General features: G+C 37.8%; 1 protein-coding gene across 6 annotated transcripts; it reads right to left on the minus strand.

Moving 5' to 3' along the window:
* Positions 1-19,178: 19,178 nt before the first annotated feature.
* COL21A1 (collagen type XXI alpha 1 chain) lies at positions 19,179-121,506 on the minus strand. Of its 6 annotated transcripts, none has more exons than XM_042889121.1 (31): positions 121,447-121,493; positions 96,638-96,831; positions 94,793-94,912; positions 92,260-92,811; positions 87,056-87,224; positions 86,708-86,924; positions 84,168-84,341; positions 81,747-81,824; positions 79,488-79,496; positions 78,020-78,103; positions 75,667-75,729; positions 65,674-65,727; positions 63,347-63,400; positions 60,830-60,883; positions 59,870-59,923; positions 59,139-59,192; positions 58,998-59,051; positions 56,570-56,623; positions 42,785-42,829; positions 42,381-42,434; positions 37,748-37,801; positions 36,346-36,399; positions 34,844-34,915; positions 30,685-30,720; positions 29,952-29,996; positions 27,870-27,902; positions 23,584-23,730; positions 23,433-23,487; positions 22,928-23,128; positions 21,391-21,468; positions 19,179-20,673 (listed from the first exon to the last, which is right to left on the minus strand). In XM_042889121.1, the coding sequence occupies exons 3-31, from the start codon at positions 94,878-94,880 to the stop codon at positions 20,486-20,488; spliced, it is 2,874 nt and encodes a 957-aa protein (XP_042745055.1). In that variant the 5' UTR covers positions 94,881-94,912; positions 96,638-96,831; positions 121,447-121,493; the 3' UTR covers positions 19,179-20,485. The 6 variants fall into 6 exon arrangements, 5 of the variants coding, with proteins under 5 accessions (XP_042745055.1, XP_042745064.1, XP_042745046.1 ...); XM_042889130.1 differs by lacking the exon at positions 96,638-96,831 and adding an exon at positions 106,766-106,911 and having other exon boundaries at positions 121,447-121,465; XM_042889112.1 differs by lacking the exon at positions 121,447-121,493 and adding an exon at positions 106,961-107,001.
* Between the last annotated feature and the right edge of the window lie 22,673 nt (positions 121,507-144,179).

Genomic DNA, 144,179 nt, shown 5'->3' on the forward strand with positions numbered 1-144,179 from the left:
GTTAAGCACTCTCTATTTCCATGCAATTTTTATTAATTTCTGCTCCTGGTCATTGCAAGGCACAAAATAAAAGGCAAAATGTACAATTGATCTGATTTGGAGTGGCAATATTTATGTTCTTTCCTGTTTGGCATTGAATGAAACGTGAATACCGAGTAATTGCCATTTTGACTTGGTAGAACCTTAAAAATAAACTAAATTGGATAAAAGGCAGTACAAGGTGCACAGTCATAATCTCATGCTCCCTAAACACCATGACTAGAAGACTGAAGAGTTCCAGTTTTACCTTTGTTAGTTTACATTCTGCTTAAGAGTCAATGAGGAAAAAGCTATTTTCTTTTTGTGCTCTCTAAAAGCAGCCTGAATAAGGCAGATTTTAATGACTGCAGTATTACTATGTCTGATTCCACATCATCAGCCTCTGAGTATTATGTATTTTCCACCCTTGTAGCAAGGATTTGACAAGTTATCTATATCACTGTGGATTGTATCATCCAAATAATTTACCTGAAAATCAAGTTTTCCTCAAAGACCCCGATGATATTTATGAAATACCAAAGCATGTGGAAGAGTAACAAAAAACTGAAGAAAGAGACTTTGACAGACATTGCCATTGCTGCAGGGAATGTTTCATATATTTATAATTACATGTTTAAGAAAGACCGTATAAGTGAACTTAAAATACATCACCTTAAAATATGGCTGGAGACTATAATAATGACTCTCACTAAGGAAGTTTCCAGCTCTTACAATGTTTACAGAAAGAAGTGCCATGTTTTAACATTAGGCAGAAAAGTAAGTTTCCATAGGCAATGAACATAGCAGTGAGTAACAAGATGCACTTTGGTAGCCAACACATGTGGTAGTTCTATTAGCTCAATGTTTTCAAGTAAGAATCCCCAAAGATCAGGAGCCCACGGAAGCTGTTTAATTTCGTGTCAGTTACATGTACTTTTTCCAACTCAGCAAACTGTGCAAATAATTTGGCGAGATATTAGGTGGTTCCTGGCAATTTAAACTGCTCGGAAGAACACATGCTAAGTAGTTTTATAGTTTGTTTTGCCCTCAATTTGAAAAATTAAAGAAAAAAAAAAGTGAAAAGGAAGAGTAGCAAAGAACTGAATATGTTAAAATAAATTAATCTTCAGCATGTTTAGAGGATTTGGCTGACTATCATGATGCTCTAACTCTTTTGACTCTGACAGACTTAAGACATTCTGTCTTGATCTTCCATGATTAATTTGGAGTATTCTGTGGCCAAAATATACTACTGTGTAAATTCTTGCAAATTAGGTAGAATTTGCTTTGGATAATAATTAGATATATCCAACAAAAACCAAATCTTTTTGCTGCTGTGTCTCCAGCAAATAGATTTCCTGTAAGAATGCTAGTTATTGCTTTGGACCACAGCAGCTATTTTTTTTAGTAGGCTGGAGTACCCACCATATTTTTATTTGATGACCTGATTTGATGACAACAAAGATAATTTAGACGGGAAATAACTACAGAATTCCATGCAACCAAAAGTACAGCTGGTTCAACCAGCATCAAACACAAGCATGCCCCAAATTAATTTGTACAAGCTCATAAAATACAGATGTTCATAGGAGACCACATACCCCAAGGCTGTTGTGATGCACATTCTGTACCAGTATGTGTGGTGTATATGGAACCCATCTCATTTATTTATTACTTGCCCAAGGCTAGGCTCAGTCTAGTCCTTCCTATTTTCCTCCTCTCTTCTTCCATAAGAATAGCACAGCTAGAAAATTAGATTTGTGTGAAGGCACAGTGCTTTCCAATAATACAAAAGGTCAATAAAAGGAGGCTTTTCCAATCTATCATCTCCATGTATACTCGATTGGTACCACTGATGAGTGGTTTTAAAATCATCTCAGCTTTTCTTTTCCTACACTTTTCTGTTTATCCTGAGCATCTTTTCTAGTTTCATTTCTTTTCCCTTCTACATCATAGACATTCCCTGGTGACTGCAAAAAGTCAGTGTCATAATTATTTTTAAGGAGGGTAGAAAGGATGACCTAGTGAACTACCCTCACCTCTGTGCCGGGGAAAATCATGGAGCATGTCCTCCTGGAAACTATGCTGAGGCACATGGAAGAGAGGGAGGTGATACAAGCTTTCACCAAGGGCATATCCTGCCTGACCAACTTAGGGACTTCTACGATGTTGTACATGCCTCGCTTGACAACAGGAGAGCCACTAATGTCATGCATCTGGATTTCAGTAAGGCCTTTTCTTCTCTCCAAATTGGAAATACTGGTCAATGAATGAGGAACTGGTTGCAAGATCATACCCAGAGAGTGGTGGTCAATGTCTCAATGTCCAGATGGAGATCAATGATGAGTGGTATCCCTCAGTGTTCAGTACTGGGTTCAGAGACCTTCAGCGTATTCAAGAATAACACTGACAGTAGGATCAATGGACAGTAAATGCACCTTTGGGAACTTTGCAGATAACATCAGTCTGTGTGATGTGGTCAACACTCCCAAAAGACAGGATGACATCCAGAAAGATCTAGACAGGCTCTAGCAGTGAGCCCAGAAGCACCTCATGAGGTTAAACACATCCAAGTGCAGGGTCTTGATTTCCTGAGATTTCATTGTTTGCCTGTCTGATATCCCTCAGCAGTGTGAACTCCATGATTACATGGTCACTACAGTCCAGGAAACCTGCTCCTATTCCTCCTTGTTTTCCAGGTTCTCTCCCTCTGCATGGATGCTAGAGGGCAGGGGATCCACGGCTACTTGCAGAGTGTCCCCCAGGTACTTCTCTTGCAAGGATGTCAGGGAATGGCTGCATCAGTCAATCACCCTTTCACACTCCCTGAGGCTTCTTAATCTACTCCTATAGTTGTGCTACCCAGCAAAGAAGATTATCCACCTCCTCACATTGCATGCAAGAGTATCCTCACTACCTCCCAATACTTGTGCTAGGTTCAGGTGTTCCCAGCAGGCCTGGAGAGCCACATTTGCACGAGTCCTCAATCTGGTTTGCAACAATCTTCTTGGCAATGGCTTTCATCCAAGTGGAGACCATGGCTTGCCTAGTTCCACTGATAAGGCAAAGTGTTTGGTGGGTTGACCTCTTCAGTAGGTAATCATAAAATCACCAAGTTATCCAGTCCAACCGTCCACCGATCACCACTAAGCCATGTCCCTCAATGCCACATCTAAATGCTCCATGAACACTTTCAGGGTCAGTAACTCCATCACCTCTTTGGGCAGCCCATTCCAGCGCCTGACTACTCTTTCAGAAAGTATTTCCTAACTTCCAGCCTCAATCTGCCCTGGAGCAACTTAAAGCCATTCCCTCTAGTTCTATCACTAGTTATACGAGAGAAGCTCAGTACAACCTCCCTTCAGGTAGTTATAGAGAGCAATAATGTCTCCCCTGAGCCTGCTCTACTCCAGAATAACAATCCCAGCTCCCTCAGCTGCTCCTCATAAGGCTTGTGCTCTAGACCCCTCACAGATTCATTGCCCTTCTCTGGACACACTCAATGACCTCCATGTCTTTCTTGCAGTGAGGGGCCCAAAACTGAACATAGTACTCAAGGTGCAGCCTCATGAGTGCTGAGTACAGAGGGACAATCACTTTCCTGCTCCTGCTAGCAACACAATTTCTGATATAAGCTAGGATGCCTTCCGTCTTCTTGGCCACCTGAGCAAACTGCTGGCTCATGTTCAGACAAGTACTGACCAATACCTCCTGGTTCTTCTCCTCTATACAGTCTTCCAGCCACTCTGTCCCAAGCCTGTAGCATTGCTTGGGGTTGTTATGGCCAAAGTGGAGGACCTAGCACTTGCCCTGGTCTTGCAAAAGCCCACACCAATGGCTACACCGACACCCTTGCCGTGCCATTTGCCTGTCCTGTTCATAGAACTCCTGCATCGTTCTCCCTGGGATCAGCCTTAGTCACAAGGAGGTTTGGCTGCCATCACTCCCAGCTCTGCCCACACCGCCTCAGAGCTGCCACCCATCAGAGCTCCGCTATTCTTACCCAGGGTAGACGGGATAGGCTGGGGCTTCCTTGTTCTCCCTGCGCTTCTTCTGGGGATGTTTTGCCTCTCTGAGAAAAGCTGCAGTGAAAGCCACCCCGACAAGGACTGTCAATAGGCCCCATCATTGTGGCTTGCCAAAGAAACGCACCACCTCCAATGGGCCTTGCTGAACACTGTGCTGCTGGAGGATCATGATCTCAGTCATTCAGTTCCTTGCTGATGCATTTGACTTTTCGGGAAAGACAAAAACGGAGTGGTTTGGCCACTTTTAAATACCTGCCACTGCACCAAGGTCTACCCCATCTACTGCTCTGTCAACTGCTCTCAGAGGGAAAATTATGTCCAGCAGTTCCTCGTGGCTCTCTCCTCACTGCCAGGATTCCCCTGACCAGCCAAAGCAACTCCCTGCTTCACTGTGGAACAGGCCTGCAACAGAGCTATCTATCTAGCCTGCAGGAAGGGAGGTTAGTTCTGCTGTTATCTGACCAAATAGTTGGAATGAGAGAGGAGGGGGGGAGACCTCAAGATGACTGCACATCTCTCTCCAAACACATGGGCATATCTTCACAATGTCTACCTAAATGTAGATAAAGGACGTACTTTGTTATCTTAGGTGGAAATATCCCTCGTGTATCTAGCGCTGTAATAAAAGTAATGCCAACTTCTTAATACTACATTGTTGTTAACGAATTTCATTTGGGCTCGAGTTTGTCCAGCAGCAGAGCTGGCCAGACTCACAAAACAATAAATTGAAAGTTTTGGTTAAATCCCACCATCTCAAAATTCCCCTTCCCCAGCTGGCCACTGCCTGATCCAGAAAGCTTGGCCAAACCAGTGTCTTGCCTTCTCCTTTGAAGTTACCCAAGCAGTTACTATACTGATCCCTAAAAGCTAATGCGAAGTTGATCTAGTGCCTGAATTTTAGGTCTTTCTTCACCATCCATGCATGGGAAAGGAGATTTTTTTTTTGCCTCATTGGCACCTATTGGCCTTATGTCAGCACTCTGTGCTCCTTCCAAGCACAGCAGCTGGCCATGGGGTACACCGTGCTTCCTGGGCTCCCAGCTGCCCCAGGAGAGGGGAAAAATCCCCCTTGATCACATGCACAACTGGTTTGGATTCAGGTTGTCAAGGAGGAAACAGCCAATGACTTCTAGGCCTGTGATGCCAGTAGAGCAAGGAAACAGCATTTGGTTAATTTCTTGAGCAGAGAGGTACTCCTGGGCTAGGCTGTTCTCCGCTCAGGTACCAGGTCTGCCACTCACAAACTCCTGGAGACCATCTGCAAGACAACTGCACCAGCATGTGTCATAACAGCACCTGTCAGCAATCAGGCTGACTTGGGAAGGAGTTTCAACCTTCTCCTTAGCTTCATGGCACTCAAATTCCCAATTAAACACCAGATACAAGGCTATCCAGAACTTCTGGCTCTCCTTACTTCACTCATGCCACTTTCTAAAGTAAACATTTGCAGCATTACAGGAGCACATCATGAGCAAGTGCTGCGGTTGGGTGCCTTCTTCAAAGTAGTTTCTGCAGCAACAAGCATTCAAATGTGTAAAGAGTCACTGGGAGCAGGGTAGGGTGTCTGCTTTCTAACCCTTCAGTCTAGACAAGGAATCAAATGCTGTCACCCGTGTTTTTATGAGCAGTTTCAAAATTAGAATATTGTTAAGCATATCTTCAAAGCACAGAGAAAACTTACATTTAGAGTTAAACTTGATATCCCTTAGGTATATAATTTAAGGTATTTTATGCTGTACATTGCAATATAGAAAAATATGAAAGGTTTATTGTTTAAAGACGATCTCTGAGACAGTCATAATACTTGGATTATAACATTAATACTTTACTGTATATGTGGACTGTGTAACACAGAAGTCTTAAAGTATTCCATAGAGAAAATGTTGTATACTATTTTCATGCTTTCAACAAGTTTATATAATTTAAAATATATTTCAGGGAAGAAATAGAAAAGAAAACCCTGAAATTTCAAAAAACCCTCAGAAATATTTGTCTGTATCACTGCCAAAATCTATGCAGAAAATCTATAGAGGAAAAGTAACTATGGAGTTTCCTGACTAATTCATAGGACAAAAATGAAAAGCTGAACAAATTTGCCAGAGAGAGAAAATCACAAAACAAAACCAACCAACCAAAAACCCACCAAATGACATCCAGTCCACCAATCTAGGCAGGTACCCCACCTAAGGCTCTGAAGTCAGCTCTGGAGGCCAGTGGTTATAATGACTCTGACTTCCCTTTCACCCACCCTTCCAAATTAAACCAAACTCTGCTTCCCTTTAATTGTAGCATCTAATTCATTAAGTATGGACTGGCACTTATGCATATGCTCAGAGCACAACAAGGTTCATTCTTATTCCAAAGAATTAGGGAATACTTTTTTGTTATAGATTTGCATCCTCTCCTGTCTTGAAGAAAAATCAGTTTAGGAAACCAGCAAAACAGCTTAACCCAGAAAGCAGACTGGAAGTTAACTTCCTTCTTACAGGACAGACACTTGCTGTACTGAGAAACCAGGGAATTATGCCTGCAATGCTGCTTCAACTGTAACTCAGGGAACAGTGTCAACTCTGTTGTTTCTGAACAGCTTTTAGTGTATGCTTTCCTTCTCCAAATTCTGGGTTAATTTTCAATTAGGAAGACATAAATAGTATTGTTTCTCTCTAATTAGAATTGCATTTGAAGGACATAAATACGATTAGCCCTTGGAATGCTAACACGCTGTCTTTCAGCCAACATGACTGCACAAATGTTGACTTGCATGCCCTCTTGTGTTAAGTGAGCTTTCAAATGAGAAACATCCTGCGTATTGACACTGAACATATATTCTTTACAACTGAATATTCCAAATACACAGAAATATTTGCACTTTTAACAAGCTTCACATATTTTCTCTTATGAGTGAAATGAAGACATGGAGGAAACACAAACACAAGGGACTGTCCTTGACTTCCATACATGACTGAGCTTCAAACTTCTTGAAGAGCTTGGAGGAATTAAATTCACGGCAGAATTCAGTGTGAATATGCACTGAAAAGTGACTGTTCAATAAAGTTCACTACCTTGAGCACAGCAAAGAGAAGACAGAAATGAGCTCCATAGCTAAAAACAGAATTTGCAGGCAAAACGTACACGTGGCTCTTATGGTACCAAAGTCTCTTGAATGTACACTTTGAGCATATTTTTAAGCAGAATATCATAATCAATTTCAATCACAAAGGAATTTCTTTCGTGATAAGATGGATTGTGACCACTGCTGGGAGAACAGGAAAGAACTTTCCCCTCTCTTTACTGCATGGAAAACTGCTCACAAGAAAGTTGTTCCTAGCTTTATCTAGGAATGCCATCAAACAAATTTGTGGCTCCTTCAGAGATGTAAATCACTGATGACATTTGTGTTTTTCCTTTTTTTTTTTTGGTTGTGATTATTGGCTTCTAACAGAATGTTAGATTGAAAAAACAAAGACAGCATTAAATTATGGTACTAATAGCTGCATTGGGATGTTTTCCTTTCTCAACAATGTTATAGTAAAGCAATTTCATTCCTTTAGCTTTCAAGTAGCTTGTCAAACTTGTCATGAATTTATGGATTACATTTAGCACAAACAAAACAAACAAACAAATGGTATTGCCAGGCAGCACAGCCAACGTATCTCCAGCCTGCTGCTTTGAATCTTTGTGATTCTTAGTTGCACTGTACAGGCTGTCAGTTTTCTTTAATTGTTTTGTCACCATTCTTCAAGTTCAACACTCATTTCAAAATCTTAGTCCAGAACTCACTGAATTTCTGCCATCTGTCTGATGAATTTGAAGGTGTTTACTTACACCAAGAAAATCATGTTACTCAGCACTGAGTGATCTGGTTCACCAGGAATGAGACAGTGCTTCCCTCAGATAAGTTTGAATAACTTTGTCTTAGTAGTCATTTCAAAACAAAATCTGAAGCAAAAAAATAAATGTTTACATTAATGGTTAACATATGAGTATATGAGATCAGCACCTCATGTTCTGGGTCACAGCTATTATCTGTAACAGCTGGAAGCATTTGGAACTGTTCTTTTCAATACCAGCATCATTATACATACATATTTTTTATTACTTCTCTCAGTAATCTCTAATATTGCCTAAAAGGTTACAGGTTTTTTTTTTGTTGTTGTTTTGGGGTTTTGCTTTGTCTTGCTTTCCTTCAGAAAAGGGCTCGGGACTGAGCTGCACTACCTAAATTAATATTTTCAATGAGAGAGTGTTTCTTGCAAACTGTGATGCCCCAGCTATGTCTGTAGTTAAACACTTTCACGCAAAGAAGGGCCTATCCATGGGAAGAAAACAGTGACGAGCACATGTTACCTTTATTCCAGCTCAGAAGTTTATAAGCTTGATAAAGCTGTTGCTAAACACTGCATCCTGTGTACTGCTCTGGACAATATTTATTCCATTAATTAGAAGGCCACAAACGAGTAAAGCACTTACACATGCCTAGCTTGAAGCACACAAGCACTTCTAGGTCTAAAAGCCCCAAGGGCTTTATTCCTCTGCTTGCATGTAATGTACACATGTGATTCTCCAATTCCACGATGCAACAAACAAGCAATAAAGCAAGCAAGGAAGTCATTGCTGAGGGCGCACCTGTCTGGTAGCTTGGCTAGGACACCCTACATTTAATGCAGCCTTTTCAGTTTTCTTCTATAATTGCTCCACATTAAATATTTATCAACAGATCGATACATTATTTTTACGCTTTTTCCTTCATTTGCCTTTTTTTCTTTGGTGCACAATCTTCCTTTTCTCTGCTTGTAAACCAAAAGTTAAAAGACTCCAACACTTCAAAATCAGCGCTTTTCTATGGTTCTGTTTTATTATTCCTGTTAAAGCTGCTGTAGAAGTTTTCAAATTCTTAATTTCCTTTAAAAACATGTAGTTATTTACTTCCTTTTATATCATTTCTCAATTTAAGATGATGATGTGCCATTTAAAATCCCAGCCTGGCTAGAATTATTTTTATGCATATGTTTACATTTCTTGATCATGTTTACAGTAATGACTTAAATGTCATGCTAACTTTCCCTTTGAAAAAGGAATTATAAAGAATACCTATATTCTGACAGACAACATTTAACCTTTCTTTTTTTTCCTTACTTTTTTTTCTTTTCTAAGTTCTCCAGCACTGAAATGTGGCCCACAATACTTGTGAGAACACAACGAACACGCTGCCTTTTGTTACATGGCACTTATTGGAAGAAATCTAATTCTTTGAGCAAAATAAAGAAATGCACTCAAATGAAATGAACACTGGTTTCCAGTAAGTATACTTTCATTTTGTTCCAATAGTAACTTTTACAGCAGAAGAAAGTAATTTTGGAAATGAGCTATTGTAATACAGTGTACGTTTGGAGCTTTTTAAAGTCCCAAACACAGCATTTATTTCCACCTTCCTGAAAAAACAAAATAGATCGTTTTATACTGAAATAACTGTATCTTTGCTCCCACTGTTTCTTGGTAAGATGTGCTTGATACCCAAACTTCTTAAGTCTCTCAGATGAGACTCAGAGATGGGTCAGGATTCATGCAGAGCACATATCGCCAGCAGTTCCAGCATTACAACAGAACTCACTGCAGCTTCTCAAAGAGGCTGCATGCTGGCTGAAATTAAGGCATCCGCCATCTAATTCTGTACAGTTCATATCAACACGGTGCGTGGAAAGATGAATACATACCTAGATGGTCCCAGACTGTCTTATCTGTCTGAACTTGAATGGCTGTGGAAAACCTGGCCAGGCCAGTGAACTTCCACATGCATGAGAATTGCAAGAGGACATTCGGGTTGACTGTGAGAAAGAGATCAACTGATCCCAGTCGTAACACGGATGTGAGAGAAGAACTTTCCAAGTGAACTTGGAATTTCCCCCATTATCTTAAGGTAAGTTATTCCACAGAGACTTCATAGAATTACAGAATCATAGAATCACAAGGTTGGAAACAACCTACAAGATCATCTAGTCCAACTGTCTCCTTATCACCATTGCCACCACTAGCACTAAACCATATTACACAGCACGTCATCCAGACGCCTCTTGAACACTGCCAGGGACGACGACTCCACCACCTCTCTGGGCAGCCATTCCAGTGCATGACCACTCTCTAAGAGAAACAGTTCCTCCTTATGTCTAATCTAAACCTCCTCTGATACAACTTGCGGCCATTTCCACATGTCCCGCTATTTGTCTGGGAGAAGAGGCCAAATCCCTCTGCACCACAACCTCGTTTCAGGAAGTTGTACAGTGCAATGAGGTCTCCCCTGAGCCTCTTCTCCAGACTGAACAACCCCAGCTCCCTCAGCCGCTCCTCATAAGACTTGTGCTCCAGACCCCTCACCAGTTTTGTTGCCCTTCTCTGGACACGGTCCAGGACCTCAACGTCTTTCTCATAGTGAGGAGCCCAAAACTGAACACAGTACTCGAGGTGCGGCCTCACCAGTGCTGAGTGCAGGGGGATGATCACCTCCCTGCTCCTGCTGGCCACACCATTTCTAATGCAGGCCAGGATGCTGTTGGTCCTCTTGGCCACCTGGGCACACTGTCGGCTCATGTTCAGCTGAGCATCAACCAACACCCCCAGGTCCTTCTCTTCTTCACACTCATCCAGCCACTCATCCCCACGCCTATAACGCTGCATGGGGTTGTTGTGGCCATAGTGCAGGACCCGACACTTGGCCTTGTTGAACCTCATCCCATTCATCTCAGCCCAGCGATCCAGCCTGTCTAAATCTCTCTGAAAGGCCTCCCTACCCTCAGGCAGATCGAAACAACCTCCCAGCTTGGTGTCATCTGCAAACTTACTGAGGGTGCACTCAATCCCCTCATCTAGGTCATCAATAAATATACTAGGTGTCCGACCCCTGGGGGACACCACTTGAAACTGGTCACCAGCTGGACTTCACTCCATTCACCACGACCTGCTGGGCACGGCCCTCTAGCCAGTTCCTTACCCAAAGAAGGGTATACCTGTCCAGGCCACGGGCAGCCAGTTTCCCCAGAAGAAGCCTGTGAGAGACCGTGTCAAAGGCTTTGCTGAAGTCTAGGTAGACTACATCAACAGCCCTTCCCTCATCTACCAGACTGGTCACCCAGTCATAGAAGGAGATAAGGTTGGTCAAGCACGACCTGCCTTTCACAAACCAGTGCTGGCTGGGCCTGATCCCCTGGATACCATGCACATGCCGTGCAATCTCATCCAAGATGATTTGCTCCATAACTTTCCCTGGCACTGAGGTCAGGCTAACAGGCCTCCCTTCTTGAAGATAGGAGTCACATCAGCAAGCCTCCAATCCTCTGGGACCTCACCAGTTAACCAGGAGCACTGACAGATGGCTGAGAGGGGCTCAGCAATCACCCCCGCCAGCTCCCTCAGCACCAGAGGGTGCAGCCCATCTGGTCCCATGGACTTGTGACAGTCCAGACGGAGGAGATGCTCTCTAACTGTAGGAGAAGCTCTCTGACAGTGACTTTTAAGAACCTATGGCAGAGAGGGGGAGAGTAGAGAAAATATCCTGTTGCAATTCTACGTACAAGGAAAATGAACAGATGAGGTTGTTCAAAACCAAAGTGGACAAGCATGCATGATGATCTGGGATGGCAAATGAGATTGCTGCCTCTCAGAGTTGTGCTGGAACACTCCCCTTAACCGTAAAAGAATTCCCACTAGTACACTCATGGTAAAAATGAATTTCCATTTGTCAACACCCAGTGCCCAGTGCTCTCAGGGCACTTTAACAGATGACAATTTGTTTAAACATTTGTTTTTAACATTTAGACAGAGGAACATTTTGTTATGTATGCATAAAGTTCTGCAGAATCAAAATATTTTTACTGGAGATTGAAATTTCACTTCTTCCAAACACAGTATTTCTTTACTTGGCAGAAGGGTACAACAGATGGAGAAATTGCTAGAATGCTGAGAAAAAGTTCCTCTCAATTTTGAAGCCTTTGGAGCCAGTGTTAAGATTTTCCCCTCTGTTCTCCTTGAAATCAATGATACTTTACACCACTAATGCATACATTGCATAACCTTGCAAGAAGTTTTCCTATCATCTTTATTGATGTATAACAGAGCACTCTTCAGACTGATAATGAAATTTGTCTCATTTTCGGACATATCTGTATTACAACTAATTACTGAGCTTGACCTACTGAGCTCTCCAGCCTGGGATATCCAGTCAGGTGATCAATCATCCCCACAAAAGTAGTCTCTGATTCTGAGTACCTTGATACATTACTTTTTGATCAGAGAGTAAGAAAAGGAACACATATTGTAGATAATCCATATTCTATGAAAGGAACCTGCATTACCAGAAATGAAGGCATTTCAGGTCTAGGTTCCTAAAGATTTGCTTGAAACCAGTGGAACTTAAATACAGACTTGTGTAGGAAATATTCTTAATTTGACAAGATATACTGAATTGTTTCAAGTTGAAGTTAAGAGTTCACAAACTGAAAGCACCAAACTTTGCCTACCTCTTCAGTGCTCCAGGACCTGCAGGAACTGGCATAGGAAAGAAGAGATTATTATGATCAGTGATCACAGCAACCCAGGTAAAAACTCATTTCCCTGCAGCTGAGGGTTGGAGCCTTCACACAAGGAACCCCGCTACTCTTCATCCAGCTGGTGAATACCTTCCCATTCAGTTTCCCTTTTGACAAGAGATTCTTTTTGAAACAAATAAAAACTTTTTAGAGTATTTGCCTACCTCTGCTTATGAGTTTTCTTTTGTACAGCTCAGTTAACAAATATTAGTAGAAGAAATCCTATACGTATGAAGCAAAAATTCCAAGTGCTTTAGAAGACCAGTGGAAGTATTTGTATACAGAACATGGGATTTACTCAAAGAAGTGCCAGGAATTGCTGAGTTTGTTCCAGACACTTGTGGATCCATAAGCTGTGCTTTTCGTAAGGGCAGCTGCCAGAGGCTTTACTCCCAAACAGAGGCAAAGCTGCCATCATTCTCCGCTTGCTTTCCACTGCAGTCAACCTATAGTCAGATATCACCTGTCTACTAGTACAGTAATACCATTCTTCAATGTAAGTAGTACTTTTTCCTGCCACCATTCATCCTGTCATATTTATAGAGGGCAACTACAGCCGTTTGTATTTGTTTTACTATGCTAGATAGGTAGCCAAAGTCTTTATATTTGAAGAGTGAAAGGAACTGTTAGATGTCTTATATACTGCAATCCATTAAATTGCACCTAGGTATATGTGCAATCAACCCTGTAATTTCCTTACCAATAAAAAAAGCAAAGCTCAGTCAAGATTTAAAAAAGCACTTCACAGCTAGAAAAAAAGCTTTTAAAAGTGAGCAAAGCAAATTACTTATTTATCAGATGAAAAAACTAAAAGAATGTATTGTAGAGACACGGTGAAAGGACTAACACCAAGAGTGCCAAAGCAGACAGGCTATGAGCATGAGTTAGTGCAAGGAGAGAAGAAAAGAGAGAGAAATGCAATAAAAACCATGGTACTTCTATGGATTGCACTTTGCAAGGCTTATGTCATATGTCATCTGAACATTAAACCTTAAAAAACAAAAAAAATCCCAACCAAAAATGCAAACTACATCTTCATCTCTTTAGACTTCACACTGTAACTGTATTCACTGTACGAAATTTATAATTTCGGTGGAATTTTTCCCTCTCCTTTTAACAACATTGTCTCTACTACCTTCTGCAGTGTCTAAAAGCTGAGTTAGCCTCTGATAGAGATGGTCTGAGTTATTTTCACTGTTATTCATATTCCTATGCCACTGTACTACACAGGCACATGTAACAGGGAGAGAAAATGAGGAGGCTTTGGTTATTTTTAATCCAGCTGCCTCTGGTCAGCAGGACATCTATTTCTACACCAAGTATGTTGCTCCTGTCTGGATGGCTGCACAGCACCCCCACAGATACAGTCTGTATCTATTCCAGAGACATGCATATTTAAAATACTCATACAAAGTCCACAGACCGAAAAACAGCCACCATTTATCAGCAGTTTGCTGTTTCTCTGATTGCTCTATAATGTCAGCTGGTTTGCTCACAACTCAGAGACAAAACAAGATGTTTCTCACCCAGACACAGTATCATTGAAGCTAATATCGCCAAAAGCCCAATATACACCAAAGGTCTCCAGGTGCACTCATGTCACAGAGTCATTCTCTGCTGTCAAAAACTCAATATCCCAAAACAGTGCTTAGCTCTAACTTTCATTTCCCGGTTTACCGCTTCCTGCCTTTTTCCACTATAGCTGGGAACTTAGTTCAGTTCCATTACATTTAGCAGCAACATCCCTCAGCCTTCTGGGAATAAATCTTACGTGGTTCTTGTTATCCACAGGCTCAGCTGGTGACAACAGGAGCTGGGATTTCTCTCTAGGAGTCACCAGGGCATTCATGGCTGTAATACAGCTCCCTCATCAACACAGCTTGGAGTTGCTTATTGTCAATATATACTAAATATTGGCTTACCAACTCCTCACCAAATTTGTAAGACAGCAATGCCAGAGGAGTCAGGGCTATGCCATCAACTTCTCAACCAGTAAAATGCATCATGATTCACCAGTGAGTTACTATCAAAGCAGCATTCCACAGCTTCTCAGTGTTTTGCCAGCGCACACATAATGTGAAAGCATCCTTAAGGCAATGATGAATTTGTGAAGAAATACAGTATTAATCCTCTTCTATGTCAACCATTATAGAAGTTGCCTTCTTGTGGCAGGCTCAGGTATCTGTTTTTTCTTACTTATTATTTATTATGCCAACCATTAAAGGAGTATGATCAGTAACATTTAATAGATGTTTACTTTTTCAGATACCTGCAGTAGCCACCTATGCACCAGTTTACAGGTATATATGCCTGGTGGTACATGGAAGGTGTGTTCAGTAAACACCAGTGGGCAGAAATGGTGTATGTGATTCATAATTTAGCAGTGATATGCTTACCTTATAGCCTGTAAATTAATACTAAACATTGAGTTTCTCTTAGCTTTACTAATTAGGAACTGCCCTTCAGACAGCTGCTGGCTGTTTGTATTTCTGAGTGCAACAGAAACTCTGATACAGGGGGAGGAGTAGAAGGAATTAGAGAGAATTTAATGAGTGCCAGCCTAGCTCTTTCCTCACAGAGGCAAAACAACCCAGCTCCCCAGTTCAGATGGCTTTGGATATTCAATGCACGATCTATGTATCATAACTCACAAAGCCAGGACTCTTCTTCTTCAGTTCTAGCTTTAGGATCTTTTTCTAAGAACCACTATAAAAGGACTGACTGCATAGATAAAAAATCTTTTTAAACTTTCCATAACACAAACACTATTGAGTGCTAGCATGTGCTTGCCAGTTTCCAGAGCAGAATTTAGATAATGGGTGGGACAGTTAGAATCTCTTGAAGTCTCATCCAGACTTTTGGTGCATTATAAGCTCTCTGTCAGAAATTCCTGGTGCTCAGCACTGGTAGATTCACCTCTCCCCATCACCTCTGTGAGGCCTCTCACTTCACATCAAGGAGGTGTTATTTTCACAATAAATTTTCTTATAGCTTTTTGTTGGGAACAGGGAGAAGCACCGTTTGTTCAAAACCTTATTAATATTATGTTAGAATGGAAAAATAAAGTGAATAACTTTTTCATTTTCCTTCATCTGATATACAGGCTACTGTACTGGTTACTTTTTCTGTTTCTTTTTCTTCAGAAAAGAGATATCTTGTCCACATTCAAGTCAGCACCAGTAAAAGCTTCAACTTTGTGACCTAATTCCAGGACAGTTTATTTATTTTTTCCTTTACCTCCCTCTTCATTCTCTGATAGCATTGTGTCTTTCAGTACTTCAAGAAAGTTATTTATTTGAATCACTGTTTATAAGCATTATTTCTTTTACTTGCATGATATTTAACACACAATTTCAATGTGTCACACAGATATCATGGATTTTTTTTTTTTAATGCTTTACAAAAGGAAAAAGTGAAAACAATAAATGGAACGCTCTCTGGAATTTACAAGGTTCCAACATGAGAAAGATACTTTTTGCAGGCAATATGGACATCTGATGCCGAAAGAGTTATGTGGCCAAATCTTCTGATGAATTCACACCTACCTTTTCCCTAATTGGAAAAATGCTGTGTACTTTCATCAGTGACCAGAGGAAGCGTATCAAAGAAGGAATACAGAGCACTTACATAGCTCTATAAGCCCATGGCAGACAACCAAGGAGCCTCCAAGCCGCCAACATACCTTCTGGAGAGTTAGCCAAGTGGCCAGACACTGCTTCTGGAAAAACAGCTTCTCATGCCTGCATCCTTTGCCAAGAAAGGAGAGAATAGCACAGAATAATACAATACACCGGACCATCACCAGAATATTTCTGTTACCAAAAAGCACTTCATGCAAATATAGTGACTACTGGGAGGGGGACAGTGCTTGTAAAGAAAAACTCAGGTATCACATAGTAGTCATCATTCCATTGTAAAACTGGACTTTGATTCTCCAGGATATGCAGATGATATTCTCTATGAGAAAATCTTGCCTATCAACAGAAGAAAATAATCCACAAGTATTTGCTATGTTAATTAAAATCTTAAACCTTTCAACAGTGTACCAGACAGCAATGGCTCTAATAGTGGTTTAATGCCACTGCTGAATATGGGTTCATCAGATATGTTTTGTTTTAACATCCGTGTCTTCCCCACACAGGCAAATACTGGTCTCTTCCACAGGAGTTTGATTCAATCTATGTGAACTGCAAAAGACAGACCTTAACAGAGCGCACTGCCAGGCCAGTCAGACGCACTAGTAGGAAATTTCATTTTATTGCACTTGCTTTTTCTGAGAAATGAGGTTCTGTAGTTTTGAAAGATGCACAGCCAATGACTGTCAGTTCCTCCTCTAAGAGAGGCCAACCAAACCTGAAATATACTGCCTACACCCAAAGCTGACAAGGACCCCTTATCTCTCAAGCAGCAGTAGCACTGTGATAATTCAGTTCCCACAGCAGACTAGGCTTCATCTTCTTTAATTCAAAGACTACATCTTTCAGTTTAATGAGGAACTGAGAACCATATCTACATATATAAATTATACATACATTACGTGCATACACACAGATACATATATATATCTGTGTGTATATATATAACTTACCAAGTAAATATGAGTGTGGAAGCCACCTGTGATATCTGGTCTTTTACTGTTACGTGTATGTACATAGAGACATATCATATGTGCTTATTCCAAACTTCCCCAAGAAGATTATGATTCTCAGAGCTGCACGTTTCTGAGCATCACCCACCACTAATCTTTCATTAAGAAATCCAGTTCCCACACTAATACTTTTCAATTCTGCATTTTTGTTTGGAGACACTTACCTTGATAACTAAGAAGTAGTAGCAGATAAAAACTGTAGCAAAGTGATAAACATTAAGTCCATTTTACATACACAGATACAGTGAGTTGAAATTATATCCAAATTACTGTTCTGTATTTCCCACACTGACACCAACAGGAATTAGATCAAGCTGGGACTGTATTTTTAAACTCAGGACTGAAAAGCAAGCAGGATGTTACTAAATGAAATCTGGAAACTCTTCTTGCATCTTGCCCTCAGCTTAAAATTTAGCCCAAGATCCAATTTTGAAGATGATCACCAGGATAGTCTAAATGCCAGTTAACAGTTTCCCGTAACTGCTTCCAGACAATATCTGATTGTTAGACAGTAACAGTTTTCAATGTTGTCGTTTTCTGTTCACAGCTTCTGACTGCTGATGAACACCTGCAAGAACCTCATGTTCTTTGCACGTATAGTAGGTACGAGCATCTCTCCTGTGGATCATTAATTTGATATTTTATTTACTCAATTTATATCATTTGTTTAACCTCTTATTTTAGGATTAGTTGAAGACACTGAAAAAATATTCATATTTTTTGATAACATATCCCATCAATCCATGATCTTGAACACACAAACATTTTATTCTATAATGCTACAAAGCCAGAAAATTAAAGGATTATGAAATCTGCAAAGTTTTGACTTGATAAAATCTCATAAAAGAAGTGATAGCCTAGATCATGTTACTGGGCTGTAATTTATGCACCTCATTGGGGTGCCAGATGTTAACAGCTTCTGGCCATTTGATCACACAGAACTAGGCTGTGAAAGTGCTTGTTTTCATTTAAGTAACCTACATTGTTACTAGCTTTAAAAAAGGCACCTGAACAGACTGGACAGAATCACAGGTTGGAAAAGACCTACAAGATCATCCAGTCCAACTATCCACATATCACCAACAGTTCTCACTAAACCACGTACCTCAACACAGTGGATAGTTAGCAATGCCTCTGGCTGGTAAAACCAAGCCCTTTCTGAAGAAATGTAAAAGGCTTGGCAAGCTCAAAGTTAGAGCAAAAAACTGTTTCTTGTAGGTAGAATAATGTATAGGTGTTGTTTTTCATTGTAACAGAAAGAACACCAGCATTTTCTACAAGTAAGAAATTCAGGTTTTCTGCTTGTATTCACTGTAGTCAGAAGTTCATCGGACTCCAGGATACTTCCCAAAAGATACAGCTCACTGGTCACAACACTGTGCACCTTATTAGAGAAAGATGACCTAAACATGGGTTTAAATTTGCATATAAACTAGACAGCTCAGAAGGGTTCTGAAAGAACACTGGGGTCCTGATTCCTTCTTGACCCAGTGATTTGTTTCGCTTCCAGCTCTCAAAAAATGAACAAAATGAAACTGAATGCAAGTGAAGAAGAACTGTATTTGTGTCCTCCACAAATTCAGTCAGTGCTTGTTCACATGGGCAAAGTCCAGCAGTCTGTACCAAGGAATACTTGTTCAAGGAGCAAATTTTGTGCAAATCAATTTTCTCTGAAGTTGGTATCTTTCAAGAACTATTGTGTACGTTTCTAAACTAGGTTGATGAGACACTAATGCTTGAACTGAACTATGTGGTTTGGCTAAGCTACTTACTACACCATGTCACAAGGCTGTAGCTCTAAGCAGGCAGCAGTCACTGAGCTCCACACAGCAAGAGGTGCTGCTCCTGGGGCTGGCACTGTATCCAGGGAAAATGGAAGGACGCCAAACAAAAAGGCAAAACTGCCAGGTAGAAGCATTCCAACCTGTATTACAGACATCACTCTTTTCTGCAATGCAGGACACAGGCAACTCTTCCAATTGCTCATCAAACCACCACAAGTTCTGTACAAAATTTTATTTTCCCTTGAATGTCAAGCATATTACCAATCTCATAGTGGGACAACAGAGAAACAACACATTAGAAAAAGCCACTTATAAAGCACTGGGTAAGATCAGTACAAGACTCTGCCTTAATTTAAGAAAAGGATTTAAAATTCTCATGGAACTGTGCATTTGCCGTTTATGTGAAAGCAAGCAATACACCTCATCAGCAAAGCATACAAAGAAAATTACACAAACCTTGCTTAAAATGAAAAAGAAACAGCACAACAAACATTGCAGTTAATTAGCCAGCAGTTAGACCTTTCTCCTTGTAAGCCTACTTCTTCAATTTGGCAACTGCAGTTCTTAGGGAGAAACAGCGATGGCTTCATAACTTAATCTGTAATTACGCAAACCTGCTACAATGGGCTCGTGTAAACTTTTTTATTAATTAATTTTTGTCAAATTATAGCTACAAGCCAACATTACCAACATTCATTTTTTTTTTTTCATATAAGCTGAATCACCCACTAAGACCTTTTTGACCTTTTGTAGCCAAAAGTACCACCTTAAATTAAACCTTGGCTCTTCTTGAATCAGTAGGAGGTCTAACCTTGCATTTCACCTGGGTTTTAAATAGGGAACTGCGTGGCAAAATAGGTGATACTACTTCTATAACAAGTAGAGATATTTCCCTTAATTTATAAAAATCCAATATAAGTATTTGCTCAAACACTTGGAGCTATGAAATATACACAAGCCAATGAGATTAACACACAAATGAAGTCAAAACCAGACACATTCTTTCAAAATCAAATACTGTATATGTCAGCTGCATGTGAAAAATTTCACAGTAGTTTACACCTGACCTATACCATTTCAGGCCAATCCTGCTGCCAGTGGAGTCCCCAGCACTTTTGCAAAGGACTTCAGTGGCAGCAGGAGTATGACAGGACACTTAAATACTAAACGTCAAATATTATAGTTACATTTATTTCTATTAGAATTGGTGATTTCTTTCAAAAACACTTCAATTGATGGAAGTTATTTTTAAAAAAAAATCCTTTTTTAAAGGACTGTATAACATTTGGGAACCTTATTTATAATGTTAATAATGTCAGAGGTACTTCTGTTCTTGTTTATGGAATTATTGCTGGTCACCTTCCTGAGACTTGAAAGACCATTAAAGACAAGCACCATACCAATTCCTCTAGATTATTAAATCACAAATTAATAATTTGGTCCCTTTCTAAATGGGTCTCTTCCAACAATGACACTAAAACACAGTGATGGGTCACAGATTCCAGGGGGTCCAACTGGTCCTGGCATTCCGGGACTGCCACGATCTCCATCTTTACCAGGCTGCCCACGTTCTCCAGGGCGTCCTTCCTTACTCATACCTGGGGGACCTTCAGGACCTTAGTGACACACATGCAAGGAATACATGCATTACAGAGTATTTTTATTCACACCGAAACAAGAGCAATTAGGAACCCAAAATAGCCCTGCTGTTTGGTGAAGTATTAAGATAAAGAAAACTTCACTTTTGGAAAAAGACACTTGTCACAAATTATTTATAGGTGTATCTAGCAAACTTGTTATCTTACAAAGACTTTGGGGGAAAAAAAGCATGTAGAACACTAAGTAAAAATGGCTTTCTGAAGGAAATATAAAAATCTGCTTTGGCACAATTATACTTCATTATATTATCTGGAACCATTGGGCATGAATCAGAGTCCTCTGAATTTTATTCATTTTTCTAGCTCTGGATCAGGGTCTAATCTCTCTTCCAAACACTCAGCTTTGCACTCTGAATCAACACAATGCTGTTAGGAAGAATATTTCCTTCGCTAAGTAATGGTTACAAGTCATATGTTTATATCAGGACTCAGTTTTCTGTCTGATACAGTGACCTGTCCATCGAGAAAAGGGAATCTCAGATTGGTCTTACAGTAAATAATATATCCTATAACAATCTAAAAGGCATGCAAGAAATAGGCATTAGCCACAAAAGATATATAGTAAATAATAGTATAAAAACTATTCACATTTTTCTCAACTACATAAACATTTTTTTATAAACTATTTCTTTATATTTAATAGCATGCATTGAATACACAGAAACCATCTCTCACCTGGAGGCCCTGGTGGGCCTTGGATCCCAGGAACCCCAATTCCTTGATTGCCCTTTGCACCATTTTTCCCTGGCAATCCTGTGGATTAGCAAACACATTTATAGCTTTGCACACAAAGAATGATCTTCATAAGAACTATTAGAAAGTCAACATTTGATGATACTTATTAAATGAAAATAACTAATTGTTCAAAAGCAAACCATGGGATCTAAAATAAGCATTTCCTTGTAACCTGCAGCACAGTGTAACCAGATTCTTAATTACCCTTATCTCCACTAAATTAAGAGCCAATGTAGCCACTGATAACCAGGTGGCCACTATGAGTTGAGGGACCAGATAATGAAGAATTAAGAAAAGTGTTAACTGTTATTGCTTTTTCACTGGCAATGTGTTTATAAAGATGCATGAAGAGAGAGTAAGATGTTCACCACAGCCCCTGACTACTCAGGAAAACAGTGTACAGCAAAATTATATCTCCTCCAAAAAAGATATACTCTCTGAGATGGGGAAAATATATACTCTCTCATAGCAGCACAACCCAATGAATTCAATTGCTTCAGAGAAACAGATACAGATTTTTCTCGTGTGAAACAGCTGGCGTGGTTAGTCAGTGTCAGCTCCAGAGGAAAACTGCACATTCTCCTTTGGGAGATGAAATTATGAAAGCAGAACAAATTATCATTGCACCCAAAATGAATCTGATACACGAGGTCATTATTGAGAAGCTACAGAGAAAAATATTTACCAACCATTTTCCTGTCAACCTGTCAAGCACATTACTACATACTAATATAACCTTCCTGATTATTTTGATGCAATAAGAAACACAGTTGTTGCAGTTACAAATGGATTTCATTTCCAGACTAGATGTACGTATTTAAGCTCACAAAAAGCACTACAGAAATCAGATGGAACGCTTGTATGGCTGAGACACCTAAAAGCATTAGCTTCTTCAGTATTTTTAAAAGGAATTCAGAACCTTTAAGAAAAGTATAAAGAAAATAATAGAAATCCTTACAAGATAAAAAGGAAAAAGGAGAAAAACCAAGCAAGTCATAGGGCTATAAATGTATTATATGCCAAAGAACAGCCTGCAGGTAGCAGGTAAATAACAGTGAATATATAGACACTAAATAACCAGTGAATATTAGAAGTTTTTAAAATATCATAAACAAAGAAGTTTGGAAGAAAACAAATATGAAAATATACCGAAACCCACATCTAAACATACCTGATCTAAAAATGAAAATAAAAAAAAATAAACGGGGCTTAAAAATATTTACATGACAGGATAACGATCACTCTAAAAAGATCAAAATTTAAGTACAGTAGAACAGAACACTAGTCATCTTGTGCATTCTGGTATTTTGTCTTCTTCTGATATGCATACTTCGAGAGCAAAGAAAACTTTGCACCATACTCCCATTAATACTTTGCAATACAAACTCAGCTATTCCCTTACTCCTTCACTCTTCAATAGTCCCATCCAAAACTGCAAGCAGGAAACAAAGGCATAGAAACAATATGCACACGGTACCTCTTGTCCCACGGGCCCCAGGGCGACCCGGGATGCCAGTCAGACCTGGAACACCATCATTCCCTGGCAAACCAGGAAACCCTCTTGGACCTTCAGGGCCTCTTGGACCTGGTGGTCCTGGAAGTCCTGGGGAAGCGCTTTGGGACTGACAGTGGTTGCAGTTTTGTAGCCTTCCACTCTGAAGGACCACAGGTAACTGGGCTGGCAGAATTCAAACAAAAGAAGTGCTTAAGAGTGTTTCAACTGTAAAATACAAAAATATTTATACCTCTTCATTAAAATAAAACCAGCTTCCTTTCTTTAGGCAGTATGGTATCTTTAGGAAACAAAGTGCTTTTAGCACCTGATGGAGATGTGGAAGTGTGTTTCTACAACTCTATGAAAACCTGTGATAAATCAGATCAAAATATAGGCATTGTTTTCAAGAAAAATAAGCATCTGTATAGTTACAAGGAAACTTCAGCATTTCAAACAAGGAAAGAACAGTAAAGTCTTTCAAACTTACTTCTCAGTACATCCAAACAGACCTGTCGAATAAATTCTTCTGAAAATTCTCGTGCCTAAATTGAACAGAGAAGAGTTATAACAACAGAAAGCCCACATCTGTTGGGAGTTTTAAAGCACCCAAAATGACCATTGTGAGATCCTATGCATACAGGTTTTCCATCTGATCCAGGTGGTCCTGGGGGCCCTCTGTCTCCAGGCTGACCTCTGACACCAGGAGGTCCAACCAGACCCTGGATACCGGATTCTCCCTTCTGTCCATTGATGCCTCGATTGCCTGGGTCTCCCTTCTCACCTTTCTGAAACAGAAACCAATGAAAAGCAAATTGTACCTTTACAATGCTGTGTCTTTACATGGAAGCTATGTAGTACCACAAATATATTCTAAGAGCTTCACTGACAATCTTCATTTTAAGTTGTCAAGAAAATTTACAAAGTACCTAAATTTCCATATTAGAATTGAATCATAGAAGCATTTGAGTTGGAAGGGACCTTTAAAGGTCACTGGTCCAAATCCCCTGCAATGAACAGGAACATCTACGGCTTGATTAAGTTGCTCAGAGCCCTGTCCAGCTTCACCTTGAATCTCTCCAAGGACGGAGCATCCACCTTCTCTCTGCACCACCTGTTCCAGTGCCAGACAAATCTTCTTGTAAAAACCTTTTTCCTTATATCCAATCTAAATCTTCCCTCTTTCTTTTAGTTTGAAACCATCTCCCACTACAACCATTTCCCTCCCCATCTCCCTCCCCAAAAGAGTCTCTCCCCTTCTCTCTTACAGCTCCCCTTTAGAAAGAAATCTTAAACAAATCGTAAAAAAATCCATTTGCTTTACTAATTAATATAAAACAAATTCCTTACTAACACATGGAAGAAAATATTTATTAACTTAGAAGGCTGGAAAAATTACAAGTGAAATTCTGGACCACAGAAGTTCTTGGCATGCTTCTAATTTAATAAAACAATCAAGACTTTTACTCTATGACATTTGTTTATAAGTGAAAGGAAAAATGATTCTGATTTCATTTAGGGCTTCTGTTGTTGGTGATTGACTTTTTTTACTTCATTTATTCTATGTTTGATTGATAGCAACTGCAGCCCGTTTGCTTCACTAGAAAAGGTTAAAATAATACTGGATTTATCCTCATCAAAGCAATGGTTCTTCTATGTATGGGGTTGCCTACTGCAATAGCTCCCGTGGAAGTCCTTCCCTGTGCTGGAGCCAAAAAAATTCCATTAGAATGTATTTTGGTACATGTCCAAGATTAAAGTTAGTATACTGTCTTTGCTCCCTGATGAGTTTTCTCCTTCCGTGTTTTGCAGTTTCTACAGTGTTGTCAGTAGCTTAAAAATTTTCTTTCTCACTTTCCAACGATTTTAGATGGAATTATGGAAATAGGGCAACAGAATCACTATGTATGACAAGCAAACCTTATTGGAGCAAACAATGCAAGTTTAAGAAGCACAGGCATGTAGTCTTCATAGACTCGCACTGATTTTTAAATTATGCTATTTATATTACTTCATGCCCTTCTAGGTAGTACTTATCAAAACACTTTACGTCAGAAAAATATATGGCTCACTCAAAACGTTCTGGCTCGGTCTGAATTAGTAACAATGCCCAGAGCTCTCTGGATGAATTACTACAGAGTAGTACTTTACACACAGAGTACACTTTATACACAGGGAGCTAACTATCAGGATTTTTCACCTTGCTACATTAAGATGGCTTATATCTCAGAACTGAGAAATGAGGAAAACAAGGTCACTGAAAGAGAAAACACTCAGAATTGCATACCTGGCATCACAAAAGGATCACAGCCTGTTCAGGTTAACTGAGCTCTTCCATTATGTCATTCAGTTCTGCTGTAAATAAAATTTGAAGGCAGAGGGGCAGTGCAACCCTACTCTGAAAAGCCATCAGATAAAAACATACCTAAGTGACTGGCTGTCTGTGCATCCTGAAAAATCTTAAGTTCTTTCTGTGGTTTTGAGGGGTTGGATCTTTTTTTGCTTCCATTTGCCTTACAAAACCCACAAAAAAAAAAAAAAAAAAAAAAAAAAAAAAGGCACTACAAGAAGTCAGGCATTTTTCCACTTAAGATAAAAGGTGACACATGTTGGTAAAATGCCTAAGAGATGGCAGAAAAGAAGTTCCACGAGTAAGATGCCAAGTGTGAATTGAACAGCAGTCCATGTACTCTCCCCATTAAAGAAGTTGTGCCCTAATTCAGAACTTACTTTGTCCAAGGTTGTAGCTGTCTTGCTACTGTCAAAGTGAAACACTGTAGCCTGTCATGGTTTTATGATTTTTGCTATAAGTAATCCATATCATAACCCGTGACATAGCCATAGAGACCAGATATTCTTAGTTACACCATGTAGAATTGTATTTATCTGTTCCTATTCCATGATTGCAAATGGTTTTATATTTAACAGTCATTTTAACAACACCTCCACAGGATCAGCAAGTCTCTGGGATAAACATACAAAGAAGCTGCCTGTGGCTACACTAGAAGCTGTACGTTTTGAGATCTGAAGATAATGCTGTTCATGTAGCTAGAAATTATTTGTTTTAGTTTAATAACTTTTACAGCTATGGCCTATGTTTACATGACATCTGCAAGTTAATTTATTTGCAATTGAATGTTAAAAGGGTTAGAAAGTATTAAGAATCAGTGAACTATTAGGAAAATGGCATATATTGTAGAAGAACATCAGAAGCAAGAAGCCAGTATTTAACAAAAACCAAATCAAAACAAAAGGCAAAACACTAGAACCTCAGCACAACTGCCTGCAGAGCTTGCCAAAAAGCAAATGAAACTGCTGAGGGAACATTTTCCACAGTGTATTATGGTCTATGGTATGCTAAGCTGCATCCTGTGTGTGGCCTTGTTTGCTGACCTTTGCTATTGGCAGAGAAAATCAATAAAAACTAAAAGAGCTCCGCAAGTGCTCAGAATGAAGAATGCCTGAAGAAACTTCTCTATTAAGAAGTCAGACCATGACAAATGGCAATATAGTTTTTAAAGCAGAAAATAAACCAATTTTATAAGCCTGTTAAGTAAACATAGTTACATCATTATATCATAATGCATAGTAAAGATAACACTGACATTTTAGACAAAAATATATTATTTACCGTGATTTAAAACATATAAAGAAACTACCTCAATGGTTCACAAGTAATATCTTAGCAGTTTTGGCTACAATTTAGTAAAGTGCCTATAAGCCAAACTGTAATTTTTAAGAATTTCACAGAACCACAGCAGCATATATTGTAAAGTTTAAATGCTTGTGAGTTTCTAAAGAGCATGTCCAGTTATTGATATGCAACACTACTTAACGAAAAGGTGTTTGGCAAAGACATCTATAGGTAAAGTTGAAGCAGAATGGGAAATTACTCATTTCACTGAGCGCTGGAATGAATCAAATACAACTAACAAAGTTAATCTTTTATACACCAATACTTTATACACCATGTAAAACAAACAGTTAAAAGGTCTGACCATGAATATATCTACATTAGTCAACCACAGGAAAAGAGACAGGACTTTTAAAACATTCCAGAGAAGAACAAATTTAGCTTCTCACAGACCAAGGAAAGTCCAAGTGTGCTTCCCTTTATCTCCCTCAAATTTCAGGCTGATGTGGAAATTATTCCAGTGTAAACTTAATATTTGGGAGAAATAATTCTGCCCTGCATTTTCTGAGTCAGTCTCAATGATAGAATCCTCTAAAAATGTATCTTTGTACAGTTTTCTCTGCCATTACTTCTGAAAGAGAGGCACACAAAGAAATCTCAGTGGCCAAGTTTAAAATGAACAGATAAATAGCTCAGCTGTGGAAGTCCTTCCCACAGTCCTTTATGGAAGCTAAAGGCAAAGTCAGCACATCAGCACAGTCTAAAGGAATTAGATAAATTTGTAATTGACATTAAATGCAACAGTTTGGATCTCTACATTAACTGCCCCTCCATTGCTGACTGCCAAAACCAGTAAAAGCGTACAAGAAGAAGGAGCTTTGTTATGTGTTGTGTTCCATATTTGGCTGTATTGGCTGCTGCTGAAGTAAAGACAGTGAAAAAGAAGGATCATTTAAATCAAATATTCTGTATTCTTTTGTGAAGTAACTTGTTACTTTTCAGTGACAGTTATTTGCCTTCTTCAACCAGCTCCTTTTCTAATTATCTGTATCCCCTTAAAGGTTATACTTGGCTTTAACATTTTTAGATCTTGCATTTTTTGAAATATCCATTATGCTACCTGTCTCTTTTAACTAATACTTCTTTCTCTTCTCCTCTCTGATACTTTTTAATTAATTTCGCTTCTGTGGTTATATAAGTATGAAAACAAGACTGCAAACACACAATTTATAGATCACAATTTGCAGATAGGATTATTCTGTTCTATTGCATTTGCCATTACAAAATACATACCTCTCCTTGTTCGCCCCTCAATCCTTCTGTTCCCTTTAGGAATTATATTAAAAACAAAACAACAACAACAACAAAAAAAAAAACAAACAAGTTGAGCCAAGTTACTTGGAATAAAAAATATTTTTCCTTTGTTTTCAATAATTAATCACAAATGTTAATATTTAAAGATTCTGAGATCTCTGTATTTTAAAAATGCAAATTTTATATAACTAACACTTTAGTAATAACCTTAATATAACGTTCAAAAAGGATAAATGGGAAACACATCACACATATTACATAACGTATATGTTATTAGAGTAGAAGAAGCGCATTTAGATAAAACCTATTCACTCTTTGAAAGACCAAAGAAGTAAAATTTAACGGTCTAGCAAAAGGAAACTTCAGATTGTACCTATTTCATATCATTTTACTGGACAGAACTCAAGCTCAGCCCATTTGAAATACAAGCTGAGTTTGTAAAGCAGATTTTTTGTGTTGGCAATTGGCTCTGGTGTCATTTCTGCCAAACTGATCATTAAATACCATGGCAAGCTGGCAGCTTAGCACAGGCTTTTTCCCTTTTCTGACAGGCTCATGGTAACAAGGGAATCAGTACTGTATCTCAGAGAAACCCTGAGGGCTTTAGGAACCTTGGAAGGACCCAGTACTGTCTACCAGAGTATTTGAATGACTGAGTTTTTGGTTGCTGCCCAAACTAGATAAGCATGGGAAACGATTTTAGATCTGTCTCATATTAGTTTTTCAGCTTTAAAAAAAATAATAATAAAAAAGAAAGAAAACACAAAAACAAACCCAATTCTTACAATTCTCCTGGTGACTGAAATAATGAACTTAGGGAATTGTGTCCATTATTCACAAGGGGACAACCCAGAAAGTTTAATTTATAAAATGTCAGAGTATGACATCACATTTATTTAAAAACAGTCATTGGTCTTTTAGTTCAAACTATTTCTCCTTAAAAAAACTTCTACTCAGCTTTACTACAAGATTTCTGTCAAGCTGCATACCCCTGAGAGCGATAAAACCAAGCTAACACACACTCTCGACCTCCTGCCCATGTTCAGCTGGAATCAAATCTTTCTGGCTAGACAACCAGCTGTATCAATGTCATAATTCTGAAAAAAAACAACTGTAACTTCCTTCCAAGTCTAGTTTTAGATATGTACCTCTAACAAATACTTTTCTGTTTAGGCATGACATACGTTATGTAGTTAGCAAGTATTTATAAATATTAACAGTTATTTTCTGTGGTACAACAAGATAGCCAACTATGACACAATCAGAATACACTGGCCCAGAATTAAAAGAAAGAGAAATAACTGGATCTCACTGATTTGCAGCTGAAACAGGAAACATCTGTAATTTATGTGCACAGAAGATGTCAATAATGACTCCTTGTATGCTATCAGTGTTAATAAACTACATGAAAGTTTAGCATGGTATACACAATATCTTAAAATCACTCTCTCAAGTGATGCTTGACTTTTCACAAAGGCTGTTTTGTGCTTTTATCTGTTTTTGACTATTTCTATCCCTGTCATAAAAATTTTCCACAACGAAGGCTTTCATAAAATAATGCGAGAGTATGGACTTCCAGTCTGTTTCCCAAGATATACTCTGAACCACAGAAACATGTGGGATAGAAGGGACCTTCAGGGTTTCAACCTTCTTTTCAGAGTGATTCTATTCTTGCAGGTCGCTCAAGGCCATGTTCAGCCAGCTGTTGCTAGAGCCTCTGTAAGCAGTCTGCTCCAGTGTCTGACCACCTTCACAGCAACATGTTTATCCTGTGTATCAAGTTGGAATTTCCTGCATTCCAATTTGTGTCCATTTTTTCTTGTCATTCCACTGTGCACAGCAAAGAAGGATATGGCTCAATCTTCTCTACATGTGTTGTATTTGTTATATTTAAATTATAAAAGTTGTTTAAGAAGTAATTTATATAACTACATACTCATGTTATACATAAATATATTTCACCTGATAAAAAGCATTGCCTACCCATTCTGATGGAAATAATCTTCAGAAATAAATATGAATCATGGCTCTCTTGAACTAGGATCATCATTTTAACAGTACCTGTAAGCCTGGATTTCCTTGTCTTCCTTTTTCTCCTTTTTGCCCCTTCAGAAAATAAATGTTTACTTAAATTTGCATTTATCTGGGAGAAACAATTAAGCTATCAAAAATAACACATAAAGACAAAACCTAAGATCTCAATTTAATCTGAGCCCAATCCCTCTAAAAGCTTAGTCTCCAAGAGCTCAGAGCACAAACAGAGCAGATGACTACAATGTCTACTCTGAATACACAAGAGCCAAGATAGGATCTGAGTGATAACAAGATCCTCTCCTGTTTTTGTGTGTATTTCCATGACTTTTAGGAGAAAAATCCCACAGTTTATAATACAGTAGTAGGAAAAGACAAGGTGGCATTACTGATTATGAGGATCGGTGTGCTGCAATGACTGGAGCAGACAGGGACAGAACCTTGCCCAGGATGGTGCTACGTCACGTCCCAGCGCCCCTAGGTAGTAGCACAACCCATGTACCTGTATCCTCACTGGAGCCACACCAAATGCCTATTCAGCCCCAAAATGCTGCTGGCAATTAATGCAGGGCATACTGGACAATTTTGCTTCATGAAAAATCAAGGCTCAGTGCTGTTACTCTTTTTCAAGCAAGAGTTTAAGAGTTTTTTTTCTTATTAACTTCTAGCTGTTTTATTAATAGTGTTGATAATAATAGTGCTATTAATAGTGTTGTTTATTAATAGTTTCATCATTTTGATTAGGAAAAAAAAATAGATGTACCTGGATACCATTTTCACCCTGGCTTCCTTTGTCCCCCTGTAAAAATATTCAAAGAAAAGTCTCCATCACAGCACAATTCATCTGAAAGACTCGTACTCAGATTTAATTTAACACAGTAAATACAAGGGGAGCATCTAATAGCCTCCAGTTATACTGAAAGAAAACAGAAAATTTTATCCTCATGTACACAAAAACTGAAATTAATACAGAAAGTTATAATAAGAGAATCTGGCATAGAAAGTTCTGTCAGAAAGAAAAGTGGATACTCAGATATCAAATTAAATGGCAAATCTAGCAGGAGTTCATTTACTGAGGAGAGAAAAAGATGGGGAAAGGAGAGCAATAATTACAATAACAGTGTAATCCTAAAATGTGTCTACCTTCACTGACAGAAAAGGAAACTTAGAAGACCTCTTAAATTGGTGTGACTATTGAAATTGCCTTAAAACAAAATGTTGGGCTGAAAACACAGCAACACATAAAACAAAAGACAGATCTGGTGGTGGTGGTGGTGTAAAACTGCATTTAATAATGGAAAGAAGTGGGATGGAACTTTTGTGTTTGTTTTGCCAGTTTCCTGGTAAAAACCATCCATGCGTGTATTTAGTTGTATTTTTTTAGACAAAATGTTTATTTAAACACTAAACAGTAGCATGGAGGAGATTCTGACCATGACAAATATTTTCCTGATAGAAAATCCCACAAGATAAGAAGGTATTTATGCCAGCTGTGTATTGTACTTGAAAGTAAAATATTTGGTTCGGTTTCAAGTTTCAAAATAAGCTATAGTTGAAGGGCTTAACATTGACTGCGACATTTTTCCTGAATAATTCAAGACTTTGTCATACTTTCAACTCCAGTTAACCAGAAATACATATTCTGACTTGTATCTTCATATGAAATGCTAATTAATTTTGCAAGATTTATCTTCTGCGATTTAAAATCTAGAGACTTTCCATACGTTTTAATAAATTCTCCCTCCTTAAAATCCATATTTCTGTCTTGATCCATTATCCTTAGATACTGACACTGAGTGTATGGTGGAAATGAATTTCATTAAACTATTCTGGTGATGCTAGCTCAACTCTGGTCACTCTTGGACTTCAGTGGATTTTGAAAGATGTAAGCCAGGACGTCTTCATCTTTACGTGGTCTGCAAATCACTATCTTAAAACTTGTCAGAAGATTGATTTTACTACACGCTGTCTTGGAAAACAGAACTCAAGTTGAAATAAGTGCACCTGAATTCGGATCATTTTCTAGCTTCCATTACTACACTGAGCAGGGACTTGTTTCAGTTGTCTAAGCACAAGTATGCAGTGCTATTGAAGGTACTCCAGACAACCTAAGGCATCCCCACACATACTTATTGATATCTAAAATACTCTGGCACATCTGTGACATTCCTATTTGATTGCACACCTGTATTCTGTCATATATGATACAGGACATACAGGAAACCTATGGAGCAGAAGAGAAAGTCTAGTATGCATGTGATTTCCCATAAAACCTTAAACATAACACCATACCTCTAACTTACACTCCTTTATCTTCCACTCATTCTTTCCATATTTTACCTCTGTTTCTGTAATGCCTTTCTATGAAGGTCTTCATCCTTCAAAAGTTTGTCCTCTACTACTACACAGGCATGTCATCAGATTTATGTTTTACTAACTGCTTAGCTCTTTCTAACAGAGCTTTCTTTGCTTTTACAAGTCTTCCTGTTTATTCAAAAATCTGTAATTCATATATACAATGGAGAAATCTAGTTGAGACATGAGACATGAGTACTTCCCAAGGAATATTATTAGACTTCCAAAAGAAGTGTCAGATACACTAGATACACTACCTATGCATATGTAATTTATTTTTATACTTAAAAACTCTATGTATTTTAATATAAAGCCATTATTAAACCAGTTCAGATATCATTTTAAGCTGATTTATTTTATTAATTTAACCAACTTAATTATTTAAAATTTAATCTTAACATTTTAAATTTTATAATAACTGACTGCATATGCAGCAAAATTTTTAACCTCAAAACCTTCTTACTTGAATAAATATCTGAAGGGTTTCATGTAAAGCTTGGTATTTATCATAAACCATATACTGAAGAAACAATTTCATTACATGACATCAGATCTCTGATGTTGCTCCAAAGAAACAGCATAACATTAAAAGAAGCCTTACAGTTGTATATGACAATTAAAAACTTGATAAAAAAAATTTTTTTTGGCCAACCCATTATGTTCTCTCACAAAAATACAAGACACTGAAGGCAATAGCAGTACTTATTATCTTGCGAAGCAATTAAACATTTACTTTTCAGGACACTGATATTTTTGCTTTGATAGTGTCCATAGTAAAGAAATTCCAAATAAAAATTAGACTATAAAAGTAATAGATACAAATACAAGCTTCATTTGCAATTCAAAATAATTGATTTGTAGCAGTGAAGTCAACAATTTCACTTCAATCCATTTCTTTTATATCAATTTGCCTACTAGCATAGATAAAGCGTACATTTTTGATATTCCTCTATTTCTTGGTTGAGTTACACACAGAAGAACGGCGCCATCCTGAGAAAACATTATCTAGAAAACACAATTTTGTTAAGTGCTTTGTAGTTACCCACAGGGCATGAAAAGTAAAGATTTTCTAGTACTTCTAATTTACAGGCTCATAAAGCCCATTTCATAGACAATGCACAGCTGATTTTTCCTCAAGATTCATTTCACACTCCCAGTTAAGTTCTGTGAGTGACAGCATGAAACAACTCTGTCAGTATTTTAAAACTGGAAATATTCTAAGGGCTTTCCAGCTTCCAGACAAAAAGTTTTGCCTTACTGGCTGAGATGAAAATGAGAAGTTTTAAACACGTATGAGATTTTCAGAATGACATCAACATGTACAAGAAAATCTCAAGGAAAGGACTTAGTTAATGTGATGTTAACTAGCGTGCAAAGCAATGTAGGTTTCAGTTTCAGAATGTACCAAAGAACCATACTGCCTATAACCTTTTTAACCTGGAACTCCTCAAAAAATCACTCCTCATGTGATTGTCAGAAAATCCTACATATCTACAGTTTAAAAATGGGTGACTATTCAGAAATTCATAGAATCACAGAATCATAGAATCTCCAAGGTTGGAAAAGACCTCTAAGATTTTCCAGTCCAATCATCCACCTGTCACCAGTATTTCCCCACTAAACCATGTCCCTCAGTACAACATCTAAATGTTTCTCGAACACCTCCAGATGACGACTTCATCACCTCCCTGGGCAGCCCGTTGAGACATCAATACTAAATTTTACATTTTCACAAAACAGCTCTTTAGCAATGAAGAATGTTTGCATAGCACTGTCTGTAACAGTGTTTGACTGACACAAGCCACACCAAGAGATGGTGAGATCCTGAAAGCATGTTATCTCTGAAAACTCAGAACGCAAGGATTAGAACTACTGGTTCTTGACTGAACAGAAGAAATAGTTTTCAACCAGGACAGTATTAATAGGATTCCTCTAAACTTTGCCATAAAAATTTTCAACATCTAATTTAGCCAATTATCTAGGCTTCAGTTACAGTCAATGGAAATAGATAAGTACTTCCGGATTCATTTATTCCTAAACAAAGATGTAAGTGAATGACTCCCCAAAGGAGCTCAGACTCCCTCAGCTAAATATCAAGAAAGCCTAGACAAGCGGGTTAGATCAGATGACTCTAAACAGCTAGGGGTAACTGCATTGAATCTGTCCCAGCTACGTAGGCATAATTGCTCCAAATCTTTGGGGAGATCCCCAGAAGACTTGATACTACAGAATCTGCCAATATGTTGCTTGCTATAAGAAGATATAATATTAAGTAAATATTGAACCACAGCTCATACACTAATGTACTATAATTCATAAAGGAAATTTTATCAGTGCCTATGTCACAGCACTTGATGTGAACAGTTTCTCCCCTTTTCGTCTTTCTCTCCTCCCTGTGAAACACAATTGGTTTTCTAGCTAATAGACCTTCCAAACTATACTGAATTGTCTCTAATAAAAACAACGCATTGAAAAGAAAAGTATTTCCCTGATACTGGCCACTTCTTGGAAAAGCACTTCCAGTAAAAAAATGTAATTAAGATAAAACTAGAAAAAAAACTGCTTACCTTTATACCCTGGATACCAGGAATGCCTGGATAGCCTGGTTCACCTGGGGCACCCGGTCCTCCTGGTTCTCCCTGAACAATATAATAGCTCTGTAAGTAGCAGTGGTACACTGTGTGTCAAAATCTATACTGCATGCTTTTTCAAGGTCACATGATATTTTTTGCTATGATATTCTGAAATTCTGTAACTTGGAATTTTTGAAGGGGTGTTGAAATCAGACAAACCACAAAAAAAAATCACTCCTAACTTTTTAAACTACCTTTTATTACCTTCTAATACAGTTGATGTTGATTTTTCAACATTATAGATAGAAGACTATAAGAAGTGGTGGCAATGTTTACAGGTTTGAATTTCAGTATGAGCTGGAAGTTACATAACAGTAAGACATACTGGTCTCTGTGTAGCTTAGCACAACTTCATAATCTCTTCAACTGATAGTGCACTGTAATAGAATCATAGAATTCTTAGAGTTGGAAGAGACTTTTAAAGGTCATTTAGCCCAACTTCCCTGCAGTGAACAGGGACACCACAGCTATGTCAGGATACCCAGGGCCTGATCCAGCCTCACCTTGAAAGTCTCTGGGGACAGGGAATCCACCAGATCTCTGGACACCCTATTTCAGTGCCTCACCACCCTCACTGTGAAAGACTTTTTCATGTATCTAACCTAAATCTTTAGGTATAAAGGCGGTTTATAACCTAAACCCTCTTTAAATCTGAAACGATTTTCCCGTTCTATCACAACAGAATAGAAGCCAATGTCATTGTGTACACATGAAGCACAGAGACAGGAGAGGACTGGAGAAAAGGTAAAAACTAGAAAATAAACTAATTATTTTCTGCCCTTCCCCACAAAGCTTTTCCAACATTAACTTTTTGACTAAACAATTAATGATCTTTTTTGATCAGCCTCATCTCTGCTTTAAATACTGCTTTTTTGGTGAGACTGAGTTGACCCCATCAGAAAGTCTACCCCAGTCCCATCCTGCTTCTGGATCGTGAAGTCATCTTTGGATTGTGAAGACAGTTTCCTTGTCATGCTGCTTTCTCATTCAAACACATGTTTTAGAGCATCAAGGCAGCAGGATGCCTTATGGCTCGCATGCATCACCATAAATCCTCTCAGGTGTGATCCCTGGCCCCAAGGTGTTACCAGCACTAGACAGCATGCTACAACTGAGAGACCAGTCAAACAGCTGCACCTGCCACAGAGGTCAGCAGATGTGACACTGTGGCTGGGCTTAAGCCAGCACTGACACGAACGCAACAGAAACAACCACACAATCTTGCTCACACAGACTACTGTAAAGCAGGATTCAAGGACACTGCTGACTTGCATTTCCTTAAGTTTAGTATGAAGCTTGTAAGAATAACCCATCGAATTGATTCTGATGTGATTTTACCTTCATTGCTGTTCTATTTTGAAACAAAACTGCCTTATAACTAATTTAATCACAGGAAAGTAAATCAATGTCTACTTGAATCCCAGATTTGTACTTACCTTGGCTCCTGATGATCCTGGTTTCCCCTGTAGACCAGGTTCACCTTTATCACCCTACAGAAGAAAACAACATGGGCATTTTGGTGATACATCACTATGGCTATGCATTATATGGTATTATATTACATGGTATCATACAATATGGCAATACTAGCAAATAAAAACAGACACTGCTGGGTAATCAGCTTTTAAAAATAAGTACAGTGAGTGACTGAAAGGTTACTTTTCTGCTACTGTAAAGGAAATGTGCATTTTCAATCTTCTCTTTGAAAAATGAGATACTTATGACAAAATGTGACCCACTTGCCTGTGCTCTCCTGTTCCTTACCCACCTGCCTTACAGCCCTTTCCCAGTCATACCATGTTTTTGTACATGGACTTCACATTTTCACCATCTTATTTAATAAAACTGGAAATCCTCTGACCTGTCTGAGCCAAAATATACTTTTGTTTTGCTTTTTAGTATAGTCTGTGGAATTCAGTGTATAGTCAGCACAAGTACTTCCATTTAAGTCTAAAAATTACTGATTACTTCATGATACTTTTCTGCAAGATTGAAGATTTCTTCTGGAAGCAAAGCTTACATTCTGAATAAGAGGTAAATACATAAAATAAAAGCATGTTTCACAAATGGAAATAAAACTAATTAACTTCTTGTCATTTCATAGGTATTCTACCTTTTTCACCACGGCAAACATGGACCACTTTAAAACACGTACACCTTCCGTATACAGCTTTAAAGAAAAACATACGTATGTGCAGGTATAAAATAAAGTATGTGCAGAAACAGAGCTAAATGTAAACATAAAGTTTAGGAAATGGATTCCATACTCATTAATTTTCTCTAGGACATACCTTTCAGTGCTTACTAATCAAAACTCATCTTGGATTAAAATAAAAGGCTGCACTAACAGATATAGATTTATAGTATCTATTTTAGTTTCTGAGAGTATGGGTCAAATTAATTCTTGCTGTAGCTGTAGTGCAATCAGTAAAGTTACATCTGAAATAAATTTGGCTCCTCAGATGGAAAAAGCAGCATGTAACTCCGTTTAACACAATTAAAATATAAATAAATGTAACACGGGCAGAGTTCTGATGTATACTGAGAATTATCTGGCTCCAAGCACTGCAGAACATTTTCCAGGACTGTGAAGTTTAAACGAAGTCTCATGACCATCTCTGCAGCAGTTCCAAACCTCATGGGATGAGAGGTGCCATTTACTGAGCTATATTAAGCTCTCTTGAGACTAAACTATTATATAAGGTAATATGTGGAAAATCATGTAAGTCACCTTCCAGTATTTGGTATACCAAAAACTTAGGTGCAAAATCCTAACCTTTTGTCATCTATAAGGCAGTTGTATATCAAAGTCACAAGTGAATTAACAAAAACGCTCACCTTAGGCCCAGGAGCTCCAGGTAGTCCAAATGAGCCTTCTGGTCCCATCAAACCCTATTTATTTTTGAAAAAGGTAGAAACATTTCTGTAACAGGCTGGAGGAATAATGGCTTCAGTACTGTATAAAGAGTATTATTATGCTTTTACTGCAAAAGAAATAGATAGAAAATATTATTTTCATCATAGTCCTATAGAGGAAGTAGCTCTGGATTACCTACGCCTTCTATGGTGTGAGGAAGGGCTATTGTGAATGGAAAAAAAAATAAACACAGGAAAAAAACAAAATGCTGTCTTAAAATATTCCTGAGAGAGAATTTCCTGCAAATCAAAACCTCATCTATGCTGTCTAATTTTTAATATAATATATTACATCCTTAGCTATAATTGAGAGCCATGAAGGAATTTCTCACCTTCCATTTAGGGTTCCCAAAACTATTAATAGTATTTCAGAATTCTCTTCCTTGTTTCTGACTGTGATTCTCTGAGGTTGCTGCACCACGAGTCTTCCAAACCTTGAGGAGGTTTATTAAGATCAGTAAACTTGGGTCCACATCTTTGCTTCTTTGGCAAGCACTGGGTTTGAACCATTCCCTCAAGAGCCAAACAACTTCTGCTACTACAGCACACTTACACAACCTGAGCATTGCCAAAACCAATTCCTTAGATTCCTCTCACAGAAACATGTGACAAAGGCATGTTTAGTTATCTTTGTTCTATAAAGAACTAAAGGGTGTTAAATCATTAAAAGGCTGGCTTTTTTCTTGTCTTTCTAAAGCTACTGTCAAGTATACTTCAGAACTTATTAGTAAATCATACTTTCCAAAATGGAACTCCCATTTATCCTGGTGTTAATACACATCTATGGCACCACTTCATTTCATCTCTTTCTTACTTTAGAACTTCAAATATCAATAGAACTAATACATTATTATTGCTTCGTGTGGACTTCCAGGTATATTCTAAAACATGATTTGCTGTAAGAAGGCATTCAACAACACACAGTGTAAAATACAAGAAATTACACAGTCAAATAAATAAATTATGTTGTGCAATCCAACTTTCTAGACAATAAATTTTATTGATGCTAATTGATAGTATTTTCAAGAACTACTGCTAATACTGTTACTTACATCAATCTTTCTGTCATATGGATAGAAACAACCACTCTTCATTTATTTCTAGTTTAGGAATAATTCAATTCAATAATATTATCCCAGATCTTCAAATGTTACGTATCATCAAAAATAAATGTACCTATTGTAATTTGTTAAATAGACAGTAATCCAGTTGTACAAAAACAAAATTACAATCCTTTGCTAAGACTAAAAGGATTGCATTGGTTTTGAAAATACTAGAGAAATTTCAAAATATTTAGAACAGGAAATAATTTTTGTATGCAGAGCTTTTACTATGCTGTCACTTCTCCAGTATTTCACATATGCTGATAATACTGTATACACATATGCTGATAGTGAATACAGAAAAAAATGGCTCTTGTACACAAGATTCAGTTAATTACACTTGAAAATTATTTAATCAAACTTCAGTTTATATATATATATGTTTATATATTTAATAATATCATATACACTGCATAATCTCCAACACCTTCCTGAACTTTGAACATTCATTCCTACCTTAAAATCTGTCATCAGACATGATGAAGCTCATTTAGAATAATCAATTTTTTCCTGAATAAAGGATTACTTGCCCATGCTATTTCTTTAAAAAGTTTGAATATAAGTAACCAATTCCTCTCTAACTGGAGTGAAGCTTCTGTAGCCTACTTTCACTAAAAGTCTAAGAGAGACTGTAGTCTCATTAACCATTTGCTTAAGGCATATTTTCAGAATCAGCTTTGTTACAGAAAATGTAAGAAAAAATTAATTTGTTCTTGGAACTAAACCTTGATTACACTAGAAATGTCTTAATTTATTAGCGGATTAATGCTGCTTCTTCAATTTTTCTCTTTTTATTTGCATTTATATTGCAAAATAAGCTTTAGATAATATTGATTTCACTATAATGCTGAATACAGCTTACCTTTTTAAAATCAAATTTCATATTATCTATCAACTCACTTCTGAAATATAGCTCTAATCCACCTTTTTTGCAGTCTTTGAAGTCTACCTTCCTTTTCTGCAAACCCTTGTGAAATTACTATCCTTTCTTCCTCAGGCTCCTGTTCTGTGCTAATTTCCAGCATGTTAATCAGCAAAAACAACAAAAAAAAAAACAAAACAAAAAGCAAGTGTAAGTTTGGGGACTAATAGTGGGAAGGTATGAGAAGGGACTACATGATTTCTGGCTCCTCTCACATCACTAGCTCATTGTGGCCCTGTATTTAATTTCAAGCAACATGGTGTTGAGAGCCTATCCAATACCAACTCCACATTTCTGGCTCATGCCCAGACCTGTCCTTGGATTACAAGTAGTTAAATGTTCATTGCAAATGTCCCACATTCATTTTATCTTATACAAATTGGAAATATTATGTGTACAGATAGCTTTATCTTTTTATTTATTCATTCATTTAATCAGGTATGTATACACATCTACCTCAATCTTCTGCTATCTTCCATTCTAGATAAGGCAGAAGAGAAAGCAGAAAACTTTAACATAATGAAAGGTCAGACGACCATCTACAGGAAAGGGAGAAATAAAAGCCAGTTGTCCTCATTTCCTGTCTTGTCCTCTAATTACTAAGCCATATTTCATGTATTTCATTAAAAAAATACAGGAAGATAATTACATGAAATCAGTGTTCTACAAGAAGAAAACTTTCTGGTGCAATACAGGAAAAACTAGAGAACGCAAACTGAAAACTAAGGCATGTAAAATTGTAAGAGAAGAGTATGTCCTGAATAATAATAACTCATTCAAGGACATATATTTATTGTTACTCTTCCATGTTCCAGGGCTGACACTATTTATGAAGCACACACATGAATAAATTACTGGCCTTGGTAATGTAATAGGGATAGTTACTATTGAAGAAGAACTTGTTTTTGAAGAATTTTCCCAAGGTATTAATAGCACATCCACAAGCTTTCCATCTGTTTTGTCTGGAACAAATATATTCACTGTGACTAATACAAGGAAAATCCCACTATCTTTTCTGGCTGAAATTCCCTAATGTCATATAACATATTCAAATATTCCATGCATTAATTTCCTTCTTATTTTATCAGGTGACAAAAGATACATGAAATTGAATTGTCAGGAAACATGAACATATTATTTTCAAGTGTATCACAGAACCAGATGTTATTTATGTAAAGCAAATTTGAAGAAAACATAGTAGGTGAATTACTTGAATAATGTACATTGTGGAATCCCACAAGGCTTTATTATAGCTGCTCTGACAGCCTCTCCTCCAGCATATTGTTTACCTTTGCTCAGAAAGAAATGGAGAAAAAATTTTCAGTGATAGGTAATAAAAATTATTAGAGGAACAAGTGAGAGACCAAATGCATGTATGTTATCTAGGAGTAGAGAGAGATCTGAACTTCTCAGTTCAGTGTTTTTTCAGTGTGATCTGAACGACTACATTATCTGGTTCTCAGAGAAATTTCTTTCAGAGAGATCTTCAGGTAGTTGAGTCCATAAAAAAAATTAACCAATGTACTCGTGGTATACAAAAAAAATCTTTTCATAGCTATAATGTACTGGTCATGCCTATAAAGGACTCATAAAAGAAAATACTGATGGATATGGTAGGCGCAGAAAATTTGAATGTAATGGGCAGAGTAGCCTAGAAATTGCAAAGCATAAAACTGCTTTCAGTCTTTTTTCTCCATTCAGAATTGCACTGGTTTTAATTGATACTATATTTTACTGAGGAACCTCAAGGTCGAAAAAGGACAACAGGACATCAACACATTCATAGGCATACATATACCTATATATCATCTGTATATCTGAAAACCAAAGTAAAATTTTTCAAAACTTGCTCCAATGCCTCACCACTCTTTCAGAGAGGATGATTTTCCTAATATCAAATTCAAACCTCCCCAGTGCAACTTGAGACCATTATCTCTTGCTCTGTTGCCAGTTAAATGGTTACAAGTGGTTATCTGTAACCAACTTCTATCATTTCTAAAGGATTATAAAGAACATAGAAATCACCCCACTCAGGCATTAACTAAGATGTGTTAAGCTGGACTGTTCAAAAAGAACAAGCTAATTTCAATTTCCTAAATTCCAAAATAAAAATCTCTCTGTGACCTCAGCTGATCTCACTGTTCTGGTCAAAGGTGAATGCTATCATGAAAGTCTGCTGTAATTCAGATTAAAAAATTCATTGCACACTATGACAGTATTTAACCAGTGTTTACCTTACTGTAAATTGACACAAATATATTCAGAGTTAATACAAACTTAATTAACTCAGAGAGAACATTCATACTAACGTTTCAGTGGATTTATTTACCAAATGTGCAGACTGGAAATGATCAATTTTAAAAGAAAAGTGGGAAGGGGATTCAAAGATTAGACTTGGTTTGACTGGATTCGTAAATGTAAAAATGCTGTGTTGCTACTGTATTGCTTATTTCCTTATCACAGGTAGTAAATAACAGCATGACAATTATTTGTAGTTCCTGTTCATAATAACATGATTTTGCAAACTTACAGTTTCCCCTGGTGACCCTTTTGATCCTGGTAGACCTGGCGGTCCAATTTCACCCTAAATTTTTGACATAAGGACAACAGTTGTTGAACTAATTTAAGTAAGAATAACAAATTTCTTAAACATCCTTTAATTCTACAGATATATGTGAGATTATTTTTCAAAGTATTATAACATTATCTTTGTTTCTTTTAAATTATGCATTCCTTCTGGAATAATATAAATAAGATCCAATAAGCGATAACAAACATATCAATAGCATTGTGGATGTCTCCATTCATTTGCAACATGATTTTTTGTCCTAAATTTCCTCTGTGAAAAGTCTCCTCTCAGTACGGCCTTATCCCTTACTTTGGAAAGAGTATATATGTGCAGTTTTTAACTGCGTTTTGAGATATCAATAATACCTTTTGTCCTTTTGCTCCTTGATTTCCAGGGATTCCAGGAATTCCCTAAGGAAGGAAAAATAAAACCTTTTAAATACATAGAATATTTTATAAATATATACGCATATATATAAGACTCCATGTCCTTATAAATTTAATGTTTGCTATACAATTGGGGTTCAGAATAAGGGGTGGAAATAGAAAATTTAATAAACATGTATGAGAAAAGAGCTTCAGATGAAAACATGCAAACTATTTCATCTGGGGACAGTGAAACAGTGATGTTCAGTCCTTCTAGGATGCTTTCCTGCTGGAACTCCACATCTGTCCTGGACAGGCTCATGTATCCTAGCTGCCCAAGAAGGGCTGCAGTGCTGTACTGACAATTCTGACATGGGGAAAGAAACCACTACTCATTATACAAAAGATTCCCATATGAAATAAAGCATGTCTTCTTCCAGAAAAAGTATTGGCCATCAGCACCTTGGGTCATCCTATTTTCCTATTTAAAATACAGTGATTGTAACATAAAACAAGAGACAGCTATTGTCATATGTGATGTGTACTGGCTTCCACTTTGATAAACACCTGAAGATCTCTAACACTTCCTTGTTAGAGATCACTCACTGTTTATTTCACTCTACAGTACATCTCATACCATTTCTTACAGTGATCCTATAAATGCATGTAGCTTAGCTTTAAAACAAAGCTCAATATACACTTAAAACTCTCATCTACATTCAGTTAGTTTATTTTTCCTCTTAAATCTACTCAAATTTATTGGACAGATACTGTTCTTGTACCATCACTAATCTATAGCAAGAATTAAGCATATAGATTTCAACAGTCAGGACTAACTTGATAGTTTCCATATGAAGAACAGTTGTAAAATGCTGTCTTGGAAAAAGCAGCTCAATTGCTTTGTAGTTTACACCCAGCTTCTTGTTAGTGATGACACAATAAAGCAGAAACAGTTCAATGGTCAACAACATATGAGTAAATTATGGCATCTTTGGCATTTTGCAAGTCATCAAAACTCCAGTGTATGTATAATCCAAAGAAGAGATCAAAGAATATAACTGGAAAGCTAATGTTTCATTCAAAGACCTCTACTCACGCTGTGCAACATAAGCCTTCTTGCTAAAATTTTGTTCAACACCATCTTATTTGCACAGAGATAGGAAATCAGGTGTATTTATAACCACATTTAGGAACTTCCAGACCTTGCATGGTTTCTCGGTATATTTATTCAACAGTTAAATTCTGTAGCTGTAAAATGTAAAATTTAACTGTAAATATCAACATCAGAACTTCACACAATGCTGAAAAAGATCCCCTCCACTAGGCAGGAATCTGTTTTTACTGAAAAGATGCACCAAAGCTTTCCCTGGTTACATTTCCAAGTTCTGTGTAGGGCTAAGAGAACCACAGAAACACCAAAGTTGGAAAAGACCAATGTTATCATCCAGTCCAACCGTCCACCTATCGCCAATAGTTCTCACTAAACCAATCCCTCAACACAAAATTCAAACGTTCCCTGAACACCTCCAGAATCGATGACTCCACCACCTCCCTGGGCAGCCCATTCCAGAGCCTGACCACTCTTTCAGAGAAGCAGTATTTCCTAACATCCAGCCTAAATCTCCCCTGCCGTAGCTTGAAGCCATTCCCTCTGGTCCTATCACCAGTTACGCAAGAGAAGAGGCCGATCCCCAGCTCACTACAACCTCCCTTCAGGTAGCTATAGAGAGCATTAAGGTCTCCCCTGAGCCTCCTCTTCTCCAGACTGAACATTCCCAGCTCCTTCAGCTGCTCCTCATAAGCCCTGTGCTCCAGACCCCTCACCAGCTTTGCTGCCCTTCTTCAAACCCCTCCAGGGCCTCAATGTCTTTCTTGCAGTGAGGGGCCCAAAACTGGACACAGTATTCGAGGTGCGGCCTCACACAGCTGAGTACAGGGGCACAATCACTTCCCTCTTACTGCTGGTAACACCGTTTCTGATGCAAGCTAGGACGTGATGGTCTTCTGGGCCACCCAGGCACACTCATGGCCCATGTTCAGCCAGAAGTCCATCCCACATATTTATTCAACACAGTGAACAGACTACCCTTAAATAAGAATGCCAAAGAGAAGAAACATATCGTCCCACTGAGCTGGATTGAACTTTCTTGGCTAAAAAAAATAAATAAATCTGATACAAGACATTTAACTTCACCTTTATATCAGTGGCAAAGAAAGATAAAACTCAAAGAACAATTGCAAAAGTAAGCCACTGTTAGCCTTCCTTTTCTGATGGATTCTGCACTGCTGAAGTGCTGGGAACTTCTGCTCCTTTTTCAGTGGAAGATGGTCCAGACTCCCCACATTCCCTCATGCTTTATTGACGTTCATTCAGCTAAGAATGAAACTACCATTTATCTTAATCAGAATGATTCCCAGAGTACACGGGGTGGAGACTTTCACAGTTACTCACCACAAGTCAGTTGGCATAGGAGAAGGAGAATGAAATGGCTAATTTGTTCACAAAGAATAAGCTTTTCTCATGAGAGTTACATTGTTGTGTAGCTTCCATAGTTCAGCAATTGCAAAGACTGATTTCTGTAGGTTCAGTTCCAGTAGGATTTAAAAATTAAATTTTGTTTCCTTCTCCTTGTCTTTTCTGTATCTACTACTTCCTTTTACAGGGATATCCCCCTTTTATGCCAACTAGAATTACTTGTACTTTCCCAGAGGACAAAGTTAGAAAGCAGCCTAGATATCCTCAATTTCTTCCCTAACTTCTACATCAAGAGCCAAACCAAGCGTTGGAAATATATTAGCATCCTTGTTCCTAAAACAGAGATTTTATATGCAGTACAAATCCTCAGAATCTGAACTGTTTTTTTTTTTTTCAATCTACCATGAGTGATAAGGCACTTTGAACAGCAGGTTATGTATAATGGAGTGACATAACGCAAACAAAGCTATCAAAAATTTTTAAAGATGTATTCTCACTTCAGAGCTCGAGGTAAAGCAACTGATTTCATTTGTAAGATAAAAAAAAGTTTTGAAGTGCATGTTGTAAGTAAAATTGTCACAAACGCCTGTTTTTAATCAAAACTTAATATGAAACAGATTAATCATGCAATTTTCCTGCCATTAAGGGAAACACAATGTTTGGAACTATCACAAGTGGGAAAATTGCCACCCACAGGGAGCAACAGAATCAATGCTATGGAATAATTCGTGATTCACGGAGTTAGGAGAAAAAAATGACTTTAAGGATGGTTTTTGCAAAGCTATCAAGCAATATTTTGTTCATATAAAATTAAAAAATGGGTTGCAATTCAAGACTTTGTTTTCTTCTTCTTTCCAGAAAATGCATTTTAAATGGTTCATGTTTATCAGATATACAGCTGTAATGCCAAGAAGCACAGCACTATATTTTTAACCAGAATAGCTAGAAATCAAGGTATTTATTGAGCTTTAATGCTTTCTGTCTTTACACCAGTTGTACCATCTCACCCTTTCCAATCAGTTATCTCCTGACCTGCTTTTACATCAAATTTCATCTAATGTTTATTCATTGCTTTCTCTATTTAAAAGCTAAATAATTGCAAGCCTTACCCCCTGCCTTAGCTCTTTCAGCATCATCAATCTCATTTTAACTATCTTCACTTCCTTCAAACATCTCATCTTTCCTCTGAAAAATTCCCTTAAATGGGAAGTCCTCCTTCACCCCTTTATAAGTTTGCAAGTGCTACAGTCACACAAAATTAAAAGCTAGCAAGTTTGCCTAACAAACACAATTCACAGGTTTAAAAAAATAGGCTATTCAAAAGCTTCTCAACATATCAAGCCACTGAGTTTATGACTAAAAGCTAAAGTGATTTCAAATCAATCTAGCATCTAACTGATATTTTTTAGTTATTGAGACACTGCTGTGTTTTCTCTTTATTCAGTCTCCTTTGTTGGTTTAATCATCTATTTTCCACCTTTGTTACCTCTGCATACAAGTCTGCCTGTTTTCTATGCTCTTGTTACAAACCAGGGAGATCTTGGAGGATACCCCCAGGGCATAAAGAGACACCTGAATACCATGGACATATGTGGAATTGTCATTTAAGGTGCTGTGGTACATTTAAGCTCACCTGCTCCTTACAAAAGATGTCAGTACGCTGTAAGTACTGTGTTATAGATGCCAGATGTTGCAGATGACCTCACATATCTCACCTTAGGCAGCCGAATGTCATGCCCTGATGTCTTGTTCTCTGGACCAAAAACAAATGTATAAATATTTTGTCTTGTTTTTGTATCTGCCTGGTATAACAGGTCTCTATAGGCTTCATTAGCAAAACCTCTGAACAGTCTTCACTAAGAAGTGATTACTAAGACATAACTGTAAACGAAGGGTAAAAGGAGCTCTAAGCATCCTTGACACGAGGGAGATACCAGTGCTTAAAAATGGCTCTTAGCTTCACAGCTGAAAGAAGCTTGCCTGGATATGCAGTTCAATCCCTTGATGCAGCCTTCCTGAGCAGCAGCCTCCACAGCTACAAATTCAGAATATCCAAAATAATAATCGGCTTCCATTATGACAATGAGCTTCAGTGGTGATAATTAAATAATTCTTTATGAATACTCTATGTTATCCCACTTTTAGAAATTTAAATATATATATTTTTTCTATTCTCTGACAGTATCTGGCAGATATAATGGATTTAACTGTAAAAGGAAGGTTGTTTCACAATCCCTGGAAAAACTTTTATGTAGGTTTCCTTAATCATGAAATGTCTATTTTTGGCTTTGGATTATATTAAGCAGCTGGATTTTTTTTCCATGCAATCCAATTAAAAATCCATTAAGTAGGTTGTTAAGTAGGTTGACTTTATATACAAAACAACTGGGTGTAAGCATTTTCACTTAAGGCATAAGCTACATTTCTCAAAACATTTTCCCTCTCTTCTAGCTAGTGTTATTTGTCATTTTTTCAGCATTCTTCATCTCTAGCTGTGTTTATGAAAAGCAGAAGAAACTACACATAAAAACTTTTCAAGAAGAAGAAAAATGTTTTATTCCTAAAATGAGCACGTATTAGCTTATTCCATTCTTTATTTTCCACTGCTGTCCCTCCAGTGCCTGGTAGAACTTCATTCTATGGTTGACAGGTTTGGTATGTAAAGCCAGAGGTTCCCAATTACAGGTAACATAGTCACTATCCTAAAGCTGTCCCTGAGGAAGATACAAAATTACAGGACATTTCCAAAAGATTCCCTGTTATAAGCAAACTATTTTGTGGTCAATTCTCTAAGACTGTGAAAAGACCTTAGTATGTTATCCTATTTTCTCAGGGTGCGACTATAAAACTTTAATCTTTCACTGTACAGCTTCAAACAGGCTCCATGTACATCTGGACTTTCTTTGTACTGTGCAAACAGTTGATAAATAACATCTAGAAGTGTTTCAAAGTATCCATTCTTCTTTCAATATCAACACAAAAATACTTGCAATAAAACTATTTTTCTCTATTAAAAATGATTATGACTGTAAAAGATAGGATAAAAAAAATATATTTCCTGTATGAACTGTGAGACCTTCTGAAAAACAAGACTAAAAAAAAAGTACTAGAATGTCAGGCAAGCATTCATTTCTGCAGCCATTTTTATGAGAAAAAAATACGTATCTACCAGCTTCTTTACTTCTGCTGTTGAATATTGTTTAAAAATATGGTTTATTTTATGGTATAATATAGTATCTGCCTTCATTTGTTACCTTTGTATGATGATCATTAGTAAAGTTATTTTGTTGGGATTCCACCTTGTTTAAATTACATCAATTTTCAAAAATGGATCCAAGAATAACATTCAGAAACGTTTGTTAAAAGATGGTCATGTGCTGGTCTGCTGCCCACTTTAACAACAAAAGCTCAGGTTGCATCCCTAATGGTTATTAGTAATTTAAGTATTGACACAATCCTCACTAAATGCTTCTAGCGTGGCACTGAGAAACTGTTATTCAAAGTTTCAGTCTCACAAAATGCATAGAACTTTCATAAAGATTAGTACTAATTCTGACCCTAATTTTTTTTCAACAGTAAGTTAATGTGGATCAGTTGGAGTCAGATGTTTAAAATGTAGAAATCATGACTATGATATAAAGATAGCTTTTCTTGCATATATGAGTTCTCTGAATTATATTTCAGTTAAATTATTTCTTCCACTGCAAAAAAACTTGAAGTTCTGATACTAGGAAAGCATTAAAGCCTGTTGCATAAGTTATAGCAATAGCATAAGACTCACAAAGATATCCATCTACCAGGATATCTCCGTGAGCTCTCTGAGCACATGAAAAAACTCAACTGTTTCTGTGTCCCAATCTTCACTTGAACAAACTTACTTGATGATACAAGAGAGATTTACTGGAGGCATGTAAGAAAGTACGAGTCAAGTCAAAATCTGGATAAATGTACAACAGTCCAGATACTTTTGAAAAGATTACAGCAAATCCCCGATAATCCTGAAAGAATGAAAGACATAAAATTGATTTGGATAATGGATAAAACTCTTCTGTGTGGAAAGTAGAAAAAAATATATAAAAGAAATTCAAAGAAGTTGCATCAGTTACTACTGGTTACCTGGAACTGACAACAAAGGAAAATGGGCTGAATACAAAGAACGGATCCCACAGCATCCACTAGACTAAAACTGAAGCTTTAAATTAAATGCAAGGAAGGAGAAAGCATTCACAGTTACAAGACCAGAGTTTGCAAGCATTTTTTTTTCTTTTTTGGCAAATTGCTTATTAAAAATAAAACAGACATATGTTACGTGTGGAACACAGTGACCCCTGTTGCACTGCCAGCACAGTGAAACTGATGTCACTGTTTCTTGCAAATACTCTTCAAAATACTATGAATAACAGACTCAGCACATCTTAGTGGATCCGAAGCTAGGCAGATTCAATAATCTTGGGTGTCCCCAGCTCTACAGGTGACACTGTGATGTCCTCCCCCTGCTTGTCCTGTCAGGCACCAGCATAATGGACTCTGCAAACCAAGCATGTCCACTCCAGCTAAAAATCTCACAGTGACTTCTATCAGCTGACAAACCAAGCTGTAGTTCATACCTGCGTGTAAATGCTCTAATACTCAAGTTAAGTTACATGTCTTTGAAATAGTCTAAAATTTCTCCACTACTAACAATTTTTGGCAAAAAAACACTCATTGCACAGTGTGAGCACCTGGCACATCAGAGTTAGGGTAAGGATGGCAGGGCATTGCCTGCTGCTCTGTTCCTTGTACCAATGCTCCTGGGTGTTAAACACTGCAAAAACTGCAATTCTACTCACTCAGATCACACCGATGTAGAAGAATACAATTTTTGGCCATTCCCATTTTCTGCAGTAAGGGTCCAGTTATTTAAATTAGCAGGAAGTGGGTTTAATAACAAATTATGCTTTTTTTTTTTTTCCACATGGCCCATAATGTGAAACTTGTCATAGGATGTGTTCCAAAAGGATCATTAAACTACCAGAGAATTGGTTCACTGCAGGCCATTAAGTAGAAAGGACCAGCTTGCACTTTTGACAAACGAAATCCCTAAACGCAGTCAGAATCTGGCAATAAATAAAGGAAGAAAGAAAATAGATCTTCTACATACTCCTATTCATTCTCAGAGAAAAGGTACTGTGATAGCTCCCTTAGTTTTAGTCTGTTTGGCAGTTCTTACCTGTGCTTAAGACAGCTAACAAAAGTCAGTGCAGAGAATGCAATGAAACCCTTCCAGAGCACAAGCAAGGAAAATCATACCTTGGTTTAATCTGTAATTGCTATGGCTAAATTTAACTACTGAAACAGATTATTGCAGTGTGAGCCAAAGATTCCTTCTTAAATGATTTGATATTTCTGTACTACTCTGTACTAAATATTTCTGTACTAACATTGCTTCTTTTTGGATCTACAGAGCTTGTTTTTGCTGGTCACATAATTTATTCCATATCAGTCCAACATGGCTAAATGGTGTCAAAATCCTAAAGATAATTTGTTTTGTAGCTTGACCTAAGAACAGCATCATATATTCCACATGTTTCATTATCCCCAAGTACTAATTGATTTCTGACATGTCATCTTTTCAGAAAAAATGCCTAGGTAGAAATATACACTATTTAAAAGTTATCTGTCTGAAAGGAATTGCTGGTCATAATATATATTAAAAACAAAGTCTTTCAATACACGAAGTTTATTGGAATCACTCATTGAATACAAATAAATAAGTACTACCAATAATTTTGTGCTTAGAAGATACTTCAATTTTTTAAAAAGTGCATTTAAATTGTTTGCTGCAGGACAGTTATTACAGAATCATGCTTTTTAAACAGATTTTTTTAGAATATAGGAAGTTAACAAAAAGTTAAGAGAGATCTTAACAAATGGCAAGATTCTATTTAATGTAATACAGTTCAACATATCAGTAGGGAGATTTTAAACTGGTACACCATCTTGGCCAGAAGTATTTCTACACCACTGGGCTTCTCCCAGCCTGATTTTCCAGAATAAGTTATCTGATCTGAACTGATGCTAACTGCAAAATTCCAAAAAATAATACTTTCCTAAGTCTTTGCAGACATAACAAAAATAAAGAGATGCCATCTAAGTGCAGAAAATGAATATAATTCATCTAACTGCACGTGTGTGAAGCCAAAATGTACTAACTAGAAATCACAAAGAAAAGATAGAAAATGAGAATTAGATGGAAGAGAACTGTTTGATTTTACAACTTAGAAATGCAGGCATTATTTTCCAAGCTTCATTTGGTCAGTGGATCCAAGTTTATTACAGTACTTATTGTGGCTGCTGTCCAGATTGAAATCAGTGAGAATCCCTCCAATGACTTCAATACAATTTGGATCAGCAGCTACGTTGCCATGTCTAACATTTCTGTCACGTAGGAATAATAGAGCCATTGACATTAACCTGCCAGAAGTCCCAGACGTATTTTAATCACTTGTTTCTTTACAGCACCATTCACACACTCATCTTCTTAAAAGCAATTACATTTGCTGAAAATGCAAGACAGAATGCACTTAATTAACATAAATTGTCAGACCAAATGATGAAGATAAGAAATGTTGCAAATAATGTTTTCATTAAAAATATATGCACCTTTTAAGTGAGTTTGGTTGGAAGTTAAAATTGCCAGGAAAACCAGCACTCAAAAAGCACTGGGTTTTTTTTTGAGTGTTTTGAGGAAAATCTGCACTCCAAAAAAATCTAAGAAAGATTACTGAAATTATTGTGTTATCAAAGCTGTCATCTCCCTCCTTCTCAAGAGGGAAGATTAGCATCTGTAATAGTAGCTCCAGCAATCAGAAAGTCCTCAGCAAGACTCTGCCCTGACTACTCTCACAATTCCACAAAGCCTCTCAAGGAAAAATGACTGATGCACTACCTTTTACTTTTCTTTTTTTTTCTTTTTTTTTGCAGTGGAAGGAAGAAGGGAAGGAGAAGACCGTCATCAGAAAAGTAATCCTGCTTCTAAAAATTTAGCATAGAATAATTTAGTAAACAATCATTAAAAAATTAATTTGACCAACAAAATCTACTTGTGAAGAAATAACAATGTATGGCATTTTACCTACCAAAGTCTTACTGCATCAGCTGGTTATGTCAAAGAAAAACCTCACCCCACTTGAAGAGCCCTTTCATTTTGTAAGTATAGGTCCAAGGCAAATTTTTCAAGAAAGAAATCACATATGTTTTCAGACCCAGAAGACATAATGTGCAGAGAAAACACTAGTCCTTATTTCCCTTATGACTGGAATGCTGGTACCTCTGGAAAGTAAGCCACCAGTGCTCAGCTGCCACTACTCAGGTACTCAGACAAGTGGAAAAGTATAAATATTAGCTTTGAGGCTAAGAATTTTGATGGACTTACACCAGCCAGATTGCTGAGTCTCCTATGTATGCTGATTACATTTCTCTTAATGATCGACAGGGAATAACTGCTTCTAAATAGACTACTTTCATAACGGAGCCCTTCAAGACAATGTAAAATTTAAATGATTGTTTAGTACTCCATGAAACATTTTCACAACTACTAAACCTGTGCTGCATATGATCCTTAGAGCGTTCAAAACCTAACAGGATTTTTATGCTGCAATCTTCTACTGAGAGAATGAAAATAGAAGTATAACAATTATCAGAATAGGTGCATTCAGAAAATTAACTAAGAAACACTTCTAGATTTAAAAAAAAAAAAAAAAAAAATTGTCACAGCCACTACTGCATATTTATCCTGGAGAGATTTTGTGTTTGCTTTTAAGTGCAGGAGAAGAGTATTTCATAAATCACTCTCTCAATGCAGATGATAGAAAATATGAGTTAAATAAATGGCAACTTCCTGATGTTAAAATTATCTCCTGTTCCATCCTATATAGAATAGTGGACTTGCCTCTATTAAAATTTGCACATCTTACCTGTCACCTTCAACAGACAGCAATATAATAAATGCAGAGCTGAACTGAAGAAGTTCATCAGAACCAGCTGCAACTACTTCTTAATAAATATTGTTTCCTGTTTTTATGATCAGCTATTTGTCCGGAGAACATGGACAGGAATGTTATCAACATACATTTAAAGTATTAACCAATAGGACTCTGTTTGCTTTTTCCTTGGCATAGTTTCCTATACCAAGAATGATAAGAGGTAACATAACATAATGAATACCACACGATAAAGCATCCTGCCTCAAGGAGGTGTTGCACTGTAAGGTCTACAGTAAAGACAATTTGTTGGTGCAAAGGAAATGCTGGAAAATTACACAGTAAGGGACAGGTGGCAATACTATGTGGCACACGGAAGAAGCACCAAGAATATATTTAGTTCTGCATACTACCATATAAGCAAATCAGGAACTGCTTCTCCTTGCATCCTATTTCTATTATTCTCAGCATGTCTGTAGATGCAGCAGAATTACATTAACCTTAGGTTTCTGTCCAAATATGCAGCCTACCTATTTACATTATTTTATTATGTCATATTATAAAGATCTCTGCTTTATGAGGGAAAATTCAGCAACTTCTGTAGTCTGCAATTTCATTGGTTTACCTTGAGCATGCTTCAAAAAAGAACTCTGGTACGCTAGCACAGATCAGACATCTTGTGAATTTTAGAGAATAATTTTTAGAGAATTCACTGATCTAGCACTGACAGTACTGGTGCAGTAATAGGAGACAAACAGACAAACTATGAGGTATAACAGCAGGAGTCTGGTCAGAAGCTGAAAGTCACTGTCATAAAAGACCACATCTGAGGTCTAATGATGTGGCCTAAATATTAAGGGCAAATTCTATCATTTTAAGTATTTACAGCTGTATTTCTGAAAAATACGATTTCTGGAGAGTAAACATCAGCAGCTGCAATTGGTCAGACACATTACTTGTGGCAAGATAGCATATGCCAGGCCTGGAAGAGTGCTATAAATGTCCTGCCAGTTTCATCCACAAGCACTCACTTCAGAATTCCCATCTGCAGAACTGTAAACTCACATCTCACTTTGCTTTCTGTGAAACCAAACTCTGACAAAGCTCTACCTACCTTAGAAAGGAGAACTAGGCTGAAATTAAGTTCAAATATGAAATGATTTATTCTACCCTTTAGACAGCTTGTCCCTCAAAAACCTGTATTTCCCAAAACAGCCTGTCGTCAGTAAGATGCATGACTAGTCATTAAAGTGCCACTCAAGTGACAGCATGACTACACTTGGAGCATGGCCTGTTTGTCATTGGTAAGCTGAGCTTGATTACTAGTTTCACCAAATGCTTTGGAGAGAATTCTATAATATCAAATATTTTTCTTATACAGAGCACGTAGGATCAGGATAGACTTGCTAACTTCAGTTCCCCTAGTACTACTAAGGAAAACAACCATTTCACTTGGCATTATTTTAACAACCAATTCTTTCCTGCTCATATATGTGAGGATTAATTAGAGTAATAATATACAAGAAAGTATGGCATATTGTCCAGAAAGTAACCACACCTTTCAGTTACTGGAGGCAATGGGAGCTCAGTTCAGTTGTGCTGTGTGCTAGGCAGTTGCTTCTTAGACATTGTTTCAAGACGCGTTCACTTTGCAATCACACTCTTTTTATTTGTTAATGCAGAAGGAATCAAAAGATTGCTATTTTTAAAAAGACTAACAACAAATTAGGCCATGTTTAACACTAATGTGACTGAATGTAAGAAATAAAAATTGTCTGTGTGGATGAAGTATCCACGCAACCTACTGAGCTGCTCCAGGGCCACAGCTCATCTGCTTGGCCGATACACAGCCATAGTTTGAAAAGATACACACAAGGTCTGTCTTGAGTTTAGGCTGCCTATTTCACTATCTCAACGAATTCATAACAAAGGTGGGTGCCCTTCTCCCATATGAATGCCATAACTACTAGGGTATCCCACTAGAGAAGACTACTCTCAATTGGAGAAATCATGGTAACAGAAAAGCAAAGAGGAGCTTACACATTTTGTATCAAGTACGTGTTGGAGGAAAAACGGGAACAACAGAAGTAGTGAAGTGCACAAGGTATTCCCGACAGCCCCACATTCCAGTTCACTTTCCATGGACGAGGGCCCACTACTTCCTACTCGATTAAAGGAGCCCACATACACCAGTCACTGTGGCTGACTGGGATAGTTTTCATTTCCCACACTACAACCACACACTTTTGCCATATAGTGGTTGCATGGAGACATCTCTTGCTGTACTTCCAAGATCTGAATAGATGGAGGCACCACACTTGCCCATACAGTTTGGCACTACACCAGCATCACAGGTAGAGAATCAGACACTACTAGGTGCCTTACATGTCATACTGGTTACCTTCAGGCAATATCCTGATCAGCAAGTAGACTTTCTGCTCTTCAAAAGAACCTTCACTAACTAAAACTGGAGCATGTAATACAATCTGGCTTAACCATTTAATACTATATAAATTCACAATCTTTTAAAACTTCCCCTTCTTATCTTAAAATACATCTGAAAGGCAATGATTCACAAACTGAGCTCCAAACACTTCTTGGCCTAAAGAATGATTACTCGTGGCTTGAAGACAGCTGGCTCACTATCAGCCCTGAAAGCCTTCAGCTTTCTTCAGATACCTTAAATCCTCTACCTTCTGAGCAAAGAATGGTGGCCTTGAAGAGCAAAACAAGGAAACCAGAAGGACATCGTTTACCACATAAAAACAGCAGGAAAAAAGTTTCCCAAACACCAGCAGAGGAACAACGTATTGGGAAACAAGCAAAACAATAATGCAGCAACATGCTCCCAGGTAAGCTAGTAGACCAGAGATTTAGATAACATGGCCAGTATAACAAGATACAAGGAAGTCAATAAACAAAGAGAGAAAGCAGGAAGTGGAAAAGTAAACTCAATTAACAAATATATAAAATAACATATTCCATGTTGCAAAAATGAGAGTTAAAAACAGCCAGTCTTTCCTCAAGTAACCACCAATAACTAGCCAAAACATCCTTTCAATAGGAAATAAGTCAATAATAAAAAATTTTATATTATCTATAAAAACTGGTGCATAACAGCAACATAATTAAGAATCTTTTAAGGCATCTTTGACTTTAAAGGTTTATTTCTTTTATTAAATCCAAACTTAAAGATGAGCAACAGAAAATACATGTGCTTTTACAAAAAAGTACATAACAACCAATACAGATCAAAATGGGTGAAACATGAAGTGCAATATCCTTTCACAGAAAAAATACAATAAGAAAAAAAGCATCTAAGAATAATGTCAGCAATGTAATACTTACAGGCTCTCCTCGATGTCCCTCTAGTCCTGGAGATCCAGGCTGTCCAACTTCTCCCTTTAAAATGATAAAAACTGTTGAATACCATATTCAAAAAAGACCTTATTTTACATAATAATAATTGTTTCAATTAGTAAATTACTATTCTTATTAAAAGTAAAATGTAAAGCAAAAACACATGATCAAGGCTCCATCAAACAGACAACTCAAAACAGTTACAAAAACAGTGAGAAGTTCTCAGTCCAGAATTCCCTCATTCTGTGCCCAGCAGAGAGTTGTCAAACAGTTTGCAAAAAGAAACAAGTGAGGATCACCTTGTGTAATTTGAGAAAAGTTGAATCAGAACAGCAACTATTTGTTCAAGGTCATATAGTTCTAATAAATTGTTTTTGTCTAATTGTTAGTACAACTGATTGCATGAAAAATGTTTCAAAGCACTTCAGAATTACAGTGGTAGCAGACACAATTAAATCTTCATGCTCTTACTCAAAATATGTACAATCCCCAAAACACTCTGAAAATCTGAAAAATAATTGCAAAAGTACACGAAACAAATGTAGACCAATTAAATACATAAAACAATATAGTAACTGATATAAATTACTTTTTCTTCATACTTTTTCTTCCATTTTCTTTCCCAAAATGAATATTGTAAGAAACCAGAAAAGCTTCAGCATTTCTTCAGAAAGAGCCTGTTACTGCTCCCAGCTTGGTTATGGATTCAGAACGAAGCAATGTTTTACAACATTTAGCAAACAGATGTGGAAGTCAAATTAACAAAATGTTTGAATTAATACAGCATAAGTATTACATTTTAAAGTGAACAAAAACTAATGAGTCATATTTTTGCACTATGATAATCACAGTAAGAAAATAGACAAGAAAAAGTCTTCTAATTTAAATGTACACATTTTCACATTAATATATTGAATCATCTGCATTTTGTTTAGAAGCATGAAGCCAGATCAATGTACTCTCCAAATTTCTGATTTATCAGTATAACACTTCACTCTAAAAGATGCTGAAATGTGTGGCAGTTAAAATTTTTTTGCTCAACAACTGTTGCTATTATCTGCCCACATCAATTAAAAGGAAAACATCTAATATCTAATTAGTTGTTCTATTTCCTGAAAAGCCACAAAAGGGACTTCTCCACCAAATTAGCAGGGATATCTGTACATATCTGTGTATATGCAGGGAAAATACAGGAGAAGTCATTTGAAAGAAAGACATATAAGCTCATATTGTAGCCAACAGATATAGAATTGTCAAGATTCGGTCTTGATTCAGCTGTCAGTCACCAAGATCTCAATTTCATTGCCCACATTTGGTCATTTTTTAAATACTCAACACCTCATGATGCTTTGGACACTTTAACACATCTCAAATTTACATGTGATGCTTTATGTGATCCATTAAGCTGGTGTCTACAAGTCTTACTTCTTTGAGCTGAATTGCTCTCCAGATTCCACTCCCATAGCTGAATGAGCCTTCTCTGGCTTTAATAGGAACACAGATAGCTATGTCCACAGGCATAAATCTAACTATCTGTTTTAAGAATATCTGTATAATTGTCTTTGCCTGAGACAGTTGCAAGTGTCAAAGTATGCTGTTGTAGATATATGCTAATCATGAAAATTCTTAGGCAAGTAGAAACGGCATGGAAGATCAAAATGAAATGAATGTAGCAGTTTACATAACATTGGAGTTTAATTTCATGGTACTTTTAAAAGGCTGTTATTTTAGATATGCTGGGCAATTTTTAGACTAGAAGCACTGTATTGTTGTATACAAGTAAAAAATTTGAACTGGCTTGCTTCTTTAACTACACATTAAGACACGTATATGTGCTTTTCTAAGATCTAGGATGCCATGACAGTTATGAGGGGCTTGATTCAGCTCCCTGGTGCTATCTGAGGTGCTGCAGGGAAGCCAGAGTTCACATCAGACTGGCAGATATCACCTAGAGAAGACCTGTGTCCTTCTAAAATGGCACTCACAGGTCACCTGGGGTACCCAAAAGCAGCAAGTAACACTGCAAATTTATGAGTGGTCTTAGTAGTTAAGTCAGTTGAATAAAATATAGGTATGCATTTTCTTATGCAAATAAGGGTGAAATTTTTTTCATAATGAAGACAGTTCTGGATGATACAAACTACACAGGGTAGTTGTGCCACCTCCATGCTTGGCAGAGAATGAAGAAGTTGCAAAGATAAACAAATATTTGATGATCACTAATACACTCTTAATAAAAGCTACTGCTCCTGTTTACAAACTGACCAAAATCAATGAAGTATGCCCAGTCACTGCAGTAAATCTTGACATTTCCCAATACTGTTTTAATGTCTAGTTTTTCTCCACAGAATAAACCAAATATATTTAGACAAACAGGTTAAGACTTGTCAATATATGAGTATATATTTGTAAATACCTTGAAACCAGGACTTCCTGGCAATCCATCTTTCCCACTTCTGCCAGGGTCTCCCTGTGGCAACAGTTAACAGTCGTCAGTAGGTAAATTAACACACACAAAAAAGTTAAAGGCACATCACATTGTCTGGGTAGAACTTACGGATCGCCCAGGCATTCCTGGAAACCCTGTATCACCTTTCTCTCCCTTTGATCCCTAAGAAAAGCAGAAAACAAAAATAAATGATACTAAATGCTTATGGTTCAAATCCAACCTATTTAAACAGCATTTTCACAAGTTATTTCTTATTCTGAAAAATTGTGGAAGGTCTGTTCTTTTCTTAACATAGGCAGGAATTGATTAATAATTATGATCCATTTCAGAAGTGTAAATATGCTTTAAAAAGTCCAGACTGTTTTGCAATGTCATTAATACATATACACCCTAATAAAGGCATAGATACATTTGTAAAAATATATTTATGTGCATTTTGTGTTGTATTAGAATGAGTTACATTAATACACTGTCAAAAGGATGAAGAGAGTTATCAAGATATCCAAAGGCCATTGTTATTAAACAAGAGCATATCCTCAGTGGAATGATGACTGAACTAGGAGTGCAGATTTAAACCTCTGTAACTACAGCTCTCATAAAATATAAATGATATTGTATTGGGTGCAGGTGCCCAGGTGCTGGCAGCATGCTGCCCCATGCCACACACAGCCAGCTGCAATGGCCCCACTGCAGTGCACAGCTGGGCCCAGCAGCCAAAATGGCAGTGCTGCTGAGAGGCATCTTCAAGACAGAGTAAAAATGCTGCACAGAAGTGGGAAAAAACATGGCAAACAACCCCACCACACGTATCAGTAACATTATTTTATAATTTTACTTGCCTTTTTTCCATATATCCCTGGCAGTCCTTGGTCTCCTTTAGGGCCCCTTTCTCCCTAGAAAAAACGTGTGTGAATAAGTTGACTTTAGAAATAGAAGTAGATACATACACAAGTATGTATATACACACAAAGTAACATAGCGAGCAGATGATGTAAAAGGAAGCAGGCAAAGTGTTCCACTTGATCGAAAAGAAAAAATAAAGGAAGAAAACTATCAAGAAAGTAAAACCAAATCTTGAATTTTCCAAGCCTTCCTAGGAAAGAAGCTGAGACTAACCACTGGTGAGGCACTCTACAAGTCACAACTCACAGGCTTATTGCTTTTCATTTCAATGGAAACTGAGCATAAGGCACTTCGACTTTCTGGTTACTTTCTACAGGTTGGTACTTCAGTGAAAATTCAGATCTCCATGAAGTGCTGTACTTTAATGAAAACCTTATCTGAAAGGTTGAAAAAACAGATTTGGAAAAGCTAAGAAGTCAATCCAGTTGCATACTAACATAGAAGATATGCTTGATGATGTTATGGAAAACATACATTTGAAAAACTTATTCTGGTTACACCGAACCTATCTGTCAAAATACTGTCACTTAAATTGAATAGCTTCTAGAAAATTCTATGATTATTTTTCAGTTCCTGATACATTACTTGGATGTAGAAGAGTACTAAGTACTTTAAAACTGAAGTTCAAAGTAATTCACATAAAATTCCACAGAACAGAACAAAAATGGAAAAGAAAACCCCACAGGTAGTTTTCATTGCTTGTTAATGCTTGATAATCAGGCAATGAAAACTGGCCTGTAATCAAGGCCTACAGCATGTATTACCCTTCAACTTCAACATCAGATCTGTTTATTTCATCAACTGCATCAGTAGTGCATATGAGCACTTATTTTTTTAAAAAGCTATATAGAGTAGGCTGAGACATAGGAATATTGTAACAAGTTTTTATTTTCAACCTTTGGTGCTGGCATCCCATGTAATCCAGGAAAACCAGGCAGTCCACGGTCACCCTAAAAAAGCAAACATATTTCAAATCCTTATATCTAAAATAATTAATATTTAATAACACCCATAATCTAACTGGTCAACAGTTTAAAGATGTTACATATTACTGTATCAACAACAGAATATTGGTATGCTGACTGATGTGTGTTCATTAATATTTCAACACGATTTAATACAGAAAATAAAAAGTAACCACTAAAATGTTTTGAACATTTTACTGTAATCTCCCAATAAGTTTTACTGAGGTTCCAAAACAGCAACTTTTAAAAAGTTTTGAAAAAAGCTTTGAAAACCTCTGTAGTAACTGTGACAACCCTTCCACTCACTCCTAATTCCCAAAGAGTAAGGAAAGTTCCTTAATCTGGGATGGTTCTGTCCCATTCTTTCATTGATAATATCAAAAACCTACTGACCTCATAAAATTTCCTACAAGCTTATTCTGGATGAGCAATAAATTCAATAATAAGGCATTAAGTATTTTTTTTTAAATAAACAAAATAAAACAGAATTAAATTGATAAAAATTTGGCACTTTGACAAATGAGTTCTGATTTCAATTAAAGAAACAATCTACTTTGGCAAAAGCAGTTGGTAACTGAAAACAAAAGCCAGAACAACAGTTCTTTCTCTTGTCCTCGCAGCTGACAATCAGGAATTTCAGAACTTTTGCTATTGGTACTGAGGATGTTTATCAGACTGCAAGTTTCCTTGAGGTATTACAACAAGAGGTTAAATTATAACTAGGCACCTGCTGACCTGATGCTATAAAAAGTCTCAGTGGACTGGCCCTACTTCATTCCCAATAGAAATCATCAGATAGTTTCTGGGATCTTTCTATTAATTTCTAAATAAAAAAAGAGTGATATATTTCAATTTGTATAATATATTTCAGCCATGAGAGAGGAATAATAAATTATGCCCAGGAAGTTATTTTATATATATTTTTAAATTCTAAGATTAAATACAAATGATAGCATGTCTGAGCGGTATTTATCAAAATAATCCATGCCTAAGGAGACTTCTAGTGGTCTGTCACACATGCCACAAGACAGGAACACAACTGTCGGAAAGAAAGCTTGTGGGTTAATACAATCAAAGTATCTCTCAACAAATAAGTATGGAAAACGGGCAATAGAAATGGAAAACAGTTGAAAAAAATATTCAAAACTCATAAAATAAACCTTTTATGTATCCATTGCTTGCTGCTGTAAAGGAATGGAACCCTAATTTCTGCTCAGAAGTGGTGATTCAATTATTGGGTAAACTGAAAGACTTGGCAATGGAAACAGTTTTAAATTAGTTGCTGTAGAAACTTCATAAGTAAGAGGATGAAATTAAGAGATGAACATTTGGGCTTAATCATTAGGAAAAAGTTTCTAATGGCAAGACCTACTTTATTGTGGAAGAAGTTCTCTAAAACAGTGGTGGAAGCCCTGTTTCTTGGCATAATTTAAACAGGGCTGGACTGAGCATTAGGAAACATTCTATCTGTCACAACCTTACACTGCCAGGAGAACAGCATTTTTCGTCACCAGTATCTCACTTTCAGCACATGGCCTGATACTGTCTGATCAGACATAAGACCACTACAGCAACAGAATATATAGGCACATTTTTCATTTCACATAATACATTATAGGGTTCTACTGAACCGTAATGAATGTATGGACCTGCTATTAGGATTGGGAACTTCAGAAGAAAATTTTATAGTAAAATCTGTTTTGAAAATGAACTTTCATTTAAAAAAACAAACAACAAAAAAAAAACAACAACAACAAAAAACCAAAAAAAATGGAGGCGCTGAAATTTTATTACACAAGAAAGAAAATAAGCTTGCATCTCAACAAACATAACTTTTCTAAACCTATTTCTTACAGGGCAAACATATGACAGAAGGGTGGACACAAATATTCAAACAGACTGGCCAGCAGCAACAGCCGCAGACTGGTTTAATTGTTCTGCATACAGGAGATCCAGACTCAAGTTTATACTGATTATTAGAAAGGTCTTATATTTAAGCTTGCACATCTGTCAACACCAACAAGGTGCCTGCTAGACCTCAGCTAGAATTCTTCCAAAGAAACCTTTGGTTTTAATTTAATTTTTTGGTTTTAATTTAAAAGCCCGTGTTTTCTGACAAAAAAAAGTGTTATCCAAACATCCTTCCCTAGCTCATCTGGATGATCACTTACAGAGAAAAAAGGTGACGAGGTGGAAAGAAACCACTTTGACACATCTGTATCAAACTACCAGTCAATTAAATGTGCATATGTTTTCTAACTGTAAATTGTTCAGAGCAATAAAGGGATTACTGGCAGCGCTAATGTCTACGTATACTGAAAAAAGGTGACCAGATTCAGAATTTCACAGAGGATTCTTGTGAAAATACTGGTATTATTCATTGTATGACCAAAATGATGTGAGAATAAGAATTCTTTTAATTGCATTTTTTTGTTTGATTGTTTTCACCTTTGTTCCATCCTTTCCTGGTTCTCCCTTGATACCTGGTAAGCCACGTGGTCCCTAAGAGAGGAAAAAAAATAACAGCTGAAATATTAAGACACAGTGCTACGACACAGAATGAGACCCAGATATGCAATGCAATGTAACCCATGAATTATCTGATCACAGCATTTTGGTAACTATACACTAAAGCAAAAATAATCATGAAACATATCTAACGTGAGAATTCGGCACGCTCATAATCCATGACTTGGGAAAATCAAAACTATTATTTGCTATAACTGAGGAGCACCCCAAGCAAAAAGGATTGTCACACAGATTGCACTGATGTGCCTTCCTTTCAAATATCCATCAGACAGTCTTCACATATGCTGTGGTGTGGTGTGGCTCTTGGTCCTGACATGCTCTCAGATATTTAATTCAACTATTCAGCAAGACCGGATCATGTTATGTGTAAAATACAGCACTGGTTTGCAATAACTGTCCCAGTAAATGCTCCTAAATTAAATATTATGAAGAAGAGAAAGAATTCTTTACAATCACTTTGGACTTAATCTGAAATCTTTGTTTAGATATGTGATTAGTGGCTAATTACAGAATAGTTGAGGTTAGAAGGGACCTCCACAAGTCACCTGGTCCAACCTCCCAGCTCAAGCAGGGCCATCTAGAACAAATCAATTGCCATGACATGACTCAAGATCACTGTTATCAGTGCAAATTAAAACAAAAGGAACTACTGTTTGGCTTCTATATCAGAATGAAAACATCCAAGCCCCAGGTGAGGCCTTCTCCTACAGGCCTTGACTAGCTGTGATTACATCTGTGATCTAACTGACAACCTACTAACAAACTCCAAGACTATGTGAGTCTCAATGCAATTCATCCAAGCATTGTCCCTGAATTCATGCTATCCCTGGAGCCTTTTTTATTCTTCGCACCTCAGCTCTCAATGAGAAATAGTGAATACTGAGAGAGAGTAGGTAGCGTTTAGAATCACAGAACCATAGAAACACCTAGATTCTATGACTCATACTAAGGAAAATAACTTCAAGATGACCAAGGCCATTCAAAAAACTGACCTACCTTGTCTTAAAAATAAACCATATCCCTTACTGCCACGTCTCTTAAATACCTCCAGGAATGGTGACTCCACCACTTTCCTGGATGACCCCTTTCAATGTTTGACACCCTCTCCATAAAAAAATTATTCTTCATATCCAAGATAAAACTCCCTTAGTGCCACTTGTGACTGTTTTCTCGTCCTGTCACACATCAGCTGAGAGAAGAGATTAATGCCCTCCTCACGGGAACTTGTTTTCAGGTAGCAGTAGAGAGCAATGAGGTCTCACCTCAGACTCCTCTTCTCCAACCTCAATTCCCTCAACTTCTCACTATTCATTTTCTAATCCCCTTACTAGCTTCATTTCTCTTCTCTGCACATATTTGAGCAACTAAGATACTTCTTACAGCGAGGGGCTCAAAACTGAACTCAATATTTGAGGTCCAGTCTCACCAGCGCTGTGTTGATACAGGACACGATGCCATTGGCCTTCCTGGACACCTGGGCACACTGCTGGCTCATGTTCAGCCAGCTGTCAACCTCCAGACTGCCAACATCCTTTCCTTCCAGGCAAATTTCCAGACACTCTTCCATAAGCCTGTATCGCTGTTTAAGGTTATTATGACCCAAGCCTAGGACTTGACACTTAGCCTTGTTGAATGTCACATAATTGGACTCTGCAAGTCAACCCAGAATATCCTAAAGCCTCTGCAAAGCTTATCTGCTCTCAATCAGATGATAATTTATGTCAGATTTCCAAATTCCAGGAATTATAGCATACCCCAAGCTGCAAGGGACCCATAAGGATTCTTGATTCCAGCTCCTGGCTCCATGCAGGTTCACCCAAAGTTCAAACCCTATGTCTGAGAGCACTGTCCAAACACTCCTTGAACTCCAGCAGCTCAGAGCTGTGCCCACAGCCCTGTGCAGCCCGTTCCATGCCCACCACCTCTGGTGCAGCCTAACCCTCACCCCCAGCTGCCCTCCCCTGCCGCAGCTCCATGCCGTTCCCTCGGGCCCTGTCGCTGTCACACAGAGCAGAGCCCAGCACTTCCCCTGAGGCCTCCATCAGGCCTCCCCTCAGCTCCTGTGCTCTGGGCTGAGCACACCGAGGGACCTCAGCCACTCCTCATATACCGTGCCCTCCAGCCCTCCACTGGGTACTCTAATATTTTTATGTCTTTCCTATATTGTGGCATCCAAACCTGCACACAGAGCTAAATGTGATACCACACCAGTGCTGAGTAGAGTGGAAAATGAAACAGGATCTTACTTGAACCCCTGGAGTTCCTGGGATACCTGGAGTTCCTGCTGATCCTTGATAACCCTAAAAAAAAAAGGAACCAAGATTTGTGATTTTTCGTAACACCTATTTTGGGGGGGGAAAAAAAATCCCACTAAAGAACTGTTATTCCCAACTCCTCATGTTAGGTCACAAAAATTTCAGTAATTGCTATTAGAATCTTACTTTCCAGATTTAAATTTCAGCTATCGTAAATTTTCAGTACTGCATCTAAAGTTTGCAGCCTCCAAACTTTAACTCAGTGAATCTTTTCGGACAATAAGGAAAATCAGTTATTCTAGAATTTGTGCTTGAGAATGTAACAAACATATTGTTTTACTCACCATTCTGTAGAGGGAAAAAAAAAAAAAAAGAACAAATTGACCTACATATGTAGACATCATTTTTCGCCTTTTTTTTTCCTTCCACAAAAGTAGTTGAGGGATGCCAGGAGTTTTAAAGGCTTATTTCTAGTTACAGAAAAAAAGCTTTAATGAACAAGGCATGTTCTAATACATTATGCAGCTCGTTTTATAATATCTCTAAATAATCAGTCATAGAATGGTTTGGGTTGGAAGGGAACTTTAAAGATCATCTAGTTCAACCTCCAAATAATAATAAAAATTCCAATAATAATAGAAGTTCCATTCTCAATAGTAACCACTTAGCTATGAACTTAGAAGTACATAACAGGCTATATGTGTAGGAAAAAAAAAAAAAATTGAATGACTGGAACAAAGAAAAGAAATACTAAATATTTCATGAGATGAGAAGAGAATTTCAGGAATGCTTTACTAGAAATCAGCATTTGAAGAACTAGAGAACCTAGACAGAATCCCAAATGTATTCCTGAGACTTCTTAGTAGATCGGATTCAGTAAATACTACAAAAATAGCAAGTTATCTATGCAAAATTAAACAGTACTTTAGAAGAGCCCTAAAACAGAGACAAGCTACTGAAGAACAGGGAATTCTACTTAATTCCATTAACAGCATGTCATTCCAATGAAGAAAATGAGCTAGAAGAAAGGTTTTTTGAGAAAATATATAAAACAAGGGAAACTGTGCTATAAAATTCAGTTTATTTGGCTGAAGCCTTTCAACAGGTAGTAACTTTCAACTCTAAGCGGAAACATTATTTTATTTGATAAACCCCACACAAAAGGACTACTCAATTTTAGCTGTCCAGAGTCTGATCTTGGTTTGATCTGAAAAAATGAATAATTCCATTTCTATATGAGTTTCAGTTTAAAAAACAGTACAAAATTTAATAGGGGAATTTCCACACTAGTGTGCAGGAGCTAATAGAACCTTTTTAATACAAGGAAGGCAACTTTTATGCCTGATTTCTTCTTCAAATAAGTTAGAGCTGCCTGGGAGTAATAAACAGAGCTAAAATTATTTACTGGTTAGATACAAGAGAGTACTTTCTGTGCCCTCTTCACAAAAGATGTTTGAGCAGATGCCCAAAGAGCCAGCTGGTAATGTTTAATATAGAAGTAAACAGAATTCTAGGTCTCTGTCCTACATGGATTCTTTATCAAGCAATTCTCTTTTAGTGCTTAAGGCAGTTCTAGCAAAATCAACTTTAGCTGTAAATAGTGTAGCATTTCAAGACAGCTTATAAGGCTCCTGGGCAGTTGAAACAACTCACCAAGCCAAAATGCCTTTTAAAAGTTTGTCCTTTTATTCCTACTCCAAAGAAAGCAAAAAGTTTGTGTGACTTCCTGTAGGATGTAGTCCTATATAAATAAAACTTTATTTCATATTTTAGATCTCTGAAATGCAATTTCCCTTTCTTCTCCTTCTGAATAGAAGAAGAAATAGCAGAAGATAATTTCCTGGCTGAACTGAATTTCAAAATTTGAGAGATGAATGGAGGATGGCAAGAATTTTCAGCTTACAAGAACTGCACATTTAACTCAGTGCTAGACCTTGTAATGCTGTTCAGAAAAAGTAAAGTACATGTTCATTGTATTTGTTCAATGGAAAGCTGTCACAGATAAGATACAAAATAGAGAATCAACGTGTGATTCTCTATTAACCTAGCAGTTCTTTGGGCAAGTTTGTATAAGTTATGACAACCAGCATTCAAAATACTTCTTTTTCCACTTCTCAAAAAGTAGCAATGTATTGTTTTATCACTGACAATTTGCATAATCTCCTTCTGATCGTTTACATTAACCTACTTGCATACTTGCTTATCGCTCACAAAACTCCAATTTAAAAACATATTCTAAATGTCAAATACATTGTGGATTATTAGTCTACAACCTACACACTGAGACCTATGTTTTTCATTAAAGTCAGAAAAATTCCTCCTTCCTCAACTTCACAGAAGTGTGTATGTGACATACATACATACACTCTGAGAGCAGCTGTGTCATAGCTCGTATTTTATGTAATGAAGAAATCTGAAAGTACTCTTTTCATTTGACTCGTTCAAGCTCGTTCAGGACTAAAGATTCACTTTCCTGATAGGGCGAAAACACAGAATTTGCCACTAAATAGAATTAATCTTTTCTTGGTTTTCTCTCATCAATTCCACAGAAGACACATAAATGGTATGAAAAGTATCATAGCTAACCCTGAACTTGATACTCAGTTTTGATGAGTAACAGCCTAAACATAAGCAGTTACTGCCTTTTCGTATCCCCTAAACACCTGCAGAGTGCTAGAAGACAAACACACAATGTATTTGGAAGACATTCACCATCTTGAAAGAGCAGCTGCAGGCAAGACAGCTCTATGCTCTATGGCATGAGAATATCATACCTCCTGGGGTATAGTAGTTATAAATAAGTTGAATAACAAGGGAATTTTAGATATCCAGTGCTCTGCACACACTAAAAACACTAAATGTAGGTGCCTTAAACTGAATACCACCTACAATGTTTCATCAGTACTACTCCAACAGCACTCTGTTTATACTCCCTCATTTATTATTTTTCATCACTGAGTATACAGAATCTCCCTCTGAATTTGTTGTGGATGGTAGCAATGCTCATAAATCTCAAATCATTGAAAACCTGTAAGGTGAAATTACAATCAGCAAGATACCATGATGCTTAGGTACCAGATGGCTGGACAGTACAAAATCACAGATAGAATTTAGATTTGGAATTTAGATAGCAAGACAACAATTTACAAATAGCTCTAAAGGGAAAAGCAGAACAGATTTCTTAGGTCAAAGAACTTTTACAAAGGACACAGCAAATTAGCAACACCAACATCATCAGTGAAATAAGAACTCTGCAGGGAAATTCAAGTTAGTTTATCTGTAAGGGGAAAAAGATTGAGCAAGAGAGGTGTATGACAATTATCAACTCAAAAGACATTGTAGGTACAATAGCAGAGTAAATATCAGAGGTAAATCTTCAACACACTTGCATGCCTAAAGGGAAGAAGTTCAGACAGCATTCATCGCTGTACCACCTCAGAAAAAATAAAAAAATAAAAAATAAAATAAAATGAATAAAATAGAAATTAAAATAAAATCTGGTAATTGCACTGTACACTTCCTTATTGAAAACTTTCGGAAGTCACTGAACAACATAAATGATAAAGCAATTACAACAGGTCTACTTTGAAAAGTCAAGGGAGAAGTAAACAAGCTCTGTTTGGCTAGGAAGCAACCAAGGATCAAGTAATGGTCTAAAGATATTTAAGGACTGTAAACATTAAGTAAACAGAACTATTTAGAGTGGTGTAACTAATCATAATGGAATTCAACTTTGAAAGAAAATTGTGACTTGGTGTTGGGAAACATCCTGACAGAGATCTGCAGACTCCATGTGGAAGTCTCTGTAGAAAGTCTTTAGCACATTTAAAACAGGCATCTAAAGCGTTGAAAGAAAAGCTTTTAAACCCTATTCATGAAATACATTATGGATTTCAATTCATGTCATAAATACATTTTTATAACCATTCAAACAAGTATCCATGGCCTATATTCAAATTTGTACTTTACAGTATGATCGTGTATCTCATCAGCAACATCTCTATAGTAATTAAAATCCTGTAAGGCAACAGAAATGTTAGAAAGTATTTGATGAATTTGAATGAAGCATTTTAGGCTTTCTCCAAGAAGTTGTTTATGATCTTAACTTAATCATTGTAACTTTTTTTCCTTAGGTCCTTCTTCCTAATTTTCTCAATAAGCTTTTTTTTTTCCCATCCTTAACAACCTACTACAGCACTCCTCTCTGTCTGTACTCATCTGCCTACTGCTTCTCATTTCCTGCCCCTCCAACCATGTTGAATACCAGTTGGTCCTGTGTTTGGAGACCATGTCTCACACCTTTCTCTAGGAGCTTCTGCAGCATTATAGCTTCACTGCCAGCCTGGAGATCAAAACAAGTGCCATCTCTTCTCTCCTACCTCGACTATACAACAGAGCCCTTTAAAACACTTGTGTCCATCTGCTTCTACTGGATGCAGTGAAGCTCCTCTGCCTACACATATCAAAACACAAAAATGAATAGTAGATTCAGCCTTAAATTCCAAAGGTAATTAAATGCAGCTTTTACCTTCCAACATAAATTTTTAAGTGTCTCCTGATTAAAGGTTAGTCATCACATAAACATTATTATGATAAAAGTACAGAACAGTTTTAATTGCTTCGTTCCCTGCTTTATTTATTGCCTTTCTCATTTTGCTTTGCTTTGAACTGTTTAGTTCTTTCTCCCTTTGATTACACTTCCTTACATTGGCTACTCCACCATCTGCCAAGGTTTTCATAGCTCTGAGCATCCAGCAGTATATTTTAACTGAGCATAATGTTGTGAGATAAATATCTGCTTGTGCTGAGGGACCATGGAGAAGAAAAGTTTCATCAAGGCTGTCAGATACATAATACCTGGCTTAGAACCCAAGCGTTAGACTGTGGGAAATGAGATAATGTACTCTGCATGCATAACTTCCTATTCATCACTTAGGTGTTCGTCGCTATTGTCTGCCCTTACCCACTGTTGCAATCAGTCAGATAGACTCGTATCTGCACTAATGTATCTGCCTGATGCACAGCTGTATGCAACCCAAGTCAGCACAAGGCATCACCATGAATTCAAAGTAGGAGGTCTCAGTGAAGCCATTACATGACTGTGGTAGTCAAAATGGAGAAAACATAGTTCCACTAACAATAACAAGGTCTGAGCGTTACTAAGAAATAACTTCTCTGGAAATCAAAGCAGCATTTTCTAGTGGAATTATCAACTATGCTTACCAAAGCTTCCTGCAGAAAGTAGCTGCAGTTCATACCAACTTAAATCCCTAGACTAACCATCCAACAGCACAGGTAATCCTAAATACACATGAAACTATTATCCATTTTGCTTCCAAGAGTACTGCTAAAATAACTGGCTATTATACTAAGATCTTCATAAAAGATTCAGTCCTCAGTTTATCACCAACTCTAGGTAGTACAGCTGTAACAATTTTCTACGCATTTTTAAAAAGTAATATTGGAATGACCAGAAATTACTTAATATGCCAGAATTTTGATAGCTTATGAACTCTGCATCTGCACACAACAGTAAAGCCAGTCTTAGTAGATTGATTTTAAACTGCTTATTGCTTATGGGCACAGTAAAGACAAGGTAAACGGTTCCAAATTTTCAGTAATGAAACTAGATGGAATACAAGAAAATAGGCAAGATTTGTCAGCCATAAGTTTCAAAGTTGAAAAGTGACAAATAAGTATATAGTTTTTCCCCACTTCTTTCAGCAGACTGATAACCTATCACCTCTATTAACACAAGTGATTGCTGTTCGAGTTCTTCCCCAGCATGTATATAGTATCCTTTGCAATAAAAAATGGCTTTGTGTTCTCAGGCCAAGCAACTACTCCAGCTGCTTCTTTCTGATGAATAATTCCCATCAAAATGAGTTCCAGTTGAGATTCAAATACTATTTTTACCCTTCTACTTATTTACTTATTTCTCCTGGCAAGGCAATTAAATGATTTCAGGTTGAGAATAACGTTTTTAATTGAAAATAAATATGTTTTTATTACGTATTATGCTTCTCACTTTTGTGCTATTATCTAGTTACTTTGACTCATCTTTTCTAAACAGAGACATAGATGAAAGGAAAGAAGATAATACCAAAAAGAGTTTATAGCCCAAAGTATTATTTTCTTAAATTCAAGAATGATTGAAATTAAGTCCTGTTTATATTCACTTTCCCCAGGTATTACAGCAAAAAATATTACTAGGTAATACTAAGTGAACAATTATTTTCTGGTAATACTGAAGATATTCATGGGAATTGTTTAGAATTTTTTCAGACTAAAACTAACTTTAAGTGCTACAATCATCTAGGCAGTCCATGAAAAATAAATTTTCCCGATGCTTAGCTTTAAAATCAGTTACATATCAGTTACATATAAACGCATGCCTAAAATCTTTCTCACAGGAAGAAACATTTTGTTGACCAGTTATACTATTCCAAGAAAATGAATACCAGATACGCAAACTGGAATAACTTTAGAGGAGAACATAAAAATGTGTTTGGGAACAAAAAAGATTGACTTTCCAGGAAAAGCTTTCCATGCAAAAACCATTTGATTAAACAACCCTGACTACACAACTACCTGTAAGCCGATTGTGCTGTCCTGTGAATTAAGAGCTTGCTTTCCAGACTTCTCCTAGGGGATACAGCTAAAATTATTCATATGAGCAAATTTATCTCAAACAAGGAAAATCACTGACAGCAAGGATGAAGTGCTAGCAGTGTCAGCAAATAAATAAATAAATAAATAAAACAGAAGAAAAAGACAAAAGCAGGGGTCTGTTTTCCCACACAGTGTACTTAAAGGGTCTTCTGTCATTCCCAGCTAAAAGCTAGCCTGGAAAACACTCAAGAACGTACTGTAAGGAACAATAATGTACTGGCCAGAGCTGCAGATGATCTAATAGGCTTGCAATTATGTCCTTACAAAGAACAAGTGCAAAAAGCTACAGCTGATTTTTAAAAAAAAAATTAGGAAGTTAATAAATAGGATTTTACTGGAAGCATTTCAAATAAATTATGAACTTCAATACACCAAAATGGTAAAAATTGTTAATTGGCAGGGCTTTTAGAGCCTACTCGAACTGTCCAAGATACTTTTGTTAATCTTTTCTAAGTTCAGAGAATGCCTATCTATGCAAACGATGACTCACTCACAGGAAAAAGTATAACTGCCAGATTACAGCATTACAGAAAGACTACAGCATCGATTTATTTCTCCTCCATGATTCACAGTTACAAATCTCAGTGCTTATGAGAAGATATATGGCACTGAGGTGAAAACCAGTTAATAAAAGTGAGAAAAAGTCATAACAACTTAATTCTAAAACAATGCTGTTGCATCCGACTAGGCAGTTTGGAAATAAGGTCAGTCTTCTTTTTAAAGGAGAGAAGGGAAACTGACAGTTCCCTACCAATGCCCACTCTATTTCGACTTCACTAAAGCTTACACAATTTTATTTTATTTTTCAAAATATCAGTTAGCTGGAATAAAGACAGCTCTGCTTATCCGTGTTGCACTCCTACCTCTAGCATTTGCATGGTCAAGCTGTGATGTACACTCTCTTTCAGGCAATTCTGGGCTGATGCAGTTTGTGTAACTGTCTTTGTACAGAAGAAAAGGAGTGCTCTTCAGAAGCTTAAGCATCATCAATAATCAACTGAATAGAAAGGCTGTTTTTGTTAGATCCTAATTCCCAAGCTCTGTTTCCACCTATTCTTACTTAAAACCTATATTTTCATGATTGCCAGGGGGAAAAAAAAAAAAAAAAAACTATTTTATAGCACTGAAAATTCCTTTTCTGATTTTTTCTCTACTTCAAACGCTGAAGATAATAGTTTAGCTTTGTTAAGCTTTTACTTTAACTCTGAAGGCAATAGTTATCAAAATCTGCTTACAACAAAAGCTTAGGGAAAAATATATGAATTATGTAAGAGAACAAATGAAGATCTTTCCTTGTGGAGATATTAAAATACTTGTGTTCTCATTGGTTTGCTGGACCCCTATGGTCACCATTGGCACATCTTAATATACCAAGCCTATATTCTAAAACAGAATAATTCTCAATTTTTAGAAATAATTGCACTTTTTGTGTTCAGTGGCTATTTGTTTCCTTTCAAATTAACTCTACTTCTAAAAGGACTCCCCAAGTGATAAACCTACCATCTACTATTCCTAAGAAAATGCCACCATGTAACTAAGCAACAAAATAGGAGAAATATGAACTTTTTAATAATGTGTAGCACAGAGCTTTCTCTTATAACTAATTATATCTACTGTCCCTTAAAATATCCACAATTCCAAGTATCAATCTCACTATTTTCACCTCTAGTTTACATAGAACTGAATGTATGATATAAAAAATTCTTAACAAAAATAGAACCTTAGTGGTTTTTTTAAGCCATCAAAGTTGGCAGGTAGTGCCTGTTTAGACAGAACAACTTGCTACAGTTATTAAAATTGACAAGCAACTGCAAATTCAAGTTAAAAATTGTGTGTAGCTACAACATCCTCATCAATCTTTCTACAGGACAGAACCATTAATATAACAGGATGCTAAGCTGAAAAGCCCAATGTAGCCCTTTGTTGCTCTTCTCTGAGGTTTCTCCAGTTTGTCCAGCATGGATAAAAATGGCCCAAAATAACTTAATGATCCTGCTAAATCTCAACCAAAACCGCAGACTATTACTCAGTCTATAAACCAATTCTTATTTCATAAACTGTTTTGTCTTCTCTAATCTAAAAAAAACTAAATTTTGTAATGTCTGAGGGCATCTTTCTATATTTTAGTTCTTGATAGCATTTGGAATTCCTCCCAGCTGTATTTTCTGCAGATACAAAGTCATGACTTCTCCAGGGAGGTTTCACCATAGCACTACAACCTAAGAGCTCAACTATAAAATGTAGTCCTCAAACTAAGAATGAAAACCTACAGAGGCTTCATTTGTAGCACATGCACCCACTTTTCTTTTCCTGCTTTTTGTATCCAAGTATCCAGCAGAGAATTTCTCCTTTTTTTAGACGAAGCAAATTATTTTTGAAGCCCTTTATTTTATTTTTTTTCCCTTTTTCTCTTTTTTTTTCTTCTGGACTGAAGTACCTTCTAATGAACAACAAACAGCATCAGAGACCACGTTCTGAGAATCGAAACATGGACGATCAAGACTCCCAGCTTTTAGCCTGCCTTCTCTCAGCGCACCATTGGCACATGCCTACCACTGCTTTGTGAATGCAGGACTGCAGCCTTTTAACAGAGTCTTGCTCAACAGAGCAGATTGGATGGCAATGTCTTGGAGGCTTCCAATTAGATTCAAAGATCTAATTTATTTTGTAATGAAATCTTAGACTATTATTATATATTTATTTGCTTTTAATGAAGTTTTATTGCAATAAAAATGCTAATCATGAAGACTACACCAACCACTGCCATATCTGGCATTTTTATTTCAGAGGCATGTGTTATTCATCTACTTTCTTCTAGCCTTTACTATCCAGACTGCAGGTATGTCAGCTTAAAGTAAAAAGAAAGGCAAAATACAGGCATTTTTTCTGACATGCTTTAATACTCAATGCTTAGAACTGCACGATGTACCTATATCTATATTTTAGCTGCCCTAAATTGCTTTCTAATAGAAAAAATCTACGCAGTAAAGTCTGACAGTCCGAAGGTGTTAACTTCTGCAAACTGATGCAAAGACCAACAGGAAAACTCATACCCTGTTCTCTGCTTTATAACAATGCTTACCTCATGTTATTACATCTATATTTCAGCTTGAGACAAAAATACTGTGATTAACAGGTTCATGGAATTTTTACGTACTGTTACATTCGTAGAATTGTTAGAGCTTAGTAACATTCACAATTTCAAAGAATAGAGACAAAGCCATCAAAATTTCAAAATCTGTTATTAGTGGTACATCTATTTTCTCCTATAGTTTTACATTTGCAATATATGACTGAGTTTTTAGTACTCACAGGCTTACCATCTGGACCAGGCTGACCAGGATAACCATGATTCCCAGGCTGCCCAGGATCTCCCTGCAGAGAAGTAGTACGTTAACACACACAAGACATGAAACAGCTTTTTTAAAATTAGCATAGAGTAGCTTTCACCCTAATACATCCCATAAAACTGTGGTTGCAATACCAGGTACCCTCCATGGAAAAATTATCCCTAACTTCAGATGCGGGACCTGGAGAAGCAAGCCCATGCTCAGTGTGTAGGTTTGACCTATCATCACATATGCCTTCAAGCTTCCCAACATCATCAGCAACAAAAATAAATAAATAAAAATAAATAGTTTTCATCAATTAAGCATAATCAAACCTCTACCAAAACCTTGTATTCTACCAGATCCACTCTGAAGAAAACTCTCACCTGTTAAGCAAAGATTTCACTGAGTCTAGTTTTTAAAGAAAAGTATTGAAAGGAGCTAAGATCAAAACCTGTTAAATAAACTCTCCAGACAATGCTGTCTGAAAAAAAAAAAAAAAAAAAAGTTTTGTTTTGTTTTGTTTTTTTAAGATTTCTTCTTATAAGGCCTTTGCAATTATTTTGATAACCTCTGTTAAGACCACAGTAAGGGAAAAGGAAACTCAATTTCTCAGGCATTGTGTTTGTAGTCAGAGAGCAAGAACATACCTTCCTACTCAATATATCATCTTAATGATTTAAGTTCTCTGTTTATTTTACTAACAGACTTGATCTGGACTCGAAAAATCCATTAAAGCTTCAGTCAATAAAACATTTAACTTGCACAAGCATTAAGCAAGTACAGTTTTCTTCAGTCTGATCAGACAGACCTTCAGGTCAGCTAAAATTGCAGAATTGTTATGAACAGGGAGAACATCAGAAGAGAAATAGGAAACAAGCTTTCATCATGAAAAAAACACGTATTTTAACATATAAACCTGAGAAATGTAATGCTGAGTTAAATGGCAAAGGATATAGAATAATGTCACTTTAAAAAGCCACTTGAGTGTAAAGTTATAATTTTCTAAATTAATAGTAGATTCTCTAGAATTATTATTGATCAAATTAAAGAGTCCAGGTTTGAGAGCCAAGAGAAAATAAATTTGTTTTCAGTTACACTGCCTAAACTACAAAGTGTTATGCCTTTGTTTTGAAAAAGTTTAAATATCATTCATTTGTATTTCAAAGTTTATAAATGAATTAATTTTACTATACTTCATTAGTATCACAAACACACAAACTAAGATTAAATCTATAAGTTTGCAAAGTCCAGTATTCAAGAGTTAAGAAATACTGTAACTGAGATACCTACAGATCTTAAATTGGCTTCCTATTAATTCTTCCTGCAGACTTTTGGGTTGGACACCATCTTGTTACCTGTATAATTATCTCAAATATACTGCAATGCAATTGAAAGATTGCATGTGAAACAGATACTTAACTAAAATTGTGTAGATCACCTCAGTTCAGATATTTCATACTCTTTCATGCTTTACAAGATATAGCTTTCAAAATTTTTTGTTATAAATATTTTCTTCTCTTTTTTCTCTAATATGCTAAAGGAGAAATAAGGTGTAAAAAAAAAACAAAAAAAAAAAAAAAAACACCTATTACATGAAATAACAATGGTCTCCAACATGTAGCTTCCAATTCCCTGATTAGAAACCATTACCACAATAGCAAGCAGTCCTCTAACATGAGTTAGCTGCAGCAGACTATTGCCACTTAAATTATGAAAGTATTTTCTTTAAATCATTTGCTTAATGAAAGATAAGCAGTTTGGGATCTTCTTGTCTATCCATAAGTGAAAAAACAGTAACTGGAGATAGCACTGCTTAGCACAGTAATTGGGGAAGATAGGGAAGCAAAACACTTGTGAGTGACACATTAGGCATCTGAGACCCAAATCTAGTTCACACCTTTATCCTTCTTATCCTTGGCTAACACTCACAGGAGGTAACAAAAATCAGAACAGCGAAGTTGGAACTCTGCAGCAAGCATTTTGTCTTAAGCAAAGAAGGAAGAAAATTTTCCCTTAAAGACTACTTTATTAGCAATTCACTTCATTCTGAGATAATTAGCAATGCAAGATCGTTTGGAAGATTGAAGATTGGTTAAAAAAAAATACAATTTTATAACCACAACCATTCTGTGTGAAAGTAGAAGATGTATTTATGCAATCAGGAGTTACAGCACCAAAACCTGACCTTGTTGTTTCTAATCACTATATTCATTCATTAGAAACCAGAACTAGCAGAACTAGGACCCTACTTTTTTAATCTGCATGACAGGTCAGCATGAGACTAGGGGAAAAAAAATGTAATGTATGCTCAGGAAGAAAGAATGAAAACTTACTTTGGGGCCTGGAGGTCCTTGTTTCCCTGGAGGGCATATGCAGGGGGCAGGTGTGGAGCCTACATCACTTGGGCCATTCATGCACTATCAAGAATAAAACCAACCATCAAAACACTTGCCAAAACCACTGAACAAACATATCATAAGGTTATGTGAGGCTGATTTTGCTTAGGTTGCATGGGCCCCGGCTTTCACTAGTTTGTTCAGGTGGAATTTTTACTCACCTGAACACTGCTCTCCGACTACTTTGCATGCACAAATCCATCATTTTACAAGGAGAAAATAAATAAAGAAGCAAATACTAATATTTGCCAATACCTGTAACTCTATTTGCTTTTCCACAGATCTTTTACCAAGCCATTTAGTAACTTTCAATCTGGCAACACACAGAACTGTTTTCCTAAACTAACTGATATTCATAATTTGAAGTGTGATCACTTATTAAATATACCTATTTAACAGAAGTTTACAAAAACAATCTAACAAATAATATGCATTATATGTACAGCATAGTGACTGGGCAGGCTACTGTGTATCAAGCCAGAAAAGGATGTAAAACCCAGATCTCCCCATCTTGTGCTTGCATGTCCCAGCCATTAAGCTACTTCAGGAAAGGTAGGGTATGGCTGCTGCCACCGATTCCTACCTGGAACCCCAAGGGTGCTCATCATCACTGAGGTGAATTCCTCCAAACTACACTTCCTATGCAAACAATGGTAAACACTAAATCTCAATAGATCAGTTGATATATCTATTCCCCCCTTTGAGATCACAGGAAACCTAAGGCAGAAAAGGGGAGAGCTGCTAGATCGATTTCATATTTCATCATCTCAAGGCTAGGCAGCCAAAATGTAGGTACATCTGTAGGCAATAAACATGTTGCAGCTAGATTCAGTGCATTCTCTTTTATGAAAAGATGTGAAAGAATAGACTTTGCACTTATTATCTAATGCACTTTATATAACATTTCACCCAGATTTTCTATAAGGATACAAATTCCTTAAAATGTTCTCTGAATGGAATTATTTCTAAGGGTCAAATGATTGTTCAAAATATAGTTCCACATTGCCTTCACAATGGTCCCAAGCAAGAGTGGAGTTACCAGCATGGCTAGGGGAACTGTCGTGTTAAGACTTCAAATCAACTCCCCTTCAGGGAGCTCCCATTGGTATAATCCAGGAACCTGACTGCACAACCCCATTCACTTTGCACCAGTATCCAGCCCTGTAAATAAGAGCAATCCAATTGAACTGGGAAAAAAAATCAGGACATTTATTCTAATGTGTGTCAGAAAACTGATTTTCAGTTTGCCCACTGAGTATGACTCAATTAATGAAAAGCAGCATTTTTGAGCTTAGTAAACTTCCATCCATTTTTTAAAACAAAGAGTACATCCCCTATAATAACAAGTTATATAAAGTCATATACTACCTTAAAATGAGTTTGAGCAGTTTAGGATTGTGCCTACCTCTCCATTCTGAAACAAGAAGAAACATCATTTAAGAATAAAAAAATACTTGCATTAAGCAAAATCCATTCATTTGTAAACATTATCAAAACCAGCCATAAATTTGAAGCAGTAAATATCCAGCATCTACAATTCAAAATTTCAGATTTTCTCAGGTTTGTGTGCAGCTGCTGTCAACAGAGATGAAGCTCAGTATCATAAGGGTATCTAAACAAGAGCTTCCAAGAGCAATTTTTAAAAGTCATGACAGAACAAATTAAAACTGGACCGTGTAAATATTTATACACTGAATGTTCAGACTTAGCTCCAATCATGTGCCAGGAGTAACTTCTCATCCAAAGAATACTCTACTTATTCATTAATGACCAAAAATACCCTAAAACATTTTTAAAATCTCTGATTTCTGCCCGAATTCAGCATCTGGAAAAATGCACAGCAGCACAGAGCCAAAGCTGGCTTTCTCTAGCATGATTTCCTGTGTGACTGCATGGTATCTGTAGTATCATAGAAAAATCCCCATATGTTTCAGCACATCAAACACGAAATTGTCTGTTTTAATGATTTAGTCACCATTACCTGCACCACATACAGGAGTTTTCTGATGCCACACAGTTATCACAAGCTTTATAAACACTGAGTGGAAACAGGTTCCTCTGAATTCAATCTTTCCCTCAGGCAAAATCTAGAGAAGATTGCTTTTCCCCAAGAACTGTAGTGGGAGTTTGAAATTATTCTAAAGCTTCAGGGAGAGGGGATGAATTCAGGCTGTAAATACTACACACAGCCCCAGTTTAGTTCAGGAGCTCTGACACAACCACACTGTGATGGAATACAAGCACAAACCACATGTCTCCAACTTTCATTACCTCTTTGGAGACCATCCAAAATTTTTATTTCTTGAAGGAGTCCAGAATTTTATGGGTGAAGCCCAAATCTAATTTACAACAGTATGTGATACTAAACTGGCAAAATGTAAGCTTTTTGCTCAGACGTCTTGCCAAGATGAAGAGATTGCAAAATGACAGACTTTTCAGTATTTCTTTCTAAGGGTTACACTTTTTTTTCTCATTTATTTTTTATATCCTACTCGTTCTCTGCAAAGAGCAAGAAGATACGTGGTGCAGGTAAACAGTGAAATAATAAAGTTTACTTTGTATTTAAAGCTAACTTTAAAAGTTCATCTGCAAGAGTCTTCCTGAGTTCACTAGTTCCAGAAACACACTCAGATTTCAGAACAGTAAGAACTTAGCCACTTTCTTATTTTCTAAGCAAAAGTCGTGAGTTCTAGAAAGGTTTTAATATGGGAGCTCATTACAACAGAAATGCTGGCAATAACTGAATTCAAGCCAAACACACTAGCTGGGACTCTATGCAAATTTGGCAAAAAATGAAGTATCTGGATGTTGAAGATTCACAGACTCTATTCTCAAATTGGCAAGATTGTCTTAACATACTAAATCACAACATGCAGAATATAGTTTTGCATGCACCTAGACTATCTTTAGCTCGGTTGGGACTAGGCACCAAACAAAGGATGACATTTTGAAAGGCACTGTAGATATAAACCAATCTCTTGCAAATATTTTTGGATGGGAGTTGAATGCTTTTGTAAATCTGGCCACAACTGTGTGGCACAAATGGTTTTCTAATTTGTCTGTGCATGTTTTACATTACTTTGTATAATTAAGAGAGAAAAGAAAGAATCTTTCATTTTCATTCATCAATCATGCAGGAGTCCTTGGGCTTCCTAATTGCATATAAGAACTCTGCGATACTGAACTTCATTTTGTTTTTGTCTTACTCATAACGTACTTCATAAAATCTTGGCTTCATTTCAGCCTCTGGGATTTTAAAATCAGAATTCAGCGTAGATATTTCTGATATGAAAAGGTAATTTAAGAGTATAGGTTTGTTGAGCACATACAGAATTTTCAGAGGAAGTAGCAACATGTATATTAGATAAATTAAAAAGTTACACTTAAAGGATTTTACACTGCCATAATCTAGCCGTTTTATTTATTTGAAATGTTTAAAATCTTGAATTTGTAACTGAAAATTATGAGATTCTCCTACACTGCTGTTACAAATTAGCACCGTCAAATATCCAGAATGACAAAAGCTTTTAAAATGTGTTTGTGCAAAACTAAGGTTGAAAGTGGACAAATTCTGGGTCGCTTGACTGCACAGTCCTAAGTCAGCTTCAAACAGTGATGCGTACAGAAGCCAAGTAGGTCACAAAAGTTCATCTATTGTACTCACAAATCCTGGGATCTCACAGACTGTCTCTCGATTATTTTGCTCTGGGTCACAGTAGATTCGCAGTTTTTGTATGTCAAACTATAATTTAAGACAGAAAAGACATTTTTAGGAAAATCGTTAATAGTCTGACATGCTATGTTTAAACAAGATCCTTCTTACTTTATGTCATTCCACAGGTTTAAAAAATGAACATAATATTAAAAAGCAACCGAAACTGGAAGCTTTGTGTGTCTGCTAGAGTTAAAAAAATCAATGAAAGATGTAGGAACCCTAAGTGAGGATCCTCACAATGATTCATATGTGCAACCGATATAACATTCTGTAACAGAATTATTTAAAGGAAAATAATCAATCCAAGATTTTGTTTTCTAAAATAGCAGAAATAATCACCCTTAATCCTTGGTAGCAAATCCAAACATGCACAGCACGAACTATACCAGCTGCCAATACCATTTGGAAACAGTTATAACAGAATAAGTATACGAGTATTGGACTGGATGATCTTGGAGGTCATTTCCAACCTTGGTGATTCTTTGATTCTAAGTAAAACCAACACTTCCCTTTTCACCTTAACAGTCCTGGTTAGACATGTCTACACTGACCTGCCTCTACTAGATGTAAGATTACTAAATCTTGGTGAAGCATTAGAAAGCATCCCTGACACTTGGAATAATTTAGTTTAGAGTTTAGATGTATAACGTAAAATTGTAAGAAGTAGCCAACAGAAACACTGGCAACAGGTAAGCAAAAATCTGTGCTGTTCTGCTTTGTCACTGCAGGGAACAAATGCACTCAAGCCATCTTTTTTAGCATGAAGCTGTCATGGCCACAAAGAGAAAAAAGCCCCAATCACACTTAACAAAAAATCATAAGTTTGACAAGCAGGGGGAAGACAAAAGAGAATATCAAGTCTGTTAATACCATACACTGCAATATGAGTATTTTCTGAAATACGAAATTGCAACTTGAGGCAGATTTTCTATTTCTTTTCCAGTCCACTATCAGAAGATGATCTGTACAATTCTACATTCCCAAAATGTTTTCGTTTTTATTTTAGATTACATGCTTTGCTAATAACATTCCTCAACTCAGAAACTGTACTGCTGGGAAAGCTATGAAATCCAATTCTGTAGAGACTTCAGACAAAAAAAAAAAAAAAAAAAAAGAAGAGGTGCAACTAACAACCCTAAAATCCCAGAACATACAAAACTATGAGAATGAGATAATCCTGCACTGACGTGGAAAATGTGTGAGATGATTGATTACAATTCCAAAATCTTTACTTTCCTTGAAATAAGTGCCTAACAGAAATCTGTGGGAAGCATTCATTGTTATTCACAAAGAAGAATGTCACCATACAAACTATATTTCTATCAGAAATGCTGAGTCACACGCAGAGAATGTCATCCAAGTTTCCATGTACAGGTTTAGAATATGGTAATAATAGTATTGAAGCCTGGCTGCAAGTGCACAAAACTGAGACTAACTGATTAACGGCATCTGAATAGAGTTAACGAAGATGATGCAAAACACATCAACACAGTTTAATAGGAGCAGTAAGGGTCATGAAATTAAGCACTGTAGTTTAAAAAAAGATAAGTATAGCTTCAAAATGAGCAGAAAAACTCCCCCTACTTGTGTACTTCAGTATTTCTTAGTATTGCTTCCTTTATTCTCAATCTAATTGTTAAAATGTTAATTATCACTTTGCTCACGTTTTTATAAATGCAAGGAAACAATCTACTTAGTGAACATCTTGAACACTGTCAAATTACAGTCCTCACCAACGCTCTATCCTATATAGCCTAATGTTATCAGCTTTTTGGTGTCTGCATACAGCTGAAGGCAAGAGGAATATAGCATTCCTCAGAATAGAGGAGAAGCTCAAACAGCAATTTCAGGGCTTCTTTTCCAGCACAGCAATCAAATATTGCTCCCTTGTACACCCAGTATTTGCTGTGCAACATAGCCAGAGTTGACAAGTTTCGTATTTTCTTGACAGCTAGCAATGAGAAAAATTTTGTTCCCTCCCAGCTATGTTGACATAGCTCACACGACGGATGGAAATTATACGCAAGTGTCAAGCACAGAGGATATACTCTGCTCTGATATATGGTCCTCCAAATTTGAGCAAAGTACTGCATCAAATTAGTGACTCACCAAAAACCAATACCTGCTGAAGGCACCAACTAAGTACACCATGCAGTGTTGTATACCATGCGACTGGTATATACCAGTCGTGCTGGGTCCTTCTGACAACCTGCATTCCCTCTACTAGAATTTTATATATTAAATTTCAACCTAGAGTAAATTAGAAGAGTAAGTGCAGGAAAATTGAAATCACCAACACAATGCTAACTTACAGTACAGCAACTGCATTAACCTGACATTTAAATTTCTGTGCTTTTAACATAAGCATACCTGTACAGTTTCCTCCTTTCCAGAATACTTTCCTATTTGGGTCAGTCCACTGATGTAAATACCTAAAACAGGATGTAATGCTTTTGTTTCAATTTCTTGGTCATCTATATATAAAGTTACAAAGTCTTCTGTAACTAAGAGACGAATTTGATGCCAGCCTTCATCAAACAATGTCTAAAAAAGAACAAAGAAAATGGAAACTTTTAAAACAAAATTACTTTTAATTTAAATGACAGTAAAACTCATTTTGAACATTTGAGCTATATTTACAATTGCACAGGCAAAGAAAGTATTGGTCAAGTAATACCACAACTGAGAAAATTATGCTTTCTAATAAATAGTCTGTACTTCAGAATTATTTTAAACCAAACAGATCAGTCTGACCCAGGATATGCTGAGATTTGTAATCGTTGCAAATATAAAGCCTGAGAGGTATTTTTTGTAAGCAGCGGTATGATGTCTCAAGCACTTCAAACCTTAAATTGTAGTACAAACACATCAGTATTTGAAAAACTTTCTACTTAGTCTTTTACAGAAAAATCTTAAAGACATGCTATTGGCAGAAGGAATCACAATAGTCTAAAAAAAAAAAAAAAAAGACAAGTATTACATTCATCATATCACAGAACCTCAGCTTAAGATTTAAATAAAGAGTATATTTACATAGGTAACAAAATTAGAGAGCTTTAAAGAAGTATTTATCACACCTACATAAGAAAAGAAATTTAATAGAAGAAGAAATACTATCCTTGAGTCTTTCCCTTAATTTCTAAACTATTTAGCTATTTAGCCTTGCCTAGCCTAGATCACTTTTCACACAAGTACATTTATGAAATTAATCCAACAGTAAGTTCATATACATAATAGTAATTTAAACACATACATTTCATTATATATCTTTACCAACTTCTGTAGGCACGAAGATAAATTAATTCCACCACAACAAATGCAAGGAGCACAGTAAGACTATTTCATAGAGCAAATTCTCAGCTACTAAACACTCTTTTTAGCACAGTCACCAGTGTTAGCTATGCATTTTTGCCATCAATGAACAAAAGCCTGCATGCTGCACTTGTAAAAATCTGCACCAGTGGAGGTGACCCACTGTTGCTGTCACCATTGCTGAAAGCTCACACCCGCTGTTTGGTCTCCATCAACATTCAGCAAGCATCGATGAATGACAGTGGGTGTCATTTTATCCTCACAGAGGAATTCAACAACACACTTTTGCTTCATAGACACTTTCATGTCAGATGCCCTCTTGTCAGATTGCCCCCCTGCTGCCATCTTTGCACAGCCACAAAATGGAATAGAATATTGGTAGGAAGATTCAATCCCTACTGCCATACCACCAACATCTGCCCTTGACATTGTGGGCCAACATAATAAAATAGGAGGCGTTACTTTCAGAGCAGTGCTCATTCTATAGCTTTACGCAGCAGCTCTGTTTCCAACATACTCTTATTTGTAGATCACAGTTTTATTTACAATGGTTCTCATTGCGAGACAAAATAAACAACAGATCACTATATTAAACATTTCAATTTTATTGGGAAATGTGATAAATCATCACTAGAAAATAAAAATAAAAATACCTAGGACTGCAGGAATATTTTTCTTTCCCCAGTAGATACTCAAAACACTTATGAGTAAATCTAATGCATTTATACATAAATGAGATTTCCAGCAATCTCAGGAAAATCAAGGAAGAGAAAACTTAGAAAGAAAAAGCAAAATTCTTCTTATAATAACAGAAGAACAAAATTCCTCCCAACAAAAGCCCTGTAGCTAAGACCTTCTCTTAGACATTAGACCTTCTTTCTCCGAGGATTTATATTTCAAATTTCATTAGCCTCACTTGGAGTAAGAATTCAAATACAGGCCACCACTTCCCAGAAAATCAGAACCCATTTGGCAACCCTGTGCTCCAACGGTAAATCTTTCCCCCTCTTTTCTTTTGAAGTGTCCTTCTTGCTGAATTAAAAAAATATTCCCCAAGCCTGGAACAGGAATCTGTAGGCTGTGTATTCCTATACCGGTATGAACACGAGAGTGGAGACACTAAATCTCCTTCCTGCAACTTAGTTCTCTTTCTTACAGACTTGAATACTTCACTGGAATAATGAAAAAAATACTGAGAGAAAACCTACAGAATAAACTAAGAAATAATAAAAATGGTTTGCACAAAGAGGGGAATCCCTTCAGTGAGAAAAACAAGCAGCTGAAAGGAATTTTTATTCAACAGAGAGCTAAACAAATACAGACTCAACTTACTTTGTGCTCTTCTAGAGAAGAAAGAAACTCATTTCATTATGTGTTTGCAAGTCTTCACGATTACCTGCTGGAAACTGCTGAGTAAAAACCACCCGCAAAGCAGACACTGTGGATGCTGAAGAAACATGGGTGAAGTACCCACCATCCATTTTTAAATGCCTAAGCAGTTAATAATAAGAATCATGCATTTTTAAAAAATCATAAAGGGCAAAGGAACAATGTGCATTTAAATGAGTATTCCAGCAGAATGCTGACCTACTTCTTACCTTTACACGAGGTGCAGCAAAAGTAATAACCTGCGTGCCATTTATTAAACTTGTTGTAGTGAATGACAATGTTTTCTCTTCTCCATTAATTGTGACTGCTATCTGTGGTCTCTTATCCAGGCTCAGAACTCTCCACAAATCCCATGTCTTTTTTACTTTAAATCTTTGAGTGGAAACAAACACATAGGATGGAGGCAAACCTTCTGGAAACACATTCCTAAATAAGGCAGTGGAGAAGAAAAAGGCCAATATTTGAACAGTTACATAAATCTTAAAACAAGTCTCTCTCAATTTAAACAAACATTAAAATCTTATCACATTTAGCACCTTACTTATCAATGTAAATACCTTGTCAACTCTGACAGATCAACACGGGATGTTACTTCATAAGCTTTAGCATTAGTAGTTGGTATTTGAATTCTCTTTTTAACCTTTTTCTTCACACCTAGTCCTACAAGAATGTCAAATCCTTTTTCATCTCGAGCTGCCACTGGAATTCTTGTAGGACAAACAGATTCTGCAAAGTAAGAAATGCAAATACAGTTAAAAATACAACTTAAAACTTTCAAAAGGTAACATCTCATCTACCTAATTTTTTGTTGCTGCCCTTCAAGAAATAAAAAATGAACTTATAACTGCTACTGAAGTACAAGAGAGAACCGATATGCAGAATCCTCTGAGACGTGACGCGAGAATACAGAGACATCACATTTTACTGCAACTACATACTGCTATTTTGATTTGTAAGTAATTGTACTTTAAAAAGTATTGGAATATTTGACTCATAAAAATACTGGACTTATATTTTAAAATTTATGGTCTCAAAATGCTACAGTAGATCATATCACAGAATCACAGAATGGTTTGGATTGGAAGGAACCTTAAAGATCATCCAGTTCCAACCCACTGCTGTGGGCAGGAACACCTCCCACTAGAGCAGGATGCCCAAAGTCCTGTCTTGTCTTGCCTTGAACACCTCCAGGGTGTCCACAGCCTCTCTGAACCTCTCTGTATCACTGTCTCACACCACCCTCTGAATAAAGAAAGTTCTCCTCTTTTAGATTGAAATATTCCCCTCATCCTATCGCTACCAGGCCAAGTAAATAGTCCATCCCTCTCCTGTTTGTGAGCTCCCTTGAGGTATAGAAAGGACACAATAAGGTCCCCCTAGAGCATTCTCTTCCCCATGCTGAACAAGCACAGCTCCCCAGGCCTGTCCTCATAGGAGAAGTGCTCCAGCCCTCTGATCATCTTCCTTGCCTTCTCTGGGCCCACTCCAACAACTCTCCATCTTTCTTGTGCTGGGAGTCCCAGGCCTCAACGGAGTACTCCAGATGAGATCGCACAGGGCAGAGAAGAGCGGGACAATCACCTCCCTCTCCCTGCTGGACATCTCTCTTTTGATGGAGCTCAGAATGCAGCCGGCCTTCTGGGCTGCAACCACACACTTTTGACCCATGTTGAGCCTCTTGTCCACCAGAACTCCCACAGTGCTGCTCTCAAATAGTTGTTCTACTCTGTACACATACCTGGGATTTCCCTGACCCTATTGCAGCACCTTGCATTTGGCCCTGGTGAACTCATTAGGTTTGCGTGGGTCCATTTTTCAGACTTGTCCATGTCCCTTTGGATGGCATCCTTTCCTTCTGGTCTATCAACTGCACCACTCAGTTTGGTGTCAAAAACAATGTTAATCTACTGCATTAACAATTCAGATTAATTCAGCCTCTTTCCTAATCACAAAATTAGACTGAAAATTGAAAAAGTTCAAAATTGAAAAAGTTCCAATTATTTACAACTGTTTTTTTCCCTTATTTTCTCTCTCTCAAAAGTGGCTTTAACCTATTTTATTACACTGGTTGCTGCTTGATGCTGGACAAACAGTGTGTGGTATTTTTTTTTTTTTTCCTGTGGAAACTAAAGTAGGCTTTATGCTATCTCGTTTTTTTTGTTTGTTTGTTTTTAATCAAACTAACACTAGGCAGCAGAATTAAATTGTTTAAAAGCATGCAAGACAGAAAAGCAAAATTCAATTCTAAAGCCAATACTAAATTGTGGTATTAAATGAATTGAAAGAACAAAAATCCGTTACATTAAAATGATGCTAGACTATTTATGTTTTAATTGTTCACTTTCCGTTGTTCCTTTTGAAACATACCCTTTCACAGAGGGAAGAAAAAAAAAAAAAAAAAAAAAAAAAGCATGTTAGGAATAAGTTCCAAAGAAATGGTGGAGAGTTCTCTCACCTCCATCATGATGGAGGGGCTGGAAAACTCAGGTTTCAGTGCTAAGGAATTATCAGCTCAAAGGCTTAAACTGGAATTTCTATATGATACAAGCAATGCCTCACAGCTTCTTTTTAGCCAACACAAGGGCAATCAGAAGCTATCTCCATTCTGGTGGGAAAAGTGGACACTGAAATTTCAAGAAAATCTTGAGCTAGAATGTCTGCACAAAGGATCTTCATTGGGAAAGGACAATCAGCCCTAACAGGACATGCCACAGCTACCTGAAGTAGTTGTGTGGTTGTGTAGAAGTCACATGCATTCCCCTTGGATTTCTTTTTTTCTCCATAGCAAAACATCACTAGAGTCCCAAAACAAAAATATATTACAAGTTATCTGCTTGGTTATATAAGAAAGAACTGCATTAATTCCCTAGTTAAATAAAGGAAACTAAAATGTTTACCTTCCGAATGCTACAATGAAAAAGGAAGAAAAAGGAAAATACAGCACAATTTTCCTTCTTGTTTGTCTCAAAAAACCAGATGTAGGATTTAAGTCCGTATGTTCCAATAATAATAAAAATAACAAGACTTTATTTTTCAGGTTTATTTACTCTGTGCAGCAAAAAGCACATAGAGAATGATTCCATGATATTGCTAGAAGGTTTATTTCAAGGCTGAATAATGGTCATATTGTCATTAATACAGATTACAGACAACCATGTGCACTGACAAGATAACAAATGTATACATCTTTTCTCAGTCACAGTATTAGAAATATGCTGTAAAATCAAACAATGCAGAAATTAGATTATTTTATGTGAGAGGGTCATTATTCTGAATCAAACATAAATTAAGCATGTATCAAATTATACATTAAGAAACTACTACTACTACACTGTTTATTTTCAATGGCACGTTGCAGAACTACATGAAAACATTCACAGTAAGGCTGATCTTTGGGTCTTCTGGATCATCTTCCAGCAGGGCTATTCTGACAGCTAACCGGGCCATTACAAAGGATGCAGAAGTCAGCAGCAAAATTAAGAGCTGTCTTTCACTGGAGACAGGATTGTATTTCCAGTTCACAGTCCCAGTCACAGTTATATCTTGTTCCCTTCTAATGATTTTATATGGATTTTTGATACTTTATTTTTCATTCCTGAGGCATGAAAAAGCTTTCAGATGTTAAAATCTGTTATCTGCTTCTGAGATCTGCACTGACTATTATTTTTACATGCTTTTTGACACACAATCTTTTCTGCATTTTCACTGGAGAATATTAAAAACACTCAACATCCAGAATAAAAAAATCTTAAATATCCTGGGATGCTTTTAGCCATATTTGCCTTCTAGACTCCCCTGTCCTTTCTGGAAGGCAGGATCAGCAGCTGTTTTCATCCTGGCATACTCTGAAACAAACACTAGAGTTCCCAACAGACACATGGCAGCCCTCCATTGCAAGGCACTTCATATCAGCACTACTTGCCCCACAACCCACCAAACCTCAGCTTTCTTTTCCTAAAAAGGAAATACTGTCCCTGTGCTCTTAGGTTCATTAAATAACAAACACTAAAGAGTAAAGGCTAGCATTTATTTTGACATTAAAATAGATGATCAAGTCAAAATCGCAAAACTTTGAGAAAGTTCCATGTGGTTGACCACAGACAAATCATTGCTGCTTTGCCTTTACGGAACTTCCTCTCTCGGAATCAAAATCAATCTTAACAATACAAATCCACTATTCATGTACAAAATTTCCCCAGCTTGCTAGTATTTCAGTTTACCTGTTAAAAGCATTGCAGGTAGAAACAAAGCTGCCAATTGGCTCTGCCCACTCTTTGCAAGAGGCATCTCTGAATGCCAGTGCGAAAGGGGAGCATGTTAAGGGCAGGGAGGAAAAGGGTCATTAGAAATAAAACAGTAAATGGAAACACTATTTTGCACACGTAGTCAGCAATCACAATTTAGTGCTGCAAGACTTGAGTCAAATACTGTATTTGAATTTTAAGGACACTAGCTAACTCAGCATCATAAAATTATCTAGGTTAGAGAAGACCTGTAAGATCATCACATCCAAGCATCCATCTAACACTGGAAATCCACTGCTAAACCATGTCACTAGACATAATCCTGAAAGCAGAACATTTATCTTGACAAAATATAGCGTTTATTTAAAGAAAATCTTTTGCTTATTTTGGGAAAACCACTCCTGCATGAAACTTTAATAAAGAATTCAGCTGCACTTAGTTGACTTAACTTTTGGACTGCCTTGACTTCACTACATCAGCCAGATGGAATTATTATGATTTTCATAATTTTATCAAGAAAGAAACACTATTAATCTCAACATAAATAACGCCTTTTCTTTTTCAATGAAGAACAAATGAAAACTATTTTTCGCTCTTTGAAAGTGCAGAAATATAGTACAACTGAAATACAACTTCCATCGATTCTTGGTAATAACACATGTACTACACAGCACTGATGCATACTAGCTGTCCTTCTGAGTGACACATTTTAGAAGAAATCTGCTTGCTTTTTCATACACAGGAAATACATTGTTTTACAAAGTTATCAGAAAACTCTATGCAACAGCACTGCTGCAGCATTCTAAAACTAAAAAGTCATTTTACAGTGTTGGTCTTGGCTAATTCCTCAACAAAATCCTTTTTACAAAGATCAGCTTGTTACAATTCCAGGCACTTTTGCCAACGGTCTCTCCTCTGTTTTTTTCAACACACACTTGTAGAACTCTTGTTTGGAATAATAGGCTACCCTTTCAACTGCCAAGAAGAAACTGAAATGTGGATAAGTACCAGCTGCACCTAGGAAAAGGGATGAAGTAAGCCCTATATCCTCAGCACTCCGAGAAGCGCTTAACTAATTCAATGTTCCTAAATGTTATCAATGCAAAAAAACTGGAACTTAAGGCAAAATTCTACATGCTGAAATTAAACTCACTGTGTTAATATTCTGCATCTTTCCCTCTGTCTAGCAGGGAGATAACATTTCAAGAGGGATTTCTGCAAGTGTGATCAAAAAGATCACAGAATGGCCAGGGTTGGAAGGGGCCTCAAGGATCATGAATCTCCAACCTCCTGCCACATGCAGGGGCACCAACCTCCACATTCAATACCTGATCAGGCTGCCCAGGGCCCCATCCAACCTGGCCTTGAACACTTCCAGGGACAGGGCATCATAGATCATAGGAAAGGCTATCTAGAGCCTTAAACTACACTCATCGCGAATTCTGTTTGTGGAAGAAATCAGTATAGATACAAAACTCCATTCTGCACGCCCTCTAAAACATTTTATGATCACTTACCTTCACAGAGCTTCTGCTTTATAACTTCTTTAATTCTTGATATTGCAATATAATCTTCAACATAAAATACATAAGTTGATGAAGGCTTGTTGGCAATAGCTTTAAGTTCATCCTCCTCAATTTCTGAGCCCACACCAATTGCAAACAAAGTGATTTTATTTTTCCTTGCTTCTGCTGCTACATCTTTGACTTCATCTTGGGATTTTCCATCAGTGAGAACAACTGCTATTTTTGTTAAAAATCTTGAAGATTTGGCAAAAAGATGGTCATAGGCAAATTGAATAGCTCTTCCTGTTCTTGTATTTCCTCCCAAGTAATGTATGGATTCCATTTCCCTGATAAGATTTTCAGTGGATTCATGAGTTCCTAGAGGGATTTCAAGTACAGGGTAATCACTGTACTGAACTACTCCAACTTGGATAAATTTTGGCCCTATGTCAAAATTTCTTGTAATATTGACAAGCCATCTTTTGATTATTTCAAAGTTTTCTGGGCCAACACTGTAAGAGCCATCTAAGATAAAGACTAAATCAGCCGGAGCAGTTCTGCAACCTGAAAAGAACAAAAATGAAACAAACATTTTAGTGAACTCAATCACTTCCCTCTTCCACAGAAAAACATTCTTTCATATCAGTTACTGTTTGTATTTGAATCTTTTGAATTTGAATGTCAAAATAAATACATATTGTTAAAAAAAACAAAAACAATCAGCTGAGATTGTCAGTGAAAGGAAGATTGTTTCTGTAAACTACACAGATTAAGTTTGGTATCTGAAAACTACACCATTTTCTGTTTTGTACATTATCACCAGAAATGACTATGAAATATTCTGGAATTCAGTTTCTCAAGCTGCCAATTGCAATTCATGCAATTAGCAGAGAGGATTTTTTTTTCCCCATATCTCATTGTATATAGAGATGACAAACAGAAAAATTCATTTTTGTTAGCAAACCAAAACACACTAGAGAGGAATAATCCGAATACTCTGGAATTCAGCAGTAATATCCACTCCTTCTACAAACACAGTTTTAATGGATTTCTGAAACTACTACTTGGCACCTCTAAAACTTGTTGTCATAAAGCCCCAAGCCTCAACTGAATGCTGTTAGTAGCATATTCTGATTTTATTAAAAGAAAAATGTTCAGTTAATCAGCTCAACCTCCATAGTAAGTTCATCTAATCATTTAGCAAATATGATGCACTCTACTTAGAGAGGTCTTTCTAACTGCATAATGACATCGGAATGGCTTCAGTACTTTTACCTGTAGCCATTCAAAAATGGAGCCCTCACCAAATTAGCAACTGCAGGCCATGGACTAACACATGTATTTCAATAGGTCAGTCCTATCTATTGTATATGCATGTCCTCAGATGGAAGCAATAACTCTCTGGAGGGGAGAGATACCTTCCATTCATTCTAATAGAAGCTGAGATAACTGATATACAAGGTGCCAAGCAAACAGCTAAAATCAAAAGAGGTTAACTTGATCCCATGGCACCTGGGGCCACATAGGTTGCTGTGTATTCCCATGCCTTCTACTTCATGAAAGGCTCCAACTCCATATCAGGTACAGGAGCTCTGCCTTCTCCTGATGCCTGCCTATGGAAACTCCTTGCCAGATTTCATTTCCCTTGAAAGCAAGCAGCCACCGTCTGCTAGAGAGATGCCTATGCAGCACAGATAGTGGCAAAGAGAAAAGATGCTGGGAGAAGGAGCTCTTGAAGCAAGCAAGCACATTGTGATTCTTCAGAAGACAAGATAAATAGCCAGGTCAAGGGACACAAATACACAGAATAATTTAGGATGGACTTTGGAAGGCACTGGATCCAGCCCTCTGGGTCCATTTATTCATTTATTTATTTATTTTTCTTCCAGAACAGAAGGAATTTGATGGAGCTTCCTGTAAAATAACCGTAATTGCTTGAAAGAAAACTAGAAGAAAAACACTTATCCTGGAAGCATCCTTGTGGCCAGAGAAATGTTTTCCACATTCTTCTTATTTGGCCATTTTGTCTTTCAAAAAGGTACTTTTGTTATTTCCCAAATAAAACAGATACAGATTTTTTTTTTTTTCCAGCCAGCTTTGAGATGATCATTCTGAAGGATATACTAAAAGGTGAATGCCAGAGCTAAAGGAATCTTAGCTTCCTCTATCAGAACTTCTATTTTTTCTTATTGGTTTCTCACATAAAATTAAGATCTAAAATTCATGCTATTTAAACCTGTGACTTCTGAAGAAAGGAGAACAGAAATACTCAGGACACTACTCTAAATTGGGACTGGGTCTTTACTGTACCATCTTCTACCTTGGACATTTCTGAGAAACATATACAGCTAATCCCTATAAGATTCATAAGTAATAATCTTAAGTAATAAGTAATCCCTTCCTATAAGAGGAATAAGATATTCCATCATAGAATTTTTAACAGGAAAATTACCATAGAAAGAAATATCTTCGTGGGATGGAAAATAGATAGCATGCAACATGCTTTAAAATTGCCCTAAGCTGAAATATCAAAATTAAGACTTACTTGCTCTTGTTTCCCCATCTTCAGCTGAGATGTAGTCACGAAGCAGCAGAATTAACAGTGTCTGAAAAAGTCTTACAAGCTGTGCCATGTGTATTATATTTTCAAAGTCTTGAGGTTAAACTAGAACGGGAAGAAATAAAGAGAAGATACAATGTCATTATAGTACAAAACCTGAGCATGAGAAACAATTTCAATATAGAGTCCACAGGCTCTGACATAAGGCTGATCTGCAACAGACCTCAGACTCAAAAAGTGTCAGTCAGCCACACAAACCCAGAATTGACTTCTGTCAAAGCTCATTTTTCACCAAGGCCCATATATGGGCTACATATATACAGGAGGAGGTTTTATTACCAATAACTGCTACAATTGCTAACCTGCTATCCCTCTTCTGATGCCATTATTCAAAGCCTTGACAGCTCCTATTCTGAAGCACAGCAAGTGTTTACGCATCAGGTATTGCTGTACAGAAGTTACTGCTGTCTCAATCCAAGCATCCGCCTGCTTCAGGCACACTTTTGTCTCATCCACCTTGGAGCTGGGCCCACCACCAGGAGTCAGGACAACAGGAACCATCAACGCCCAGTGACTGTGTCCCATAACACCCAAAGTTACATGAATTATATGCATCTTAAATTTTAGATCCATTCATGATATCTCCTTTGTGATCACAATCTCTGAATTATGTCTCCAACAGCAAACACGGAATTTCAGTCTCGTAACGCCAACATAAATATAATGTAATAAATTTAATTTAATTAAGCCACTCTTCTAACCTACTGTGGAAAAAAGAAATCATAATGTGAAAATACACATTTCTCAGGCTGCCCAGAGGCTGTGGAATCTTCTTCTTGGACATCTCTAAAAACCACCTAGAGGTTTACCTAGGGATTAGCTGTATATGTTTCTCAGAAATGTCCAAGGTAGAAGATGGTACAGTAAAGACCCAGTCCCAATTTAGAGTAGTGTCCTGAGCATTTCTGTTCTCCTTTCTTCAGAAGTCACAGGTTTAAATAGCATGAATTTTAGATCTTAATTTTATGTGAGAAACCAATAAGAAAAAATAGAAGTTCTGATAGAGAAAGCTAAGATTCCTCTAGCTCTGGGGTTCACCTTTTAGTATATCCTTCAGAATGATCACGTCAAAGCTGGCTGTAAAAGAAGAGCTAAATTTACGGCAAATTTTCAGTGGCAGATCAGGGACAATTCACTGCACCACTCATCTCCATTAAATATTTTACATATGGCCAGAAGACTAAGCACCCCCTTTCTCTCTTCAGGCCCTGCTATGTCAGTCATATTTCTATTTACCTATTACATGTTAGTTTTATCACTACCATTCTTTCTCCTTTTTTAGACCGTTTCCTAGAATCAAAATGCCTTCCACGAAGAAGGTCAAGAAACGTACACACCACACCTGGGGGGACTTCACTGTGGCCTTTGTGTCACAAGCTGACCAGAGAAGCTGCGGAAGCCCCAGCCCTGGAGGCATTCATGGCCAAGTGTGAAGGGGTTCTGGGCAGCATGACGCAGTGGGTGGTGATCCTGCTTATGGTAGAAGGGTTGGAACTAGACGATCATTAAAAATCCTTCTAATCCACGCCATCCTATGATTTTTACTTTTATTCATTTACATCCATTTTGCTCATGGACATATTTTAAATGACAGAAATATTAATGGCATAGCCCTCATATGTCCCCACTGGTCAGCTCTCATCAAGTTGTCCTAAAACTCTGCAAAACAAAAGTCCCAGCAGACAAAAAATTTAGAGCAAGAAAGAAAAACACTAACAAGCTTTCCTGGCCTCCATCCCATCTATCCAAACAGCAGGAACTTTTGCTCACCATGTGGTAATGGCCTCTTAAACTAAGGCATATCCAAACTTCTTGCTCCACTGCTGAAAGAAATAATTCTGCCTTCACAAGTTATCAGGCATCAGCGTTGGAAGCACAGAGGGAACTGTAGGGCATGCATAACATATATCTCACTTCTCACATTGAAGAAATTTCCACAGCAGCCATCAGGGTAAGTCTTTAACCTTGAAAGACATTAAAGTCATTGAACTATTACATCAGAGCAAGATTTCTCTTGGTGAAAACTATGCTTGCATTTGAAGTATTTCTTAAAAAGAATCAGCAGAATAATTGCCAAAACAGGCTTGCCTGATTTGCAGAATTAAATTGTATTCCCTCAGTGGAAGATATTTTTCCATCTCTTTGCAACAGTCTTTCTGTATTTCATTTACAACAAAACCCAAAAAATATGAGATACTGAACCTAAAGTATGAAGCCAAATTAAGTACTTAGTAGTCCAAAACAGATTTACTAATAGAAACCAAAATTAAAAGGATAAACCTAAGACTTAAGCAACCATCCGAAGAAGATTCCAGGAATTACCAGTGTTCAATAAATTCTAAAGAAAATAATAATATAGCACTGCATTTTTAATAGTCAAGAGATCCAAGCCAATAGTTCTAGAGACCAGACTTCTGTGTCTTCTCAACACAGTAATTACAGCCCAGGCAACAGAAGCACACTTGAAATTACTTACAGAAAACACTTGCCAAAATGCCTCATTTCTGCTACCACAAAGAGGCCATCATTAATACCAGCCTAGGACCTCTCCACTGACATGGCAAAAAAAATAAAGTTAATCACAGCTGATCATCACCTTTCTATCTTTCTTCTTGTAAAAGAAACAGAAAGTAATCTCTATGGTGGTCCATGGAAGTGCTAACTACTTTCTGCTCTGCCTTTGAGAGCTGAGAAATCAGGATCTTCGCGCCAACTTTCTGCCGCAGGAGCTCAGAAGCTGGCTCAGGCTGTGTGAGGAAGCACAGAGGGGTGGTAGACCTGTCCCAACCCTGAACAGGGAGCAGGACACGGGAGTCCTGTTTGCTCCTTGTTTTTAATCTGCATTTGCTGGGAATCAAACTGTAGCCAGCCAGCCATATACCTCAAGGTATTACAGCAAGCAATGTGAAATTGCTTGAAAACACAACCTAAAAGACTATTCAAACTTTTAGCTTTAACTTTTTAAAAAAAACTTTAACTTTTTAAAAAAAAAAAAAAAAAAAAAAAAAACATTACCTGTTAATGAGTACATTTCTACAAATGTAACCAGGAAATCACTTTTTTTTTTTTTTTCCCCCTCCTACCTCTTAATTCTAATCACCCGGTTTTAGCACGTGGGAACTCATGGAAGAGAAATTCATACAGGGTAACTAAATCAATGCACAGATATTGCATCCAGCTGAAGAAAAGGCTTGGGTACTCAGAGAGCAATAGAAGAGAATTATCACACACGTTGCCATATTTGCCAAGGTTTCCCTCAAGGCTGCTTCATTTTTCCACTGTAAACGGAACAGTGCACCACACCCAAAGGCTCTGCAATTCCAGTGATGCACTGGGTAGCGAAAGCAAACCTTTGGCTACCTCCCAGCTCTACAAAAGTGTTTAACTTAAAGCTGCAAAGGCCTACCAGGCTACAAGGGTCTATCAGACATTAACTGCGACACGATATTCAGTTCGTGGATCTTTACAACTCAGCCTGGTCATTCTTCTAGTCTTCACTATATGTTTATTTTATGAGGGGTTTTTAGTGTGTTGGATTTGTGATGGTTACTTGCCACCATTCTGATAGCAAAAGGGATGTTCTGAGTGAGAACAGGTCTCTGGTAAAATAGACTCCTTTGCACAGAGCAATCCCAAATGCGTTAAGGCCTCTACTTTGTGCCCCTGAAAAAAAGGGATTGTACAGTACACCAGATATTATTCTGTGCCTGTAATTTGCATTGAAAGCCAGGCAAGCCTCTGCTCATCTCAGACTAAGTGAAAGGCAAAACCACAGCAATAAAGTTTGGCTCCACCACCGCATGCCTCATGAGTGCATGGTAAACTACAGAGACAGACAAATTACAATCTCTCTCTACAAGTTGGGTTTTTTTGTTTTTGTTTTTTTTTTTGTTTTGTCATATACGGGTAGATAATTCATTTAAGTTTGGAGCTTAGTGTAATATCAACATAGCCACATGCTGTGCCATTTTAGGCAGCTTGAGCCAATTAGACAGTCAGTATCTAAATGCACCATCTTCCTTGGTGCATTTTCTGGGCACTGCAATTATGTTTTGCAGCAGCATTTGCACTAACAGGGCAAACACAGCTCACCTCCAGCTGGGAAGGAATAGATATCTGGTACAGCCATTAATGAAACAAACAACCATTTTGAATGAATTCAATGCTCGTCCACGTGTTGGAGATGGCAAAGGCATGCAACTCTCAAAACAGCTTTGCTACACTAAAGTACATAGAGAAACATTCAGACAAGTACATCTTCTTTTCCTGATTTCAGCTGGGACAGAGTTGATTTTCTTCACAGTGTCTGGTACAATGCTATGTTTTTCTCCCAAAACCAAAACAACATTGATAACCACGCTGATGTTTTAATTGTTGCTGAGCAGTGCCAGGGTTGTTTTGGCTTTTTAGTGCCTCATACCATCCTGCCAGCAATGGGGCTAAGGAGTACAAGAAGCTGGAAGGAGTGAGAATCAGGATAGCTGACCTAAAGGGATATGACATCTTGTTAAAAAAGAAAAAAAAAAACATATATAACTGTAGGGGGTTGGCTGGGCATCAATCAGCACGTGGTGAACAAGTGCTTGCGCATCATATGTTTTGCATATATACACACACATACATAATTAATAAATAGAAAGAACAGTAAGAACAAAACAGAAAAGGAAGAAAGTTTTTATCTCAGCTTATGAGTTCCCCCCCCCCCCCCCGCAATTTTCTTCCCATCCCTTTGGGGTGAGGGGGGGAAGGGAAGAGCAAAAGGCTGTGTGCTGTTTAGCTGCTTGCTGGGTTAAACCACAACACCTCTGTATGTATACACAGCAGAAGAATTTCATGCCCACCTTAAGTTTTCAGTAGGAAACAGGTGTCTAAGCAGGTTAGGCAGCACTTCCACCCTGCATTTAAGAAGCCTACAAGTAACACCTCTTGTGCCTCAGAAGATACACTCTTGTGCCTTCTGATGCACTCTTTCCATACACAGCTTTCTAGTGTCCAGATGTGTATCATTTTACTCTTCCCAGGAATATTTGCTGAAGAAACTTTCCATTTAGAGCAACTTGGAATCTTACAGAATCAAAACTATTTGCTCTACAGTGCAGTTTTATCACTATTCAAACTGGGGAACAGAGTGAGACTTCATTTCTTTGCAGAGCCTGGCTTCCCTAACACACTAAGTTCTTGCTCTGGAATGGCACTGAAGTGTTACAGAGGTTGTTTCTTTCTTTGCTTCTTCCCATTGCTAGTTTCTGCCTAAGAAAGAAGTGGGAAGGGCATGGTTTTAACCTTTTCCAGCGTTCCAAGAAAATAATCAGTCTAAGGGTTATGCATACTATCTCGTCTTCCAAGTATAAATTAACACTTCTCTCATATTACATCACTGTATAAACATCTCTCAATTCAGCTAGGGATCATTCAGTTTGGCATACAAAGAAAGAAATATTAAAACATTATTATAACAATAATTAGAAGGACATAATGGAGATTTTTTGTATTCCCAAAACTTACGCATTAATACAGAAGAAGTACAGCATGACAAAAGCAACCCTGAAAATTCCAATTTATATGCATTAAATAATGTGAAAAAGAAATGCAATATTGTATCACCTTTTTTTATATTCAATCTGTTTTCAAAATAAATGAGTCTTACAAATAACATTTTGGGGCAGTTTATATTAACTTTTTATTCTTATTCTTAATATTACCAGCCCTAAACATTCAAAAAGTTAATGAAGTTACTTCCAAGTCTGTTACTTTTAACAAGTAATATATCTGAATCTCTATTTTCACTTGGATTTCACTCCCATTCTGCTATGTTTTCCATTATTTGCACATTATTACTCTTCATTTAATTTTTCCTCAGTAAGCACAACTGATGAGGTTATTATACCTTCAATCATTTTAAAGAATAACAGCATTGCCTTGGAAGGGTGAGGCTGTAAACACATAATCAGTTTAGGCTCAGTCTGTACATAAATATGCGTACATAAATGCAATGCCGTGCATAAATAAATAAAACTGCCTACAGTGAGGAGTGTATTAGTATTCCCATACCATTTCTATTTTTATGTAGGAATGAACTGTTTTGGTACAACCACCAGTATAATTATTTTCATACTAGGACTGTTCTGCAGCATTAAACATGTGCTTACAAAATAGCTCAGAGGAGTTTTTCCTAAGAGGGATCAAAAATGAGAATAATGTGTTTAGGATGCATACATTGCAAGCTTGCTTTACTTCTTATTATAGTTAGCACCAGTGCAACAAGAATGAGAAGTAGTTGTACAGCAGTTATTTTCCAGTTAAGTCACATCTATATTTATTTATATTACAGCTGCTAAACAGGAATACGCAGTTAAGAGTACACAGAGACATCTTCTGATCCTGAAAACAAGCGTAAAGCATTTTATGGACTCCCTTAAAACACACAGGTTAACACAGATTTTATCTGGGTCTTCCACCTTGTTTCAACATCCTTTGCCATCTTTCTTTTTAAAACAGCGACAGGGGAAGGAAAGGACTGCTTTGCTCCCCACCAAAGGAAAGCGTACCTAATAAACAGACTAAAGAACAGAGATGGAGCTGGAGAAACTCATAAAGAAGAAGCAGGGAAAGATGCAGGCAAAAGCCTGCTGCAGCTGAGTACAAGTCCATGGGAGAAGCAATAGGAGATGTGCAGTGACAATGGAAAAGTAACACAGTTAGCTAAAGCAGAATGTCCAAGTACCTGCAGAAAGTGAACAAAGACTGAACAGTTTAGAGAAACTGCAACAGTTTCAGAAAGGTAAATGAATTGGACATGCACCTGCCATAGAAACCCATAGAGTATCTGCAGGTAAAGTAGAACTCCGGAAGCTGCAAAAGGCTCATAAATAAACATGTAAGCTTCACACCATAAAATCCAGTTCAATTATCTCCCAAGGAAATGATATCTCCTGAGATACAAAATGTCTCATCCACACCACTAACCTCACACCTCACCTGCAGTCTCACATTTACAAGCGTAACCTGTCATAGGGTCGCAGAACGGTTGGGGCTGGGAAGGCTGTTTAAGACCATCTGGTTCCAGCTCCCTTTCTACAGGCAGGGGACACCTATGCCCCTTTCTATAGGCAGAGACAAGGCTGCTCAAATGTTATTTTAGATTTCTCATCCAAAGCTCAATAATGGCATTAACAAATATTTAATATTTATGTTTGATATTTCATTCCCCCATGGCAGAGCTACAACTTCAGCCTCCCATTAAAAATTGATAGCTTAACATCAGAAGAGCATTACTTGACTACTGATAAATCTTTTAAATCTTCAATCCAAAAGGCATTTCAGAGATAAGCAAGAAAAAAGAACAAATACTGAGCAAGTCATTTAAATGAAAAGACTGCGCAAAACAATTGCAATTTCCACTATTGGTAGTACGTGGTGTACAAAATAAATTCATACAAGTTAACACAACATGGTAAGTTTACACTCCATTTTTATAGCTTTAACACATCCTGTAGCATAAAGTATTATGAAGATTAAGTGAAGAAGTGGAGAGGATTAAAGAAATGAATCATATTTAGGCAGATTTTCAAAATTCTGTATCTGTACTTCTCAAGTTGTACACTACAAGGTAACAGGTTATCCAACCTATTTCAAAGATGTTATTAAAGACAAATGCAATTGATAGATATTTTAATCTAAGCAAAAAAAATATTTCTGAAAGCAGAAAGAAAAAAAAAAACTCTTAAATGAATTGGGCTATTTATTATTCATGAGACTCAATGAAGCACAGCAAACCCACAGACTCCTCCAATCTACAGCAGAGAAAGTTTGTATTCATGCTCCAACATCTGAAATCACAGAAATGTATCTTCTTTTTTTGGCATTTTGCACTATGATGGACTTACTCCCACTCCTCAGTGAGGCTGTGCCAGATTACAGAAATTAGTTATTATGGGTTAAATTGAAAAAGCCTTGCTACAGCTTTTGAGTTGCTGAATTGACACACGATTGGCTGCAGAATACAGGGATGGGCAACTTATGTAAGCAACTACCATTGGCAGCTCAGCATCCTGGCTGCAAGCAATGAGTCTGAGGTCTCCCTAGAAACCATGATTTCATAAGGACTGTGAAAGCCCATACTGTTATTTCTCTCTTTATCAAGCAACTTGAGATTCCACAGAATTTTCCTTCCTTCAACAGATCCAAGGAAAACAAAACAGCCAATCAATGGGATAAAATCTGACACGCAAATTGTACAGTTGAAACTCAACTATGTTCTGATAATAAGACTCAGTCAAACTTATTCCTACTGGATATCCAAAAGGTCTAATTTTAAGTGTGCATATGTATATGTATTAAAAGAAAAAAAAACAAAACAAAAACAAAAACAGCAGACAATTTAATCCAACTGACAACTTAATCCTGAAGCAACAGTCTACGAGACCATTCTGTCTGCACTAAGGAATGCAGAGCTTAAATGGGCCAATAGTAAGTGTTGATAAAGGAAAGAAAACAGCCATTGGAGCAGAGTGCAGTTACTGGTAATTGCAAATCGTTTAGATGTTGATAGAAAGCCGTCTAATGGTAACACAAAAACTGAACCTATCCAAGTAAACTTTTAAAACAATGTAAAGACTATGTTAGGCGTACACACAGTTGACACGGGATACACAGGAACTTATATCCATTGCTGCTTCAATTCTCAAAGTGTGCATAAAAGAACACTGGCAGAGAATTCAGAAACACTACCATCGCTACCAAATTCATCTAGGTCCTTGATATGCCAGATGAATGCTTCTGCTGATAGCTCTTCACCTCTTCCTCTTCCCATGCATTTATTTTTGTTCTCTACATTTTAAAAAGGGAAGGTAGGGCTGGCTTAATACACATGATTTGCAATGTCATGACTGCAACATTTTGAGTGAAATCAAAAAAGAAGTAGTGGGAAATACACAACAGGTGATTTAAAATGTTTGCTATATGAAGAAAAGACTATCTATCTGTGAGCACTGTCTGCCTTTTTCAACATAGAATATCAGAATCAAGAGTTGTATTTTCTGTCTCCATTCCCTTCTCTCCTTTGTTCCTTTTATTTGTCAGTCAAAGAAGACTCCAACAAGCACAACAGATTCAGCCTATTACAGTTTCTCATTATCTTTTTCCAAAAATAATGGCTAATACCATTCCCAGTGACATGTGATGTACTGTCAATAGCCATAAGGGTAAAAATGACAATGAAGAACCCCACTTCAGCTGAAGGTTTCAACATTTTATTTGAAATCTTAGCCCTTTCCATTTCTTTAATTATCTTCCCTCTCTTCCCTCATTTCTGTAAGCATTCAGTTGGAGATAAAACAGATTACTGTGTTGTTGTTTTTTAATTAACAGTAGTCTATAGCCATGGGAAAAACCAGTTAAAGCTTCTGCTACACCTCCAGAAGCTATTTCTATTGTTTTACGCTATGCAGTTGTAATAGGATCAAAAGTACAGCAGTGACAGCAGAGTAGCAAGGTCCTAAGCTGCAGTAAGAGAGGTTTTGCTCAAATACAACAGCTATAGACACAGAAATAAAGGGAAGAAGCTGCTTACCTTCAGAAGGCCTCAGATAGACAAGAATCTCCAGCAAAGTACCCTTACCTCTACCAACCCTTAAATGAGGTCTGGGAAGAGGTGGATCCTGGCTCCACCCCTTCTGGTCACTCAGCAGCACTGCATGCACCTGAGCTCCCCTGGGTTGGGCATGCCTTCCCGCCAGGTGCTCAATCACTGCTTCAAGCCATGACTCAGCAGTTGTGCTACAACAGTGAAAGCCACTGTTAACATCTTTGTCTTTTGGGGTCTTTTCATTCCACTGAATTTAGTATAGCAAGCTTTTGACTACATAAAGGAAAGGATCTTGGAAATATTTGATTGTATCATAAAATTTTGCCAATATATTATATTATTATTTTATATATACACTCACTGACAGCAAACCAAGAAGAATCATATAAGCTGAACAAACAGAAAAGAATTCAAGGCTTTCTAGTTCTGTGCTTTAAAATACAGTGGTTGAGGGTGTTGCTTTTTCTTTTTTTTCCCTATAGCCCTTTTCTTATTCAAAAGTAGGCTGTGATTGCTGCAGGAATAGAAATAGTAGCGATTCTAGAGGAACTGAGGTCTTGAACTATCAAAAAACTTAAAATAGCTCCAGTTCTCTTCAGCGGAGCTAAATCAGACTCTCAACATTTAAGACAGTTTTCTGAGGGAAGAAAACAAATTTAGCACATTCATGCTCAAAGAGCAAAATATCTTTACTACATAAATATTTATTCTTTCAAATTTCCTAAATTTGGTACTTTAATAAACTCTTGAAGGTCCAGATATGCAACAACCCAAGGCAAACATTAAAACCATGCAAGATTTATCTGCTCAGCTGCTGTCACCTGCAAAAAGACTAAGGACAATCCAGTAAATATTCAAGCTCACTTTCTTTAAAATGTGATTATTTTTACAGCCTGTTATGAGAAGCTAATTATTTACATTACATTTATAAAGTATAAAATTCCTCCCCAGTCCGTAACATAGATCCTTCCTTCAGTTCACAAGGCAAGTAAGGACACAGAAGTCCTGCACAGTTGAATAAACAGTGAATGGGCAATGCACACAAACGTTTAGCAAAGGTGCAGACTGGGAGATGGCCACCACCATCCAGCTTTATTTAACCAGTGTCTCCGAATAAACCCCATCCCAGGAAATTCTTGTGTATCACCCTTTGCTTTCAGCTTTGTTTCACTTATGTAAATAGCATTAAGAAAAAAAAAATATTCAAAACAAGGTATGAAATTTTCACCGTAGTTGTTGCAAATCATTTTCGAACATAGCAAATGCACTATTTTTTCCCCAGTCCCCCCAGTGGGTGCCTGAACAAGAAGCTGTTCTAAGTTATACATGAAAGCATACACATTTGGAAGAGAAATGCTATTTTAACAACCATATAGTTAGGTGAAAGTTCAACATCTTTGCCAAAGTGATTGTGTGACCTTTTGGAAAGAGAAAGAATCACCCAGGATATTTTTATTATCAGGTTTGACCCCCATAGGCATAAAGCCACAGAATATTTAGAAGAAATGCATCTACTATAAAAAAACATTTTTTAGAAAAATATCTATTCTTGCTTTAATGACCCTCCTTCTTCCACTCCCCTTAATCTTTTCTACTGTTGAATTACCCTCACTTTTAAGACACTGCACCATATTTCTGATGCTTTCAGAAATTGCACTGTATTTCAAAGCTGAATTTGCCAGAATCCCCAGCCACCAGTTCTGTTTATGACTTTCTTACCAAAACTACAAGGTCTCCCCTGCTTCACTTTATCTACACATACACTCAATCCAAGCCACCATCCAGTCCTGCCCTTCATATACTTCACCTTCATAAGTTTCTCCACACTGCAATACTTGTTTTTCAAATCCCTTCTCATTTTTGTGACTTTCCTCTGAACTTTGTTTTTACCATCATATTTTTGAGGCACTGACATAGAACAGGGCACATACTTGCTATTGTTAAATCTCAGAATCATTCAATTTCTATTCAAAAGACTTATACTTCACGCATGCAAACATACTGGTTTATTTTGCCCCAGCACTGTAGCAACAGCACATATTGAGGCAATTATCTTCTGAATAGTGAGAGAAAAAAGTAATATCTGAAGTAACCTACAAAGAATAAATCTCTGACAAAGAACAATTACTCAGGATGATCTCAAAAGCATTGCTGCTCATGGGTATCCCTTAGCTGTCTGCTACTTAACCTGTTTCTAATTATTTAAGAATGCCCTTTGCTGAAGAAATTGAGGCAGTGTAGGATGAAAGCAGAGAGTAAAATGCAGGATGGTTTCCAGTTATGAAGAGGAAACTGGTAGGAAGCTAAGTTACCTGGGAAGACTCAAGTTGACTGCAGGAACAGGGAAGCTGCATGTAGCCCTGGAAATATTGTTCTGAGGTTGTGGGAAGCTAAATCATAGAAGAACAGACTCCTTACAGTTGGAAAGGGCTTCTGAAGGCCATCTAGTCCAACTCCCCTGCAATGAACAGAGACATCACAGCTAGATCAAGTTGTCGGGGCCTTACCCAGCCTTGCCTTGACAGTCTCCAGGGATGGGACATCAACCACATCACTAGGCAACCTATAAATGGGAGGCAGGAATAAAAGTGAGGTCTCTTCTTCTCTCTTCAACCGCCACTCTAAATGCAGGTAAAGCTGAGGGGACATCTTAGTGCAGTCTGCAACAGAAGGCATAGAGGAGATGGAAGAAGTCTCTCCCTACAGTCACACTGGAAAGTCAAATGGAAATGGGTACATGCTGGAAAATACAAAATGCCAATTGGAAGGGACTAGTAGAGTCACCGAAATCTCCAGCCTCAGGGTTATTCAAACTTGGTCTGTACAAAGCCCAAACCAGACTGCACTAAGTGTGTCTGCTTTGAACATGGCTAGACTACAGAAACGCAGGAGGCCCCTTCCAACTTCCACATTTCTGTGTCTCTGAATCACTTTCCAGGAACCCTCCTTCTCATTCACAAGTGCAGCTTACAGGGCATTTGCTCTTTAGGTGCAGAGCCCCCCCATTCATCAGGCATAATGCTCTTCTCCAGGTCATTTGCCTTCCTGAGATATTTGGCTTTAGGACAAGGCCTGCGAAGGTAAGAGGACAATACGATGAAGAGCACACAGGAGGAGATGGAACAGGGCGAGTAAAGCAGGCCCAGTCAGCCCTGCCATCCTGCTGCCCAGGACAGAACAGAGCTCCAGTAGCAGCATGCCACCCCTCATATTTGACTTCTATTGGCACCAAGAACTACAGAGAGAAGAGTAACCAGGAAAGAAAGTTTAGCTATTTAGAGAACACCCTATACTACAACAACTACCCTGTACCTCCCAACTTCCAAAATGGCTTTTTACTGCTTACAATTTTTTAACAAGTAGTGGTGTGGCTTTCCCCCTTTCATGAGTATTTCCATCTCTTCCCTTCTGATATTGAAAGGTCAGTGCTTGTATTTACGTGTTAAAAATGTTCCTTACTTATCTTTATGCTGGATTTTTCTCATGTAGTACTTCCTACTTGTATATATAGTTCCATATCTGCATCGTAACCTGTTTAGTTACGTCACTGCTCTTTTATAATACATCCCTTGTGGATGCAAGGGAGCAAACCCCCACTACTCAGCTAGGTGCATCACAAATACTACCTCTCTTTATGAAAAAGCCTCTGCACCCTGTAATACTGCTATAACCTTTCATTTTTAGTATCTTTGCTTCCCTTTCTCTCCCACTCCAGACAATCTATGCTACTGGCCACTTGCTTAATCTTCAGACATTCACTGGTCAGGTTTTAATATTACGAGAGAAATACATTTCCAAACCCCCAGGAAACTGAAAGAAGACCTAACCTCAAGTCAGAGTCTATTTTTACAACAGCGACAACATTCAGATTCACACAAGTTTCTTACACACTTGGAAATTCTCTGAAACTTTGGTGTTCAAAATTGCAGAAAATTCTTCCTCGGCTGCCACAGACAACTCCCTACAAGCTGGCACTGCAGGATGGAGAGGGGGTGGAAGGCAGCATCCTGTTCAGTCTTTCCAGGCTACAGCACATGGGAAGAAGGCAAATTCTTTCCTCCCACTCTACAACTATGAAGCAATACTCAACATATGGGTTGGAGAGTCATCTCGGACCCAGGGATGAAATTTGCTACTACATTCAGCAGTGATCCCAAAGAGTAGTGAGCATTTGTCATCCGCAGAGGTTTCAGCAAGGGACTTTTCTTCTCTTTTAAGCAATAATTAAATGAAGCATGCTTCCTCAGACTACTCTGAAACATTATACATTTCACAGTATTATAGCCCATATTGTAACTAGCTGAAGACTTTCCTATTCTGCCCCTTTCATACCATTCTATTCACCACTTTCCTGTTCAAAAGAACAGAACAGTTCTGCCTGCTGTTTCTCTTTGCCATTAAGCAAAACTTAGAATTTGTTAACAATAAGGTTGTACTTCAGACAGGCTCTCTCTACGAAAATCATGGGAATAAACTCTTATTTCCGCCCAGAGCTCTCAACGGCACTTCTAAGTAACAAAGAGCAGAACAGATTGTACCAAGGAAAAAAAGAAATTTAATGGATTACCCTAGAATTATATCTCTTGGCTTTTCAGGATAATTTTCACCTCTTTATTTCATATTACAAAAAATGAACCCATTTGTACTAACAGGATAAATAAGCAAAATAAGTACTACCAGAAAAGCATAGTGCTCTGACTTTTTTTCCAGTCTCAGAAATTCGTCTTGATCCCAGCACCCATCTTCAAACAATGTTGTGCTCACAGCACACTGCTGTTCTCACACTAAACCAGGCAAACAAGATCATGCTTAAAAGTACAAAATATAGAATCAATTAATAGTTTTGGTTAGGAAGGGCTTTCAAAGATCACCTATTTCCAACCCCTGCAATGGGCAGGACACCTCCAACTAGATCAGGCTGCCCAAAACCCCATCCAGTGCCTCACCACTGTCACAGTGAAGAATTTATTCCTTATATCTAAACTAAATCCACCTTTTCTCAGTTTGTCCTGTCACTACAAACCTTGATGAGGTATTTCTCTCCAGCTTTCTTGTAGGCCCCTTGCAGGTAATGGAAGGCTGTGATAATATCTCCTTGGTGCCTTCTCTTCTCCAGGCTGAACAATCCCAACTCTCTCAGCCTGCAGAGAGAAATGCTTCAGACTTCTGATTATCTTTGTGGCTCTCCCCTGGACACACTCCAACACTCCATTTTTTAATTTCTTTTTTTTTTAATACTGGGTTCCCCAGACCTGGACGCAGGGTCTCTTAAGGATGGAGAAGATATGGAGAATCATCTCCCTCACTTGTTGGCCATGCTTCTTTTAATGATACATTTTTATACACACAGTGATGTGCACTGATGTGCAACTTCAATAATCTCTCCTAAGAAGAAAGGAAGAGAGAAGAAAACAGACTGCAGGTTCGATACTACATCTGCTTTTCTACCTAGCTTAAGCAAAGAATTCTGATGCCTTCACAGACAAACCATTCCACATTAGAAGCTATTACAGTACAGTTAAAAAGCCATCTTATAAGTTTTTAAATTTAGATTTTAGCTAACTTTAATGATTTAAATCAAGCAGTTTGTGAGAGACTGAATTTCCTATCATTGGATAAGTCTTTATACACAGAATGATTAAAATATCAACCTATTCTTCCCACAACACTGCACTCAGCAGTGCAAATAGCATGCCTCATTCTTCATAGAATCACCAAGGTTAGAACAGACCTCTGAGATCACCCAGTCCAATCATCCACCTACCACCAATACTCCAGCTTTAGACATGCTTTTAAAAACATTCCACTGCAGATGATTTTTTACAAATCAGTCACACATTACAAAACATACAAAACACTTGTAGCATATTTTCTGCAGAGTCCATGCCACCAAAGCAAGTTCCAACAGAAAGAGTAAAAAACAACATGGCCCATTTGCTAGGACCCACAACAAGTTGCTTCCAAAAGCATCTCAGTGCTTTTGGAAAGGCCTGAACAAATTACAGGTCATGTTCTCTCGTACTATCAAGTGTATCATTTCAGAGAGAACCCACAAGTTAAGAAAGCAGGTGTTTTATTTTTATGGATTCTAATATATGGGTTTCCAAAAAAAAGTGAAAGGAACACAATGTTATTATGCATGCCAGAAATTTGACATTTCTAAAGATGCCAGATGTATTTTCAGACATATTCCTGAGGTTTGTTTTTTTTCAAGTTTGGAAGGACTTGCTATTTTTTGTTAAATGTCAGACTGGTGCGTGTAAAAAAAGGAAAAGAAAAAAAAAAAAAAAACATAAAATGCTGAATGTATATTATATGGAGAATGCTAATATATTTTGTGTTCTCACTGCTCTACAAGAACACAAACTCTCACAGTCCTTCCGAGCAAACAACTTTTGCAGGTTGATTCTGGCTCTTAAAACTGAGGATTATAACAGCTGGACAAAAGCACTGAGTGTGTAGTCTCAGCAATTACATCGTGGAGACTTGTGGAGATAAATTAATCTGTCAAATGTCGGTTCCGATTTGTATTTCCTACAATAAGCAGAAAATCATGGTTTGAATGCATTACTAGCAAGTAGTTACAAGAGGAGGTGCTGCTAGTGCCTTTCTTTCATGGTACAAAACAAAGCTTCCAGATTCAGAGTTCAATGCTGCTTTGACGTCATCCAATGCTAACAAAAAAAATTACTTGTTTTGTATTGCTCTCCAAGCATGTTGGTATTAGAAAATCTATTATTATTATTATCTATTATCTTTTAAATTGTTGGATTCATAAACTATTACAACTATAGTAATCGAGCAGCCCCACCAAGCATTAAACAAATACAAAGTAGAATAAAGAAGCAAAAAGAGAAAGTTCTATACCCAACTTATCCAAGAGATAGCAATGAATAATTTGTTACACAAACAGAGATCAAAATACATCCAGGGAAAGAATTTCTAAACATACTCTATGGTATATGAAATTCAATTCATAGACAAAGTTTGAGTGGTCTTAACATGAATTAAAATGACAATTTAAAATATATTAAAACTATTTCTAGAGTACAGTGCTCTAATATTCTCACGATATTAGGAGGTTACTATTAATAGGCATTCAAACACCCTGCAGAACACAACCTCCTAATCGTGAAAGGCAGTGTGAAATCAGGCACAGCCTTTGCCTGTCCAGGCATGTCACAGAGCATCACTGACTGTGTACGAGAGAAACACTTATACAGTTCTGTAAAGAACTATACAGAACAGGAAAATCATAAAGAAGCTACTTAGTGTGCTACTATTACTACTGTTTGAAGCAGTATGAGCAATGCATCCATGTGTTTTACTTTTGCAAGCTTGTTCCTAATACAGCAGCCTCCACCCTATGTTTGCCATTACCCTTAATGGAATAAATCACACTTAGTCTAGCTTTCATTTCTGTCTAGTAAGAAGCATTATCTCTACCGTACATAGACACAATTTATTTTGGCCCAGTGTAAACAGCAAATGCTTACTGAGTGACACAGCTTGCTTTAAGAGGCCTAACACCTAAAATTAATCAGACTTCTCTGGTGTGGGTGCGTTTTGGTTATGCACCCAAGGGCCACTTTGGAAACTGAAAACACTGAACCCTATGCTTACAGCACTCTGCAGTGCTGGTAAAGAAAAGGTCTTGAAATACACAATACCACACATAATTACACCAACCCTCACCATTCTCCTCTTCCATGTCACCTCTGATGAGAAGCTCACCATTTAAACATTTACCAGTAACAAGATAAACTGTTTCAGATTGAGGAAGGGAACTAAACTCAGGTCTTCTCTATCTTGACTAATACTCTAACCACATGGCATTAAAAAAAAAAAACCAAAAACCTTACTATCCCTGGATATTGTTCCAAAAACATAAAAGCATGTCCTAAAAATTCCTGCTAGATCAAGATCCACAGGTGAGACGGAAGAATTTCTGCCTTGTAAATCTTTCTAGGAATCAGATGTCTGATATGTACCTACCATGCTATGCACTCTAGCACAGTCTAGGCATGCCTACCATCAGACATGTAGGTGTGCAGGAATTTTTACTGACATAACTAAAGTGATTATGCTTATGCTTAACTCTGCAGTTGAGTAGAAGCAAGAATCTCTCTGGCATTTAAATGGTGGGCTTCGGTTGTAGTTACACATTTAAGTCCTTATGTCTTCAGGAAATTATAGAATCAAGACTTAGTTCTATACCTGAGGGCAACATATTTAAAGTAAACCATAACATACCAGTGATGCAGAATGCAGACGTTCTGCAGTAAATTCTGTACATCAAAACAGAGAAGCTAAATTTAACTTGGGTTAAATGTCATACATCATTAGGATTGCCCTAACCCACCTGGCCTTGTTGAACTGCCTGAGCTTGTGGGCCTACACAGGCCCACAACCATGGCCTGTCAGGGTCCCTCTAGATAGCGCCCTTCCTTCCAGTGGGTCAGCTGCTCCACACAGCCTGGTGTCACCTAGGCAAAAATAACCATAAAACAGGATTTTTGAAATTCTGATTTTTGAGCAAGATTTCTTTGTATCCAGATGCCTTTGAGAAAACTTTTTCAAAAGACATCCTATAAATACTTCTGGAGGAATAGAAGACATATGTTACTACAGTTCTATCTAACAATCCTATCAAATGGAGCAGGGAACAAATCCAGAAGTACACGAGGTCACATCTAAAGGAGAAGAGAGAATTGCATCTCTGCAAAGTACCCAAACTTCCATAAGTAAAAGTTTTGGGAATGGACAGCTCCCACAGCAGCCTTATTGAAGCCTTCTTGCTACTACTAGGTAGCGTAAAAGGATGAACTACTCATTAACAACAGACATTATTTAGCATAAATTACCCAGGCACATGCAAAAAATGAAATTCTCCTTGGCTAGAAATACCACTTTTGAGAGTAGATCTCTTATTTAAATCCAGCTCCGAAAATAGCAGAAGAGATCAAATAAATGGAATTCCTTTACTCTTTAGGAAATCAAAATTAAGCTTTTTTTCTTGGTACTGCTTGGCTTCCTCAAAGACAACTATGTGCTTCTGAAAATTAGGTACAGCTGTCCTCTCTTTTGAGCTTCTTAATGAAATCCTCTGCATCCTAGCTTCCCTCTCCTTTTTGGCAAAAGTTGCCAATGTTCATTTCAGCTGAGTCAGAAGCACACCATAGCCATGTGGGCCTCTCTGCCCAGCAAATGGACTTAATCACAGGGGCATACAATTACATTCCTTTCTCTTCACTGCAAATTCATCAGGGAATAACAAACATAAAACTCTATTGTCTAGGACCTTAAAAAAAATAATAATAATAATCCATGTCCTATTCAGCAAATCCGCCTCTCCCACCCCCTCATTCTTCCTCACAGAAGCAAAAAAAAAAATCCCTTATTATTTTATTTTCCATTACATTTCAGAAGCACATTTTTGAGTTGAATTATCTGCCAGCATTTCAATACATCTTATCATCAGTGATTTCTCCATGATTTGTGCAATTCTACCAGGAAGATTCTCAATTTTACTTTTCAGGGATATGAAGAATCTTCTTCAACTCTCCAACTGCCATTACTTCCCCATTCTTCTTTTTCTGTCAACTTCCAGCCAGAGTTCTTCAAAATGCCCTTTTGTTTATTTTGTTGGTTTGCTTAGAGATGCCACTTAATCCCAGCTTTCTCTGCATGTGACACAGTTTCTAAAGTACAGAAAGGACTCCTTTTCTAGAAGGTGAAAGTTTTTACTTCCTTTCAGTAAGAAACATAAAACACCATTTAATTTTTGTATTTCCACCTAAAGTTTCCTTTGTTTTAACTTGCTATGAAATGAGGGACCCTTTAGCTCCAGCTTTCTTGGCTGTACTTTTCCACAGACTTCTATCTCATAAGATAAACATTGTGGTGTATCTCAAAATTTCCCTCAATTTTGCCTGCACTGGTCTCCTCTCTCCAAATGGAAGCCTTTAAAACAAAATTTGGTAACTTTGCAGAAACTGTTCCACTTGGTAAGGAGTTCTGTTTTCCAAAAATACTGACATTCACTTTGGTTCTGTTTATATTCTATCAAAAGTGATCTGTTTTATCTTGTAATTGCATGCTATCAAGGCTAAGATTTTAAGAACTGGAGACTCCCGTGTCCATCTCCCATAAACAAATAATGCTCCAATTAAATGGAAGAGCAGTAAGACAACTTTCCCCTGGGTTTTTTACTTGGACACAAATTCTAATCTCAGAGAGCAACTTCCCACAGAGTGATTTTTTTGCTTTGAAAAACTTTCTGCAGCTGAGAAAGGAATGAGTCCATGACCCTAACAATGCAGCAGTGGTCCACACTCATTTCTTCCAACTTCAAGTCGTATTTTGCAGAAAATCACCCACCCTTTAAATTATTGCACAGATGTGCCTTCTTCCTCTCTTCCTCTTCACCACACTGACACTGTAGTTACACTTACAGTGTTTATTTTCTCCTCTTGCCTTTTTTTTTTTTTTTTTTTTTTTTTTTTTTTTTTTTTTTTTTAAAGCTGGGAATCTGATTCTGTCTACTTGCAATGAGGAGAGAGGAAATGGAAGAAAACCAGGGTCAGATCCCAAGTGCAAGAAGTAGGAACATGCTGAACTGGTCAAAAAAAAAGCTGCAATTAAAGGATGAGCTGTTCATTTTAACACATGTAGATTGCTGCCTAGTAGAGTCTATCTATGCCAGAGCTCCAAAGAGAGCCACCTATGTGGTTAAAAGACTAAGAAAACAGAAATTATTACACTTGCAGACACTAAAAGCAATATGTACTTTTCAATAATATGAACATTGTAAGTTAAAGATATCAGGAAAAGACTTAATGAACCACGATGTATATCTTCCTTCTGATGTACAGGTAACACTCATAGCTCGAAAGGCTCATCATGGCATTGCACTGTCCACCCCTCACAGTTCCCCAGCTAGCTTGGTAAAAGTTCACAGTTTAGTGTCCTTTAGTGAAACAAGGGTTAGGCCACAAGATTTTACACCGAGCTCAACGATCCGGTATTTTAATATATCCTACTACTTTTACTTATACGTAACATTATCTTAACCTCTCCATATAAGATACCCCAGGCTGCTGTGGACTTATGGAACTAATATCATTAAGCAGTAAGAACTGCAGTTACTGTGATGAACATAAGCACAAGCTATTCTTGGTAACAGAGAGATGGCAAGTCTCTGTCAAAGACTGAACCTACAGGTACTGCTACTATTACAGCAACTGCCGCATTCTTCTCTTAGATGTCTTTAAATTACCTTAAGTGGGCTCAACAAATACAAAATAAAAATGCTGCAACTGTTTTGACTAAAAATAAAACTTTTGGAAATCATTAACTCCACTTAATGAAGAAAGTACAGTCTGTTATAAAATAATGTGGAAAATACAAGCTGGCATGCTTTAAAAATTATTGGCTTACTCTCACACTGGAGCTCGGGTGTTGTTTTTTTGTGTTTTTTTGTTTTGTTTTGTTTTTTTCCAATTTTCTGTTGATGTAGGATATAAATGAGCTCAGGCAAGTTAAAACATGCTCCATCATCACCATGGGTCCAAAGATTTACACAAGAGAAAGGGGGAAAGAATAAAGACAACGTGAGTAACGCAACTCACTACTGTAAATTTGATCAATTGGACTAAACACTGAAAAGGTTGAGGTTTGGTTATTTTACATACTTTCTAAAATATACAAAAATGTTCTGAGGTAACCCAATTTCAGTGTTAATGTACACCCCAACCACAGTAGTTGGAACACTATACCAGCAACTCAGTGTCTCCCTTTCAAAGACAGCTTGCGTAAATACACATTTCTAGTGTGTTCACAGATTAAATCTTCTTTAAAATCCTGTAAGTTTTGTTACAGCAGCAAATATGCAGTACGTTGCAAGTGTTTCAGCCATCAGTGATCCATGCTTAGACAGACATTCAGAGCCATCTTAGAAAATCATAACTCCTTAATGAAAACATACAAAAACCCAACAGTCACTATTTTGTTCAGAGTCTTTCATAGCTTTGGACAAACCTGCACATGCATTAGCAAGTAGTCCACTACTGTTGGCACATTTTATCTATTCCACGCAGACCTACAAAAGCAATAAGTACCCAGAACATGAGACAGTGCAGGAGAAAACAATGAGACAGGCTGGTCTGGATGAAAAACGTGAGCAAACAAGAGATTCTACTCGCAAAAAAACTCCCCCAAACCCTCCTAAAAATCCTCTGAGCCTCCTCACACCTGTTACCATGCCAGTTCCCAGAAGACTCTTCCTCCCCAGGTCCACATGCAAAGCCACATGGCTCTTCCAGCTGCCTTTCAACCCCCCTGCTCCAAATAGTGTCAGGCTTTCCCAGCCTCTACTTCTCTTCCCCCTACAATCTCCAGAACACATTCATCTTGCGCCACCATTATTTATTTCTGTTGATGCTGCTGAGAAATGCGCAGCTTCTCTTTGTTATTAGTACAGTGCCTCGTGCCTCAAGCCAGAGCTTCAGACCAAGCTACTGGAACTAATCATGGGAGGGAGAAAGTCTTGAAATATAGAAGTCTAAATTATGAACAGGCCTTAAAATACTAATATACAAGGAGGAAATTTAGATTTCCTATGTGCTAATGCAACATTCTTTAAAGGCTTACTTTGAACTGACAGAAAACTAAAGAAGAAATGGAAATCTCTCACTGGCATGAAAGATGGCTTAATTTTTCATCTCACCAAGTGCGAACAAACTTCTCTGCCATTTTTGCGTGTCTTTGCTAGAAGGAATGCATCTCATTTCAGAGCCTATACGTTTCACTCAGAGCAGCTATTAACTTCTCACTATTTAAACCCCGTTTTATTACAGCATAAAGCACACTGATAAAAAGACCAATTACTCAATCCAACATTGAAACAACATAAATCACATAAAATTCCAAAAGGTTGACATGTATTTACTTTGTACTTCTATTTTCATTCACAATATTATTCAGTGTGATCAACACTGCTCATCTCCCTGGTTTCTATCTGCTGTTAATCACTACTAGCATGCCTGACATCTCTCCTGGAAAGCTAAATCAATCAGCACTGCCATAAAACAATGTCTGTGCAGATTATGGGCAATACAGAATTAAGTTTCTTTTATAAATTTCACAGTACCCCAGTACCATGGAAACTAGAGAGAAGAAAAAAGCTCTTTAAGTCATTTTGTCTACGTCAGCACTGGTTTTCTCCTGCTGCTTTTTTTCACGGTCATTCCATTTTTAAATGAAGCAACATAGAGTAGGGCTCAGCCTATTTTCCCACTTACAGGCAGGGAAGAAACGTCCAGGCTCGATTTGTTTACTTTAATTTAACAAAGCAGTATGTATGGTCACAGTGTATCAACCTCCATAATTTTCTGTTTGTCCTTAAATTTCACTGGTGAGTGGCAGAGTTGGCCACTAAAAGGCTACAATACATTACTCAAGGAGATGCACTGGGTCCTCCCCAGAAGGGGATACACAGGGAACATCACATTCCACAAGCCACCAAGCCAGGGCGTTGCTGAACCACAGCTTAATATTGCATAAAACATTTATAGGGGTTTTTGTTTAATGGGCAAAGATAAGTGCTCAAGCTTTCTCCTTGCAGTTATCACACTAGGACATATTGTAACATTGCCTCCCAGTCCCAAAAGTCCCCATCTTTGGATACAGTGCTAATGGGTAGATATCATACACTTCCAACACAAAAATTGGATCAGCAAAGCTTTGAAATTTTTTCACTGACCTCATGGCACTCACAAACTTAACACCTAGGGCCCCATGCCAGTCATGGGGCTCACAGCCCATGCCCCAAGCAAGGCACACCAGGGCTGGTCTCCAACTCCTCACAGCACTGCCCTGCTGGGCCCAGCTGCAGGCCCATGGCTTGGCCTCAATGTAGTGCCCAGCGGGTAGGGCTGGGGCTGTCCCCATTTGCCGTACTCCTGGTGGGGCAGTGGGATGGGCCCTGATGCCCCCCTGTGAGCCCCCTCTCTGCTCCTGGCCCTGATGTGTGCTTTGAGACAATTCAGAGGAAATCAGAGTGTATTTTCTAAGCTGTATTTTTACCTCCTTGAGCACCCTGAACCAACTCTACCCAGTGCCAAAGGCTGCTCCCTCAGCACGGATATGATGGAAAGCAAACAGAACAGCAAAACAGGAAACAGCAGCAAACCCTTCACAAATAATGGGTCTTCAATGGGATTACCAGATTCAGCTCTGGTTATGCCAGCTCATAGAAGATAAAAAAGCAGAAACAAAGACATCTTAATAATACAGATGACTAAGAGCATAAAAAAAGATCTGTTTTATAAAGAGACACTGAAAAAATTAGATCTGTTTTATTCAATATGTCTTTAAAGCAGTCAGAGCAAAACAACAGGACACAAAGTAACGAAAAACTTTGAAAGAAAAGGTAGGTCTTATGCACACCCCTTCTCTTATAAAATGGAGATATTAAAAAAACTGGTTTTCCTTTTTCATTTCAGAGGCCAACATGGGAAGCAAATAACTTAGCAGAATTTTAGCAGTAACTAAAATGTAAGCGGGTAATAACACAAAGATTATCATCATGAAAGCATAAAACTTAGCAAAAGGGGGGAAAAAAAGTAACATAATGGAGGTAAGGGAAGAAAAACACCAAGAGAAGGTCCATTTCAGCTAGCTGTTTCTGTAATTAGTTGGGCTGATAACTGGACTGGGCAAAAAAATCCAGTAGGACAAACTACACTTTCCAGCTACGTGTGCAAACTGAATTATAATGCAAGTAATTTCCAAGATTATGATCATAGCCTAGAATGAGGCAAAATAGACCAAAGTGCAGTTTTACCTTATAGACTTGCCAGAAACATATTTGTGTTACCAACGACCTGAAAGGAGCAATGTGATACAATTTATAGAATTGTATTCCGGAATTGAACTCAAATTTCCTAACATTCACCAATAAGCCAATCTACCATTGTGATGGTGCCAGACCAAGACGTTCTTTAACAATCATCCACCGTGGGTCTTAGACCTCAGCTGTAAGTGCGGTTTGAGTAGAAGGAAAAAGGATCATAAAATCTAGTGTAATAATTAGGCATATAGGTAAAATACAGTAAGTGGATTATTGAGCAATTTGCTTGCAAAGCTGCCACTTAGAACTGCCACCAGGAGCGCCAGTTCACAGGCTGACCTGGCAGCCTCACACAACCTAGACTGCTGTAAGGGATCTGACGAGATGTTTCGTACTATCATGGAGTCATTAAGGTTCAAATGACCACTAAGATCATCTAGTCCAACCGTTAACCCATGACTGTGATCCCTCCAGACCATGTCCTTCAGCACCACATCTACACCCTTCTTGAAAACCACCAGAGACAGTGACTCTACCACCTCCCTGGACAGCCTGTTCCAGTGCCTTTCCTAACATCCAACCCTCGAAATGGTCACTCTTGCTTTCAGTACTTCTGATAAATACACTGTTAGATAGGTTAGATGTGATCTTAAAATCTCCAGTGAAGGAAGTTCCATACCCTAACTGGACAATCCAATGCTCAATTACCTGTGCAATTAGAGAGGACTTCCCCTGCCATTTAACCTAATCTCTCTTGCTATAGTTCAGCATGCTGGTTCTTGTTGCACCTCCAGTTGATGTTAAGAACAGTTTACTTCTCTCCACTCTCCAGCAACCAATTACATATCTGAAGATTGTTATCATGTCTTTCATCACTCTTTGTTTCCCTGCACCATAAAAATGCAGTTCTTTCACTTCTTTCTCACAGGTTACGTTTTCTAGATCTTGGATCACCTTTATTACTCTTCTCCTGGCTAACTGGCTGCTGGAACCACGGTGTCCAGAATCACATACAGTACTGATACCAGACACAGGCACTGAAGTTGTAAGTACCACAAGGTGACATTATACACCTGGAACAATCCACTTAAGCATCCCAGGAAAACATTTGTCTTTATTTTTCTTTAAATACAAACAAATATACAGCTCTGATCAGCAGAACTGAGTTGAACCTCCACTTTGCCAGTCTACTTCAACTTCTACTTGGACATCATGTTTTGCACATATCTGCAATATGCTGTATCCCAACAGACTCTTCACAGTTGAAAGCTACATTTCTTAATGAAAACACAATTTTCAAGGCACTTCAAATAAACAGAACGTATTCATTCCTTAGTTCACTACTATGTATTATAAACCTGAAACGCTCCCTCAGGTGCCTGAGAGCTGGAAGCCTTTCCAAACCAACCAAGGACTGGTTTCCCAGCCTGTGAAATCCTGGAACCAGAGACCAGATCCTTCCAGCACAGTGAGTACCAGTACATCTCAGCATTAGGCAATGGAACGACAGCCATCCCAAGTGGCCTCCCAAGCAGACTTTCCCTTCCAGGTACAGAAAAGGGTATAACTGCAGTTACTGCAATCTCTTCTATTCTGCTCTTTGCTATAACATCTGAATTCCCATGCCACAAACTAGCTTAAGCACAGATACATAATGCCAAGAATTCATTTCACTCGTGTGTCTGAGAAATGTGGATTTCTATATCGCACAGGATATGATATAAATTCATCGCATGCCAACAAAACAAGCATTTCAAGTCAGCAATCTACCCGCCGCACTGCAACTGTATTGCAGAAAGTAGAAAACCAACAAAAGAACCACCACATCTGTGATACACTGGGCTCACAGCTCCCTGTTAAAAAGAAGGCACAAACATCATTTTCTCGGACACACGGCTTTCCGGCTCCCACCGTCCCAATCCCCGGGCTGCGGAGCCGCCCCAAGGCTGCACCTGCCGCCCGGACGGCGCTGCCCAGCTCCCGTCCCCGCGCCGTCCCTCCCGTCACCCCCAGACTCCAGCACGGCCGCTTGCTCGGAGAGCCCCGCGGGTGCAGCGCGCCCGGGCTCGCCTCTCCCTCCCGAAAGGACCCGCCCTGCTGACCCGCAGCCCCGCGCGCCCTCGGCCGGCCGCGCTCCCCCACCTGCGCCGGGTCCGCTCGCTGCAACGCCGCTCTGCCCCGCGCCGGTTCGGCGGCAACACGGGCCCCGCGCCGCCGGCCCGCCCGCCCCGTCCGCAGCACCGCCTCCCGCCCGCCCCCCGCAGCTGCGGCCGCGCGGCTGGGGATGGTGCGTGGGACTCGCGGGGCGTTCGGGGGTACGGCGCCAGGTAACGCCGCGATGGCGTCGTTCGTTGCAGATACTTGACCTGAGAAGTTGGCTGCACGGCCACGCAGCTCACCGCTCCTGTTGCACACGTGCTTTCAGGCTTTCTGCGGGGAAGCAGTCTCACAGATCTCGAGGGATCACTACGCTGCCGGTTTCTCACAGCCTGTGGTACGCTACCCGTAACAGAGCTCAGATGAGAAACTTTCTGCTCTTTCAAGACTGTTGGTGCATGTTACTTACACACCTTCCCCCTTGCCGCTTGGATCACTCACAGAGTCGCAGAATGGCAGAGCGTGGCAGGCGCCACAGGGCCATCTAATCCAACCGTACCTCAGTATCTCAAAGCAGGATGTCCAGCACCGTGTCCAGGTGGCTTCTGAAGATCTCCAAGGAGAGGATTCCACAGCCACTGGGCATCCTGTGCCAGTGCACCATCATTACAGAAGGCCTTCCTGCTGTTCAGACACAACCTCCTGTGTTCCATTTCATGCTCATCCCCACCAGGTGTTTCAGGCCTATGCCTGTATGTGTATGTTCATATAGTTCAGCCAGGAGACAAATCTATGTTCAAATGTAACCTCGGGTGTTCTCTCACGTGTAGCTTCTGATGAGTGCCGAACAGCAGCAGATTTTTTGTGAATTAGTGAGACACTGAGCGTCCATGTTATATACTCATACATAGAGACAGGTTCAGGCAAACATCTCTACATTTGATAGAGCTATCACCTTCCTGTTAAGTGCAAACAGAAATGAAATGTGTGTGTGTATATATATATATGTGTGTGTGTATCAACACTGCTGATGTTTGTCTATCCAAACACAACAAAGAAGCAAAAGATAGTTTTTGTTCTAAACCTTATCCCAGGAAAACACTATTTAGACACATGTGAAAGGCATTTCTTTGACAGCAGTTCCTTGCTTCACATTCTCACTGAGAATTCAGAAAACTGATTGGCTCACCAATAAAGCAATGTACGTAGGTCTTTCCAAAAGCAATGCCTCCTGTTTATGCCTGTGGAAACTTCAACAGCAAATTCTCAGCTACTAAACACTATTTCTCAGCATAGTCAACGCCATTAGATATGCATTTTCAGCAGCAATGAACAAAGCCTGCATGCTACACTCATAAAAATCTGCACCAATGGAGGAGAGCCACTGTTGCAGTTGCCACTGCTGAAATGCACCACCTGCTGCCTCACTGTGCTCACAGCCACTGTTTGGTCTTCGTAAATGTTCAGCATGTATAAGTGAATGTCAATGGGTGCCACTTTTTCGACATGGAGGAATTCCGTTCCACACCTTTGTGGACAAGGCAGACAATACAGATTGCTTCTTTGATGCCAGCTGTCACATGCCAACAAAATGTAGCAGAATATTGGCAAAAAGGTTCAACCTCTTCTGCCAGACCGCCAACATCCGCTTCTCATGTTATGGGTTAATGTAATAAAATGAGAGGAATGACTTTCAGAGCAGCCCTTGTGTGTCTCAATTTGTGAAGATGTGGCTTGATTGCTGTCTCTGAACTTATTCATACATATATATATACATATATATATACTCACATAATGAAACACATGGATTTTGTGTATATATTTTTTCTTACTTTGAATAAGAGCCTTTGGAAGACAGATTTTAAAAGGTTTCTGCATGTGAACTGTTATGGAGTAGACATTATCTATTTTAATTTTAAAAAAAGTTCAGAAAGGAAAGAAAACCAACAAGTATTCCATGGATAGAGGACATAATAGCAAACATCAGCTCTCAGAGGATTTAAATCTAACTGAATCAATATTTTTCAATATGTAGCACCTCTGGGCTATTGCTCATAGGAAGAGAACATTTCTAGTAACACGAGGAACGTTTTCCACTGGCTCTCAATGCCAGTACATCACGAGCCCTTAGACAACAGTCATCTGCAAATTTTTATGTTATGCTATTAAACAAACCTGTTTCCTGGGAATCTATTTAGCTACAGCATGAATTTTGCCTGTGACAGAATTTACAATGAAGCCCAAAAATTTATAGTAGTATAGCAGCAGTCTCAATCACAATTAGCTATCATAGGACTGAAATCTGTTGGTGATAACCCAGATTTCACTAATGAGATTTTTTCTTTATGAAATGGTATAGGAGGGTAAATTATACACGAAAGGGGATGTGAACATAGCTCCCAGTAGTTGATAGTTTTGCCACTGTTATGTTTTTTCAACCATTAAGAGTCTCCTAGAATTTAATTATGAAAATGGTGATTTCTGGCTTATCATTCATCAGTAGTATTTGATATTTTTTGCCTAGATGCTGAATTCAAAGAGGGGAAAAAGACACATTCTTATGTAAAGCGAAAAGATGTGATCCCCCAATGGGGTCATATGAAATTGAAATGAAATAAAACCCAGGCTGAAATCTAAGCATGAATTGTGTACAAATTAGTCATTTTGAAGTCTCTGCTACATTCCCATCTTGCTTCAGGCAATCAGAAATTGTGTCATCCTCCTCCCACACTGTGAAAGTTCTCGATGTCTTTCTCTGTGTCAGGATTCTGTGGTTTCAAATTCAGTTTCTGGTTATTCTACAAATATGGTACTGTAGCCAAGTGTATGTCGACAGAAAACTTTCCTTGCGGAAATTCTCAAAAATTAGATTGATCCAAACCCATGTTGCCTAAATATATTTTAGAGTCAAGTTTTAGTCACTGAAATTAAGATAACTACATTTAAAAACATATTTTTTCCATGTTTATGTTTCTCTGGAAAAAGGAACCACATTCTTATTCTTCCTTAACTGAGGCAAAACTTTAATTTTGCTATTTTTAACAAAGTTATGTTGAAGTTTTAAAGGATAGAATATTACAAGAGAAACAGAAACAGAGTTTTGCCTAACTGAAATCTCAGGAAACAATAAAATGTACCATAATGTACAGTTCTTTATTGCATAAGTCTACTTCTGTAACTACTTGCACACCAGTGGCTTTACTCAAAATAATGACATGGTGTATTGGTGTGCATGTAGTGTTTGCAGGGAAAAATCCTGAGGATGGGAGTAATGGGGGTAGCATGACTCATCATGGAATCTTATGAAGGTCAGTTCTCCCGACACCCATTTCACCAGCCACAAATTCTCCTTTTCCTTCTCTCAGAGCAGCAGTGCAGGTCCTGTACCCTTTGGTGCGGAACAAACTGGATGCATGAAGTGGTAGGGCGTGAAAGGCTGGTTTCATGAAATAGCATCTTTTAGAATTCATCAACTGTCCTGTGCATTAGTTAAAAAGAAATGAATCTGTTTAGACTGTTTCCAAAATAATGCTGTGTTGAAGTCACGTAATTTGAGAGATTTACATAAACTTCTACACTTGTTAATAGTAAGCACACGTAAAATAGCAATATTTCATTATCTCGCAGTCTGGTATCACTGTAATTTCAAACTGTAAGATATTTTTTACTAGTTTCAAACTCAAACTTAATTTCTAGTTTTCAGATTTTTCCAGCCTAAACTTTGTGTGCCAATCATATCTCTACTTTTATCCAGCCTGACAACCAGCCAATGTATAGTAGGAAGTCAGCCAGGAATCAGTAGGCTCAGAGATAAGTGTTGATGCTGGGCCAGCTGAATTTACATTAGCATATTGTGGATAATTTTCACTGAACTAGTGTTTCTGCTGATCTCAGCAGATACTTAATGAATAAGGAGTACTTAGACTTCTCATACACACATTCTTGCCTATGAATTACACTATCTAATAAGAGTTCAGGCTGTACAGGATCACACTTGTACCCTAATGATATTCACTGCATTTGAGACAGACACAATTTAAAGTTGAAAACGAAATCCTGCTTAGTACAGGCGCTGTACTAATCACACCACTTGGAGCTTATGCTATAGAAAACCAGCAATGCAAGACATTTATTAAATTCCGCTGTCAGCAACCACACCATATTCTTTAAATCATCCCTGCAGGATCAGATTATTTCACAAGGGACAGAAGTTTGATGACTTGATTGCATACCAGCCTGCAATTTTGCATTATCTCTCCAATAAATATACTTTGGTTTACCATATTGGCACAATCAAGATTCTGAAATGAATTCTGCATTATCATGATGAGAAGAAGAACTAGGGCTGGGAAAAAAGAAACTAGAGCTAAAGCATGAGAAATAAACAACTGGAAAATAGTGGTTGGATGCCAGGATTTTCAAAACAGAAGTTTCCACAATCCCTGTCATTTAAACCATTGCTTTAAAAAGCTTGATGTTTGGAAAATTGTATTTCCATAGTTAAAGTGATAGCTCTAAACAGTTTAATGATAATGCAGACAATGTGGGCAATAGATACAAACATTTAAATTTGGTTTCTGCTTTAGTGCCCCAGCTCTCTACAAAAACACTGGAGCAGAAGACTTCTCCAGGGTATGAGAAAAAAACATTTAGGATAAGTCATTATCCTTGGATACTACTACAGATTTGGGATGGAATAACACAAGGTGAATAACCCTTAAGGGATTATTATTAAGTAGGTCTTTTCAAAAAAAGTAGTACACTTGATTTTTAGTAACTGTATTTGTTAACACAGAAGACAAGCATTTAAAATGCGTGTAAACTTTTGAACTTAAAAAATAAAGAAGTCATTTGCCCTTAAGGCCTTGGCAGAATTTACAAAAATCTTAAATAATTCAATTTATCAAAGAAAAGCAAAAAACCTAAGAGCTAAGCTCCTTTCTCCTCACTGCATCATGTTATATTAATTCAGAGCACAATTCTTAGCACGATTCAAAAAAACAGAAACTGGTCCTGCATATGAAAGATTTTTATGTAGTTGGGATGCATATAATGTTCTGTCACTTAAAATCACTGATTTGCCATGGGACCTCACAAGAGCAGAGCAGAAGGGGTAATCACCTCCCTCTCCCTGCTGGCCAGCCCTCTTGATGCAGCTCAGGATACAGCCAGCCTTCTGGGCTGCATGCACTCACTCCTGTCTTGTGACAAGCTTTTCATCTACCAGCACCCCCACGGGCTTCCTCCACAGGGCTGCTTTTAATAAATTTTTCTCCCACCCAGTGCACTTATCTGGGATTACCCTAATTCAGGTGCAACACCTTGCACTTAGTGCTGTTGAATCCCATTAGGTTCACTGTCCCTTGTCCCTTGGATGGCATCCTTTTCATGTGGACAAAGAGCCACTGACTGCAGCTTTCTGGCTGAGGCCACGCAGTCAGCTTTTAGCCATTGTATAGCCCACTTTTGAAATCCATATTGGAGGTCAGTGGCAAGCAGTGTCCCATGGGGGTCCGTCTTGTGAGCAGTGCTCTTTAACGTATTTATCAATGACAGACAGTGGGATCAAGTATATCCTCAGCAAGTTTGTGAATGACACAAGGCTCGGTGGTACAGTTGATATGAGAGAAGGAGGTGAGGCTCCATCATCTGGATTACTACATTCAGGTCTGGGGCTACCAGCATAAGAAGGACGTGGAGTTGTTGAAGCAGGTTCTGAGGAGTCCACAAAGATGATCAGAAAGCTGGAACACCTCTCCTACAAAGAAAGGCTGATGGAGCTGGGCTTGTTCAGCCTGGAGAAGAGAAGGCTCGGGGAGACTGTGATGTGGCCTTCCAGTATTTAATGCAGGACTTATTAACGGGGGAAATTGACTTTTTCCATGATTTGATAGTGGTAGGACAAGAGAGAATGGTTTAAAGCTAGAAGAGGGAAGATTTAGGTGATGTTAGAAATTCTTTACTCAGAGTGGATGAGGCACTGGAACAGGTTTCCCAGAGAAGCTGTGGATTCTCCATCTCTAGAGGTGTTAAAAGGCCAGATTGGGTGGGTCCTGGGCAGCCAGATGTAGTGGGTGGCAATCCTGCCCACAGCAGTGGGGTTGGAACTAGATTATCTTTGAGGTCCCTTCCATCCCACACCATTCTATGGTTCTATGAAAGTGCAGCTGAAAAACATGCATCCGTGGGAAAAGCATATAACAGAGCTGGTGGTTAAGAACCTCTCGGAACAGAACTCAAAAACAGTGGAGAAACCCAGGAGTAAAAAACATCTAGGAAGAGACCCAACAGAAATTTACATAGAAATTAATGAAAGAAGGTGAATAGAGTAATTTCTTTGTACCTTGTCTTCTCCAATTATAAAGAAGAACTGGGCAGATATGATGAGTAATAGCAGTGAAGTATAATTCATGGAATAGGAGCCCTTTCTCCATTGGATTTTCTGCATATCACATAGTAGTTAAAAGGAAATTAAATGTCATTTTAGAGGATGGCTTGTAGCAACATTCACCACAGTCTTCCACAGTTGCAGTTGTATTAAACAGCTGGTACAGACATGAAAGGATGCAAAGATTTCAGTTTATGAAAATCTTAATTTTTGAAGAGATAGGTAAAGATCACTCACGTTATTACACAAGAGGCATTTTGAATAATAGACAAGGAGCAAAATATATTCATAGTTTTCATTTACCCAATACAGATATCCTTCCAATTGGATACCATTCAGAGGTGGGGGGGTTAAAACAGCTGTTAGGTTAACCTGTGGATTGTGTCAGTGATATAGGCTGCCTTTTAGAATCTTGAATGCACTGGGGATACTTCAGATGTTTGTGAAAAGTATAACTCAAGTTCTGAGGATCAAAAAACATCCTCACATCCTTAAATGACTTCATCTGTTCCCATAAAACATGGGTGGAACATCTGGGAGAACTGAAAAATGCTCCAAAACTTTTTAGAGAGCCAGGATTTAAATCTGTAAGAAATAATGCTCATTTACAAAGGATCACACAGTTTTCCTGGGACAAAAGTCAGTAATGATGGACCGGAGACTTGTGTCCGATAATATGGGAGAGTAAAATAATGGAAAGTTCCTGTATGAGGAGGATGCAGAGATGTCTACAGGAGCTTCACATGAAATTTCTACAGAGCAGAAAATACAAGCTACTCTTTTGGACTGAGAAACAGTCAAGAGTTGAATCCTGAAGGACAGAGGGACTTCTGAATTATGCTGTGCTAGAACAATTCCAACAACTCTTTCTGTTAAATTTGTACTGAAGAAAAAAAAAAAGAAAAAAGACTGAGTTCACTGTGCACAGAACATAAGTGATCAAAGAAAAAGTTAAAGACAACCACAAAAGTTCTTTTATTCAGTTACTATGCAGACCATCCATTTTTGTCATATTTACTCACTGGATACAGTACTGACGTAGACCTCAGATTCTTGCAGTGAATGCTAGGATATCTGTAAATAATGCATTAAAATAATTAAAAATGCATGTAAATATGCCTTAAAATAACACCACAGTGCTGGAGAGGGAGTAGTATGTCACTCTGTTCATCTGCAATCCTAGCGAGAATAAAGTCGTGCTGAACTTGGGGTGACTTGTCAGAACTTTATAAAGCTACTTTGCAAAGTGGTTTTTCAGCAACACCAGAGAAGGTTACCTGGGCAGTTATACTTTGTCTCCTTTAGATGGTTCCTAAGGGAAACATCTGCAAAACAAACAGAAACGTGAGAATTTCAAGCCAGACCACAGCAGTCTCAGTCCAACTACAGGCAAAACCAATAATCAAACACAAAACCTAACTCAGCAGGTGAATGTGGCTGCTTGTGCCAGGTGGCAGGGCTGCTCTGAAAATAATGCTTTCTATTTTATTATGTTGGCCCACAACAACAGGGGCAGACATTGCTGGTATGACAGTAGAGGTAGAAAAGATTATGAAATAGGAAGCATTACTTTCAGAGCAGCCCTCATAAATACGTGGCATTAGTTTTGGACCAACTTGTGTAGATTCCTACAGGATAGAGGGGGAAAAAAAAACAGTTTGAAAAATAAGTCTCCATCAGTTATTAAAATAATTACTGAAAGTCAATGAAAAGTAATTAATTACTATTAATTCTGAAAAATAATAGCTTAAGGCAAACTAAGGATATGTAAGTCAACGAACTATAAACAGGAAAAAAATATATATATATACTGTCAGGAACATCAGAAAATCATAGTCTCCATCATAAATAATTTCCACAAGGAGGCTGTGGATGCCCCATCCCTGGAGGCATTCAAGGCCAGGCTGGATGTGGCTCTGGGCAGCCTGGTCTGGTGGTTGGCGACCCTGCACATAGCAGGGGGTTGAAACTTGATGATCTTTGTGGTCCTTTTCAGCCCAGGCCGTTCTATGATTCTGTGATTCTGTGATTGACAGATTTATTCTTACAGATGCCCAACTATAAGGAATTCCCACTTTGCCTAGGCAACTTCTCACCCATCTTATTTATCATTATCATTAAAAGCTTTTCTTCCTATCTTGCATTATTTTTTATACTGCATGTCATAACTACTACTCTATTTAATCCACTTTTGATTTTAAGAGCAGATTTTTTTTAAAATTCCTAATTTTAAGAGTGATAAAGTAGCCCCATTTACTACATGCCTTCACAAATAGTCCTTATTATCACTTTAAGAACAGTATGTTTTTTCATGTTAAGAATTACATTTACATTCTTATCATAACTCATGTGTCACTGTCCTTAAAGCTAGAGAAGCCAATGTGAATACAGACCAAGTCAGATATTGTAAAACACAGCGTCTTTGCAGTATTTCTACCTAATTCTGTAAACAATCAATCTAGAGATAGAACATACCTGACTGAAATTTCCAGACTGGATGTGGCTCTGGGCAGCCTGGTCTGGTAGTTGGTGACCCTGCACATAGCAGGGGGGTTGAAACTCAATGATCACTGTGGTCCTTTTCAACCCAGGCCATCCTATGATTCTATGAAAACTGGTCCTGTTGAAAATATGTGACAGAGCCATGATAGGATTCCTTAAGGCCAGCATTTTGTGCTAGGAGATATATTTCCCCATCAGCTACTTGCTTTAAAGACAGGGCCATCTTCTACTTTCTTTCCTCTTTCTCCCTATTATTCCACCCCAGGAGGTATTTCTTCTTATGTGTGTCTCAATTTCCTGAATTTATTTGTCTCCTTTTCTTTTTTTTTTCCCCCATTTACAGGTTTTAAATGAATGGATATATAATGCTATGATAAGGAGCATTATACTGCTAAGTAACTTCTTACTTCATGTTCTAGCCTTCTCCACAGAAGTATTATATTTATAAAAGTATAACAAGTTTATGAAAAGCTCATTGCTTATGCTGTACTGTCCATCAGATTGTTCAAGACATTGTATATTTCCTTTCTAAAAAAAATCCATCTGTACCCACACATATGTATAACATAATTTAAATTGTGCTACTTCTAGTATTATAGATGACTGTGGTGGGAATTATTCATGGTCTGCAATGCTTTCTAGTAGAATATTTTATAGCTAACACACGTTTTTCCTTTTTATTCCATTATTCTAATGCTGCATATTTAGCACCCAGATTTTACTGTGCTTCTTTTGCCAACTCCAGGAAGCAGCCACTGTAAGCTGAGTTTGTACTGAAAGCTTCTATTCCTAGCAATTTGTCAACCACTTACTGACTTTATTTACTGATCATGAAGACAGCTGTCAAAGTGTGATAACAGAGTAACATCATTCCAGAAGTTAGATAATGACAATTTTTTTCACAGGCTACTATAGCTAAGCTAATTAAGAATATTTAAGAGGAGCCTAAGGTTCAATGGGTATTTTCAACACAGATACTTGAAACAATTCCATGGTGTCAGGCACTGGAAACTTTTATCTCATAGCCTTCCTAACACAGAGAGATTCCCAGAAAGTAAATGGGTCATTCCCCCAGTTTTCTTTCAAGAGTTAAAATACGAACACACACAGCCAGGAAAACAAGTAAAGCACGGGGAAGAGGTAGGAAAAAGAAATCAGGGAGAAAAAAAAAGTAATAATAAAATTGAATTGCATTTGAGGAAACACACTCCTGCAATGACATGCTGACTCAGAAGCTGCAAGGCTTCTCTGGCTCCCCAGTGGTGTGCTGTGATGTCTCAGGGATTTTCTGACTCCTTTTCAAGTCTTCTGGGGCCTGGGTAGCCCAGAGAACAGGCACAGATTTTCTTTCCAATTCTGTAATTTTAAGTGCTACTGCTCTAAGTATAATCAAGTCCATCCTGTTATTACTCAATGTTAGGCAATAAACTGCTGCAATAAAAGTGTGACTCCAGCATAAAAGCTGATCCAGTGTCTTTGGGGACTTGATTTCTGGAAATTTAGCAAGTGAAATGACAAAAATAATTCATTTAAAGTTCTACATATATTATCATTCTCCTCATCGTTACAGAGTACAGCCCTTTGGCATACAAGAAAAAGATGACATTGTTTCATGTGGCACTGAGCTGGTTCCTCTTGGTAGTACATGCATGGTGGTAAACTGGAATCAAATAATAAAAAGCAGTAATAACTGAGCAGTCAAAATTCGGTTTAAAAAAACTGCTAAGATGAACTTTAGAGAAGAAGTGAGAATGAGCTCCTTTTCCTAAGTGTGTAATTTTACAATGCGATATACTGAATTTTACCTGAAGTCATGAAAAGTGAAGAAAGAAAAAAGGAGGAGGAGGAGAAGGAAGAAGGAGAAGAGATAAAGAAATAGGAAAAGGAAAAAAAAAAAGAGTTAAACATGAAATACTTTGAAATGCTATAAAATATATAAAACATAAAATGCTGTTATGGATGAGCCAAATGAAGATAACTTCCATTACAACCTCTCAGCAGCCCTAAGGGAGGGGGGGGGAGGAAAGACGAGGTGACGAGGTGGGACTGCAGAATGACTCATCCCATGGTTCATTTTCTGAAAGGTCAGTGGGGAATGGGACAGGGACCAACCAAAATTAGTCAATTGCTCTGTGAGTTAACATTTTCCCCACTCCAGCTTTTTTCTGCAGTTCCAGCACGTCCTTCCACTCGACATTTTCTACTGGAAATTTGGACTATTCTGTTGGAAAATGTATATGCTCAAGTGGACAGAAGCAGTGTTGTAAACCACTGCATTTCCAATGTCCGTGTCAGCTTCATATGGTGTCATTAAGGCTGTAACTTGTCCTGCAAGTATAGCATATAATGTACACCTACCATGAGTATAGTGTACGCTTTTCGAATTAATTAATGATGGTCTGGATTAGCTAAATGTTGTGTTATTTGTTGTTTCTTTAAACAGACAAAGGAGCAACAGCAATACCAGAAAATGGCACAAGCAGGTGATATTGATGATGATTTTGTGTTTTCTCTAAATAAAAAATATTTTATTTCCGATAATGGAGTGTAGTCTTGCCAAAAGCAAGTATGAAAGCACTCCAGGTATCCCTCAACCTGTGCTTGGAATCCAAGTCCCCCACCACACATAAAATAAAAATGCCAGCACTCTCTTCCTGTATATTTAGTATTTTCTTAACCGTCTGTTAAAAATGATGGGTTCCTTTTACTGCATGCAAATTTTGTAATGGGCATTTATACATCATCAAAATTAAATGCTGACAAGATGTGCTTGAGGTTAATTTTCAGGAGGTGTTTTAGTAATATTCTAATCTCAATACAGATTTTAAAACTGGACACTTTCTAAGTGACGACAAAGAAATACGGTGATGGATTTCCAGACATAAAATATTAAAGCTATACCTGAAAGTATTCAATTAATCCAATAAGACATGAACAAAGATACCGAGTTTTGTTTCCATTTGAGAGAAAAAGCAGACAACTAAAATGTTGTAGCTTCACAAAAAGCTATATATCATTTCTTTTTCCTCAATCTGATGTGGAAATTTGCTTTTTGTCCTAAACTCAGTTGTTTTTCAGGTATTATTGTTCATCCGCTCAGCTTTTCCCTGTTAAAAAATATACAAATTCCAGATCCAGCAGAGATGGTGGCTTGGGTGAAGGCTGAAGTGAAAATATACATTGAGAAATACAGCCAGTGGGACAGTGTTCTAAGTAGGGCTGTCCTGTGCTGTTGTCCTTCCGTGCCACCAGCACAGACTCGGGCAAACTGGGAGATGCTGCTCCTGACAGTCCACTTGGATCTGATCAATGTACAAGTCTCTAGAGAGCATGCCTGCAAAACTTTCTTAATCTGCATCTCACATAACAATATATTGGAAAGCATTGTTTTTTAACCCGTACTGTTCTCATCTGTTAATACTAGATAAATTTTGTATTATTACTGTTCCGTTAAATAAATAAACTAAAATCACTGCTTGCAGATACCACAATTCTTCAACTGTTTTGTAGAGAGTTTTGTAAAGAATTTTTAGAGAGCTTAATTTTATTTACCACCCTCTGCTGTTCTACAACCACAGATAAATCATGTTCAAGTTGTGTATTCCTTCATGCAAGTTCCACAGTATCATACTTCCAGATTTTGACTCAAAATTCAGATAAAATAGCTGTTAAAGTTCAAATAAAATAGCTATAAGCAGTTTCAATTAAAAATACATATACAGAGAGGTGGCTCAGAAAGAAACCATACATTTTCATAATGTTATGTGCATCTACCAGTGGCATTCCAAGTGGAATAATAATTAGTTTTAAAAAGAGAATAAGAGTCATGCCAGAGCAAAATTTAACAGTTTGTTTCTTTCCTCCAGTTCACTGCAGAGATTTCAAAACGTGCTGAGGAATAACCTGGGCCTGATGTAGATGACTTCATTCTAATTATGATAATTTGGCATTCGTTGTTCTCTAAAGAATTCTAGAAAAACAGTATTTGGAGCTATCTTCACCCTCTTGAAAGTGTAAATTAAAAGCATTCCAGATCAACCACTCCACATACATTTAGATGTAATCCATCAGATGATGAGCATAAACCCATTCTATCACATACTCAGCCCACCTCCAAGGCAGTTCTTCTGTCAAAGGGCCACAAACCTCCCAGACACATAAAAGTTATCAGACATTGAGTTCAATATGACAAAAACATTTGTAGGGACTAACCAGACTGCTTACTGTATCTTATCCCTGACAAGGCATTGGAAGAGGCTAGGAGCAGGGAAAGAGTAGAGAAGGAGTTGAAGCAGGGCTATTTGGACAGCAGAGGAACAGGCAGATGAAAAGGACAAATTTTGGCAACATAGCTAAATCAACGGGAGAAAAAAAAAGAAGAAAAAAAAAGCAGCAGTAACAACTCAAGTTATACCAGGGCTGCTCCAACAAAAGTTATGCCTCGCAATTTACTGTGTTATCCCATGGCATCAGAGGTGGGTGTTGCTGGTATGGCAGTAGAGCTTGAAACTTTTCACTAATATTCTGTTACATTTTGTTGCCGTGGGACAGATGGCAGCAGAGAGGCAGTCTGACACAGTGGCATCTGATATGAAAGGATGTATTAAGCAAAAGTGTGGACTTGAATTCCTCCATGAGGAAAAAATTGCATCTATTGACATTCATTGATGCTTGCTGAATATTTATGGAGACCAAACAGTGGATGAGAGCACAGTGAGGCAGTGGGTGGTGTGTTTCAGCAGTAGCGACAGCAACATGAAAGACAATCTACTTTCCGAAGAGCCATGCACAGCTGCCACACCACAAAATGAAGAGCACCTTGATCAGCTCATCTGTACAAATCAGTTAATGGTCCTGACTACATTGAAAACTATTGTTTTTTAGCTAGGAATTTGCTCTATCAAATAATGTTATCGTGTTCTTATATGTGTTGTAGTTTCCATAGAAATAAATAGGAGGCATTATTTTTGGAGTGACATACCGATTACTTTCTTGTCAAACAAAGCAAAACAAGAGATGAACCAAAATATTTTGTTCTTTTAAACCCTCAGGATCTCTTGGGTCAGTCTTAAGATTTCTGGAATTTACAGTAGACAGATTATGTATTCCTTTTTATTTTTTTTGCAAAGAGGAATTTTAGATTCAGTAGATGTGTAGACATGAGAAAAGTCCTGCATCACTATCTTTTATTATGCTGATCTACTTCTGACAGAAATACATAGGAAATCATATGGACTGCATTTGAGAAGTATGTCTAGCAGGAAAAATGAGAAAAAAACACGGGTCTTGTTTGCCTTCAAAGCCAATGGACCGAAAGCCAACACTTGTGGACTCTGTCCGTAACTTTGCCCCTTTTTTCTCTTTTTTGACTATGCTTAACTTAAAATTTAAGGAATACAGTTGTGGGGACTAAACATACTGTGAGGATTTGATCATTATGAATATTTTTACCTCCCCTTGAAGCCTCTTTGCTTCTCAGCCATTGTGACTCTGCATTAAGCTGGCAAAACCACCTCAAGTTACAGACCGAGGCAAGAAGAAAGGATAGTTTCTGATGAGAGCAACCAGCCTAGGGGCCTGTATCATGTGGGATACATGCACCTCAGAAAAGGAACTGCATATCCTCAGTATTATTGACAGCATTTTAAAGTTACAGATAAATGGGGTAAGAGCAGCTGGGGCAGGGGTTACAGAGGAGTCACCACCTTCACCAGCATTCCTCTTCCAAGAGGTGTGGGATGAGACAGCAAGCAGCCCAGGTCTCTCTACCCTCTGAAAATGTTCTCCTGGAGTTGGTAAGAATTAAAAGAAAGAAGTGACAAGAGTGTGAGCATGCAGCTTACCTCTCCTTACATATGGAAAGGGGAAAATAGTAAAAAATAATAATTTATTGTCTCTTGAGATGTGTTATTCTCAAATGCATCCAGCTCAGATGGTGGATTCATGTATGTATGTTACAAAATACATTAAATGATGGCTAGAAGCCTAGAATTATAGATCCATATGTTTCTATATTCTTTATGTTTGACTATTTTTTTTCTGATGTACTTCTGCCACCCAGTGGATCGCTAATATGAAAACTCTCCTTAGTGTTTATTTCGAAAGATGTCCTAGAAAATTAGTTTCTGTTTGTGATTCTTGACAGGTATCTAATGCCAAGGCTTCAGTGAGCATCCACTTAATGTGAACTTCCTAGGGTGGGCAGCAGATTGAATGCTGGTCAGCAGTACAGGGAGAATGGACTGTATAAAGCTAAGTACTCTGAAATTTAAATATCAGATTTTTCGAGTTTTCATTTCTTTCATGTGTGTGTTGTATTTTTTTTCCCCACCACTGTCTCTTTATTCCTCAATTTCTATGAAGGAAATATGAAAAATATTCCTTCACCATACAATGTATTGTCAAATCAAACTAACTCACCTTTATGAAACAGAAAATACTCCAACAGCACCTGCATGAGGAGAGCCCCTCAGAAGCTAAGTGATTTTTTTTTTTTGCAGCAGCAGCTCAAATATCACAAATTAAAATCACCTAGACCCACCTATTGAAGTTAGCAGAAGATTGAAAAGCTGTTCCTAAGAGACTATCATCTATTCTGTGCTCTTAGCAATTACCTGAAGCAAAACTGTGCTATAAGAAATATAAGCAGGCTTGAACTGAATTTTTCATAACACTGTAAAATTTGATATTCCAAAATGGAAAATACTTGTGTGAAAGAAATTTTACTGTATAATAGAAATTAAATTCATCTCCCATCTTAAAAGCTTCTTAAAATGTATTAAAACTCACATAAATAAAAACAATGAAACAATCCTTGCCATTATTTTATCTTCCATCACAAATACCAGAAGGGAAAACTTTACAGAAGACTCTGAATGAGTTCAGACTCAGAAATAATCACTAAACTCCACAATTCTTTGTCAGTGAATAGACAAAACAGTTGTGCACACAACATAGCATTTGCAGGACTAGGACTCACAAAAGAGTTTATTACAAGTCCCTCAAATATCAACCCTTTACGCAGGTTGTACAGGTTAATCTATGAGCTGGCCTTTTCCTCATTGAGATGGAGAAACTGGAGATGCTGAAACTGGAGATGCTAAGACTACTATTAAAGTAAAGTATGAATGCCTGTCCCTCTCACTCTGCTTCCCTTGAGTTATTAATAGCATACAGCTTTTCTAGGAGAAAACACTGATTAAGCTCTGATCACACTGCATATTATACATTCAGGTTCCTACAAAGCTGAAACACAGTGAATGCACAACCTCTCATGAACATTTTAGCTCTCATCTTTTAAGAAACCTGCCTGAAGAACTGATTAAGAGGCAAGGACAAATTTCACCTGCAGAATTCCTTACAGGAAATTTTCTGACAAGAAGCTCAGCACCAAAAACCACTGCCAGAAGTCACATACTTACTCTGGAAATAGATATTAAGTATTGTAGACCCACTGTCTCTCAACCCACATTAAGACTTCATCAAAACAGAGAAATGGAACAGCTGCCAATGGTTACTGAAGCTTCCTCCTACATTTCCAGCACGTTAAAAGACAAATTATCCTTATTTATTACACCAGTATCCAAATTAATTCAACTTCAGTTTCACTAGGTGTTCATCAGTTAAAGAAGAAAAAAAAAACTGCCTCATAAAGCAGCCTTAAAACACCTGCATGCACCAGCATTATGACCCCACCTATAACTCCCTGAACCAGATGATTCTTTCTGCCCATTTGCTCCCGACCTCATAACTCAATATCCTATCACTTACAGAAATGTGTCTCTGATTTGCATTGCAGGCCTCAGGGGGAAGTTTGGGCATGGTTGTTACACCCAGCTTCCTCTCTTCCTTGACCCTCTGGCAGGAGTGGGATGTTAGTAAGACCAGAACAGAGGGACGTATGATAGCAGCTAAAGGGATTAAAACTCCATTTCCCTTTGTCCAGTAACTGCAAGTTTATGGTTCATCTGGGAAAACCTTAACTCAAGATGGGAGATAGATCCAAAAAATGAAATATCTCATTCCATAGCAACATCTGGCAGACAAAATTGTGAAATGAGGATGGAGAACAGCCCCATGGAAAGGGATCTGGGGTTCTGGTTGACAGCAAGTTGGACATGAGCCAGCAGTGTGCCCTGGCAGCTCAAAGGGCCAAAGCACCCTGGGGTGCCCCAGGCCCCACACTACCACTGGGAAAGGGGAGATGTCATCCTGCTCTGCTCTGTGCTGTGTGGCCTCACCTCCAGCACTGTGTGCTGGTTTGGGTGCCACAATATAAGAAAGACATAAAACCATTTGAGCATCCAAAGGATGCAAAGATGGTGAAGGCTCTAGAGAGCAAGAGGTGTGAGGAGTGACTGAAGTCCCTTGGTGTGCTCAGCCCAGAGCAGAGGAGCTGAGGGGAGGCCTGATGGCGGCTGCAGCTCCTTACAGGGAGCCGATGGGCAGCGCTGAGCTCTGCTCTGTGTGACAGCGACAGGGCCTGAGGGAACGGCATGGAGCTGTGTCAGGGGAGGGCAGCTGGGGGTGAGGGACAGGGCTGCACCAGAGGGCTGTGGGCATGGAACGGGCTGCACAGGGCTGTGGGCATGACTCCCATCTGCCAGAGTTCAAGGAGCGTTTGGACACTGCTCTCAGACATCGGGTTTGAACTTGGGGTGGACCTGCACAGAGCCAGGAGATGGGCTCAGTAGTCTCTGTGGGACCCTTCCCACAGAAGGAAATATTCTATTATTCTGTTTTATCAAGTAGACTCCAAGGTATGGAGATTCCTGATGCTGTGGTTCTGTTTCTCCAGATCTATCCACGTGTTATTAACAATCTGAAAGTGTGTCCTGTTTTGCTTCGGGACATACTGTAGAGAGAGAAGGAAATTTGTTGCACCTTGCAATGATGGAATTATCTTTTCTTTTGTTTGCTATTATGTCCCATGGCATGATCACAATTAGTCTGCACATGTTTTCAAAGACCAGTGGGAAGACCAACTTTGATATTTTATCAGCAGATATCAGTAAAGAAAGTGAAAAAAGGAGAGGGAGAAGAGAAAAAAAAAAAAATCCAGTAAGAAAAACTCTACCCAACAAATACAAAGTGGAATCAGAAGTGCTTTTTGAGAAGTATAACGTTACAGTGAATATGAATATATTCTCCAGAATATATGTACTTTTCTTACGGCTGTAACTTAGAAGAAAAAGATTATGGAAGTACTGGAGGGAAGCAATGATTACACATTTTTGTATTCTAACTCCTGTGAAGATCTCTAGGGACATGACACCAAAAGAAAATGGAGAACAAGAACTGGTAATAACTTACCTAAAGCTATAATTTTCTGTATGATATCTGGTAAATGCTGATCAGAAATGTTAGCAGATCTGCTCTCTAGTCCCATAATCTGGGTTATAAATCTTCCCCAAAATACCTCCTTCCTGACCCAATATATACTTTGTTTCTCTCCCAGTCACATAATCACAGGACAGGCTTCTGAAGCCTGGTTCCTGAGAACAGCTTTCAAGACATGACTATTTGCAGGAGTAGCTGGAGGCTTACAGCTGCTTTGTAGAACGGAAAACCAAACAGGGCTGACTACACTAAACTGGGTACAAAAACTGCACTACACAAGCTGTAGAATTAATGGTTCAAATAGCCTCATCTAAAATGCTCCAAATCCATTGCACAAGCTATTTATTTTGTTGCTACATATGAAAAGAAAAGACATGCTTATAGGAAATATATGTTCCAGGAAACACAACCAGCTTTGTGAGATGAAATTAATGTACGAGCTAGCATATGCCTGTTGCAGAGCTGTCTCCTGGAGTTTCTCTGGGCCAAGTGTGGAGCATGGCAAGTAACATAGGCAACACATGGCAAATAATCCCATGAAAATAAACACTACAAGCAAGCAAGCAAGCAAGCAAGGAAAATAATCTCTGTTTTCCAGGATCTCCAAAATCAAAGTAAAACCATTCTGGTCCACCTTTCTCACCTCACAGTCCTATAGAACTTTACAAGGAAACTTCTAGTGTGGTTCCATATACTTGGAAGAGCCAAGAATATTTACTATAGTTAATGCTCATTTGAGAGCAAGGACCAAAGCCAGTGAACAGAGCTTTACTAGGAACAGTGCTTAGCTCCTAATAGCTGAGAGTTTGTTTGTAAGGACCTGATCATGGCTTATTTAGTTGTGGGTGAGGGCAGCTTCTATGGTCCCATAGGCAGCAGTGATTTGTGCTCTCTCTCACCTTGAGTGTGCCAAAATTATATTTAACACTGTTATTTCTCAGCGGAGAAGACATGAAGACAGTAGGGAAGTTGAGAAGGATTGACTGCTCTACTTGTGACTCAAATTAAAAATGAGAATCTAGGAATGGGTGGAAATGCAAGGAGAGAGTTCTCCCTGTGGAGAAAGAAGCAGAAAATGCGCAGCAGCAGAAGGTAGGGAGAAATGCTAAAAATAGCTAGGAAAAAAAAAATGAAGGGATTAGGAAGGCAAAGACTGTTAAGAGCAAGGAAATAGCACAGAACAAAGCCATTAAACTTTTGTTTACATGAGAAAAAACAATAAAATCCAACAAACAGTAACAAAACCCCAGATGTTTTATTGTACGGCAAAAAACATGAGAAAACACTGTGTGCTTTTAGTTTGTCATTGTGGTCTGCAAATACTGAAATGCATTGGTGAGAGTCTAAGCAAGGAGGGAGGAAGAGTTAGAAGTAGATAAGCACTTCAAGTCTTAGTAAATTAGTTTTAATAGAGAAAGATTATTAGCATGTTAATTTTTGTGTAAATTCATTTTGTGTAAATTCATTCAAAAATTTACTTCATTTTTCATGAAGTAAACATAAACTTAAACATAAACCTAAATTTTAGGTAACCTAAAATTTGTGAAGCAAAACAAGCTTGCCCTTGCACATTCTCCAAGTTTGGCATAATCTCTTACCTTTTCATTCTACACTCAGAGAAGTGTCTTGTCTACCTTTGGAAAGCATCACTAAGAATACCTCATTACAGCTGTGGTATTTAACTCCTGGCTTGGAAAATACATGTTTTTTGCCTACAGTTCATGAGATGGTAGGCAGTGCTCAGCAGCCAAGTAACGAAGATGTACTAATAACTGTGAAAGCAAGAAAAACAGCACAGATGCTTTTGCTGATGACTTTTTAAATCCTTCATCTTCTTTGATATGATACAATAAGGTTTTGGCTGCAGCACAATAACAAACAGCTCCAATAAAAGAATTGCTTTGGAACTTACTCTGGTACTCTTTGCTGTAAGAATTTGAAAATACTAATCAACTATACATGAAATTGTGATCTCTCACAGGTCCCTCAAGTAAGGAAAAGGCAAATTATGGTCCCTTGAGACCTTTTAGAGCAGCAGGAGACAAATTCTGGTGATGAGTCATAGTTTGCTTACAGAGTTGTTGAAAATAATGATACAGTTAAAGTTTTAAAACTGTTTCATATCATTTTGGGGTAATTTTTTAGAAAAAGTTTATTACATTATTGCTCATCTTGTAATAATATTAAAATGGATCTATCTAATCTTTTACCATAACTTCATTGCATGTTTCTCTAAGCCAAATTTATTACAGTGATGATCTCAAGTTCTTGGTTTATTTTGTTTTCCAGCCTTCTAATTTCTTACATAACTATCCTGTATTTGTTTTCCCTCCAGGAAAATAAATTCCCGTGGTTCCTATTGAAGTGAGTTGAAAATTAACTTTGGACTTAGTTCAGTGAGAAAAAAATCAAGTACAACATTACAAGAAAGTTACACTTGAATTTGCAAAATGGGCTCAGTTTTCTCTCCCACTACAGTTACTTCTTGCCCAGGATGTCAAGGGTGTACCCTAACGACCTGGAGAACCTGTGGGCATGTTTCCATATGGGGGGCTTATACTGTCATGTTTCTTCCTCATAGAGTCCGCAGAAGTTGAGATTTGCTTTAATAACATTCTTTTGCACATTTGTATCACATTAGTTGCTGGAAAAGGTAGTCCCTATAGTTAAAGAGGATTAGAAACATTAGGAAAATAAAGAAGAAATTTTTGAAGAAACACTTCCATTAGTAGAAAATCCTACAAAACACCTCATAAATTTCCTGTAATTATTTCATTAGCAATGTTTGGCTGTGTTGCCCTCCTGCCCTCCTCTCTGCCTTTCCCAGTCCCTCTGCCTCTCGGAAGAAGCTGACTTCATGTCAGACAAGCATTGAAAACATGGATTCCTTACAGATATAAACAGAATTAAATAAATCACATTTTGACCAACTACAGTAAATAAAATTGCAATTAGATACTCAGCATGTGAGATTAAAACAGAAAAAAAACAATCATCACTAACTCACACACACCACATACTGATACTCAGAGAAGACAAAAGCTCAGGCCCTGGTCTTTAACTCTTGAAAAGATCTAAAATCTAGAAAAGATCTAAGCTTGTAAATATACTTGTCACAGCGCTGCCCTATATAGATCTAACAGCTCTGATTCACATGAGGAAATCTGTATCATGCAGTGCTGCCTCTGAGCCAACATATGCTTTTGCCCACAGATCCATCAATCAGTTTGCATGCAGTCAGTTCACCTACCATTCTTAATTTCAGAACTAATATCAATGACCTTCAAATAGCTGTGCTGCTCCATAGCTGCATCTACATCCCGTATTCCCTCAGTGCTCTAATTGTAATAGCTTGTTTCACTGCTGTGAACAGTGATCATATATTAGCAAATAGATTAGTTGATAGTACACTGGATTTTGAGCTGCCCTATTTCTATCTAGAATTTTCCTGACAAAAACATACACATATATATATATGTATATGTACATATATATGTGTGTGTGTTTGTGTGCACAAATAAACTTGTGGGCAGCATAAATCTGCCAGCAGACACAAATCGCTGCCTGATCTGCTCATGCACTCCAGTTCTGATGCTTTTCACATCTGGCAAGTGCACAGTACAAGGAGATCTGAGCTCACTGTAGAGGAGATGCAATGACTTTGCAGGAGCTTTGACTGGGCTGCAAGTGCCCAAAAATCCCAGGAAAAAAATGTTTTTTAAAAGAAGTCTTTTAATTCTGACTCCTCTGAAAGTGGTTGAAAAAAGAGAACATGCCTGGATGAACCTGGATATTATATGCTGTAATTGGGAGTTATTCTTTGCATATGGATTTAATGATACCTATGATACATATTAAAATACTCAGAGTACTGCCAGAAGGATGCCATCAACTTTTACTATACCTTATGGCTCTGTGGTGAACATTATACATTTTGGTATAAAGTTTTAATACCTTTATAGCTTGGAATCCCCAAACTCCCATAAACCCAAATTCTCCTTGATCTCCCTAACAGATTGAATAACAGCTATCAGTATTAGACACAGATGTGTTAACCTACTTAGAAATCTGCACCAGTAATGTAGAACAGTGCTGTAAAAACCTCAATGCAATTCACGTATCTTTACCTTCCTATACCATTTTTTATGTTGTCTATCCGGTGTTTGTAGATTCACACATATAAAAAATACAACCATGTTGGAATGAACCAACACCAATGCAGTACTGCAGCTTTGTGGAAGGAATGAAAAATACTTCTATATCTAAAGAAAGAGGGGAAAAATGGTCAGAATAAAGTGATTCAATCTCCATTCGGGACAGAAAAGCAGAAAATAATAAAAATAATAAATTTAAAAATATATATATCCAGAAAGAGTTTCAGAAAGCCATCAGAAAAATGGTATCAGTAGAAGGTGTAATTCTGTAAATTCCACAACACCAACTCAGTATTAACAAGAAGAAAGCTACCTTGATTCATTGGTATCACCACTTGTGTACTGCAGTTTTTCCAACCATCATACTAGAATGCTGAAATTCATTCTCAGTTTTG

This window comes from Lagopus leucura, unplaced genomic scaffold, assembly GCF_019238085.1.
Source record: "Lagopus leucura isolate 7727_CA_CO unplaced genomic scaffold, USGS_WTPT01 Super-Scaffold_73, whole genome shotgun sequence".
Lineage (NCBI taxonomy): Eukaryota > Metazoa > Chordata > Aves > Galliformes > Phasianidae > Lagopus > Lagopus leucura.

Bases quoted from the DNA above. Each gene is read 5' to 3' on its own strand.
- COL21A1 (XM_042889128.1), bottom strand. From the start codon at position 94,880: ATGGCACAGCTTGTAAGACTTTTTCAGACACTGTTAATTCTGCTGCTT. The intron at 60,884-63,346 runs GTGAAAACAATC...TTGCTTTTTTAG, and splicing joins CAGGAAAGGATGGAACAAAG to GGTGACCGTGGACTGCCTGG. The intron at 27,903-29,951 runs GTACTGTTAAAA...TAATTCCTAAAG, and splicing joins AAGGAAATCCAGGCTTACAG to GGAACAGAAGGATTGAGGGG.